This window comes from Crotalus tigris, unplaced genomic scaffold (assembly GCF_016545835.1).
Source record: "Crotalus tigris isolate CLP2741 ecotype Arizona unplaced genomic scaffold, ASM1654583v1 scf7180000024426.592134, whole genome shotgun sequence".
Classification (NCBI taxonomy): Eukaryota; Metazoa; Chordata; class Lepidosauria; order Squamata; family Viperidae; genus Crotalus; species Crotalus tigris.
In genome coordinates this window covers 130,184-253,797 of record NW_024100593.1, presented here as the reverse complement: position 1 = coordinate 253,797, position 123,614 = coordinate 130,184, and the positions used below count along the sequence as shown (strand labels likewise).

General features: G+C 50.8%; 6 protein-coding genes across 11 annotated transcripts; 2 read left to right on the top strand and 4 right to left on the bottom strand.

Moving 5' to 3' along the window:
- Positions 1–65: 65 nt before the first annotated feature.
- LOC120302169 (cysteine and histidine-rich protein 1) lies at positions 66–19,489 on the bottom strand. The gene is made up of 4 exons (XM_039330200.1): positions 19,006–19,489; positions 5,450–5,688; positions 3,310–3,521; positions 66–457 (listed from the first exon to the last, which is right to left on the bottom strand). Exons 1-4 carry the CDS (start codon positions 19,363–19,365, stop codon positions 66–68), a joined length of 1,203 nt encoding a protein of 400 aa, XP_039186134.1. The 5' UTR covers positions 19,366–19,489.
- A 6,575-nt stretch (positions 19,490–26,064) lies between these two features.
- LOC120302170 lies at positions 26,065–28,044 on the bottom strand. 2 transcript variants are annotated; one of them, XM_039330202.1, is made up of 4 exons: positions 27,919–28,044; positions 27,267–27,360; positions 26,722–27,144; positions 26,065–26,123 (listed from the first exon to the last, which is right to left on the bottom strand). In XM_039330202.1, exons 1-4 carry the CDS (start codon positions 27,951–27,953, stop codon positions 26,085–26,087), a joined length of 591 nt encoding a protein of 196 aa, XP_039186136.1. In that variant the 5' UTR covers positions 27,954–28,044; the 3' UTR covers positions 26,065–26,084. The 2 variants fall into 2 exon arrangements, with proteins under 2 accessions (XP_039186136.1, XP_039186135.1); XM_039330201.1 differs by lacking the exon at positions 26,065–26,123 and having other exon boundaries at positions 26,538–27,144.
- A 34-nt stretch (positions 28,045–28,078) lies between these two features.
- On the top strand, positions 28,079–49,081 carry LOC120302168 (probable flap endonuclease 1 homolog). 2 transcript variants are annotated; one of them, XM_039330198.1, is made up of 11 exons: positions 28,079–28,426; positions 30,766–30,856; positions 31,754–31,856; positions 32,777–32,822; positions 32,915–32,991; positions 36,885–37,018; positions 38,319–38,379; positions 40,912–41,043; positions 44,783–44,934; positions 45,588–45,741; positions 47,965–49,081. In XM_039330198.1, the coding sequence occupies exons 1-11, from the start codon at positions 28,165–28,167 to the stop codon at positions 48,247–48,249; spliced, it is 1,497 nt and encodes a 498-aa protein (XP_039186132.1). In that variant the 5' UTR covers positions 28,079–28,164; the 3' UTR covers positions 48,250–49,081. The 2 variants fall into 2 exon arrangements, with proteins under 2 accessions (XP_039186132.1, XP_039186133.1); XM_039330199.1 differs by lacking the exon at positions 40,912–41,043.
- A 5,574-nt stretch (positions 49,082–54,655) lies between these two features.
- On the top strand, positions 54,656–83,613 carry KIFC2 (kinesin family member C2). 4 transcript variants are annotated; one of them, XM_039330185.1, is made up of 19 exons: positions 54,656–55,211; positions 58,559–58,640; positions 59,589–59,734; positions 60,433–60,688; positions 61,849–62,036; positions 63,358–63,423; positions 64,359–64,496; positions 65,642–65,839; positions 68,681–68,854; positions 70,702–70,849; positions 71,045–71,175; positions 71,402–71,513; positions 73,268–73,452; positions 74,257–74,361; positions 75,371–75,504; positions 77,154–77,277; positions 77,955–78,084; positions 80,712–80,941; positions 82,449–83,613. In XM_039330185.1, the coding sequence occupies exons 1-19, from the start codon at positions 55,071–55,073 to the stop codon at positions 82,572–82,574; spliced, it is 2,814 nt and encodes a 937-aa protein (XP_039186119.1). In that variant the 5' UTR covers positions 54,656–55,070; the 3' UTR covers positions 82,575–83,613. The 4 variants fall into 4 exon arrangements, with proteins under 4 accessions (XP_039186119.1, XP_039186121.1, XP_039186122.1 ...); XM_039330188.1 differs by lacking the exon at positions 54,656–55,211 and adding an exon at positions 56,886–56,920; XM_039330186.1 differs by lacking the exon at positions 54,656–55,211 and adding an exon at positions 58,188–58,258.
- A 1,272-nt stretch (positions 83,614–84,885) lies between these two features.
- LOC120302152 (forkhead box protein H1-like) lies at positions 84,886–87,871 on the bottom strand. Its single transcript, XM_039330151.1, has 3 exons — positions 87,677–87,871; positions 86,863–86,967; positions 84,886–85,841 (listed from the first exon to the last, which is right to left on the bottom strand). The coding sequence occupies exons 1-3, from the start codon at positions 87,869–87,871 to the stop codon at positions 85,083–85,085; spliced, it is 1,059 nt and encodes a 352-aa protein (XP_039186085.1). The 3' UTR covers positions 84,886–85,082.
- Positions 87,872–103,552: 15,681 nt separating this feature from the next.
- On the bottom strand, positions 103,553–112,669 carry LOC120302151 (forkhead box protein H1-like). The gene is made up of 3 exons (XM_039330150.1): positions 112,409–112,669; positions 105,864–105,968; positions 103,553–104,506 (listed from the first exon to the last, which is right to left on the bottom strand). The coding sequence occupies exons 1-3, from the start codon at positions 112,667–112,669 to the stop codon at positions 103,553–103,555; spliced, it is 1,320 nt and encodes a 439-aa protein (XP_039186084.1).
- Positions 112,670–123,614: the final 10,945 nt, after the last annotated feature.

Here is a 123,614-nt window from a genome sequence, read left to right as displayed (position 1 = left end):
TGGTGGGTGCGTGCTCTCCTCTCTCTCTGTCTCTCGGTCACTCTCCCAGGTTAGCTTATATACGCTTACTTCTGTATCTGGAATATAAAGAGACGCAGGTTGATGTTCTTGGCGGCCAGCAGTTTGTTACACTCCACGGAGTCGATGATGGGGAGCGGCAGGTACTCCGTCTCGTTGTTCTCGTTGGAGAAGACAAAGTGGTAGATGACCGGGTTGATCTTCACGTCGTCGTAGGGTCCCTTGAGCAGCAGGAAGGAGCACTCGAGGGGGGAGCTGACCTTGCTCTTGAGGATGAGCTGGAAAGAGAGGGTGCGCTTACACGACAGGTTGGGGTTGCGCTCCGAGTCGTTCACCCGGGCCTTCAAGACCCACGTCTGGTTCAGCACCGTAAACCGGGGCGTCTCATAGTAAAGGCGGGTGATGAAGTCGTCGGTCCGGTAGGGACGGAACTGAACCTCTGTAAGACAGCCAGGGAGGAGGGGGTGTTGGGGGGGGGGAAGAGAGGGAAACAGGAAAAAAACAAAAACAAAAAAAAAGGAAAAAAAGCACAATTAAACGAGAGAAACCGGAAGCAGGAAGAAACAAAGCTGAAGTTACCTGTATCTACTGTGCGTGGCCTTCTCGGACGGGAGACAAGGGTGAGGGTAGCCACTCAGGGCTAGCTAGGACCAGAAGCAATTTGGCTTGTTGGGTGGGGGGGGGGATGAGGAGGTGGGGGGGGGAGGAGAAAAGCAGATAAAATCAATACATTTTTATCAGTGCCAAAACCACAACACAGTTTTATCATTGCTCAAGAGTGGGGGAGAGAGAGAGAAGCAACAGGGAAGCTACGAGATGGCCAACACAACCACGGCCAAGGAAGGGACCCGCCCGTCTGCAGCCACGGAAGAACGCCCTCGGCCAGAAGCCAGAATCCGAGAGTCGGGGGACAGGTGAGGTCCAGCGCAGGAAGGCCTGCCTTCTCCGATCCCCAAAGGGGCAGAAACATCTCGGGGGGTCCTCTTGGGTCTTCCCGCCTCGTCCGACTCTTTTGCATCAGAACCGCTGCAGCTCCGGCCTAGCTGGGCAGCTTCTACGCAGCTGCCACCAGCCCGCCTGCAGCTTGCCGTGCCCCGGGACGTCCCGCAGCCTTCCGGGACAGCGGCCTCTTCCGGCCTCCGTGCGAGGCTTCTTGGCAGACCAAAGAGCAGTGGCGGCAGACGGCTCCCCGGAGCCCTTACGGACCCCAGAGCAAGAGAAGGCGTGCATAAAAACCCAATCAGACAAGTCAGGGGAGGTGGGCACCTTTATTTTATTACTATTCACAATACACAGGTGAGAAGGCACAACAGTCAGGCATCATCAAAATGCAGAACCAAACGAGGCGGCTGGAGATGCAACTTCTAGGTTTTTTTAAAACAAAACAAAACAAAAACAGGCCGGAACAGCCTGGCGTGGGATACAGGAAGACAAAAGAACAGTACACCGAAATCATTTTGAGACTCCGTTTTGAAGCTGCCCCCCCCCCCGGCTGCCCCCCAATGGTTTTTAGGCCCAGTCCAGTGTCAGTTCTTTTAAAAGCCTCAAAAAGTCCACCGAGTGTTTTGGGTGATTTGAGCTTTCTCGAGATTGTTGGCCCGGTAATTTTTTTTAAAAAAAAAGTCTTTGGTGTCCCAAACCAATGGAGTTCTCCCAGCACAAACTCGGGGGCATGGCGCCTCTGTGGGCAAGTTTGGCTTCGTCGTGTGTTTCCAGAGGAGGGCACGGCGGCGAGACCTGGACAAAGGAGGCGATGGAGTTATTCAAGCCACACAATCAGCACTTTTGTTCTCTCCGTGTTAAAAGCAGCACCACCTGCCTCTCTGGCTAGAGGCCGTCTCTTTCCAAGGCCTCTCTTCTCTCACAGGCAGAGGGGGGCTTCCGACTTTCAACCTTGCACCCCACTCTGCCCCACCCGGACCCCCAGCACTACCCCTGGGCCGCTGCTGGGCTCTGCGGGAGAGCCAGGTCCTCGGGGAGTCCAAATCTGGCAGCGCCTGGAGGTCCTGCTTGCCTCCCCCCCCTCCCCACACCGGTTCCAGCTCTGGGACCAAACAGGGTTTCAGCAGACAAGACAGCCGGTCACCTTTCTTCACAGCCGGAGTTCCCCAGGACTCCCTTTTGTTTCTTTTTAAGCGCTAAGCACCTTTAACTTGGCTAAGAAACACACTCCGGTGTTGTTGTGAGGCTCCAGCTTTGCTTGGGTCCGAGAGTGGATTATATCCGAGGAGACGCTTTCTGTAGGAAACGTGAATATTCATAGGAAAGGAAAGGAGATTTCAGCATCTATTTTCCTCAAGACACCCCACAGCCATTAACAAGGGCTTTTTCCATGCAATTCTGCAGAGCCTTTTTCGAGAGTCAGAGGAGAGTCCCCAGCTTACCTGCCAAGGCAATTTAGATCCACCGGGCTAAACCGACATTGCTTTCCGTCCCCAACTGGCGAACGTACATTTCTGACCCTGAGTGCATGCAGAGGTTGGGGATTGTGTGGACTCGGTCGGGAAAACCAGAAACATTTTTGTCATGCCAGGAAACGACAGGCCACTGCAAAACTTTCAGGATGCCTACTACGGCAACCGAGAGTACACTCACCCGACTGAGCCACGTCGAAGCTAAGAGAGGCTAAAATATTTCATCCCCCAAAGAAAGGGCTTTTGCCTAAAGCTCGTGGACACCCTAGGAAAGCGGCAGAATTCCAAACTAGAGGAAACTCACTTATTTAGTAGACACAGAAAAGAGAGAAAGGAGCAGAACCGAGGTGGATTTTAATCGTCTTGTCTTTCTTTTCGGCCGGCCGGCCGTCTGTCTCTGACTGCCACGTCTTACCTGCATTTAGGAAAGATCCATCTTCCGCAGGTCACCAGTGCAGCCCGGTGGCGTAATCAGCAGAAGGAAGAACGCCTAAGACCGGCTCGGTTCTGCTCAAGAGGCCTCGATCGTACACACAGAATTTGCAATTCCTTCGCCCCCTCCCCTCCACAACTCCCTCCCAGACCCTTAGTGGAATCGGTGCAAGTCAACCACGGGCCTCCCCTAAACTTGGGATTCTCAGGCCAACCGGAGGGAAATCTCCAGGAATCAACATTTGGGCTAGCAGCCCTGTCTGACCAGCAAAGCCTCCCTCTTCCGAAGCACAGTTGCTGCATGTTAGGGTAGAGAAATAAGTTAAATCAGCAGATGGACTCATCGCCCAAAAACGAAAATGCCAGAAGAAAACAACACAAAAGCGCGAGAAGTCGCCAACGGCGGTCCTTGCGTCCCGAGCCTGGCCGCGCTCCCAATAATTACCTGTGTAACCGATTTTCTCGAAGCTGAGCAGGCCGAAGATACTGTTGTAGAGCTGCATTTCCCTTTTATGCGTTTGGTCCATTTCGTCCAGAATCTCCATCAGCTCGTTCCCCGTCTTGGTGGGGTGGGTGCACTCCGCTTCGTGGACGGTCAGTTCGTGGAAAGGGCCTTGCCACGGGCACCCGATCCGCTTGTACTTGCACTGCGTCACCCTGCAGATTGAAAGGGGGGGGGCAGAGCTCGAATGAGCGGGAAGCGAGGGCCGCATGATGGGACACCGCAGTGGGCCAGAGCGGGACAAGGCAAGGGACAAGGCAAACGTAGAACTAAGGAGAAACTTCCTGACGGTGAGAACAATTAACCAGTGGAACCACCTGCCTCCAGAAGCGGTGAATGCTCCAACACTGGAGGTTTTTAAGAAGAGACTGGACAGCCATTGGTCTGAAATGGTCTAGGGCAGTGGTTCTCAACCTTGACCATTTTAAGGCATGGGGACTTCAATTTCCAGAATTCCAGCTGGCTGTGGAATTCTGGGAGTTGAAGTCCACATGCCTTAAAATGGTCATGGTTGAGAAACACTGGTATAAGGTTTCCTGCCTGAGCAGGGGGTTGGACTAGATGACCTCCAAGGTCCCTTCCAACTTTACTACTACTACTACTACTACTACTACTACTACTACTATTAAGGCTCAGAGGCACAGCCACCAGACTCCTTTGTTTGCCAGAGAGAGGATCTGCTCAAGGAAGAACTTACAAGACTATCTAATCCAGGGGTCTTCAAACTTGGCCCTTGTATGACTTGTGGACTTCAACTCCCAGAATTCCTCAGCCAGGCACGCGTGCCTGGCTGAGGAATTCTGGGAGTTGAAGTCCACAAGTCATACAAGGGCCAAGTTTGAAGACCCCTGATCTAATCCTACCACGGATAAGAGCCAAACATTCATTTAAACAGAATGTACCAGAGTATTTGTCACTGAGAATGGAACAGAATGGATCTGATTTTATGCACAAAAGCCTCTATATCCAGGATTCCCTACATTCTTACAGGCACCTTTTCTCCTTTCAATCAGGCGTACGTTATATGAAGTCGGTCTCCCTCGTCTCTCCCGAACCTGTGATCAGTTTCAATGGATGGCCTCCGGGATCAAATAAGACTGCTTTTAAAAATCTCTTGCGTTCCACGTTTAAAAGAAGAACCATCAGCCAAAGAGCTCAACTTCAACCATTCTTCATTGATCCTTCGCACGGTGTTACGAGAGCGACAGGACAATTGTCAAATCCTTTTCTAATGAGATCAAGACTAACAGTTGACACGTTCGCTAGCGAAATTAGCAGCAGCTTGCAAGAAACGTCTGATCACCCCAAGGCTGTTCCCTTTGTTTATACAATTAAGTAAGGTTCTATTAGAACAGCGTCTCCAAACTGGGCAATTTTAAGACACGTGGACTTCAATTCTCAGAATTCTGGCTGAAAATGACTGGCTGAGGAATTCTGGGAGTTGAAGTCCACAAGTCTTAAAGTTGCCAAGTTTGGAGAACCCTGCATTAGAGTATAATATGGGAAGATTTTTATTCTAATTATGCTTTATCCTCTCCGATTTAACTATGATCTCTTTCTTTATCAAAAGCATCACATCAGGCAAGCCCAGGTTGCAGCTGTCCCTTCCACCAGCACTCCAGGATCTACCTATCCCAGGCAATCAAGGTGAGAGGCTTTCTTAAAAGTGTTGTTGTTGTTGTTAGTTGCGAAGTCGTGTCCGACCCATCGCGACCCCATGGACCACGTTCCTCCAGGCCTTCCTGTCCTCTACCATCTTCTGGAGTCCATTGAAGCTCAGGCCTCCTGCTTCAGGGACTCCATCCAGCCACCTCCTTCTCTGTCGTCCCCTTCTTCTCTTGCCCTCCATCTTTCCCAGCATCAGGCTCTTCTCCAGGGAGTCCTTCCTTCTCATTAGGTGGCCTTAAAAGTGTACAGCTCCACTTTCCCAGAATCCCAAGAGACAGGGTCACCCCTAGGCTGGCTGGGAATCCTGGGAGCTGTATTCCACCATAACAAGAGTGACAAAGCCAGACCTAATGGTTTTGCCTTCAATTGTTTTATTTTTTTGCACCATAGTAAAAAAGCAAGCCGTGCTGTTTACCTGTCCTGGCATTCTTCTTTCTGGTGCCTCTCCAGGAGAGAGCGAGGGAACTGCCTCAGGCAGAAGCCACACTCGGAGGGCAATTCGCTCACGGCTTTTTCCACCGCGAGGTTTCGGCAGCAAAGGCTCTTGCTGATCTCGCAGCGGCAGTTGGGACAGGTAGCCTGCTCCTCCTTCAGCCGGGCATCTGCCAGCAGGTGGATGAAGCATCCAGCACACATCAAGTGGCCATTGGTACACTGTGGGGGAAAAAGGAAAAGCAGAACATCAGGGGCCTTCTCCAACAGGCAGCACAGAAGCACGCTTGCAAGGTAGATACTTTCAGCAGATTCATCCCTGCCCTTCACAGGATTCTCAGGCAGGGGCTGGCACCAATAAAGGAGAATATTTGCAGCTCAGGGTTGAAATGAGGAGGAGTCCTTGGTGCTCTCTGAGCTGGGTGGTTTTCCTGCAGACGTTTCATGACCCAACTAGGTAACATCATCAGTGTTTGAAGGGGGTAGGCTTTGCGAGGAGGAGGAAGAGGAGGAGGAGGAGGAGAAAGAGAATAACACCGATTGTGGGGTCCTTGATGCTCCCTGAGATTGGTGGTTTTCTTGCAGACGTTTCATGACCCAAATAGGTAACATCATCAGTGCTAGTCACTATCCTGTTTCCTTCAAAATAAGACCTAACTGGAAAATAAAGCCCTGGCATGATTATTCAGCATGCTCCTAATATAAGCCCCCCCCCAAAAATAAGACCCAGTTAAGATCATCAGCCAGTATTGTATTTTCCCGAAAATAAGGAATGGCCGCTGGAATTGGGTATGTCTAGTTTAATGGAAAGAAGGACGGGGGGGGGGGGGCTGGATAGCAGTCTTCCAGTATCTCAGGGGCTGCCCCAAAGAAGAGGGAGTCAAGCTATTCTCCAAAGCACCGGAAGGCAGGACAAGAAGCAACGGATGGAAACTAAGCAGGGAGAGAAGCAACCTGGAACTAAGGAGAAACTTCCTGACAGTGAGAACAATTAACCAGTGGAACCACTTGCCTCCAGAAGCGGTGAATGCTCCAACACTGGAAGTTTTTAAGAAGAGACTGGACAGCCTTTGTCTGAAATGGTACAGGGTTTCCTGCCTGAGCAGGGGGTTGGACTAGATGACCTCCAAGGCCCCTTCAACTTTATTATTATTATTATTATTATTATTGAACATCGCACAGTCAGCCAGATGTTCAGACTGGATTTGGCATATTGTCTACCTATCGAGTCCTTACCCAGGACCTGGGATAGGCAGATGTGGATGTTTGATGGTATTACAGATATCGTCACAGGATGGAAGCGGTTCCTAATAAGGCTGCCTTTTGCAATTGACTAATAGCGAATTTGTCAATGCCAAATTCGCTATTATTATTATTAGTAGTAGTAGTATTAGTATAGCCCTAATACATCTTTTGGAGCAAAAATGAATGTAAGACCCAGCCCTGATTTCCGGGGAAATACGGTAGCACTGATGATGTTACCTAGTTTGGGTAATGAAGTAAACGACCATGCTCAGACAGCACCAAAGGACTCTCAGGTGCTGGCATTTTAAAGCTGTATTTGTTGGGTAACAGCCTTATTGCATCTCTGCGTACAATTACAAAAAGATGGTGCCTCTTCCAGCAAGAAATAGCCTGAACAGAGAAATCATTCAGAATTCTGCATAGGCATTATTCACAAATCACATTCAACACTCTTGCTTTAAACCCAGACCCCATGTAAACTCAGAGAGGCAAAAGCAGGCACCAGAGCAGCGCTAGAGTCCAGGGGTAGGCAACCTTGGCTCTTTTATAACTCGTGGACTTCAACTCCCAGAATTCCTGAGCCAGCCATGCTGAGGGGAAAGAGAGAGGTTTCCAAGCTGAGCCAGGCTGGCTCAGGAATTCTGGGAGTTGAAGTCCACCAGTCATAAAAGAGCCAAGGTTGCCTACCCCTGCACTAGACCAACTCTGAAGGCCTCTCTCAGCCTCACCAGTAACTCAGGAACGCAGAGAGATTTTTTTGCAGGTCATGCACAAGACAGATGATGATGATGAAACATTATTTTGAAGTGCTCATCCTATGAAAACAGTGAGCATTTTCAAGCTAGGGGAATCTGCTGCCAAGGAAAGGCATCCAATCTTTTCTGTTATTGTGACTCAACAGGTGGAATTTCATTAAAATCCTGGAATGTGGACCCAGCAATTACCCAGGGAAGTCTCAACAATCCACCCTCAAGGACTTATCTCTAATCTTTTGAATCAAGTCCAGCCCCTGACTTCATCCAAATAGTATTCTGGTGGACAATACTGAAGTAGTTTACTCATGCAGTGTTTCTCCAACTTCCCAGTCTAGCCAATAGCTCTGCCGGTCTTCGATTTAAGTATCAACCAAGGCTGCTCTGGTTCAGCTTTTCAAGGGCAGCCTAAATCTCTTGTATCCTGCTGGTTAAGTAAATACAAAGTCATGAGCATTGGGGGGGGGGGAAACCCTCCAACTTTACATATTACCCTGACACGAACTGAGCTGGCTGCAGATAGGCAGAAAAAAATGTCCATAGTCATTTAGGCAAGAAAAACCAAATGCACAGGTATAGTATAGGGGGTACCTTGCTCAACAGTAGTAACTGTGAGAGGGACCTCGGAGTCCTAGTGGACAATCACCTAAATAGGAGCCAGCCGTGTGCTGCAGCTGCCAAAAAGGCCAACACAGTGCTGGGCTGCATTAACAGAGGGATAGAATCCAGATCACGTGAAAGGTTAATACTACTTTGCAAGACCTTAGTAAGGCCACACCTGGAATACTGCATCCAATTTTGGTCACTACAATGTAAAAAAGATGTTGAGACCTTGGAAAGAGCGCAGAGAAGAGCAACAGAGATGATTAGGGGACTGGAGGCTAAAACATATAAGGAACGGTTGCTGGAATTGGGCATGTCTAGTTTAATGAAGAGAAGGACGGGGGGGGGGACATGATAGCAGCCTTCCAATATCTCAGGGGCTGCCCCAGAGAAGAGGGAGCCAAGCTATTCTCCAAAGCGCCCACTGGGATAGTGGAACAAGAAGAAGGGGCAGGCCAAGAACACGCTGCCTTGATACCATCACAGCTGATACAAAGATAAACATGCAACAACTGAAAGAAGCTCTGCTTGAAGGTAGCAGAGTTGGACACAGCAGAACGGTTACAACTAACTAATTGGTTAAAAACAGAAAAGAGTAGGAATAAAGGGGACATTTTCTTAAGGGGGGGGGGTGGGAAATAACAAGAGTCCCTCATTTTCATTTTAGTGAATTCATAAATGTTGTCATAAACAGAAAAAGATGTAGAGCAATTAAAAAGGTCCAACATCAATCAGCGTAGTGTCACGCTGCCATCCTGAACTATGACCCCTTGATGCCCCGTGGACTTCAACTTTCAGAATGTCTGAGCCAGCCAGGAATTCTGGGAGTTGAAGTCCACCAGTCATCCAAGGGCCAAGTTGGAAGACCCCTGGTCTAAGGCCACTCTACCGACAAAAGCTGCAGCCCTAGCCTGGAAAAAGTTGCCTTACTTTGCTCCGAGGTGTCAATCAAGAGTAGCCAGGAATTCTGGGTACTGTAGTCTTCACGGATCTAAAAGGGCAGCAGGTTGGGAAGAGCTGAGCCGCCTGCTGACCAATTGAAGCTAACCATAATGCAGAAATCTCTCTCCCAGGCATAGAATGGCACGTTTGATCCATTCACACGTAACTAGACAAACCGCGCCCTTCCTTTGCCGCTGCTGTGCTGCATCGTGCGCTTCCGGAGGAGAAATAGCAACTAGAAGGTCCAAATTCCTGCGGAACTGACTCTTCCTGCAATGTGTAAGAAACCAAGGCAGGCCTGTGGCCTGGAAAGGGGTCTGACCCATGGCGTCTAGCAGACATGCCCAACCCTTTGAAAGTTCTCCTGGGAGAGAGAGGGAGGCTCACTTTGAGAAACGAGAGGCCAGCTTTCCTGGTTTGTTCCCACTCCAAATAGCAAGCAGAGCTTCACACCCTTGATTGTACAGAAAAGCAGAACCATTATATTTAGCGATAAAGCCAGGAAGTGGCCGTTGGCTGCCGCAGCACTGCCAGTTAAAATCTTGGACACAAAAGAACAGGAAAGAAGAGCGGAGTTGGAAGAGACTTTTTAGAGGCTTCTAGTCCAAGCCCCCTGCTGAAGCAGGAAACTCTATGCCATTTCAAGCCCAGGGTTATCCAATTTCTTCTTAAAAACCTCCAATAATTTATTGCTTTAAAGCCAGGGGTCTTCAAACTTGGCACCTTTAAGACTTGTGGACTTCAACGCCCAGAATTCCTCAGCCAGCCAGGGCTGCTTTAAGCTTTTAGCCACTAACTCAGGGGTCTTCAAACTTGGCCCTTTCATGACTTGTGGACTTCAACCCCCAGAATTCCTCAGCCAGGGCTGGCTGCTATCATGTCCCCCCTCGTACTTCTCTTCATTAAACTAGACCTACCCAATTCCAGCAACCGTTCCTTATATGTTTTAGCCTCCAGTCCCCTGATCATCTTTGTTGCTCTTCTCTGCACTCTTTCCAGAGTCTCAACATCTTTTTTACATCATGGTGACCAAAACTGGACGCCGTTTTCCAAGTGTGGCCTTACCAAGGTCTTGTAAAGTGGCATTAACACTTCACGTGATCCTTCTGTTAAAGTTAAAGTCAACTGCAGCTGATGACTTCCACACATGTTTCTTGGTGGTGTCATGGAAGAGATTTGCCCCTCCGGAAAGATTTTCATCTTCCGAGTGGAACATCTTGATCACCATCTCACTTTCCATCTGCTACAACAAGGGTGTGTTTAGGAGTCCAAGCTCTTTAGAAAGGATGGCCTTTCCTGAACATTCAGCGCATTCAAGACTGCTAGCCAGACTGCCATTCATCTCTTTATATTACAGGTAGTCCTCGACTTACAACAGTCCATTTAATGACCATTACAATGGCACTGATAAAAGTGATGAACGGCTATTTTCACACTTATGACCGTTGCAGCATCCCCAAGGTCACACAACTGTACTTATGACGGTCGCTGTGTCCCGGACAGGATCCAACTCTGATAGTTGCCAGCTCAGTAAGAGAACTCCCTCTTTACTTAATTATCACCCTGCTTTCCTTTGCGACTTTCAAACAACCCAAGATACAAGGGATGCCTGGTCATTATTGCTAACAGATGTTGAAACCCCCTGGAAAAAAATAAGTATATAAATTCCTTGTGGGAGATTTCCAAACCTCAAAAACATTGCTCAGTATAATCGTTGCCAGCTTCTTGTTGTATAAAATATTCGTTCACCCAGCTAACACTTCAGGGGAGTTTATCCAATTAATGAAATGGTTGCTAAAAGAAAGACTGGCACTACAAGCACCTGAAGACAGGACAAGAAACAATGAACAGAAACTTACCAGGGAGAGAAGCAACCTAGAACTAAGGAGGAATTTCCTGACAGTTAGAACAATTAACCAGTGGAACAGAACTTGTGGGTGTTCCATGGCTGGAGGCTTTTAAGAAGAGATTAGGCAACCATTTGTCTGAAATGGTATTGGGTTTTCTGCCTTGGGCAGGGGGTTGAGACCCTCAAGGTCCCTTCCAACTCTTGTTATTCTGTTACACATCCAGATTCACCAAATTAATTGGTTGTCACTGCTTATAGAGGGCTATTAGGAGCCAGAGCATAGCTGTACTTTTGATCAGACATTTTCCAGAAGGATTCCAGAATCAACTTGTTTCAAGAAAGTTGTGCATCATGTTTTCTAGATCCCTGAAATTTCAGATTAAGAATGATTAATTCATAAAACTAGACCAGGGGTAGGCAACCTTGGCTCTCTTATGACTCGTGGACTTCAACTCCCAGAATTCCTGAGCCAGCTTTATCAAGCCCTAGTATTTTAATACTACACAAAGAGAGGAAGAGATCAGGTTTCTGCTACTTTCTCCCCAGGATGTTTTCAGAAATAAGGAAATATCGCAAGTTGTTAAGAAGGACCCAGACAAACTTTTCCGCCTGGATACAGAATACAGGCTCTTTTCCATTTTTATTTAACAATTATTTCCAAAGGGGCAGCCATCTTTCTTAATAATAAGAAAAACGCACTGGGCCTTTTTGTAGCTTTGAGAAAAATTGTTGTTGTTGTTAGTTGCAAAGTCGTGTCCGACCCATCGCGACCCCATGGACCACATTCCTCCAGGCCTTCCTGTCCTCTACCATCTTCTGGAGTCCATTGAAGCTCACGCCTCCTGCTTCAGGGACTCCATCCAGCCATCTCATTCTCTGTCGTCCCCTTCTTCTATTGCCCTCAATCTTTCCCAGCATTAGGCCCTTCTCCAGTGAGTCCTTCCTTCTCATTAGGTGGCCAAAGTATTTGAGTTTCAACTTCAGGATCTGGCCTTCTAAAGAGCAGTCAGGGTTGATCTCTTCTAGGACTGACCGGTTTGAACGCCTTGCAGTCCAAGGGACTCGCAGGAGTCTTCTCCAGCACCAGAGTTCAAAGGCCTCAATTCTTGTAGCCACAGATAAAGCAGAAGTCACCTTACATCCTGTTGTGCTAGAGGTCCATCTTCTTTAGAATTATCTACATGTGACCAACAGCCAGAACAAAAACTTTTCCATCAAGGGATTTCCTGATCATACTGATCCTATTTCTTGAGTAGCAAAAACAGCAAGTCGAACAATGGCTCAATTTATACCAGCCCTTCTGTTCAACTTTCTATTCCTAAAGCATTAAAGAGAACATCACGCTCACTTCCTCAGTTCTACAGATCTGAAACCAAGATCAACTACTTTTATTAAAATTCTGCAAAAAATCACTTCCGAGTTCCAATGAGGGAAAAAAGCACGTGCTTTAAAAAATTAGAGCAATTATTTATGTATTGGACAAATAAGAGGCTCCAGTCTGCGACTCCAAGTAGCGTACAATTCCCTGGTACATTTGAGAGTAAAACCATACAATCGGTTAAAAACAGCAATTGGAATTACTCCTGTGGAATCAGAAGTCTTGAATAATAACGTTAACAATAATAGAAGGAAGTCCAAACTCACAACTCTTGGCTTGGTGGAATAAGGAGATTTTCACCAGCTTCCCGAAAGCCAGAAAGGAAGGGGTGAATTATGTATCAGGGGCATGCTTTTGCAGCAGGACAGTAATAATAATAATAAAGTTGGAAGGGACCTTGGAGGTCATCTAGTCCAACCCCCTGCTCAGGCAGGAAACCCTATACCAGTGGTTCTCAACCTGTGGGTCGGGACCCCATTTGGGGTCGAACGACCATTTCACGGGGGTTGCCAAACAACACAGTCTGCCATTTTTCCCCCTTTTCCTTAGCTGTGCTACTCCCTTTTATTCTATTGGCTTTGGAAAGCCAATAGAATAGACTCTCTTGAATAGAGTCTAATTCTATTGGCTTTCAAAAGCCAATAGGAATTGTCCAGGCTGTCTCTGCCCTGCTGAGCCCGCCAAAAGTCCCATTCTGCAAACGGTGCTGCACCAGTTGAGTAGTCCTCGACTTACGACCGGTTGGGGGTCACGGTATTAAAAAGGTTGAGAACCACTGCCCTATACCATTTCAGACTGAAAAGGCATATTTGCAGGACCGCTGGAGGTAACAATCTCTGAGGGGAGGGAGCCTGCTAAATATCCTGGTCTGCGCCATCAATTCCATCTCCTGCTTCCTCCAGGGCTGTCTGCAATTGCAGGCTAACTACTTTCTCCATAACCAAAAGGGAAGGTTAGAGACAACAATTGTCCAGTACATCTGGGTTAAGCAGTGGCCTCTTGAGAAAAGAGCCCCTACTTTCAAAGAAGGGGGTTCACGCGCCTTCTAAAGCAGGGCTCTTCAAACTTGGCCCCTTTAAGACTTGTGGACTTCAACTGGCTGGGGAATTCTGGGAGTTGAAGTCCACAAGTCTTAAAGGGGCCAAGTTTGAAGAGTCCTGTTCTAAAGGACATATTTCCACTGCTTGGATCCATTTCCCCCCCCCCTCTCTCTCTCTCTCACACACACACACACACACACACACACACACACCGAGGCCTTCACCAATCAGGAAGAGCAGAGATGCAGTCCGAAGCGGATGCTGCACAGGATCCTGTCCGTTGCCTGCCATCCCTTCTGAGAACTCTGCATGCACCCCGTCAACCATAGAGTTCTATTCAGTGCCAAGGGCAGCTCAATCAAATGGGCCCTTCCTCCCCGTGGAGCTTTTTGGGCACCAGGGAACTCTACGACAGGGGCCTCCAAACGTGACCACTTTAAGACTGGGGAATTCTGGGAGCTGAAGTCCTCGAGTCTTAAAGTGGCCGAGTTCGGAGACTCCTGCCCTATAAGCAGTCATCATCGGAGCACGACAAGACGTTATCAATTGCTAAAGATCACGAGGAAACAAAAACGAGTGTAAGGCCTCCAAATAGGCACAAGACACTGGATGTCCTAGGGCAGATCCAGAGTTGTATGAGGCAAGCCCGGGTTCTGGAGAACCATCAGCCTCAGAAATTCCAGCGCCAACCCCTGGATCGTGCCGAGGAACTCAGGCAGAGAAAGTGTCCTGTAGCAGGGGGAATGCCACAGGACTAGCATTGCCATCTGACCCCTGGAATTCAACTTTACCATTATCACACCTCGTTGTCTTAAGGCCAGCAGGATGCCATATTACAGCTACCGGCTAGTTGACTTTTCAGCTGAGGGGAGAGCCAGGAAGACCCTTTTGAGGGGTAAATTCCCCACTCCATGCCAAGCCGGGTCTGTCCACCCATTCACAATCATCATAGAATAGAATATGACTAGAAGGGACCTTGGAGGTCTTCTAGTCCAGCCCCCTGCTCCAGCAGGAGAACCTAGCCCAGGGGTAGTCAACCTTGGCTCCTTTATGACTTGTGGACTTCAACTCCCAGAATTCCTGAGCCAGCGTGGCTCAGCTTGGAATCCTCTCCCTTCCCCCTCAGCGTGGCTGGCTCAGGAATTCTGGGAGTTGAAGTCCACCAGTCATAAAAGAGCCCAGGTTGCCCACCCTGGTCTAGGAGGCTCACCGCTTAGAACAGGAGGACTTAGGACAGGGATAGGCAACCTTGACCATAAGAAAGGCTGAGCTTCAAAGAATGGAGGCCTTTGAACTCTGGTGCTGGAGAAGACTCCTGCGAGTCCCTTGGACTTCAAGGCGTTCAAACAGGTCAGTCCTAGAAGAGATCAACCCTGACTGCTCTTGAGAAGGCCAGATCCTGAAGTTGAAACTCAAATATTTTGGCCACCTAATGAGAAGGAAGGACTCACTGGAGAAGGGCCTAATGCTGGGAAAGATGGAGGCAAGAGAAGAAGGGGACGACAGAGAATGAGATGGCTGGATGGAGTCCCTGAAGCAGTAGGTGTGAACTTAAATGGACTCCAGAAGATGGTAGAGGACAGGAAGACCTGGAGGAACATTGTCCATGGGGTCGCGATGGGTCAGACACAACTTCACAATTAACAACAACAACAAGGCAACCTTGGCTCTTTTGTGACTCATGGACTTCAACTCCCAGAATTCCTCAGCCAGCATGGAGGAACCATAGCCCCCTTGATGACTTGTGGACTTCAACTCCCAGAATTCCTGAGCCAGCATGGCTCAGCTTGGAAACCTCTCCCTTTCCCCTCAGCATGGCTGGCTCAGGAATTCTGGGAGTGGAAGTCCACCAGTCATAAAAGAGCCCAGGTTGCCTAGCCCTGGCTTAGCCTCTTCTTAAAAATCTCCACTGATGGAGCGCCCAGAATTTCTGAAGGCAAAGCTGTTTCACTGGTTGATTGTCCTCACTGTCAGGAAGCTTGTCCTCAATTCCAGGTTGCTTCTCTCCTTGATCAGTTTCCAACCATTGTTTCTCGTCCTTCCCTCTGGTGCTTTGAAGGATAATGTGACCCCCTTCTCTTCTTTGTGGCAGCCCCTCAGATACTGGAACACTGCTATCATGTCTCCCCTATTTCTTTTCTTTAAACTAGCCAAACCCAAATCCTGCAGCCGTTCTTCGTATGTTTTAGCCTCCAGGCCTTGGATCATCTTAGTTGCTCTTCTCTGAAGCAAAGGGGGGCAAAGAAGTCCAGGGCTCTCCAAGGACCTGCTCACCTGTTCTGTGGGTTGGAAACTGGGGGCCAGTAGTAGGAAAACAGCCTCACCTCCTTCTCCAAAAAAGAGCCTGGCCCTGCCTCCAGCCATCTCTCCCACTATAGTGGAGACATACAATGTTTTCCCAAAATAGCTCAAAGCATTTTTAATCAACAGAATGATTGGAATCCCCAGGGGAAAAAAAAACATACAAGTGAAAACTACAAGCCTCAATGCCACAAATAGGCCACATCTCCATACTGGTCACACTAACTGGGTTTGTTAGGCTCCTCCTATCTAGGGAAGGAAAAAGAAAAGGGCAAGCAGGAGCTGTTCTTTGGCAGTCCAATCCTGGTTGACTTCTATGGGGACAAGACCTTGAATGTGGAATTAGCAGAGGTAGAAGTGTGCACATCCATGAAGCTCTGATATAGACCTGTTAAGTCAATCACTTTGAGCAGGGGTCTCCAAACATGGCGATTTTAAGACTTGTGGACTTCAACTCCCAGAATTCCCCAGCCAATTTTGGGAGTTGAAGTCCACAAGTCTTAATGTTGCCACATTTGGAGAGCCCTCCTTTAGAATTCTGCTACTATATGTGGTCTTAGACAAGAGGGCACCCATCACCAAATTCCAAGTGCAGAGGTTTTATTACTACAAATAATGGCCAGACTGTAGGCCATTAGTACTGAGTCACGCAATGGGGTTGAATTCAGTCCCTGCTCCGTACCAATTAAATGTGAACAAACATTTAAAGCTGGAACGGAGGAAGAAGAGAAAACAGATGGCCATTCTTCCCTCTCCCAGGAAAGGAATCATTAAAGCATAACTGGACAAAAGTCCATTTAACTGTTGGCTTGTTGGCTTGGCTGCCTTGCCCAAAGAGCCCTTTTTTTTTTTTTTTTTTTTGCTTTTTTGACCTAAAATGATCACACAAACTGGAAAGAGAAATACAACTTCTTTATTGGCCAAGTGTAGTTGGACACACAAGGAATTAGTGCATCACTCAAGCAAAAAAAAAAAAAAAGTGCCCAAAAGAATAATCTGGAAGAAGGGGACGCAGCTTGACAGACGCTACGCTACCTTGCAGAACTCTTTCGTGCCAGAACAGAGACAAAGCCCTTCATGGCATAGGGCCAGGTTACTTACAGGACCGCATTCTGCCGCACAGTTCCCAGAGACCAGTGAGGTCCCATAGATTGGGCCTCCTTCAGGTCCCGTCAGCCAGACAATGTCGGCTGGCGGGCCCTTGGGGAAGGGCCTATTCTGTGGTGGCTCCGACCTGGTGGAATCAACTTCCCCCCCCCCCCCGAGGTTCAAACAACTCCCACCCTGCCGGCCTTTAAGAAAGCCGTTAAAACTCTCCTGTTCCAGCAGGCCTGGGGCTGATGTCCGGGGAGGGGGGGGGCAGGACATGATCGGACTTGCGGTATGATTGAATTATTTTATTGTCTTATTCTCGATGATTGTTTTAATTTTGTACGCCGCCCTGAGTCCTTTGGGATTGGGCGGCATATAAATAAATAAATAAATAAAAGCAACTATCCACCTGATGCCACCATCTTGATTCATCCAATAGCCTGGGAAATCTAAAACGGGGGGGGGGGTTCTTTTTAGAAAGAGATTTACTATTAATTTACTATTAATTCTAAAAATGCTTGTATGCTTGTATCAGTCATGGATTATCAATGTTAAAAGATGTCTGTACTTCTTTTGTGACCTCTCTTCATTTCACACTAGAAAACAACTGTAACTTCTCCATCGTACTTACTTCAGTACCACAGCCCAAAGTCTTAACATTTACATTTTGTTAAAGAAATACATTGGAGTGGGAGGGAAAGGTTCAAACTCTTCTGCGTTCCAGTCCAGTTTTATCTGAACACCCACAGGTAGTTATTAAAAAATTAAGAGCAAAGCATTATTACGAGCACCTTGCTGGGGAGAGAAGCATATCTGTGCAACAAAAGCATGCCAACAACAAGTAATTTTTGTGAACCCAATCAAGGTACTGGCTACATAAGTTCCTTTTTTTTCTTTCCTGTACCTCCCTCCCTCAGTCTCCAACACTTTCCTGTAATACCTAAGGTGCCCGGTTACAATATACATCTTTATGCAGAAACATTAATATACAAAATGCTCTCATGGACAATTATAAATCTAAAAAAGAAAAAGCAGAAAAGATACCGCACCAATGACTGCTAAGAACATTAAATACACCAGGTGGTCTAAAAATCTGCTATCCAATTATAAAGAATGGTTTTGAACCCAATTTGTATGACAAAGCAATAAATAACATGTATAAACCCCACGACAAAAGATCAGCTCATGCAGTAGCTTATTCTCATTTATTATGGAAAGCCTTCTTCCTGGGATTTTAAATTTTAAATATCAACAGGAGAGGGGGGGAACCCTCAGTACCATTTCTTTCCCCAGACCACTGTATCTCAAATTAAGGCTCAATTGAAAAACTTTACAGGGCTGTGTTACAAAAACTAAATCTGCAGACTAGAAGATCCAACAGGGAGATGTTATGATAAGGAAAACCACAGCTGATGAGCAGATGAAAGGGGAAGGCCAGCAGGAGGTGGGAGGGGCAAGGGACAACCTAGAAAATTTGTTTTCTACCTTTAGGCAAAGGACAGTACATTATATACACAACCCCTGTAAAAAAAATACAAGTGAGTCACCCAAGGCGAATAGGAAGCCTTTAACACATCTCCATCCTAAACTGCCAGCAACCCCGTCCTCATCTTCCTTGCTTTCCTGTTCAAACAGCCGGCACACCACACCATTCTTTACTTACCTTTATCAGGTGATACTGCAAACACCCCCTCCCCCCCTCAAAAGGCATCCCTATCCTCCTCTTCCTGGCTTTCCAGTTCAAAAAGCCAGCACGCCACACCATTACTTACCTTCCTCATACAGGTTACCGCAACCTCCCACCCCCAGGAAAAGATAAGAGGGAGATTTGTTGGTGCCATGGCGCTATTATTTCTAAAAACAGCCATCTAGGGGGCACTTGGAAGAGGGGCAACCTTACAGGGTGCAATTTCCTAGAGCAGGGGGTCTTCAAACTTGGCCCCTTTTAAGATGGGTGGACTGCAACTCCCAGAATTCCCCAGCCAGCTGTGCTGGCTGGGGAATTCTGGGAATTGCAGTCCACCCATCTTAAAAGGGGCCAAGTTTGGAGACCCCTGCTCTACAGCAAAGCACCTTTTCCGGGTATCCTCAATTCAGGTGGGGCTACAGAGCCCCCTCCCCCAAAGGCTTACCTGCCCACCACTCCCACCTCCAGCCATGGGGGGGGATGGGTCAGGGTCACCCCTCTGGAAAAAGGCCCTTCCAGCCCTGGTTTTTTTTTGGGGGGGGGGACTGAGGAGCTCGCCCCCCCTTCCCTCGGCTGGGTCGCCCCCCCCTCCAAATCTGCAGCGGGAAGACCCCCTCCCTGCACCCTCCAGGGAGGGAAGGGGGGCGCACCTGGTAGACGGAGGCCTTGGGCAGGTCGAGGCACACCGTGCAGCACAGCACCGAGTAGAGCCGCTCCTCCAGCTTCACCCCGCCGCCGCCGCCGCCGCCGCCGCCGCCGCCCTCGGCCCCGCCGGGCAGCTTCAGCCGCTTCTTGGGCGGCGCGTCGGAGTCGCGGTCGCCGCCGGGCTCCGGCTGGCCCTGCCGGCCGCCGCCGCCGCCCCCCGCGCCCGCCCCGCCGACCCCGAGAGGGGCCCCTGGCTCCTCAGGGCCCGGGCCCGCCGCGGCCGCCGCGTCCCCCAGCACCAGCGGCCCCGCGGCCGCCGCGGCCGCCACCCCGCTGCCGGGCTCCCGCTCGTCCGGCCCCGACATGCTCTGGCTCGGGCGCAGCTTCAGCCGGCGGTCCTCAGCGCGGGTCCTGCCGCCTCAGGCGCCGCCATCTTGGTTTGGCTCCTTCCCCGGACAGGCGGCGGGCGGGCGTCGTCGCGCCACGCCCCCCCCCCTCGGCGCGCTCGGCCAATCGCCGCCGGCCGCTCTCGCCGCCCACGCCCGACGCCCGTCAATGGCCCGACGCACAAGCAGACGCGCGAGGCGGCGAGACAAACAGCCGCCTCCTCCAACCGCCAGGCGCAGACCGAGTCGGACAGGGCGCGCGGCGGCTCGCAATGGACGCTTTTAAGGCTCGCCAATCAGCGCTCTCCGAGGGCGGGGAGCGGTGCGAAAGGCGGGGCCGTCGGGAGGAACCTATCCCCCAAGGAGGCCCGCCCAAATTAGCGGCAGCCTATCCGCGGCGGGAGGCGGGGCCAGGGGGGGCGGAGAGTCGCAGGTGAGCCCAGGTGGCTTCCCCAGCGTCGTTGCCCAACCGGGCGCCCGCCAGGTGATCCTCCGCCCTCCCGCCCGGGCGAGGCTGACGAGAGCGCCTCACCTGGGGCTGCTGGAGGTCGCCTCGGTCCCGCTGCCCCGCTCGCCAGGTAGCGCAGGTGGCCACCCTCGCGGGGCCTGCCCGGAGCGAGCCGAGGCTGCGGGTGTGGCCGGTGTGAGATACAGCTAGGCAGGGCTTTGGACCGCCCTGCGCCCCACCGTCCCCCATGTGGGGGTGCAATGACTAACAAGCCGTCCCTGACTTACAACCATTCGTTTAGTGACCGGTCAGAGTTACAACGGCGTTGAAAAAATGACTTACGACCCCTTGTGACATGACCACAGTGGCCTCCCCGTGGTCACATGATCAAAATTCACACCTTGGCAACTGGCATGGACTTAGGACGGTTGCAGTGTCCCGGGGAATCACAGGATCTGACTGGTGATGGGGGAAGCCAGATTCACTTAACAACTGTGTGACTAATTTAACAACTCCTAACTCCAATAGAAGAAAGGGACGACAGAGAACGAGGTGGCGGGATGGAGTCCCTGAAGCAGGAGGCGTGAGCTTCAATGGACTCCAGAAGATGGTAGAGGACAGGAAGTCCTGGAGGAATGTTGTCCATGGGGTCGCGATGGGTCAGACACGACTTTGCAATTAACAACAACGATTCGCTTAACAGCCATGGCAGAAAGATTGTAAAAAATGGGGCAAAATTGACTTAACAACTGCCTTGCTTAGCAGCAGATATGTTGGACTGGGTTGTGGTCATAAGTCAAGGATCACCTGGACTTTCACCCAAGAAGACACCTACTGGATGGAGGTCAGACCGTCCTCTCCTCCTATAAGTCCCTCTCAGATTTCCAGCTGCTCCCTCCTGCCAAATATGCACGGCCAGCCTCGCCCCCCCAAATCTCTGGCCCTTTGCCTGCTTAGCCCTTCTTTCCCTTACTTCTTCTCTGAAAGGAGGGGCTGTTCTCTCCTTTCCAATCCCCCCCTGCCTCTTAACTGTAAACAACACAAGGTTTCAAGGAGGAGACCAACTCTTACCCCCACCCTTAATTTTTTGGAACCAAGCAGGGCAGAATTACAGGTAGTCCTCAACTTACAACAGTTTAGAGACCATTCAAAGTTGCAATGGCACTGAAACGTGTGACTTAGGATCGTTTTTCAGCATTCTGGCTCATATTTATGACCAAGGTCACGTGTTCCCCTTTTGCAACCTTCTGGCGAACAAAGTCAATGGGGAAGCCAGATTCAATTCACAACCGGGTTGTGATTCCCTTAACAATTGTGGCAAGAAAATGGGGCAAAACCCACGGAACCAACGTCTCACTTAGCCACAGAAACGTCGGGCTCGGCCTGTGGTTGTGAGTCAAGGACTACCTGTGTATTTCTTCAACACAACCCTACAAGGACAACAGGTACTGCTGAGGTCAGCAGCTGTCTGCAACCACACCCCACCCGCTGAGGACAGCTTCCATTTCAAAGAGACGCAGACCGAAACAAGCTATTGACTTTTATTCCAGGGCGTCTGGCATTTTTCTCGAGCCTCTCAAGTTTCCTAGTGGGCGGAAAAAAGGCAGCTGAATTGCAGTGGCACTGGGCAAACAGCCAGATGTTTTCAGGACTTTGTTTGGCCTCCCCAGAGAGGCCTGACTGAGCGGGTGGGGCCGTGCCAGGGTGAGTAAATTTCGAGTGGTATAGCTGGTTTTACCTGCTGATCTGTAGGGCCCTTTTTTTCTCTCTAGAGAGAGAGAAACTTACACAGACTTAACCGAAACTTAAACTTACCCAAACTTAAAATACAAGTGAAAATAAAGATTGTAGGAAAGGGGTAAAAGGGAAAGAGAGATGTGTGGGATAAAGGGTAAAGAAAGAAAAACTGTGCATTAACTTTGAACTCTTTTTTCCGCACAGTAAAAGAAAAATAACAACATGGCAGCCTCAACTTTTCACTTTCGCGTATAGTATATGCGTATATAGTATATGTAGCATATGTCCTCAGCTTGTGACAACTGAGCCCAGAATTTCTGTTGCTAAGCAAGACAGTTGTTGTGGGTGTTGCCCCACTTTGCAACCATCTTTGCTACAATTGTTAAGTGAATCACTACAGTTGTTAAGTTAGTCACACATTTATGAAATAAATCTGCTTCCCCCATTGGCTTAGCTTGTGCAAAAGGGGACCGCATGACCCGAGAACACTGCAACAGTCCTAAGTACATGCCAGTTGCCGAGCCTTCAAATTTTGATCACTTGACCAAGAGGATGCCTCAACGGTTGTGTGAAAAATGATATTGTCACTTTTTTTAGTGCCGTTGTAACTTCAGCCACTAAGCAAATGGTTGTAAGTCAAGGATTATTGGTACTTAGTACGTACTAGCCATTTCTATAATAACAAACTTATCTAATCAACGAATCCCAAAGTCAGAGGTTCATTTTTTGTTTTCTGTCGCAAGTACAAAATCTAGAAGCCGTTTCCAAGTAGAGATGAAATTGGATGCATTCTTTTAATCAAAGCAGTTAATTTGGCCATCTCTGCTAGCTTCATTTCCACCTATTCTTCCATTGTGGGGAATTAATGTATCCTTTCTATTTTTGCCCATAAAATACTCATTGTAGGTCCCCTTTTTCTAAAGTTCTAGTGGGAGGAAGTGGGTTTTGCAATGGGTAGCCTTGTATCCTCCTTCACATCCCACAACAGTCCTTCTGGAAAGGCCAAATTATTTCTGTGTTTTTCTACTGTCTACTCTTCCTAAGGGAGCCAGCATTGATTAAAAACAAACAGAGGAACATAAACAAGGAAACCGCCTCCCATAAAACCGGAACACGGGCTGTGTTTACACCACGTGCTTCATCGGAGGCCAGAAAGGGTTTGAAAACAATTTGTTGGTCTTGCTCAATCTCTTGGCTTTGATTCATTTAAGGATGATGTGGTAAGACAGAAGATAGGTTAATATCCTGAAATGACCTGATTAGGGATGTTGCGAAAGCAGCCACAAGAGAGGGAAATAATTAAAATAACTTGTGGCCATCTATTAGGCTTGGTTCTGGGGATGCAATGGCTGAATGCTTGCCACCATATCCGGTCTCTAATAAAGTTAGGTAGATTTCCCAACCATGGCGACTTTAAGGCAGGTAAACTTCAATTCCCAGAATTCTGAGGAATTCTGGGAGTTGAAGTCCATGCGCCTTAAAATTGCCACAGTTGAGAAACCCTGTAATAAACTAGCTTTCCCTAGATGGGTGGGGAACCTTGGCTCTTTTATGACTCGTGGACTTCAACTCCCAGAATTCCTGAGCCAGCCATGGGAGTTGAAGTCCACAAGTCATAAAAGAGCCAAGGTTCCCCAACCGTTAGGATGTTCCTTTCCTCTCTGATTTTTCCCTTATTTATCTAGACCTCTTTCTGCCTTTTCCTTGGTTCAAGTTTCCTCCTTTCCTTGTTTCAGTTTGATGGGTCTTTATACAACTCCAGCACCCAGTACTTTTAACTTTTAAAAATGTTTTAAACTTTGCAGTTCACTCAGCGTCACCAATGACAGACGGGTGGCTATATAAATTTATAAAAAATCATGGGTAACAGGGAAAGCTTCACTTGTTGAATTCCCATTTGGCATAAAGGACTTTTTTTAAAAAAAAAAAAAGCTTTCATTTTTATTGGTACCCTACCTTGAATTACGGGATTACAAGGTCATAAAAAGGGAATTAGATGGTATGTTTTTTATTATGTTTGTGGTTATTTTATTCTCATCACATGTTTTAATTGTATCTGTATAAGCCATCCAGAGTCTCTCTTGATTGTGGTACAGAAATGTGTTAAGCAAATAAATAAAAGAACCCACTTTGAAATCTATGTTGTCTAAGGAGTCTCCTCTCTCTCTCTCTCTTTTTCTTCCTTTCTCTTTCTCCTTTCTTCCTTTTCTTTCTCCTTCCTTCTTTCTTTTTCTTTCTCATTCCTTTCTCTTTCTTTCTCTTTCTTTTCTTTCTTTCTCTGAAATCTCCCTTGGTTTGACAGCTGCTTCTTCCTTACAGATTGCTGGTTAGCTCCACATTTGATGACAGTGAACTCCATAGTTGGCATGTACAATGGAAAGAAAAAATCAGGTCGCTGTGTGCTTACAACTCAGTAAATAAATCAGTAACTGGAGTATGAGAAAGATCTAGTAGTGAAGGCACCAGGTTACAAAACCAGGAGCTGGTGAGTTCTAGTCCCACCTAAGCCATGAAAGTCAATTGGATGAGTTTAGGCCAGTCCCTCTCTCTCTCAGCCCAGCCCACCTCACAGAAAGTGCGTTGGTTATGTTCAACCTCGTAGAGTTAATTGTAAAAACAATAAAGGCAGGGCCTAAACACCTCAAAATGGATGCCAGCCATTTCCAGTATCCAGCCCAACTTCCTGTTTCCAGATGTAAATAAATGAAGGCACAATTACGGAAGACTCTACCCCACACCTCAGACCACCTGGATATATATTGCACTCTAATTTTTGGCAGCGTTTGTTGTGCTCTGAAGCCACAACACATCCCAGTCTTATTTTGGACTTGAGAAATGCTGCCCTTGGACTCCAGGAATATCGGATTCCCTAGACCAGGGCTTTTCAACCAGTGGTATGGGTACCACCTGTGGTACATGGGCACCTGGCAGTTGGTACGCAACCATCCTAGAAAAGTGGTAGCGGGGGTGGGAAATGAGTTGAACCAATGGCAGCAGCGCACAAGCCTGAGCGAGAGACGGCTGGAGCTGCAGGGCTGTCAAGGCTCAGTGGAAGCACCAGGATCAGTGCCAGGCTCCAGCTGGAGCTCGGCGCTGATCCTGGCGCTTCTGCTGAGCCCTGAAGAAGCGCCAATCAGCTGGAAAGCAGCACTGATCCTGGTGCTTCTGCTGAGCCCGGAAGAAGCGCCGATCAGCTGGAATGTTGCAGCATCTCCAGGGTCTTGTGATTTACATTCAGATGCTTGGCAACCGATTCATATTTATGATGGTCAGTGTCCCAGGGTCATGTGAAGTGACCAAAACCTGCTGCAACCACCCAGCAGACGGGGGGGAATAAAAACCACACACCCCCTCACCTCACCCCCGCTGCCAATCCTCAACAGAAATGCTCACAACAATGAAAACCTCGGACAGGAGGAAGAGCGCCGCCGAGTGGGCAGGCAGGTGTCTTGCTTGGCTGTGGCTTGGAGGGCACTTTTTTCAGGGCCATTGTAACTTTGAACAATCAGTAAGCGAACTGAGTACTACTGAGGACTACTGTACTTTCTCACTTTTTTTCTTTTTTTTTTTTTTTTGGTCATCAAGTTTTTGACCCCTTGCTAGGCGACTGATGGTACTCGGATATTGCCATATCCTAAAAGTGGTACAATGGATGAAAAGGTTGAAAAGCCCTGCCCTAGACCAGGGGTAGGCAACCTTGGTTCTTTTATGACTGGTGGACTTCAACTCCCAGAATTCCTGAGCCAGCAAGGCTCAGCTTGGAAACCTCTCCCTTTCCCTTCAGCATGGCTGGCTCAGGAATTCTGGGAGTTGAAGTCCACGCCTCATAAAGGAGCCAAGGTGGCCTACCCCTGGTCTAGGCCTAAGCCGCTTTATGACTTGTGGACTTCAACTCCCAGAATTCCTGAGCCACATGAGGGAAACTTTGGCCCCCTCATGACTGGTGGACTTCAACTCCCAGAATTCCTCAGCCAGCATGGGGAACTGTGGCCCCTTCATGACTCGTGGACTTCAACTCCCAGAATTCCTGAGCCAGCATGGGGGAAACCTTGGCCCCCTCATGACTCGTGGACCTCAACTCCCAGAATTCCTGAGACTAATGGCTCAGCTTGGAAACCTCTCCCTTTCCCTTCAGCATGGCTGGCTCAGGACTTCTGGGAGCTGAAGTCCACGAGTCATACAAGAGCCCAGGTGGCCTACCCCTGCCCTAGACAAGAGCTCTGGAGGGGGGCAATATTTTCAGGTGATGGGCAGAGCCGGGGAGAAAGGCCTTGGGCTGCTCACTTCCTGTTCCCAAGCGACCCCTTCACGGTGGGTCCCTTCACTGTTGAAGACAGGGCAGAAAACAGGGACACAGGGCAGAAAACATCCTGCAGCCAAGAAGGCTCCACACACCCATTTGCACTACTCAGGTGACCCTGAGGACACAGGTAGACCTCCAAGTGGCCTCAACGACTCTCTAAAAGGAGGCAAATGACCGGCCGTCAAAATCCTTCCATTCCCCACCATCCAGTCAGAGCTGAAGAAGCTTCTTGGATGAGAAGTGAAACGCCTTCAGAGAAAAACAAGAAAGTCCAGTTGCCTCCTGAAAAAAACAGCTTTGGGACCTGCCCTTCCTATTGACCCATAAGGATTCTTGGGGTCTCTTAGATTTGCGTCCCTCCCCGGGACCCCAGGCTTCCCTGTCCAGAAGCTACTACAAGCAACCACTCCCTATAGCTCAGTGGTTCTCAACCTTTTTAATGCCGCGACCCCCAACCGGTCGTAAGTCGAGGACTACTCAACCGGTCGTAAGTCGAGGCCTACTCAACTGGTGCAGCACCGTTTGCAGAATGGGACTTTTGGCGGGCTCAGCAGGGCAGAGACAGCCTGGACAATTCCTATTGGCTTTGGAAAGCCAATAGAATTAGACTCTGTTCAAGAGAGTCTCTTCTATTGGCTTTCAAAAGCCAAGAGAATAAAAGGGAGTAGCACAGCTAAGGAAAAGGGGGAAAAAAATGGCGGACTGCGTTGTTTGGCGACCTCCGTGAAATGGTCGTTCGACCCCAAATGGGGTCCCCACCCACAGGTTGAGAACCGCTGCTATAGCTGTTGCCCAGTTCTAGATGCTGCACTCGGAGAGCCCGGCACAGGGCCAGGTTGGCACTTGCCATGAGACAGTGGAGGGCATCGGTCTCCTTTGGGGTCGGCAGGGACCACAGTCCAGTTTCTGGCAGCAGGCCGGCTGCCCCCAGCAGGAGACTGCCCACCATCCCATAGGTGCTTCCGGTGAAGACGGAGACAATGAAGATGGTAATGGTGACCATAGAGATGACCGAATGGACCACTATGGCCTTGCCTTCCTTGGTGAAGTAGCCCCAGCCGCCAGCCAGCACCAGGGCACCTCCCAAGAGGACGTTGGCCGTGTAGTAGTCCCCGTTCAGCCAGTGGAAGGCAAAGGCCAGCAGCGGCAGCCCCACCACCGTGCAGGACCAGGTGGGGTCTGGGGGCCGGGCCCCTCGCCAGCGGGGCCCAAAGGAGAGGGTCTCCAGGAGGGCTTGGAGGAGAAACCAGGCTGATGCTCCCCGGTTGATCTGCAGATAGAGAGAGGCAACAAAGGGGGCTGAGCCCTGGGGAGCAGCCCCACTGGCCAGCGGGGAGCAGGCAGCCACCGTGATACCTCTGATGGGGCTCAGCCAACCGGCCTCTTTCCTACCTGGAAGGTCAGGAGGGCAGAGTGCAGACAGACAGCGGAGAGCAGGAGGCTGGCCGGGTCCTGCTCTGGCCAGCTGGGCATGGGAAGGAAGCCTCTGCAAGAGAAAAAGAGGGGGGGGATTTATCTGGACCCCACTTCGGGCGGATAGCGACCCTCCCCCCAAGCTGCCCTGTATCCAAGCCGGGAGGATGCGCGGCGGCAGGAGCAGCTAGGGCAGGGATAGACAACCTTGGCTCTTTTAGGACTCGTGGACTTCAACTCCCAGAATTCCTGAGCCAGCTGTGCTGGCTCAGGAATTCTGGGAGTTGAAGTCCACGAGTCCTAAAAGAGCCAAAGGTGCCTACCCTCAGCGCGCAGACGTAGGAGAAGGTGCTGGGCTGCAGGCAGGACTTCCTTCCTTCCGCGGGTGGGCTCAGGCGGAGCCCTCCGTCTGCAGCGCCGCACAAAGCAGGGGTGGGATGGATGGCCTCTGGGGCACCCCCGATTCCTGCAGGGCAATTGGCGTTCCCGACTCGAGCGGGGGAAGCCCGGGAGCAACCGAGCAGCCCTCCCCTGCCGCGGCAAAGCGGCGCCCTCCCCCTCTCCCCCGCCCGGGCAGGAGCGACCCCCGCCGCCCCTCTTCCCCCCCCCCGTCCCTGCCCAGCCGACTCGCCTCCGCCAGCCGGGAGTCCGCCGAACGCCCCGCATAGAGTTCTCCCAGGCTAGAGCGGCACCAGAGACAGGGGAGCTCGGCCGGCCAGCCCGAGAGGCGGAGCTGAACCATAGAATCTGTCTCGCAAGCGAATCAGGGCGACCTTTCGGCGCATGCGCATTTCGCCAAACTTCCGGCAGTCCCGATGCCGGGTGCCGGTGGGGGGAGGAGGGATCGCGCCTCTCCCGACGCCCCGGCTTGCCGCGGATGATGGGAGTGGTGGTCCCATCATTTCCACGAGCGTCCCCCCCCAAAGCCTCCTGCGGGGCTTTTCGCTCCTCCGCGCGCCTCTCGGGGATTCCGCGGCTGGGACGAATCCCGGCCGGAGCGCTTTGCACGCGCTCAGAGGCACGCTCGCCCGCCGTGCAGAGCCCCTCCCGCGGCGCTATGGGGATCAACAAGCTGGCCGAGGTCATCAAGGAGGGGGCCCCGGACGCCGTGCGCCCCGCCAGCCTCGAGCAGTACCGCGGTGAGCGTCTCTCCGCCCCCCTCGGTCCCCGAGCATGCACAGAGTGCAAAGAGTACCGGTCCGCCCTCGGTTCCTAAGCATGCAGGGAATGTAAAGGGGGGAGCGTCCGCCCTTAGTCTTTGCGCATGTACAGAGTGCAAAAGTGGCCTCTCTGCCCTCGGTCCCTGACCATGCACAGAGTGCATGGAGTACCAATCCGCCATCAGGCCCTGAACATGGACAGAGTGTAAAGGGGTGTGTGTGTCTGCCCTTGGTCTTTGAGCAAGCACAGAGTGCAAAGGGTACCCCACCTGCCTAAGCATGTACAGAGTGCAAAGTCTACCCCACTTGCTTGAGCATGCATAGAGTGCAAAAGTGCTCTATTCCTGAGCATGCAAAGAAGGCCCATCTGCCTTCGGTCTCTGACCATGTATAGAGTGAATAGAGGAGCTGCCCATCCTTGGCCCCGGAGCATGCACAGAGTGCAAAAGTGTCCTGTCTGCCCTCGATCCCCAAACATGCGAAAAAAAAGCCCACCTGTCCTCAGTCCCTGAGCATGCACAGAGTGCAAAGGGAACCCTGGGGAGGAACCCTGATGTCCTTCTGGGACTGCTAAGCTTCTTTAGACAGCTGAAGGACTCAGCTTGGAATTAGGAAAGTTTGTTAAAGGAATTGCTGACACACAAAGTTGCAGCTGCGGGGAGTGTAACAAGACACGCTAGAACAGTGGTGGCGAACCTATGGCACGGGTGCCAGAGGCGGCACTCAGAGCCCTTTCTGTGGGCACCCGCACTGTCGCCCCAGTCCTAGACCTTCAGCTGGGTTTTATAAAACCTTTTTGCTTTAGGCCTCCGCCACAAAAAAAAAAGGTTCAATCAGTCAATTTTAACTTCCCATGAGAAAACAAAAGATCTTGCAAAGTTGAAATTGATTGATTGAACTTTTTAGTCCCACCCAGTCTGCCCTTACCACCGCAGCCACGCCCACCCAATGGGCCACACCCACCCGGCACTCGACGATGCATAAGTGGGTTTTGGGTTGCAGTTTGGGCACTCGGTCTCTAAAAGGTTCGCCATCACTGCACTAGAAGGATGCCAGCTGAGGCATGTAGATAAGTACAAACTCTGGTAACCCCTAGCTCAGTGGTTCTCAACCTTTTTAATGCCACGACACCCCCCCCAACCGGTCGTAAGTCGAGGACTAAACAACCAGTCGTAGGTCGAGGACTAAACCGGTCGTAAGTCGAGGACTACACTACCGGTTGTAAGTCGAGGACTTTCCCTGCCCGGGAGCGCCGTGCATGTGTGGTGCTGCCCCCTGCGCCGGCCGAGGCGTAGCTGGCAAGTGGCAGAGACGGCGCAGGCCGACCACCGGCTGGGCCACCAGCTGGCCCAGCCCAAGGGAGGTAAGGCACCCGCCGGGCCCCACGCGCGCCAGCAACCCTCCCTGCGCCCACCTCCCACCCCTGGCCCTCTTTTACTTACATTTTTAGTAGTTGCTCAGCAGGGAGGGGTGGAAACTTCCAAACAGCTGGCTTTCGCTGCAGACAACTTGCAGCACCGTTTGCAGAATGGGACCTTTGGCGGGCTCAGCAGGGCAGAGACAGCCTGGACAATTCTTATTGGCTTTGGAAAGCCAATAGAATTAGACTCTATTCAAGAGAGTCTATTCTACTGGCTTTCAAAAGCCAGTAGAATAAAAGGGAGGAGCACAGCTAAGGAAAAGAGGGGAAAAAATGGCGGACTGCGTTGTTTGGCGACCCCCGTGAAATGGTCGTTCGATCCCAAATGGGGTCCCGACCCACAGGTTAAGAACCACTGGTCTAGCTTATTATAGTAGTAAAAGACCCCCCCTTTTGATAAGAAAGCTTATTAACCTAAACATGCGACGTATGAGGGAGGAGGGCAAAGTAGAAGGATCCCATCGAAAGAAACGCTTGTTGGCCAACCGACGAGGGATTCTTAAGTAGGTGAACTTCCTTAATCGTAATAACCGTGTAACTTTTGTGCACTGTGCGAGGTCTCTCGGCTCACCCTTTGAGGCTGGCACCATTTTTCCCAAGTTCTCCAATAAGGGAAGCTGAAAATGCCACCCTTCGTCTCGGGGGCCCCGAGTGGCTGTGGCGCTAGGCTGGGACCAGTTTTGGGTACCACACAGCCCAGGTGCACTCTGTGTGCCCTCAGGAGACCGGGATGCTTTGGAGAGGGGTGTGGATTGGCCACTAGGCAGGTGGGCACCGTGCCAGTGGAGCCCGACCGGGTGAAGATGGAGGGGCAGAACGATACCTTCCCCTCCAGCCTCCTCATCCTGCCTTTTTCTTCCTCTTCTTCTTCCTCCTCCTTCTCCTCCTCCTCCTCTAGGGCGGGTAGTCGCTCTGGACACTTCCGTGGCCATTTATCAGTTCTGCACAGCCATGCCGCAGATCATCAACCGCCATGGGCAAAATATCAGGTGAGCAAAGGGGAAGGGGACTTCCTCCTCTTCCTCCCCCCATCCCACTAAGCAGGTGGAATGGCTCCCCACTGAAGGAGACCGGACCCTCGGGTGGGGGGTGGATTCTCACATTCTCTTTCCAGGCAGGTTTGGGAGCAATGTGTGTGGGAGGGGGGCAAAAGGAGGAGGGCGTTCTGCCCTGGGACCCTGCCTGACCTGTCATGGCCTGGCTCACGCATACAGCTAATCCCCAACTTAACAACCGTTCATTTAGTGACCAAGATTACAACAGCACTGAAAAGAGTGACGTAAGCCCGTTTTTCACACCTAAGAACGTTGCAGCATCCCCCCCCAGGCTCACCGGATCAAGATTCAGATGCTCCGCAACCGGCATGTATTTATGACGGTCGCAGTGTGTCCCCCTGGGGTCACGTGATCCTCTTTTGCAACCTTCTGACAAACAAAGTCAACGGGGAAGCCAGTTTCACTTAACAACCGTTTGTCTAACTCAGGGGTAGGCAATCTGGGCTCTTTTATGACTGGTGGACTTCAACTCCCAGAATTCCTGAGCCAGCATGGGGAAACTAGGGCCACCTCATGAGTCATGGACTTCAACTCCCAGAATTCCTGAGCCAGCCTGGCTCAGCTTGGAAACCTCCCTTTCCCCTCAGCGTGCCTGCTTTAGGAATTCTGGGAGATGAAATCCACTAGTCATCAAAGAGCCCAGGTTGCCTACCCCTGGTCTAACTTAACAGCTGCAGTGATTCGCTTAGCAACGGTGGCAAGGAAGATCGTCAAAAAATGGGGCAAACCTCACTTAGCGGCTGTCTCACCAATGGAAACCTTGGGATCCGTTGTGGTCGTAAGTCGAGGACTGCCTGCGTTCTCTGCTCACCGTCTTCCCTTCCCTTCTAGTTGCCTGCAGGGGCTCTTTTTCCGAACGCTGAGCCTCTTGGAAAAGGGCATCCAGCCGGTCTTCGTTTTTGACGGGAAGCCCCCGGAGCTGAAGCAGCGGGTGGTACGTACAAATTTGGGGGTGGGGGGAGTGGGAGACGATGCCCATATAAACTCCTGCTTGCAGAGCAGAGGGAAGAGAGAGAGAGAGTAAGCCGTTGGGGGAATCTCCAGCCTTTGGAGGAAGCCAGCCAGCCAGGGAGCCCCCCAAAGCCCTAGGGACTGAATTCAGGGAGCCGGTCGAAGGAAATCACTTTGATGATGTTACCTAGTTGGGTCATGAAAGGTCTGCAAGAAAACCACCAAGCTCAGAGGGCACCAAGGACTCCACAGCTGTCGTCCTCCTCCTCCTCCTCCTCCTCCTAACCCCATTCCCTTTCAGCACTGATGGTGTTCCCTAGTTGGACCATGTCGTCCTGCTCCTCCTCCTCGTCTCCGCAAACCTAACTCCCTTCTAGCATTGATGATGTTCTCTAGTTGGGTCATGAAACATCTGCAAGAAAACCAGCCAGCTCAGAGAGCACCAAGGACCCCACAATCATTCTCCCCTTCATCTTCATCTTCCTCTTCGCCTCCTCCTCCTCTCCACAAACGCCGCTCACTTCTAGCACTGATGACACTAACTAGTTGGGTAATGAAATGTCTATAAGAAAAGAACCAGGTTCAGAGAGCACCAAGGATCCTACAGTCCTCCTCCTCCTCCTTCTTTCCACTCCCTTGTAGCACTGACGACGCTACCTAGTTGAGTAATGAAACGTCCGCAAGAAAAAAAACAGAGCACCAAGGACCCCACACTTCTCCTTCTTCTCTCCCCAAACCTCCCTCCTTTCTAGTACTGACGATGTTGCATAGTCAGGTCATGAAACGCCTGTTTTAAAAAAATAACACCCCGTTTTAAGAGCACCAAGGATGCCCCAGTTCAACCCTGGGCTACAAATAATCTCCGTTATTAGGAAATCACTCGATCCTGCCTTTCCTTTGCAGTTAGCCAAACGGGCCACCACCTCTGGAGCCAGGAGGGGGACTGCAGGTAAAGACGGGACCTCCCTTCTTGCCCGGGCGGGTTGGGGGCCTCCGGGATTCCAGCTGCCCTCTGACTCTTTCTTCCTGCTCCCCTTTCAGACTCCGACGTTCCAGCGCGGCCCCCAAGACGAGACTCGGAGACCCTTTTGACTCTCCTGGGGGTCCCTTACATCCAGGTAAAAGCCCGGCATCCTGTTTGTTGACAGCGGAGGGTCTTCACCGCCTTGCTTTGGGGTGGGGGTCTCTGTTTTGGGCTCCGCTGGGAGCCCAGTTTGGTCCTCCCAGCTGGGTGGGTTACCTTGTCCACTGCGGTTACTTTGACTACAGCTTATGCCATTGGACTCCAAAATATCCCTTGCTGAGCAAGACACTCCATTTTATATATGTATGTATGTATGTACGTATGTATGTATGTATATAATGTTTTATTGATTTTCTAATTTTACCTTTAAGTATTTAAAAAGCAACGTGGCGGTTGAGTTAATCGATAATTCAATGGCATACAAGTATCTTTAGTATAGGGGTAGTCAACCTTGGCTCTTTTATGAGTCGTGGACTTCAATTCCCAGAATTCCTGAGCCAGCTAAGCTGGCTCAGGAATTCTGGGAGTTGAAGTCCACGAGTCATAAAAGAGCCAAGGTTTTACTACCACATTAAATATTTCCTCTCTTTTTCCCTTAGTGTTTACTGTCCCACATTTAAACTAATACAATTCTTATTATATCAATTAAATAAAAATGACATTCTTACATTTATCAATAATTTTTAGCTTATACATATCGTGGTTATTTTAACATTCGGTCTTTATGGGCAATCAATGTCCTAATTAGTTTTTCCCAATTTTTAGTGTCCCATTAATGTTTAAATTTAACATTTAATATTTATAATTTCCAAGTTTTAAGTAACCAAAGTTCCCTTTATCACAATTCATGTGATAAAGTCTAATATTCAGAATACAAGTCTTATCTATTTGAATATGTTCTATTTCTCACCATCTTACATCATCTAATTAATAATACAGTATAACATTCTTATTTTCTATTAATTTCCGAATGTCTTAAATTTGGTGACCAAACTTTCTCTTGTTTCAGCATCAAATACCTCCTCTCTTTTTCTCTTAATGTCTAGTATCTCATATTTAAGCTAGTACAGTTCTTATTATATCAGCTAAGTAAAAACATGTTTATTACATTTATCTAGATTTTTAGCTTATATATATATATATACATATATATATATATATATATATATATATATATATATATATATATATATGTAGGTCTTTGGTTGTTCGGGTTTTCTCCCACGTAAAATTGGAAGTGTCTTGGCGACGTTTCGACGAAGTCCCATTCGTCATCTTCAGGCTGGTGTTTTCAGCTTCGTGCTTCGAGCAGCAATGTGTGGTCTTAGCTGTTTCTTCCTTTTAACTGCCAGTGGGGGTATGAACTGATTGGGTGGGAGCTTGGCTGTGTTCTGATTGGGTGGAGGTGTGTTCTGATTGGTTAGGGGCTTGGCTGTGCTCTGATTGGCTGGGGGCTTTGGCTGTGCTCTGATTGGCTGGGGGGTTGGCTGTGCTCTGGGAGTGTTCTGTTTGGTTGTGCTCAGGTTAGTCTGAGTTGCAGAGGGGTTTAAGATTTTGGGCTGCCTTGCTATTTTTTGGCTTCGCGTTCGTGGTCGTGCCTCCTCTTCACGGAGGGTGTCAGTTTGCTTCATGTATGGATTGGAGGGGTTTAAAGTGGCTAATGAGAGGAGGCACGACCACGAACGCGAAGCCAAAAAATAGCAAGGCAGCCCAAAATCTTAAACCCCTCTGCAACTCAGACTAACCTGAGCACAACCAAACAGAACACTCCCCCAGCCAATCAGAGCACAGCCAACCCCCCAGCCAATCAGAGCACAGCCAACCCCCCAGCTAATCAGAGCACAGCCAAGCCCCTAACCAATTAGAACACACCTCCACCCAATCAGAACACAGCCAAGCTCCCACCCAATCAGTTCATACCCCCACTGGCAGTTCAAAGGAAGAAACAGCTAAGACCACACATTGCTCCTCGAAGCACGAAGCTGAAAACACCAGCCTGAAGATGATGAATGGGACTTCGTCGAAACGTTGCCAAGACACTTCCAATTTTACGCGGGAGAAAACCTGAACAACCAAAGACCTACATACAAATACCCGCGAAAACCTCAGAAAACATATATATATATGTATATATATATATATATCTTAAGTACTTTACATTCAACCTTTATAAACAAATCAATATTCAAATTTAACTTTTAATATTTATACTGCCAAGTTTTAAATAACCAAAAATTTTCTTTATCTCCGTTCATAACAAAATCTAGTATTCAAAATACACATCTTGTCTATTTGAGTATATTCTATTTTAATCGTAACCCTTTTTTTTATCACCGTTGTTATGTGAATCACTGCAATTGTTAAATTAGTCACACGGTAGTAAAGTGGATTGTCAGAAGGTGGCAAAAGGCGATCGTGTGACCCCCCCCAGGGGACCCCGCGACCGTCGTAAGTATGAGCCAGTGGCTGAGGGTCTGAATTCGGATCACGTGACCGTGGGGGGGGGGTGCTGCAACAGTTGTACGGGTGAAAAATGGTCCTAAGTCCCTTTTTTTTCAGTGCCTTCAGACAGTCACTAAATGAACTGTTGTAAGTCGAGAACTACCTGGAAATGTTCTTGCTGTTTCACCTGCAAAGCAGGGTGTCCGTCTCTTTGGCCCACGATCCCCAAACATCTCACCATTCTGGTGGGTGAGGGTCGCAGTGGGGAAGGGGCTGGGCCAGGAGGGGGGAACCCAGCTCCAGGTCCTCTCAGGATCCTCCCTGGGGGGGTTTGGACCAGCCCCTCCCTCTCAGCCCAGTAGCAAAGGGGGTCCCAGTGGAGAGGGGAATAGACTGGGAGGCGAGAGATCCAGGTAGCAGGCCGCCTCAAGTTAAAACCATTAGTGACAGTTCGAAGTCACAAGAACACTAAAAAGGGGGGGCTGGCGACTGTTTTTCACATTACGACCATCGCAGCGTTCCCGTGGTCACGTGATGGAAATTCAGGTGCTTGTAGCTTGTACTTACGACGGCCACAGTGTAATGGGGTCACGGGATCCCCTTTTGCGACCTTCGGACAAGCACAGTCAACGTGCGAAGCCCAATTTACTTAACAACCGTGTTTAATAATAATAATAAAGTTGGAAGGGACCTTGGAGGTCATCTAGTCCAACCCCCTGCTCAGGCAGGAAACCCTAGACCATTTCAGACAAATGGCTGTCCAGTCTCTTCTTGAAAACGTCCAGTGTTGGAGCATTCACCGCTTCTGGAGGCAGGTTGTTCCACTGGTTAATTGTTCTAACTGTCAGGAAGTTTCTCCTTAGTTCTAGATTGCTTCTCTCCTTGATGAGTTTCCATCCGTTGCTTCTTGTCCTGCCTTCAGGCGCTTTGGAGAAGAACTTGACTGCCTCTTCTTTGGGGCAGCCCCTGAGATACTGGAAGACTGCTATCCAGTCCCCCCCCCCCCCGTCCTTCTCTTCGTTAAACTAGACATACCCAATTCCAGCAACCGTCCTTCATATGTTTTAGCCTCCAGTCCCCTGATCATCTTTGTTGCTCTTCTCTGTACTCTTTCTAGAGTCTCAACATCTTTTTTACATTGCGGTGACCAAAACTGGATGCAGGATTCCAAGTGTGGCCTTAACTGCAGTGATTCACTTAAGAACAGTGATAAAGGGTTGTAAAATGGGATGTCTTGCTTAGGAAGGGACATTTTGGGGCTGGTGGCGGTTATAAGCTGTAGTCCAGCCGCAGTGCTAGAAGGCAGGGAGGTGTGCAGAGAGGAGGAGGAGGAAGACAGGGGTCCTCCTCCTCCTCCCTCTTTCTCATTTTCCTCCTCCATGCAAACCCCATGGCCGTCCTGGCACTGATGATGTTCCCTAGTTGGGTAATGAAATGTCCACACTCAAACCAGAAACCCCGTAGCTTTACTTTCTTCATCTGGGCTCACTGTTTCAACCTCCATCTGACTGGAAGTTTCCTTCCTGCCCTTGGGGTGGGACTTAGGCCCCGGCGGAGGCAGAAGCCACATGTGCCGCCCTGGTGAAATCTGGCCACGCCTGGTGTGTAGCCACGGAAGACATGGACGCCCTCCCCTTTGGGGCCGTGCGCCTCCTGCGGCACCTAAGCATGAAGAAGAGGTGAGAGTTACGGGCGGGAGACCATAAAACTAGTTGCAGATGTTGAGATCGGGCTGTCCAACCTTGGCAGCTTTTAGGACCTGTGGACTTCAACTCCCAGAATTCCCTAGCCAGCGTAGTTCCCTCACGCTGGCTGAGGAATTCTGGGTGTTGAAGTCCACAAGTCATCAAAGGGTCATAGTTCCCTCACGCTGGCTGAGGGATTCTGGGAGTTGAAGTCCACAATCATCAAAGGGTCATAGTTCCCTCACGCTGGCTGAGGGATTCTGGGAGTTGAAGTCCACAAGTCATGAAAGGGTCACAGTTCCCTCACGCTGGCTGAGGGATTCTGGGAGTTGAAGTCCACAATCATCAAAGGGTCATAGTTCCCTCACGCTGGCTGAAGGCTTCTGAGAGTTGAAGTCCAAAAGTCATCAAAGGGTCATAGTTCCCTCACGCTGGCTGAAGGATTCTGGGAGTTGAAGTCCACAAGTCATCAAAGGGTCATAGTTCCCTCACGTTGGCTGAGGGATTCTGGGAGTTGAAGTCCACAAGTCATCAAAGGGTCATAGTTCCCTCACGCTGGCTGAGGGATTCTGGGAGTTGAAGTCCACAAGTCATCAAAGGGTCATAGTTCCCTCACCCTGGCTGAGGGATTCTGGGAGTTGAAGTCCACAAGTCATAAAAGGGTCATAGTTCCCTCACGCTGGCTGAGGGATTCTGGGAGTTGAAGTCCACAAGTCATCAAAGGGCCAAGTTTGAAGACCCCCTGCTATAGCTGTTCAATCAGGTTTGTCTAATCTTCTGTTTTAATTAAAAACTGTAGTTGCCCCTAGATCAGGGTTAGGGAGCCTTGGCTCTTTTATGACTTGTGAACTTCAACTCCCAGAATTCCTGTTTGTTTGTCCTGCCCTAGGGTCCAATTTTTAAAACTCTTTTATCTTTTTATGTCTTAGGCTGGGGAAAAAACCCAAACAGGTTGACTTTCCTACCGGTCCGACTCTAGGGGGCGCTGTTCAACTTCGATTCACAGTGCCTGGCATAGCTCTATATGCCATGGGTCTTCAAACTTGGCCCTTTGATGACTTGTGGACTTCAACTCCCAGAATTCCTCAGCCAGGCACATGTGCCTGGCTGAGGAATTCTGGGAGTTGAAGTCCACAAGTCATCAAAGGGCCAAGTTTGGAGACCCCTGCTCTATGCCAAAGGCCATGGAATGCCACTGATAGTTTTTCTAAAATTAAAGTCTCAATTAGCTTTTTTAATTAGATTAATGAATTCATCCCCGATGTTTTTTTGGTTTGTTTGTTTTTTTGTCCAGCTGTCTGGAAGAGATCTCCTTACCCACTGTCCTGCAGAAGCTGGGGATGACCCAGGAGCAGGTGAGGGGAAGTCCCAGGTGCGGGGAACTGGCCTGGATTTGGCCTCCAGCATTTCAGCCTTTGCCCACCACCCTTGTCTGGATTTGGAAGCCGAGCAGAACTGGGGATCCTTTGGCATCCCCACGAGATAGACCCTCCCCCTTCTAAGACACTGGGGTGCAGTTTACTCTGGGAAACAGTGGAATAGCTTGTCCCCAGGGGTGGGGCGTGCTCCGTGAGTGGCGCTTTTCAAAAATAGACTGGACAACTGTTTGACTAGGCTGTTATAAGGCATCCTGCCTTGGACAGAGGGCTGGACTAGAAGACCTCCAAGGTCCCTTACAGTGCTAGGATTCTCTGATCGATTTGTCGGTCTGTCTGTTTATCATCCATCCATCTGTCCATCCACCCATATCTGTCTGTCTGTCTATCTATCTATCATATTTATCCATTTATCCCTATCTGTCTGTCTGTCTGTCTATCTATCTATCTATCGATCGATCTATCTATCTATCTATTTTCAAGAAAACAATGGACAACAATTTGTCTGGGATGATATAAGCTATCCCTATCTATCTCTCCATATCTATCTATCTATCTATCTATCTATCTATCTATCTATCTATTTTCAAGAAAACAATGGACAACAATTTGTCTGGGATGATATAAGGACTCTTGCCTTGAGCAGGAGGTTGGACTAGATGACCTCCAAGGTACCTTCCAGCCCTATGATTCTCTGATCGATTTGTCTCTGTGTGTACATCTGTCCATCCACCCATATCTATCTATCTATCTATCTATCTATCTATCTATCTATCTATCTATCTATCTATCTATCTCTATCTCTATCCATCCATATCTATCTATCTATCTATCTATCTATCTATCTATCTATCTATCTACATCTCTATCTATCTATCTCTATCCATCCATATCTATCTATCTATCTATCTATCTATCTATCTATCTATCTATCTACATCTCTATCTATCTATCTCTATCCATCCATCTCTATCTATCTATCTATCTATCTATCTATCTATCTACATCTCTATCTATCTATCTCTATCCATCCATCTCTATCTATCTATCTATCTATCTCTATCCATCCATATCTATCTATCTATCTATCTATCTATCTACATCTCTATCTATCTATCTCTATCCATCCATCTCTATCTATCTATCTATCTATCTATATCTATCTCTATCCATCCATATCTATCTATCTATCTATCTATCTATCTATCTATCTATCTATCTATCTATCTATCTATCTACATCTCTATCTATCTCTATCCATCCATCTATCCATCCATCTCTATCTATCTATCTATCTTGGGGGCCTTGCAAAAGAGGGTCAAAATGGTGGCCAGTCTAATCTCTGCGGGGATGAGGGAGTGAGGGAGCCACCATGGAGGAGGCCCTTCTTTTGGGTCCCGCCAGATGGACCTCCTTAGGGAACGGGACCCGCAACATTCCCTGCCTCCCCCGCTCTGCTGGGTCGGGGAGCTGTGACTGGGAAAAGAGAGAGGGTCCCTCAGTCATTTTTCGTGCCATCTGGCTAGTTTATTTCTTCGATTGAGCTCGGTTGTTAGGCTTCAGCTGGGAGGCCTTCCTCTGCAGCATCCTTGCCCTCTGGCTTTCCCTCCAGATTTCCAGAACATCTATATTAATAATATTAACAATATTAATATTAACAATAATGTTAATAATAATAATAATAATTAATGATAATAACAACAACTGCCTGAGCAGGGGGTTGGACTAGATGACCTCCAAGGTCCCTTCCAACCTCATCAGAGAAGAGCAACAAAGATGATCAGGGGACTGGAGGCTAAAACATAAGGAACAGCTGCTGGAATTGGGGATGTCTGGTTTAATGAAGAGAAGGACGAGGGGGGACAGGATAGCAGTCTTCCAATATCTCAGGGGCTGCCCCAAAGAAGAGGGAGTCAAGCTATTCTCCAAAGCGCCCGAAGGCAGGACAAGAAGCAACGGATGGAAACTCATCAAGGAGAGAAGCAACCTGGAACTAAGGAGAAACTTCTTGACAGTTAGACCAATTAACCGGTGGAACAACCTGCCTCTAGACGTTGTGAACGCTCCATCACTGGAGGCCTTTAAGAAGAGACTGGACAGCCCTTTGTCCGAAATGGTATAGGGTTTCCTGCCTGAGCAGGGGGTTGGACTAGATGACCTCCAAGGTCCCTTCCAACTTATTATTACTATTATTATTATGGATCATCGCATAGTCAGCCAGATGCTCAGACTGGATTTGGCATTTTGTCTACCTATCGAGTCCTTACCCAGGACCTGGGATAGGCAGATGTGGATGTTTGATGGTATTACAGATCTCGTCGCAGGATGGAAGCAGTTCCTAGTAAGGCCACCTTTTGCAATTGACTAATAGTGAATTTGTCAATGCCAATGGTGGTGGTATTATTATTATTATTATCTGGGTGGGTAGAGGAGCCCTCTTTTGCGTTTCCTTTCGCCCAGCAGCGCCCCATTCCTCTCTCTCTGCTCTCTCTCTCTCTCGGCCGGTCCCAGTTTGTGGACCTCTGCATTCTGCTGGGCTGCGACTACTGCCACAAGATCCGAGGACTGGGCCCCAAGAAGGCCCTGAAGCTGATGCAGCATCACGGAAGCATCGAGGAGGTCCTGCGGAATACCAGTCGCCAGGTACCCGGCCGGCCTCGCCCCTGCCCTTGATCCCACTCTGGGCCCTCTGCATGCGGCCAGCCTCTGCCCTGCCTCGACCCCAGCTGCGTTGGGAGGAAATCCCTGGTGGGACAGCCGTGAGCCGGATGGCTGAGACCCTCCAGAGACACTTAGGTCTCTAAGAAAGCCCCGTTATGAAAGCACAGGCCAGTAAGGAGAACTGGCAATGTCTTCAGCTTTGTGTGTCCTGCCAGTCTCAGCCATGCCATTTGTGTATAGAATCATATGTCTGGAAGGGACCTTGGAGGTCATCGAGTCCAACCCCCTGCTCAGGCAGGAAACCCTAGACCAGTGTTTCCCAAACTTGACAATTTTAAGGCATGTGGACTTCAACTCCCAGAATTCCACAGCCAGCGTTGCTGGCTGTGGAATTCTGGGAGTTGAAGTCCTCATGCCTTAAAATTGTCAAGTTTGGGAAACACTGCCCTAGACCATTGCAGAGAAATGGCTGTCCGGTCTCTTCTTAAAAACTCCCAGTGTTGGCGCATTCACCGCTTCTGGAGGCAGGTTGTTCCATTGGTTAATTGTTCTAACTGTCAGGAAGTTTCTCCTTAGTTCCAGGTTGCTTCTCTCCTTGATGAGTTTCCCTCTGTTGCTTCTTGTCTTTGCCTTCAGGTGCTTTGGAGAATAGCTTGACTCCCTCTTCTTTATTGCAGACCCTCAATTACTGGAAGACTGCTATCCTGTCATCCCTACTCTTTCTCTTTGTTAAGCTAAATATACCTAGCCCCCTCAACCTTTCATTATACAATTTGACTTCCAAACCCTTTATTATATGTAGCTCTTCTCCAAGCCTTTTCTAACGGGCATTGGATGCTTTACATGCCTCAGATAAGTGGAAGGGTTTTGTAAAAGAACTATCTCAGCAGAGAGACCCAATCTGGTGTCAGCAGTTAAAGGCCTTGGGCTAGTCCAGGGGTAGGCAACCTTGGCCCCTTCATGACTCGTGGATTTCAACTCCCAGAATTCCTGAGCCAGCATGGGGAAACTATGGCCCCTTCATGACTGGTGGACTTCAACTCCCAGAATTCCTGAGCTAGCTTGGTTCAGCTTGGAAACCTCTCCCTTTGCCCTCAGCATGGCTGGCTCAGGAATTCTGGGAGTTGAAGTCCACAGGTCATAAGCCAAGGTTGCCTATCCTTGAGGTCTAGCTTGTTACAGAATCCTATAAAGGTTAAGTCAATAATGAGCCTCAATTTTGCCCCCAAAACATATATCTAGTACAGGGGTAGGTAACCTGGGCTCTTTTATGACTGGTGGACTTCAACTCCAGGATTCCTGAGCCAGCCATGCTGAGGAGAAAGGGAGAGGTTTCCAAGCTGAGCCGTGCTGACTCTGGAATTCTGGGAGTTGAAGTCCATGAGTCATAAAGCAGCCTAAGCCTAGGCCAGGGGTAGGCACCCTTGTCTCTTTTATGACTTGTGGACCAACTCCCAGAATTCCTGAGCCAGCATGGCTCAGCTTGGAAACTCTCCCTTTCCCCTCAGCATGGCTGGCTCAGGAATTCTGGGCGTTGAAGTCCACCAGTCATAAAAGAGCCAAGGTGGCCTACTCCTGGTCTAGTCTTTAGGAGACTCTGAGTTCTAGTCCTGCCTTTGGCCTGAAGCCAGCTCAGTCCCTTTCTCTCAGCCCTAGGAAGAAGGAGGCAAGGAACAACTATGTGTGAGAACTTGGCCACAAAAATCCAGTTATTCCTATAATATCTAGGAGTTGTGACTGCCTTGAAGGCATCCACATACAGATATGTGGGTAGACAGGATAAACTCACTAGTGTTTGCTAGCCTGGTGTAAGCTGTTCGGTTTGACCTAACATGTGAAAAGGAACACTCTCCAAGGTTTGGCAAGTCTTGTGAACGAAATAACAGAGTTGGAAGGGACCTTGGAGGTCTTCTAGTCCAACCCCTTGCTCAAGCAGGAGACGCTGTACCATTTTACACAAATGGCTATCCAGTCTCTTCTTAAAAATTTCAGTGATAAAACACCCACAACTTCTGGAGACAAGCGGTTTCACTGATTAATTGTTCTAGCTATCAGGAAAATTTCTCCTTGGGGAGAACTGTTAAGGCTGCCCTACAGCTCAACAGCTCCTCCACCTCCTAAACCCCTTGTCATAGGTGACCTTGAAAGGATAGCGTAGACTCTGAGGAGGAGGATCGAAAACTACTAGTGGTAGGGTCCCTACTTTACCAGAATCCCGAACAACGATGCTTCTATATTTTGGGGAATCTGGGAGCTGAAGAAACGAAAAATCTGAATGTCTGATTTGCTTTGCAGTGTAGACTAAGCAGACCTCTTGGATATAAGTAAAGTGATACTGACAATTGAGAAAAGCCACAAAGCTCCCTTCGGTGTCCATGAAATAAGTGCTTGGTGTTCTGAAGTGTTTGGCAATTTGCTTGCATTTACCTGACCAGGTAACACCATCAGGATTAATCCCTGCTTATCTGGATTTTGGCTGCTGTGCTTTTTTTTTTTTTGTTTCCTCCCTAATGTTTTTATAGTCTCTTGAATAGCTTGTAAATGTGGTTTTATCTCTAGAGGCCTGTTGATGGCTGATGGGTCTGAATGCCCAGATTTGATGGGATTAGGGGAAAGAGGGAGATCTAGTCCAGTGGTTCTTAACCTTTTTGAACAAATCGCCCCCTTGAGCCAGTGAGGAAGTTGTCATCACCCCCCTCCCCCAACATAACCTCTCAATCACAACATAGAAAATAATTCTTCAATTGATGCAAACACTTTTTTTGTTTTCTTTAAAATTGTCATCAGGACATATCGATGCAAATAATTTATTTCCAGTCTTTTTCCCATATCTGCCATATTCTGGCCAATGACGTGCCACTGTATGGGTAGAGGCTGCTGCACAACGTGCATGAAGATAAGCGATGCATCTTCACATATGTACGGCATTCTGTACTGAAGCTAGCTGGAGGAACATTTGAAAACACAATTCAATCCACTAATAGCGAGCAATCTGATGTTTTTGTACGACAAAGATACAGCGATTCACTGTATCTCAAAAGTGTCCCCAAAACTTCTTGCTCCATCGCCCCCTTTTCGTTCCATTGCCCCCCTGAAAAATTAAATTGCCCCCTGGAAGGGGGGGGGCAATATCGCCCAGGTTAAGAACCACTGATCTAGGACAATGGGAAGGGAAAGGGGAGGGGGATGCCGTCTCCATTTTGAGGTTTCTCCTTCCTTTGTCTTATTTTTTCAATTGCACCCCGTCCCACAAACGGCTCTCATGCCCAGCCAGGCCTTATATAGCAGCTCATCTACGTTTGGCACAAAAATCTGGTGTTGCTACTCTGCACTTTACCATGACCTCGATCAAGGAGAATATTTGTAGCCCAGGGTTAAAATGAGGCGGTCCTCATTTACTTTTAATTACCCAACTTAGGAAAGATGGGCTGAAGAAGCTAGAGAACATATAATCATAATCATAAAGTTGGAAGGGACCTTTAGAGGTCATCTAGTCCAACCCCCTGCTCTGGCAGGAAACCCTACGCCATTTCAGACAAACCACTGCTGTATTGGAACTTCCCCCGGGGAAGGGTCCTGCCGCGGGGCCAGCCTGGAAAAGGCCCTGCGGGGCGTTTGCCTCTCCCGGCAAGGCCTCAGTGGCACGCTCACAGGCCCAGGGCCGTTGGAGCAGGGCTGCTGCTGATGCTCAGGATTTCTTCCCCCCCCCCGCCCTCCGCAGAGCCACCCGATGCCGGACGGCTGGTGCCTGGAGGAGACACGGCGGCTTTTTCTGCAGCCGGAGGTGACGGATCCAGGCCAGGTGATGCTGGAGTGGAAGGAACCGGATGAGGAGGGCTTGGTGAAGTTCCTGGCGCAAGAGAAGTGCATGAAGTGAGTGGGCGACTGGAGCCTGGCCAGTCCCTTTGAGCCCCCCCCCCCCGAAGGTGCGGCCTGGGACTCAGGGTGTTGGCATCGGCTCTGGGGCTGGGAAAGAAGATGGGCTGGGCAAGCAGGTGGTTCTGAAGGCTCTAGGTGCTGGGCTCCTTCACTGACCACCTCAACAGGATGGGAACTGAGCTTGGTGCACTCTGAGCTTGGCTATTTTCCTGCAGACGTTTCATGACCCAAGTAGGGAACATCATCAGTGCTAGAAGGGAGAGGAGTTTGCATCTTCTAGCATTGTTGGTGTTACCTACTTGGGCAATGAAACATCTCCAGGAAAACAACCAGCTCTGAGAGTACCAAGGACCCACAGTCGTCCTCCTCCTCCTCCTCCTCCTTATAAACCCTGCTCCCTTGTAGCACTGATGATGTTACCTAGTTGGGTCATGAAACGTCTTCAAGGAAACCATGAAGCCAGAATGCCCCAGGGTTGAAATCCCCCAATGCAGGTCTTAAGGTGCCCTATGTGTCCATCCACGCCAGGCGTAGTCGGCGCTGCCTGTTTGCCGATGGGTCTAGCCAAGTAGGGGTGAACCCCACCCCACCCCATGCCTGCCTTCCCCCCTCCTTTTGCCATCTTCACCCCATCCCCTCTTCCACAGAGAGAGCCGAGTTCGAGGTCGCCGGAAGAGGTGGCGGGATGCCCGTCTGAAGCTCAGTGAGGCTTCCAAGTCCAAGGGCAAGGGCAAGTCAAGGAAGGCCACTGCCAGCCAGGCCATGACGGATTTCTTCCCGGTCATGAAGCGCCCAAACAAGGTGAGGAAAAAGACGAGGGACGGTGTTCCCACCCACCCCAAAAAAGAGAGCCCGGAGGGCAGGGGGGCAGGAGGGGGGGGCAGATGGGAGGGGTATGTGCTATCTGCCGAATTGTCTTTGCCCCATGACCTCAGCCTGGGGCCCTGGGCGGTTCCAAAAACTGTGTGTGTGTGTGTGTGTGTGTGTGTGTGTGTAAGAGACAGAGAGAAATGGATGAGAAAAAGAGATACAGGATAGATAGATGGAGAGACAGAGAGTAATGGATGAGAAAGAGATAGAGGATGGATGGAAAGAAGAGGGAGGGAAGGATTGAAAGAGAAAGATAGCAAGATTATTTATTTATTTATTTGTGAGACTTATATACCGCTTTAAGTGCAAGCACTCTCTAAGCCAGTGGTTCTCAACCTGTGGGTTGGGACCCCATTTGGGGTCGCACGACCATTTCACGGGGGTCGCCAAACAAGGCTGTCCGCCATTTTTTCCCCCTTTTCTTTGGCCACGCCCCTGGCACCCAGTGATGTATAAGTGGTTGGGGGTCACCACAACATGGGGAACTGTATTATGGGGTCGTGGCATTAGTGAGATTTGAACCGCTGACCTGCTGAACACTGTCAGCTAAAGTGGCCTGCAGTACTGCACTCTAACTGCTGCGCCACCTCGGCTCTTCTGGGAGTTGAAGTCCACGAGTCATGAGGGGACCATAGTTCCTCCATGGTGGCTCAGGAATTTATTTATGAGACTTATATACCACTTTAAGTGCAAGCACTCTCTAAGCGGTGTACACCAGTAAGCAATGTATATATCTATTTACATTGCCCCCAACAATCTGGGTCCTCATTTTACCTACCCCGGAAGGATGGAAGGCTGAGTCAACCTTGAGCCGGTGAGATTTGAACCGCTGACCTGCTGAACACAGTCAGCTAAAGTGGCCTGCAGTACTGCACTCTAACTGCTGCGCCACCTCGGCTCTAATGATGGATAGGTAGGTGGAGAGGTGGATGGATGGATGTAAAGCAGCGATTCTCAACCTATGGGTTGCAACCCCATTTGGGGTCGATCGACCATTTCACGGGGGTCGCCAAGCAAGGCTGTCCGCCATTTTTTTTCCCTTTTCCGGCGGGTGCCTTACCTCCCTTGGGCTGGGCCAGCCGGTGGCCCAGCCGGTGGTCGGCCTGCTCTGTCTCTGCCGCTTGCCAGCTACGCCTCGGCCGGCGCAGGGGGCGGCACCACGCATGTGCAGCACACCCAGGCAGAGAAAGTCCTCGACTTACGACCGGTTGGGTAGTCCTCGACTTACGACCGGTTTAGTCCTCAACTTACGACCGGTTTAGTCCTCAACTTACGACCGGTTGGGGGTCGCGGCATTAAAAAGGTTGAGAACCACTGATGTAAAGAGAAGAGGATGGACGGAGGAAGGGAGAGAGAGGAGAAGGTGGGAGGGAAGGATTGAAAAAGAAAGATAGAGAGATAATGATAGATAGGTAGGTGGGTGGGTGGGCAGGCAGATGGACGGATGGCAGGCAGATAAACAGATGGATAGATAGATGGGTAGGTAGGTAGATTAAGTGCTGATGGCAGCAGTTGGGACTGCCTAGAGCAGTGGTTCTCAACCTTTTTAATGCCGCGACCCCCAACCGGTCGTAAGTCGAGGACTACTCAATCGGTCATAAGTCGAGGACTACTCAACTGGTGCAGCACCGTTTGCGGAATGGGACTTTTGGCGGGCTCAGCAGGGCAGAGACATCCTGGACAATTCCTATTGGCTTTGGAAAGCCAATAGAATTAGATTCTATTCAAGAGAGTCCATTCTATTGGCTTTCAAAAGCCAATAGAATAAAAGGGAGGAGCACAGCTAAGGAAAAGGGGGAAAAAAAGGGCGGACTGCGTTGTTTGGCGACCCCCGTGAAATGGTCGTTCGACCCCAAATGGGGTCCCCACCCACAGGTTGAGAGGGAAGCAGAGGCATGAAATGTACCAGCTGCCTGGGCAGGGTAGGTGGGCAAAGGGACTAGGTCTTCGCAGCCTGGTCTGCAATCCAGTGTAAACAAGGTTAATGCTCACGGAGCATCGCGTGCAGTTTGAATTCAGCCCTGGGTCTGACCTGCCCCAGAGGTGTTCAGAGGTGGATACGGTTGAAGCACCGCGTTCCCTTTCTCCTGCCGCATCCCACAGAAGCAGCTTGCTTGCCTGTTTCCCTAACGCCTCCCTTCCTCTTTTATACAGTCACCCACTCATCAGTCTCCCAGGAAGAAGAAGCAGAAGCGCCAGGAAGAAGAAACGGAAGTGCCAGGAAGAAGAAGCGGAAGTGCCAGGAAGAAGAAGCAGAAGTGCCAGGAAGAAGAAACAAAAGTGCCAGGAAGAAGAAGCGGAAGTGCCGGGAAGAAGAGGCGGAAGTGCCGGGGGTCGTCTGAAACAGACCCAGGAATTGGAACAGTTTCCTCCCTGGCCCATTCCCTGGTGCTCCCTGAACTTGGTAGTGTCCCTGCAGACGTTTCATTACCAAACTAGGTAACCCCATCAGCGTGCCATCCGTTCCCTTTGTCTTGCACTAGACGCCTCCTCTGGTTCCGGGAAAGTTCTCTGCTGTCCTTCAACACACAAAACCGTCGACACAAGCATTGTATCTTGACAGCTGAGCAAAGTCAGCCAAGAGGTTGATGATGCCACCTTACAAATTAACCATGGTTCGATAGAATATTTGCGGCTGAGGGTTGGGCTGTGGGGGGCACCCCGGTGCTCTCTGAGCTTGGTGGGTTTTTTTGCGGACGTTTCATAACCCAACTAGGTAACGTTATCAAGGCTAGAAGGGAGTGGAGTTTGCGGAGAAGAAGAAGAGAAAATTGTGGGGTCCTTGGTGCTCTCTGAGCTTGGTGGTTTTCTTGCAGACATTTCATTACCTAACTAGGTAACGTCCTCAGTGCCGGAGGGGAGTGGTGTTTATGGAGAAGAGGAGGAGAGGGGAGGACTGTGGGGTCCATGTTTCATATTGCGCAGTTTCATGGATCACAGACATGGAAAATTACCTTAATAGACAATTTCTACGTTCTGCCCCTTTTGCTTTGGGGAGACAATAAAAGGAGGCATCAAGAGGAGATCTTGACTGTTTCCTTCCTCCCCACCTGTTTAAATGACAGGCGGGTTTCTGCAGAATCTATCTTAGGAGAAAGCTCTTGAGGGTTGGCTGATCTGTGGCCTCATTAAGCTGATGCATAATAACTAACCAAGGAAAGAAGCAACCTGAAACTAAGGAGAAACTTCCTGACAGTGAGGACAATTAACCAGTGGAACCACCTGCCTCCAGAAGCGGTGAATGCTCCAACACTGGAAGTTTTTAAGAAGAGACTGGACAGCCATTTGTCTGAAACGGTATAAGGTTTCCTGCCTGAGCAGGGGGTTGGACTAGATGACCTCCAAGGTCCCTTCCAATTCTGTTATTCTTTTTTTCCTTCCTTCCTTCCTTCCTTCCTTCCTTCCTTCCTTCCCTCCCTCCTCCCTCCCTCCCTCCCTCCCTCCCTTCTCCAACACTGGAGGTTTTTAAGAAGAGACTGGACAGCCATTTGTCTGAAATGGTATAAGGTTTCCTGCCTGAGCAGGGGGTTGGACTAGATGACCCCCAAGGTCCCTTCCAACTTTATTATTATTATTAAACGAGTGCATAAAACATCTATTTTATCTCCTTGGCAAAGGGGGGGGAAGATCAGACGTACCTCTTTCACGGCTCCTCTCCTTTTAGAAATTTTTACGGTTTCTTTTTTCCACTAGAATCAATCTCAAAGGCAGCAGGCTGAAGAATTTTTTTTAAAAAAAAGTCAAAATGATGGACACTCCTGATTAACAACGCCTGAAGTCTCTTCCAGGGTATTTTGGCAAAATTTAGGGACAAATCAGACCGACCATTGGATTTCCTATTTTAAAAATTGGGACAATCCATTGTTGCATGTTTCCTTGTCCCAACAACGTTTGATGTATCATGAAACCCACCAAGCTGGCTTAAGTTCCTCCTAAATTGTAATTTTTTTTAACATGGCAGAAAGAGAAAACTGCTAAATACATGACAGGGTTATTTATATTGGTTTATATCAGTTTGAGTTATACCGAAATATCAAACCAAATTTAATTTTGTCCCCGTGTTAAGAAATAGGTCATTGGTGAAACAGAATTAGTTAAAGATTGTATGGTTAAATGGGCTCAAAATATTCAAGAGCCGATTTTATTGGATACATGGGAGACAATTTGGGTTAGAAATGTAAAATTTACATTTTACACAAAATTTAAGAGAAAATTTTTATAAAATGTTTTATAGATGGCATTTGGATCCCCAAAAGTTGTCCCGCATGTATCCTAATTTACAGCCCAAATGTTGGAGATGTGGAAGTTTAGATGCAACCTATTTTCATATTTGGTGGACTTGTAGAGATATAAAAGCTTTTTGGATTAAGATTTGGTGGAATATTCAAAAGATTTTTAAAAGAAAGATAAAGTTTATTCCGCAATTATTTTTGTTGGGTATTATGGTTGATTTTGATGTTAAAGAAATTAATTTGATGCTGAATCTTATAACAGCTGCAAGATTATTGGTGGGGCAATATTGGAAGAAAAATTATTTGCCTACTATGGAAGAACGGATACTTAAGGTGTCTAATTTAGCAGAAATGGCGAAAATCTCCGCCTATTTGAAGGACCATTCACAAGAAAAATATATTTCGGTCTGGAGAAGATGGATTGATTATATTCAAAAGAAATATGAGACTGAAAAGTATTATCTTGCTTATGAGTAGATTTTAGATTATTATTAATAGTTTAATATGGTTGAATTTATTATTTTTAGTGTTATGGTTTAATTATATTATTATTTTTGTTTTTAATTAGTTAACATTTGTTTTGAAAAGGAGTTAAAGTATGTTATAGATTGATTGATAGTATAGTCGGGTAATGTTTGTTAGATTATGATTATTTATTTGTTACCCTGTAATCAGCTCTGGGAAGTGGGGGAGGGGGGAAGGGGTGGGAGGGGTTTGGGTTATATTGTATTAAATTTGTAAAACTTTTAATAAAAAAAAAAGAAATAGGTCATTGGATTTAGAAGCTCGTGAACGGAGTTTTGGCTGGTCATCTTTGTTATCTGTGGTGAGACAAAGTTAATGTAGATTTTAAAAACCGTTATTTCAGGTTGGCTATTCTTAAGGGTGTAGAATAAATAGAAATAAAGGTTCTGCCTCAAAACACCTTTGTGCCTTTCAGCTCGAGAACTATTTTATGGACGAGGAATGATAAGTAAACGTAAATGGTTAATTTATCCTGCTGTATTTTAATTTTCCCAAGCAGTCAGGGTGAAGGTTCGTTCTCCGAGCTTGTGGGTTGGTTCCTCAAGTGGACCGTAAAATAAAATGTAGAGAAGATTTAACAATAGAAGGATATCCTTGTCAGTAGTTTTTTTATGTCAAATTGTTAGAAAAACTTAAGGTGGATAAAATATTTTAGAGTTTTGAACCATGTAAGTTTGAAACATAATTATGTATGAACGATGAATATGTTATTTTTAAAATGTATAAACTTTCATTCACACTTGAAACAGAAGAATGAAGGAATGAAAGAATGCATGATAACATGCACTAAAAATTTGGTCGCAATATACCAAGGGAACAATGGGAAAATATGTGGTTGAAAGGATTAAAAGGTATATTGTGTTCTCCCCTTAAAAGAGAGTTTTTATAAAATGATGTATTGTTGATATTTGTCACCAGAGAAATTGTCTAGAATGTATAAAGATACAGGCAGTCCTTGACTCGTAACATTTCTGTTGCTAAACAAAACATTTGTTAAGTGGGTTTTGCCCCACTTTATGACCTTCCACAGTTGTTAAGTGAATCCTTGATATTGTTATGTTACTAACAAGCTTGTTAAATGAATCCAGCTCCCCCATTGACTTTGCTGGTCTGAAGGTCGGGAAAGGGGATCACATGACCCCAGGGGACGCTGCAACCGTCATAAATATGAGTCAGTGGTCAGGTGTCTGAATTTTGGTCACGTGACCCTGGAGGATGCTGCCAAAGTTGTAAGTGTAAAAAACGGTCATAAGTCAGTTTTTTCAGTGCTGCTGTAACTTTGAACTGTTGTGAGTTGAGGACCACCTATATTTTGAATCTTTGGCAAAAACGTAAACCCCACGAAGGAATGTTTTATTGTGTTTGATGGCCATGTAAAAACACTAAAAAAAATTGGATATATATATATGTTTTCTGAGGTTTTCGCGGGTGTTTGTATGTAGGTCTTTGGTTGTTCAGGTTTTCTCCCGCGTAAAATTGGAAGTGTCTTGGCGACGTTTCAACGAAGTCCCATTCGTCATCTTCAGGCTGGTGCTTTCGGCTTCGTGCTTCTAGAAGCACGAAGCCAAAAGCACCAGCCTGAAGATGACGAATGAGACTTCGTCGAAACGTCGCCAAGACAGTTCCAATTTTACGTGGGAAAAAACCCGAATAACCAAAGACCTACATATATATTTGTATATTAATTCAAAAGATTTTAAAGGCTATAGTTGAATCCAGAGCTTTTTCTTTTGGGACTAACAGCCAGGCGATTAGGAAAAAAAAAGTCCTGGCATTTTGTTTTTGTGTATAACAACTACAGCAAGACTATCATGTGTTCAAAAATGGAAAGGTGCAGCACACCCACAACAGAGGAACTGATGGCGAAGATTACGGAAGTTGCAGAGTTGCATAAATTAAACTCTTTGGGGGGAAAATGGGGGGGGGAGAAACAATGTCTACATTTATGGTCAACTGGAAATCCCTTACAGGCTTTTTGCAAGAGACTGGAAAAAATGCACTTGCAATGTGTGGCTTTGATTATTAGGAGGGAAAAAAGGATAATCGAAAAAAGTGAGCTCTTTTATAATCATAGGGTAAGATATATATATATATATATTGTAATTGTACTTATATTTGCCACAAAAGAACTCGGAAGCTTCTTTGTATTTTTTTATTCTTCTTTCTGTTGGCGCTTTCGGGTTGATGTTTTTTTCCTTTCCACTCCGTATTGCTCGGGGTTTGTTTTCGTCTTCTCTGTAAAATGTTTAATAAAATTTAGTTTCAAAAAATTAAATTGCTGGCCATACCCACTGTCCTTGGTGTTGCCTCTAGATGAGTTCGGCATCGGAAGGAAGGAAGGAAATGGAAAGGAGAAGGAGAAGGATGGGAAAAGGGGGAGGAAGAAAGGAAGAGGAGGAGGGAGGGAAGGAAGTGGAAGGAGGGAGGGAAAGAAGAAAGGAAGTAGAGGGAGCGAAGGAAGTATATATATATATATATATATAGAGAGAGAGAGAGAGAGATGATAAATAAGATATTAGATAGATAAATGGATGATGGATGGATAGAGATGATAGATGATAGACAATAGATGATTGATAGATAATAGATAGATAGATAGATAGATAGATAGATAGATAGATAGATAGTGGATAGATAGATGATAGATAGTGGATAGATAATAGATAGTAGATGATAGATAGTGGATAGATAGAGGATAGATAATAGATAGATAGATAGATAGATAGATAGATAGATAGATAGATAGATAGATAGATAGATAGATGGATAGATAGTGGATAGATAGTAGATAGATGATAGGTAGGTAGATAGATAGATAGTGGATAGATAGATAGGTAGATAGATAGATAGATAGTAGGTAGGTAGGTAGATTGATAGATGATAGATGGTAGGTAGGTAGGTAGGTAGATAGATGATAGATAGATAGATGATAGATAGATGGTAGGTAGGTAGATAGATAGGAAGGTAGATAGATAGATAGATAGATAGATAGATAGATAGATAGATAGATAGATAGATGATAGATTGGATGGATAGATGATAGACAGGCAGACAGATCTTGGGCATCTCCCTCAGATGCTAACTAGGCCTCCGTTGGAGGGAGGAATCGCTTGGCTTTCTGGCTGGGCTTTCTGAGAAAGCCTAAAGATCATCTCCATATTTTAACATGTTTTCTCCCCTCCACGGGAATCCTTCTGAAGCTGTCACTGCAGACTCCACTAGCTGTCAAGTATAAAGTTACCCAAAAGACAGCCAGTCCCTGAGGCTGCTCAGAGGATCTTGAGGCTTGTGTGTGTGTGTGTGTGTGTGTGTGTGTGTGTGTGTGTGTGTGTTTGCACTTGTGTCTGTCTAGGGGTCTTCAGGTGGGGAAGGTGACGCCAAGAGGGATGCTCCCTTCCAGATTGCCAGTTGCCGATTTGGTCCTTCCTGTTTTTATCTTTCCAAGCCTTTAATTGGGTGGCTGTAAGTGCTGCCTGAGTGCTGAGCGCCTGAACTGTGGCTGTTGAGGGGGGGGAGGGAAGGGGGGGCAGGACTGTCAGAACCTCTTACCTGGGTCATAAGTCCTCCCCCAGGTAAGTCTGTGAACCTGTCTGATTTGAGGACCACCTGTGCTTGCCATCTGCAGATTAGGATGGGTTGGGGGTCGCATCCTGGCGGCTGCTGGCCACAGTGAATCAGACCCCCACCCCAGGGAGTTGAGGGAGGTTCCTGAGGGAGGGTCCAGGGTCCCCCCTCCACCCTGCAAAGCCTCCTTCCCAGGGACAGAATTGCTCCCAGCCGATGAGCCTGGCCTGCGGGAGGGGTTTGGATTTGGCCCAGGTGCGTTGGGGGGGGTGTCTTAATCTGCTTTTCAATCAATGTATTGGTACTTTTCTGCTGCTGTCGTCCAGGGCCAAAACAAATCCAACAAATGCACAGGGACACACCAACACAGATGCACAAACACAGGTGCAGACAGGCGCTTAGAGACACACAGAGACAAACGGACACAAAAACACACACAAACACATAGGACCCAGACATACACACACACATAAGAGATAGATACACAAACGCAGGCAGGCGCACGCGCGCGCACACACACACACACACCCCAGACAGACACAAACACAGAGAGACACGCACACACCAGACAGACAGACACGCAGACACACCCGCAGTCACCCCCGGGCGCGCGCACGGACACACCAACCCAGACGGCCACGCATACAGCCACGCGCGCACACGGACACGCAGACACGCGGAGGGACGGAGGCGCGCACCAGCAGACACGAGCGCAGAGACCCCACTCCGGGACCCGGGTCGCTCCTCGCCTGGAACGTCTGAAGCGGGGGCGGCGGCGGCGCGTGTCGCGTCCTCCCGCCCTCCACCTGCCCGTCCTGGGCGGGGGAAGCGCGGCCAGGAGCGCCTCCTCCGCCTCGCGGGCATCCCCCGGCCGCCGCTGGGAGGGCTCCGGCCGGCCGGGCTGCTGCGCCACGGCCCGGCCCGCTCCGCCCGGCGCCCATGTACGCCTTCTACTCGCTGCTGGTGCTGCTCTTCTACGCGCTCTTCAAGAGGGGCGATGCGGGGGCGGCGGGGGCGGCCCGGGGGCGGCGGCGGCTGCGGAGGGTCCCCGAGGCGCTACCCCTCGCCCGCCCGGCCCGGGTAAGAGGCGGCAGGGACCGGCTGGGAAGGGACGGTGGGTGGGAGGGAGGGATGGGGAGGGGGCTGCGCGGGACCCTCGCCCTCTTCTTCTTCGCCGAGGAGATGCGCAGCCCTCCCCCAGCCCCCTCTAGCCGCCCCACGGGGGAGTGGGGGTCGCCCGGGGGGGCTTAGAGCCGAAGCCCTTGGGCGGGGGGGGGGCTGAACCCCCCCCTTGCCCTCTTGGAAGGGTCTGGAGCCCCGCTTGAGGGGGGGGCGTTTCCCACCCGCCCCACAGCTCCCAGGGCTCCGGAGGGGAGGGGGCGGCTGGACCCCCCCCTTGCCCTCTTGGAAGGAAGGTCTGGAGCACCCTTGCCCCGCTTGGGGGGGCGTTTCCCACCGCCCCACAGCTCCCAGGGCTCCTCAGGGGGGTGGCTGGACCCCCCTTGCCCTCTTCGAAGGGTCTGGAGCACCCTTGCCCCGCTTGAGGGGGCGTTTCCCACCGCCCCACAGCTCCCAGGGCTCCGGAGGGGAGGGGGCGGCTGGACCCCCCCCCTTGCCCTTTTGGAAGGAAGGGTCTGGAGCATCCTTGCCCTGTTGGGAGGGGCATTTCCCACCCGCCCCACAGCTCCCAGGGCTCCGGAGGGGAGGGGGCGGCTGGACCCCCCTTCCCCTCTTAGAAGGAAGGGTCTGGAGCATCCTTGCCCCGCTTGGGGGGGGCGTTTCCCACCCGCCCCACAGCTCCCAGGGCTCCGGAGGGGAGGGGGTGGCTGGACCCTCCTTGCCCTCTTGGAAGGGTCGGGGGTCGGCGAACAGCGCGGGGCTGGAGCCTCCTTGCCCCCTGGGGGGGCGTTTCCCACCCGCGCCGCAGCTCCGAGGACCCCGGAGGGGGGGCGGATAGCGAGGCCGGAGAGCGCCCCTCCCCCTTGGCCGGGTCCAGCTCCGCGGAGAACCGCAAACATCCTTGCAGCGGGGTTCGTTTTGAGGGGTGCAAAGCCCGCGGACCCCCGCGAGAGCCTCCTTTTCGGCGTTAGGGGGGATTCAGCGCGCCCCCCTGCCGCGGCCATGCAGGCTAGCCAGAAGTGCACCCCTTAGGCAAATGCATCCTCAAGGCCAGATTGGCGGCGGGGGGGGGGCTTGCAGAACAGCAGCCCACCCCCTTTCTGGTTGCAAGCAGCCTTTTCCCCTTTGCTGTAGGACAGTGTTTCCCAAACTTGACAATTTTAAGGCATGAGGACTTCAACTCCCAGAATTCCACAGCCAGCATTGCTGGCTGTGGAATTCTGGGAGTTGAAGTCCTCATGCCTTAAAATTGTCAAGTTTGGGAAATACTGCTGTAGTAACCCAATGCCTGGACCCTGACTGATTGATTGGTTAGTTAATTGATTGATTGCTCTCAGTGTCTAAAGCAGAGGTCATCTAGTCCAGCCCCCTGCTCAGGCAGGAAACCCTGTAGTACAGGGTTTCCTGCCTGAGCAGGGGGTTGGACTAGATGACCTCTAAGGTCCCTTCCAATTTTTTTTAAATAATTACTACTACTACTACTACTACTACTACTACTATTATTATTATTATTATTATATAATTTCATAAACAAATAATAGGTTCCACAAATAGAGAGGTGCATCTCCCAGAACTCCCGGCAAACTGGCAGTGCCGGAAGAGAGGACCCCTGAGCATGTACAGAGTGTCTCTTCCTCTTGGGACATTTCCAGGGCTTGTGGTTCTCCCAGGTGACTCTGCTTCAGGTCTCTTTCTTCCTCTGTATCACATATACAAACACACACACACACACACATACCCCTACACACCTGTCTTCTAGCAGGTGCAACAGCCTATAGATTTGCATTGCATGTTCCCTGGAGGACGAGAAAGAGCCCCACCCTCAGTGATGGGGTTTCCATGGTACCTGCCACCATGGAAACAGAGCCGGAACACCTTCCCCATTCAGGGACCACTCAGCTGGGAGAGGGGTTATCTTAGGCCAGCCCCCCAGGGACACCACACCTGGGTGCGTCTGGGCAAGGCTGTGCATGATGGAGAGCGAACCGTGAGCCACGGCGGAGGGCTCAAACTCCGGGGATTCGGCTCTCCTGGATCCCCCCCCCCCGGGAGTTTCAAGTAGCCCGGCCAGGATGGCAGTGAACCAAGCCAAGTGTCTCGCACCCATGTGCCACACCGGATCACGTGGTGCCAGTGCAGCTGGGTGTCTAGCCACTAAAATGGCACTTGCGTGTGTCGTCTCCCAGGAATGCCGAGAGGGAAACGCCAGTATTTGAAAGAGACAGTTTAGTCTAGTGCAGGGGTTCTCAACCTTGGCAACTTTAAGACTTGTGGACTTCAACTCCCAGAATTCCTCAGCCAGCTTGCTGGTTGAGGAATTCTGGGAGTTGAAGTCCACAAGTCTTAAAGTTGCCAAGGTTGAGAACCCCTGGTCTAGTGGTTAAGGCACCAGGTTAGAAACCAGGAGCCGGTCAGTTCTAGTCCCGCCTTAGGCATGAAAACTGGCAAGGTGACATTGGGCCAATCGCCAGGAGACTGGGAGTTCTAGTCCTGCCTTAGGTATGAAAGCTGGCAGGGTGATTTTGGCCCAATCATCAGGAGATGGGTAGTTCTAGTCCTGCCTTAAGCATAGAGGTTAACTGGGTGACTTTGGGCCAATCACCAGGAGTTGGTGAGTTCTAGTCCCGCCTTAGGTATGAAAGGCAGCTGGGTGACTTTAGGCCAATCACCAGGAGACGGTGAGTTCTAGTCCCGCCTTGGCCATGAAAGCCAGCTGGGTGACTTTAGGCCAATCGCCAGGAGACGGTGAGTTCTAGTCCCGCCTTAGGCACGAAAGCCGGTTGGGTGACCTTGGGCCAATCACCAGGAGACACTGAGTTCAAGTCCCGCCTTAGGCACGAAAGCCGGTTGGGTGACCTTGGGCCAATCACCAGGAGACACTGAGTTCAAGTCCCGCCTTTGGCATGAAAGCCAACTGGGTGACTTTGGGGCAATTACTCTCTTTGGGCCCAACCTACCTCAAGGGTTGTGGTGGTGGTGGAGAAAATGGGAAGCGGAAGGTCTATTAGGTATCCCTGCCTCCTTGAGTGATTTGTAAAAATAATAAAGGCAACATACAAACAAATAGATCCCGCAGTTTAGGAGAGGAATTCCGGGTGCCGGGCCTTATTGCCAGCCCTTGCTGGGCGAGCTGGATATTGTGGCCTATGCCAGCCGGCACCTTCTGAACGGGCTGAATCCCAGCCCCATGGAGATGTCCGGGGCAGGAGGCTGTGATTTGCCCGTTCCTAATCTAAAGCAGGCACCGGGGGGGGGGGAAATCCCCACCGACCCTCCTTGGGGGCTGACCTGTTTCTGTGCCCCCCCAGGACCACAGAACTTTCTCAGAGGAGCTGTCAGAGGAGACCCCCTCACCCCATCACCGATGGTTGCAGCTGATCGATGTGGACAGTAGGTGTCTCTTCTCTTCTGCCCCCCCCCACCACACTGGGGCAGGCTCAGCATGGGGGGAGGGGTTGGGCCAGTCACCCCTTCCCCCCCTCCCCAGCAACAGAGGCTGGCAAGGGGCGCTACCAGGGTTAGGGCCTGGGCAGGGTCCAAGGTCATCTGGGAAACTCTCACTGGAAGCAAATTGAGGGGTCTTCTTTCTGTGGGCTTTGTAGTTCAGACCCAAGCGAGCATGACGGGTGCTGGGTGCTCTCTGAACTCAGGGGTTTTCTTGCGGGCGTTTCATTACCCAACTAAGTAACCCTCCTTCCTCCTCCTCCTCCTCCTCCTCCTCCTCCTCCTCCTCCTCCTCCTCCTCCCAACCCCTCTTTCTTCTAGCACTGATGATGCTACCTAGTTGGGTCATGAAATGTCTGCAAGAAAACCCCCAAGCTCAGAGAGCATCAAGGACCCCACAATTGGTGTTATTCTCTTTCTCCTTCTCCTCCTCCTCCTCCTCTTCCTCCTCCTCCTCCTCCTCCTCCTCCCAACCCCTCTTTCTTCTAGTACTGATGATGCTACCTAGTTGGGTCATGAAATGTCTGCAAGAAAACCCCCAAGCTCAGAGAGCATAAAAGACCCCACAGTCGTCGTCCTCCTCCTCCACCTCCTCCTCCTCCACCTCCTCCCAACCCCTCTTTCTCCTAGCCCTGATGATGTTACCTAGTTGGGTCATGAAATGTCTGCAAGAAAACCACCCAGCTCAGAGAGCATAAAAGACCCCACAGTCCTCCTCCTCCCCCTCCTCCCTCCTACGTTCTCCTTTATCAGTAGCAAGCGAGCATCCCAGCCAAGCTGAGCCTGGCAAACTTTGTTGGCATGCATAGGTGGGAGGGGGTCCCTGGGGCATGGGGAGGGGGCTTTCGGTAAGGGGCAGCGACTCAATCTCACCGGCCTGCTTGCTCTTGGCAGGCAGCTCCGAGAGCGACCGAGGCAGCCCCTCCGATGAGGGGGAGGAGGATGACCTGTCCCTGGATGAAGCCCCCACCCCACTGACGGAGTTCCTGGCCCTCAAGCGCGAGGCAGCTGCTGCCGAGAGGCAGATGCTGTGTGGAAAGGTTGCCCCTGTTCTCCTGGCTTAGGGTGGGGGGGAGTAGCGGGGCCTGAGTTCAAATGCCCCTGGGCCCGGAGGAGGAAATGCCCCCCCCCAGTCCAGCCATGCCTCCTTCTTGCTGAAGGAGAAGCAAAGGAGAGGATCCCTGGGGTGCCAGTCTTGCAAATGTCCGGGGGTGGGGGACATTTCACCTGGGGCCTTCAGCAATAGCGGGGGGGGGGCTATAAGAGCCAGACCCTGCCTTCCTTTCCCCCTTTACTGCTGCATTCACACAACCTTGGTGCAGAGGCAGGGGTTCTAGTCCTGCCTTAGGCACAAAAGCCAGCTGGGTGACTTTGAGCCAGTCACCAGGAGATGGGGAATTCTAGTCCTGCCTTAGGCATGAAAGCCAGCTGGGTGACTTTGGGACAATCACCAGGAGACAGGGAATTCTAGTCTGACCTTAAGTACAATAGCCAACTGGATGACTTTGGGACAATCGCCAGGAGACTGGGAATTCTAGTCTGGCCTTAAGTACAACAGCCAGCTGGGTGACTTTGAGCCAGTCACCAGGAGATGGGGAATTCTAGTCGTGCCTTAGGCATGAAAGCTGACTGGGAGACTAGAGAGAACTAGCCTGCCGTTGTTCACCCTGTAGCTAACTTTGCTCTCCCCTCTTCCCATCTGCCCACGGGACCTCCATCCCCCCCTCTCTCCATGCAGCCCCCGGAGTCCCCACTGGTGCAAATGATGCTGCAACTGTTCTCCTTCCTGGAGCGCTACACCCAGTTGCAGCAGCTGCAGGAGAAGGCTGGCGAGTATCGTTCGCGCCTGCACTGGGAGGAGAGCCGTTGGCGCCGGCAGAAGCGGGCTTTGAAGAGAGCCTGCCAGCAGCGGGTGACGGACAAGCTCGGCGTGATCCAGAGCCTGGAAGCCATCATCCTGGAGCAGCAGGGCCTCCTGGAGAAGATGCAAGCAGGTGAGGTAGCCCTTGATTAGGATCCATTCGAAAAGCCAACACAGTCCTTGGTTCCATTAACAGAGGGAGAGAATCAAGATCAGCTGAAGGGTTAATACCACTTTACAAGGCCTTGGTAAGGCCACACTTGGAATACGGCATCCAGTTTTGGTCCCCACGATGTAAAAAAGATGCTGAGACTCTAGAAAGAGTGCAGAGAAGAGCAACAAAGATGATTAGGGGACTGGAGGCTAAAACATATAAGGAACGATTGCTGGAATTGGGGAGGTCTAGTTTAATGAAGAGAAGGACGAGGGGGGACATGATAGCAGCCTTCCAGTATCTCAGGGGCTGCCCCAAAGGAGAGGGAGTCAAGCTATTCTCCAAAGCGCCTGAAGGCAGGACAAGAAGCAATGGATGTAAACTAACCAAGGAGAGAAGCAACCTAGAACTAAGGAGGAATTTCCTGACAGTTAGAACAATTAACCAGTGGAACAACCTGCCACCAGAAGTTGTGAATGCTCCAACACTGGAAGTTTTCAAGAAGAGACTGGACAGCCATTTGTCTGAAATGGTCTAGGGCAATGGTTCTCAACCTGTGGGTCAGGACCCCATTTGGGGTCTAACGACATTTCACGGGGGTCGCCAAACAATGCCATTTTTTTCCCCTTTTCCTTAGCTGTGCTACTCCCTTTTATTCTATTGGCTTTTGAAAGCCAATAGAATAGACTCTCTTGAATAGAGTCTAATTCTATTGGCTTTCAAAAGCCAATAGGAATTGTCCAGGCTGTCTCTGCCCTGCTGAGCCCGCCAAAAGTCCCATTCTGCAAACGGTGCTGCACCAGTTGAGTAGTCCTCGACTTACGACCGGTTGAGTAGTCTTCAACTTACGACCAGTTGGGGGTCGCGGCATTAAAAAGGTTGAGAACCACTGGTCTAGGGTTTCCTGCCTGAGCAGGGGTTGGACTAGATGACCTCTAAGGTCCCTTCCAATTCTGTTATTATCTTTCTCCGAGGTGCCTTCCGGAGGGGCTGGCCTTCCTCCAGATCCTGGGGAGGGGAAGATGGAGGGCCCTCAGTGGGGGGCATTGCTTGGTCCACCTTGAGGAGCACAGAGTTCCAGGCTAAGCTTTGGCCACCCCTCCCTTTCCTGCCCCCCCGCCCCCTTCTCCTCCCACCAGGCTCGAAGCTGCCGTCCAGTGGCCTGCTCTGCCCCGTGGCCCCCGGGGGCCTGCACCAACTGGTGGAGTCCCTCAGCGCCCTCCAGGGGGAGAGGAGCCGTCTGGCCGAGGAGGTGGTGGGTCTCCAGCAGCGGGTCGAAGAGCGAGAGAGGGAGAAGCAGCAGCTGGCCAGGAGCTTCCACCACCAGGTGAGACTCCCGCCCTCCCTGTGGCTGCTGGATCAGAGCCCTGCACCCCCCCCCAGCCAAGCGCTGGCTATTGTGCTGGAGCAGGGGGTCAGACTAGACGATCTCCCAAGATCCCTCCCAAAGGGTTATTCCGTTACAGGTAACCCTTGACTTACGACCACAACTAGGCCCAAAATTTAGGTTGCTAAATGAGTCAGGTGAGTTTTGCCCCATTTTACGACTTTTCCCGCCAGAGTCGTTAAGCGAATCGGTGCAACTGTTAAGTTAGTAACACCGTCGCTAAGGGAATCCGGCTTCCCCATTTCACTTTGCTGATCAGAGGATCGCAAAAGGGGATCACGTGACCCCGGGACACTGCAACCGTCATAAGTACGAGTCAGTTGCCAGTGCCCAGATTCTTTTTTTTTTTGGTAATATTTTATTGGTTTTCCAATTTTACATTTGAGTATTTAAAAAGCAACATGGTGGCGGGGTTAATCAATAATTCAATAACAAATCTTAGGTTACATTATCATATATTTCTTCTCTTTTTCCTTTAACATTTACTACCTCATATTCAAGCTAGTACGTTTCTGATACTCAACTCAATGAAAACATCATTATTACATTGATCGATACATTTTTAGCTTATACATATCTTAATTAGTCTTCATAAAACACCCCATGTCCTGTTATTAATTTTTACCTAATTTTTAGTTTCTCATCAATATTCCAATTAACCTTTACTATTCATAATTTTCAGGCTTTGGGTAACCAAAGTTTTCCTTATCTCATTTCATAACAAACTGTAATATCCAAAATACACAATTTTACCTAGTTAAATGTCATCTTGTTCTATTTCCTAACAATTTTCTATTTCCCACCCTAATAAATCATCTACTTAATAATAGAATATCCCCTTAGATCAGTGTTGGCTGTGGAATTCTGGGAATTGAAGTCCACATGCCTTAAAATTGTCAAGGTTGAGAAACACTGCCTTAGATAGATCAATATACAGCAATGTGTAGTGCCTGTATATTGCGCACGAATTCTGATCCCGCGAGGGTGCTGCGACGGTCGTCAATGTGAAAAAAAAACAGTTCTGCGTCCCTTTTTTCAGTGCCGTTGTAACTTTGAACGGTCACTAAATGAACTGTTGTAAAGTGAGGACCGTCTGTATTTTATCGTCCCTTCTGTCGGAGAAGATCTTTTGACGGCCGCTTGGGGGTTGCAGGGAGAAGTGGGGGCTGCGGGGGCTTGGGTGGCCCCAAATCAGGCACCCAAAGAATTTGAGGGGGGGGCTTGAATGGGGGTGACTAGCCGGGGGCTCCTTTCCTGGCAGATCCGAGGCCTGAAGCAACAGATCCAAGTACAGGAGAAGGAACGGGAGCAGATCCGTCTGGGCATGGTGAGCAATGTGCCCCTCGCCACAGGCAGGGAGGCCAAGGGGAAACGGGGACCGGGGGGGGAGGGTCCCAGCAGGTGCTGTAATGGGGGAGGAAATGGGGGGTTTCTTCCCCAAGACAAACAGGCCGAGGCTCATGAAGAGAACTGGTGAATCATGAACTCATGAGGAAGGAGAGAAGCAACCTGGAATTAAAGAGAAATTTCCTGACTGTGAGGACAATTAATCAGTGGAACTGCTTGCCACCAGAAGTTGTGGGTGCTCCGTTGCTGGAGGCTTTTAAGAAGGGACTGGACAACCATTTGTCTGGAATGGTCTAGGGCAGGGCTAGGCAACCTTGGCTCTTTTATGACTGGTGGACTTCAACTCCCAGAATTCCTGAGCCAGCCATGCTGAGGGGAAAGGGAGAGGTTTCCAAGCTGAGCCACGCTGGCTCAGGAATTCTGGGAGTTGAAGTCCAAGAGTCATAAAAGAGCCCAGGTTGCCTACCCCTGGTCTAAGGTCTGCTGCTTGAGCAGGGGGTTGGACTAGATGACCTTCAGGGTCCTTTCCAACTCTGTTATTCTGTATTCTGACTTGCCTCCAGAAGTTGTGGGTACTCCATCATTGGAGGTTTTTAAGAAAAGACTGGACAGCCACCTATCTGGAATGGTCTCAGTGCTGGAGCAATGGGTTGGACTAGAACGGGGGTCCCCAACTCCCAATCCACGAACCGGCACCAATCCACGGCCTGCCAGCAACTGGGTCACGGAAACAAACGAAGCCCCTTCCGCGGGATGCAGGCAACAGGTGAAACCAGGCCCCCTCCGGTCCGTGAAAAAAAATCTTTCTCCACGGAACCGGTCCCTGGTGCCCAATAGGTTGGGGGCTGCTGGACTAGATGACCTCCGAGGTCCCTTCGGGAGCTCGCCTTGATTGAACGCCTCTTTGGCCCCCAGGGTGTGACGGACTCGGAGAAGCGGATCCACAACCTGACGGTGGAAAACGAAGGCCTGAAGCAGAGTCTGCAGTTCTCCCAGGGGCTCCTTCAGCAGGCGGCTGCCCTCTCTGCCCAGCCCTCCACTGGGATGGCCATGGTGAGCCCCTCCCCTGCCCCCTGATGGGGGCCAGCCCAGGGACCCCAATCCGGCCTGGGGGCCCGTAACCTCTTAAGAGTGGCCTTCCTGCTCCCGAGTGGGCTTAAATTCACATTCACCTGTCTGAGACAGTACAGGTGATCCTGCTTGAGCAGGGGGCTGGACTAGAAGACCTCCAAGGTCCCTTCCAGCTCTATTCTGTTCTGTTCTGTTCTATTCTATTCTCTTCTATTCTTTATTCTAATTTCTATTCTATTCTATTATTATCCTCTTCTCTTCTCTTCTAATTTCTATTCTATTCTATCATTATCCTATCCTATCCTATCCTATCCTATCTTATCCTATCCTGTTCTATTCTAATTTCTATTCTATTCTAATTCTATTCTATTCTAATTTCTATCCTATTCTATTATATTATCCTATCCTATCCTATTTTATTCTAATTTGTTTTCTATCCTATCCTATCCTATCCTATCCTATCCTATTCTATTCTATTCTATTCTATTCTATTCTATTATCCTATCCTATCCTATCCTATCCTATCCTATCCATTTTATTCTAATTTCTATTCTATCCTATTCTAATTTCTATTCTATTCTATTCTATTCTATTCTATTCTATTCTATTCTATTCTATTCTATTCTATTATCCTATCCTATCCTATCCTATTTTATTCTAATTTCTATTCTATCCTATTCTAATTTCTATTCTATTCTATTCTATTCTATTCTATTCTATTCTATTCTATTCAAATGGGGCTGGGGGAAGGTCAGCTCACCTCTGTGGAAAAGCGTCTTTTGAAGAGCGGAAATGCCCAGTCCTGCCACAGTGAGTTGCAAGGGCAGCAGTGCCAGAGTGCATGAGTCCTCTGAGCATGTGAAGAGTCACAGACATGCTCTGCTCTGCCATCAGACAAAGCGCTGAGCTGATTTGGCCGGGAAAGGGGGCGCCGGAGTTCAAAGGGGCTGGGGACTCCTCTGGGATGGGGGGGGGTCATCATGTCTTGGAATCTGCTCCTTCCTCCCCCCCCCCAAATTCTGCATGCAGCAGCATATAGGTGCGTGTAGGCGTGAGTTCATTCTTGCTGCTTGTGATGTGCTTTTTTCACACTTTTTGTGAATAAAAACTCTCGGGGCTGCTTGCAGGAGAACGAGGCTCTCCGCAGCCAGGTCCTGCAGCTGGAGGCCAGCCTGCAGCAGAAGGTGGAGGAGCTGATGTGCCTGGAGGAACGCCTGGACCGGCTGCAGTGCCTACGAGAGGGAGAGGTGCACCAGCTGGACAAGCAGCTGTGCGGGCTGCAGCTCCCCGGGGAGGGTCTAAAGAGCCCCCCTCCTGCGGTCCAGGTGAGTGTGGCTGGAGGCCCTTTGTGGCCCTAGACATGAGCCCCCTTCTCTGTATGGAAATACGTGGGAGGGGGGCAGGTGGCAGCAGGCTCTACCCCCACAAAGTGCTCTTGGCTGGGGTGGGCACGTCATCTAGCCTGGGTGGGGGGGCTGTCAGATCTTCAGCCTCCGACGTGTTTTATTTGCCTCTTCAACTTTCTCAAACAAAGGGCCAGGAATAAAAAAGAAGCGTAAAAAGACAATCGCGGAGAAAGGAAAGTAGACGTGGCTGGCAAGTTGTTATTCTTTATTAAATTTCCAGGCCACCCATCTCTCTTCCTGGGTGACTAATCATATCATTAAATAACAAAATAAAACTGTGGCAGGATGAAAACCGGAAGGCATCCGATGTTAAAAGCGGAAAGCTTAAAATTAAAAGTAAAACACGGGTCACCAGACGGGGAAAGAGGAAGCTCCCCAGAAATTATTGAGGACCTCGTCAAACAGCAGCCTGAAAAGCACAGGGACCCTTCCTTCCTCTTTGCCCCCTTTGCGCTCCGTTCTCCTCTTGAGGAAACAGCCCTGCAATCTCTCCCTAGGGCAGGGCTGCGCCACCTTGGCTCGTTTATGACTGGTGGACTTCAACTCCCAGAATTCCTGAGCCAGCGTGAGGGAAACTTTGGCCCCTTCATGACTGGTGGACTTCAACTCCCAGAATTCCACAGCAGCATGAGGGAAACTTTGGCCCCTTCATGACTCGTGGACTTCAACTCCCAGAATTCCACAGCCAGCATGAGGGAAACTTTGGCCCCTTCATGACTCGTGGACTTCAACTCCCAGAATTCCTGAGCCAGCGTGAGGGAAACTTTGGCCCCTTCATGACTCGTGGACTTCAACTCCCAGAATTCCACAGCAGCATGAGGGAAACTTTGGCCCCTTCATGACTCGTGGACTTCAACTCCCAGAATTCCTGAGCCAGCGTGAGGGAAACTTTGGCCCCTTCATGACTCGTGGACTTCAACTCCCAGAATTCCTGAGCCAGCGTGAGGGAAACTTTGGCCCCTTCATGACTCGTGGACTTCAACTCCCAGAATTCCTGAGCCAGCGTGAGGGAAACTTTGGCCCCTTCATGACTCGTGGACTTCAACTCCCAGAATTCCACAGCCAGCATGGGGAAACTTTGGCCCCTTCATGACTGGTGGACTTCAACTCCCAGAATTCCTCAGCCAGCATGGGGAACTATGGCTCCTTCATGACTGGTGGACTTCAACTCCCAGAATTCCACAGCCAGCCATGGCTCAGCTTGGAAACTTCTCCCTTTCCCCTCGGCATGGCTGGCTCAGGAATTCTGGGAGTTGAAGTCCACCAGTCATGAAGGGGGCCATAGTTCCCCCATGCTGCCTCAGGGATTCTGGGAGTTGAAGTCCACCAGTCATAAAAGAGCCAAGGTTGCCTACCCCTGGCCTAGGGGCACAACACATTCCTTGCCACATCAGCTGTTCCCAGCGTCACGTCAGCATTCTGGATAGATGCATTGTGCATGTGCTGGTGTCACTGGGCCAAGGTGATTCAGGCGTGATGTCCTGGGATAAAGTTGTGTCATTGTGGGCCTTTGTCCTGGATGACCCACACTGGCACTGTGGCTTCTCCCCATCTGGGCATGCCAGCGAGGGCCATCCTGGTCACATTGCCTGGCGCAGTGAAGACAGGGTCCTTGTGATGGGAAGCAAGTCGTTGGATCAGCTGGATGGGGCAGGAGAGAACAGAACAACAGTGCTCCAGTGCTGGAGGCTTTTAATAAGAGACTGGCCAGCCATTGGTCTGAAATGGTATATACCAGGGGTCTTCAAACTTGGCCCTTTTATGACTTGTGGACTTCAACTCCTAGAATTCCTCAGCCAGGCATGGATGGATGGATTGATGGACGGATGGACGGACAGATAGATAGACGGATGGATGGATGGACGGATAGACAGACAGACATATAGATAGACAGATGAATGGATGATAGATGGATGGATGGACGGACAGACGGATAGATGGATAGATGGGTGGACAGATATACAGACAGACAGAGACAGACATATAGATAGATGAGTGGATGATGGATGGATGGATGGATGGATGGATGGACGGACGGACAGACGGATAGATGGATGGACAGACAGACAGACAGGCAGACAGAGACAGAGAGACATATAGACAGACAGATGAATAGATGATGGATAGATAGATAGATAGATAGATAGATAGATAGATAGATAGATAGATAGATAGATAGATAGATGGACAGACGGACAGACAGACAGACGGACAGATGGATAGATGGATAGATGGATGGATGGATATACAGACAGACATGAATGGATGATGGATGGATAGATAGATAGATAGATAGATAGATAGATAGATAGATAGATAGACGGACAGACGGATGGATATACAGATAGACAGACAGATGAATGGATGATAGGATATACAGACAAACAGATGAATGGATGATAGATGGATGGATAGATACATAGATAGATGGACAGACAGATGGATAGATGGATGGATGGATGGATATACAGACAGACAGATGAATGGATGACAGATGGATAGATAGATAGATAACCAACCCACCCACCCCCTAGTTAATCACAGAAAAGCTGAGCAGGCCCAGAGCTGACTGGGGGAGCCCCAGAGAATCCTGAGTGGAAAGCCCTCCCCACTGAAAAATGCCAGCGGGGAAATCTGGAGCCCCCATTCTGACAAGCTGGGCGGGTGGCAGCTGAGGGGAGGGGCTAAAAGGGTCCCCTTGCAGGTGTTGAGGGGGTCTGATCCCTTCTGATGCGCTGTGCCGACCTTCCCCCCGCCCAGCGCCCAGCCAAGGGACTGCCGGCGGACCCCTCGCAGGAGCTGCAGGCGTTGGCCCAGGCGGAGGAGCAGAACCGGCTTCTGATGCAGCAGCTGTCCTCCCAGGCCCAGCGGTGCCAACAGCTGGCAGAGCAGCTGCAGAGTTCGGAGGGGGCAGCGACTGCCCTCCGGCACAAGGTAAGCTGGGGGTCTCGGGCGATGCTCTGCCCCGGGGGAGGGGCTCACCTCAACATCTGCAGGCCCCTCCCTAAAGGAAAGGGCGGCTGGTGGACTCTCCTTCCCTGGACAGGCTCAAATACAAAGGGGACGGCCTGTTCCCGGTCTGTGTGTGTGTGTGTGTGTGTGTGTGTGTGTGTGTGTTTGTGTGTGCTGTGGAGTCACTACAAGTAGCCCTTGACTTACAACCACCCATGTCATTTGAAGTTAAAACAGCACTGAGAAAAGCGACTCATGACCATGTTTCACACTTATGACCACTGCAGAATTCCCCAGGGTCACGTGATCAACATTCAGACGCTCGGCAACTGGCATGTACTTATGACTGTTGCAGTGTCCCCAGGAGTCACATGATCCCCTTTTGCGGCTTTCTGACAAGCACAGTCAATGGGGAAGGCAGATTCATTTAAGGACCATGTGACTGGCTTAACAACGGCAGCGATTCACTGGTTAAGGAAGGTCGTAGAATGGCGCAAGACTCACTTAGCAACCGTCTAACTTAGCTACAGAATTTGGGGTTCCCCAACCTTTCTGGCTGTGGACCGACGGGAGCAGGGGGAGAGGGGTAAGGGTCCCGCGCGAGTTGCCAGCAAGCGCACACGCAGCTCCGTTTCCTCGCGTGGTGTATAACACGCGCCAACCGCTCACACAAATGGAGCACACCCACTCGTCCGCTGCTGGAACAAGCGAGGAAGGCTATTGCGCGCTTGCCAGACGTTTCCGCAGCCCAGTTGCAAAACCCTCGCGGCCCGCTAGTGGGCTGCGGCCCACTGGTTGGGGACCCCTGTTTTAGAGCAAGGGTCCCTGTTCTGGATTAGCCAGTTAGATGGATCTGTATGTTAGAATGTTTGGCATTTATAAGGTTAGGCGCTGTCTCCTTAAGAAATGACTTATGGGTAATGTAATTTAGCTATTCAGTAAATCCCATGTTAACAGGTCAGTAGGAGGGGCTACTAAGTTCATCACAGGATATCCTGGGTACATGCCAGTTTGGAATGTCTTTGTCTGAGATAAGCATGAGTTCACCAGAGGACATACACGATCTTAACCCACGTTAGAAGTTGATGTGAAGGAATTATTGATTTTTTACCTATAAAGATGAACAGATATTCAATATCCAGAAGAAATTACAAGAACCGTGAGTTCAGCAGTATTCCTGAATAAATGTCTGTTTTACAATCATCTTTATTGAGTCATCTGTCTGTTCTTGAATTACAAAAACATCTTGATTCAGGTTTCAGAACAGTAAAAAATCAATAATTCCTGATCCTGTGATGAACTTAGTAGCCCCTCCTACTGACCTGTTAACATGGGATTTACTGAATAGCTAAACTATGTTACCGATAAGCCATCTCTTAAGGAGACAGCACTTAACCTTATAAATGCCAAACATTCTAACATACACACCCATCTAACCGGCTGATCCAGAACACTCCCCGCTTGGAAATATAATTTCCATTACTATCTACCTGAAATAGGCAAAAAACGTAGCATTGAGGCATGCAATTCTCATTGCTAACTAACTAGTGACTAAAATAGGCAAAACATGGTATCAAACATTCTAACACACAGACCCATCTAACTGGCTGATCCAGAACAGTCCCCAATCTTGGTGACTTTAAGATTTGTGCACTTCCAATTCCCAGAATTCAGCTGAAATCCAGAAGTTGTAAAAGTTGCCAAGGTTGGGGACCCCTGATTTAGAAGGAGGAACTTGAGGGAGGGTGTTCACCAGCCACATTAAAGGTGGAGGGTGGCCCCTGGCAGTGGCCCCCTGCCCCTCCTAAAGGGCCCTCTCTCCCTGACAGATCTCTGCCTATGAGAAAGAGGTCACGGGGCTGCGCCAGGAGCTGCTGCAGGAGATCCATCGGCTGGAGGAGCAGAAGGAGGTGGCGGTGCAGGAGGCTTGCCGGGGATCCGAGGAGCGTGCCCAGCCCCTGTGCCAGCAGCTGGCAGGTACTAGGTGGAGGAAGTCGGGGGGGGAGTGCATCAGGCCATAGGGAGGATAGATTCCTCCCCCCCCCCAGGAAAGGAGGGCTCCTGCGAGCATCTTGCGAGGAACCAATTTCCTCCTTGAAGCAACAGCAGGCTGGTGGCTCAGCCTGGCCTCTTCTCCCCCTCCCCCCATTTTACCCCCCCCCAACCTTCCAGGAATGAAGCAGCATCTGCACACCCTCCGCCCCTTCCTCCAGGGGCTGCGGTTGGATTTCCGGAGCTTTCGGGGAGAAGTGGGGAGTTTTGCCCACGGTTACAAAGCTGCCATTGAGGAAGTCAAATTGCAGGTGAGGCTGCCTGGAGGATTCTGGGAGTTGAAGTCCAGCGGTCTTCAAAATTACCAAGGTTGGAGACCCCCGTGCCGGGGGATGCCTCCCTTTGGCAGCTGGTCTCAACAGAGCCTCAAATAACCTCAGGAAGGGCCTCAGGGCATGCTTAAGAGGGGGCTCCCCGCAGGTTGGGAGCTTCTGGAGGGGCTGTTCTCCCCCCCTCACTGTTCCCCCTCCCCTCCAGATGTTCTCGGTGATCAGGGAAGTGGCGCAGAGTAGCCACTGTCTGCAAGAGCGCTACCAGCGGGAGGTGCAGCTTCGCAAGAAATACCACGACCAGCTGCTGGAGCTGAAAGGTGGGTGGGGGGGCAGGCATAAAGGAGGGGGCTCTTTTCCTGGATTGGTTTCTTGGGTGGTGGGCAGACCAAGAGAGGCTCCAGAGTTTTGGCGAGGGACAAAGGGCGGATCCCCTGGCTGACTGGGAGGAAAGGAGGCCGTTCGGCTTCCGAATTCAGGCGGGATATAAATAAAATGAAACAAAATAATAAACGGAATTAAAATAAATAAATAAATAAAAATAAAATACGTAATAAACAAATAAAGCAAAATGAAATGGCAAAATGAAAAATACAATAAAGCAAAATAAAACAAAGAAACAAAATAAAAAAATAAAATAAATAAAAATAAATGAAGTGAAAAATCAAATAAAATAAAACTAAGAAAATAAAATAAGAATAAGTAAATAACAATAAAATAAAAATAAGATTAAAATAAAGAAAATAAAACTAAGAAAAAGTAAACAAAATAATAAAATAAAAAGTGAATGAAATAATAAAAGAGAAAAAGAGAAAATAAATTAAATAATAAATTAATAATAACAACAACAACAACAATAACTGGAGAAGATAACAAAATACAAAGAACTACAAATAGAAATAGAAAGACTGTGGCAAAGGCAATCAAGGGTAGTCGTAAGCGCCTTGGGTGCAATCCCAAAACAACTGGAGCACCACTTGAACACCATTGGCATTGACAAATTCACCATTAGTCAATTGCAAAAGGCGGCCTTACTAGGAACTGCTTCCATCCTGCGACGATATCTGTAATACCATCAAACATCCACATCTGCCTATCCCAGGTCCTGGGTAAGGACTCGATAGGTAGACAATATGCCAAATCCAGTCTGAACATCTGGCTGATGATGATGATGATGTCCCAGGGGAATCTTTGCCCCTGCACAGACTGGGGGATGGGGGGTGGTTCTGACGGCCCCCAGTTCTTGCCTAGCTGATCCTTCCATTTCCCCCCCCCCATGCCTCCCCAGCACCAGTGAGCAGCCCTCCCTTGCCAAACACCCAGCTCTGAGGATCCATTTTAGTCCCAGGGCAGGGCAGGGCCTCCTCTGGCATACATTTCACGGGCATAATCTTGGCTCTGTCTATCCCTGCTTCCCAGGATCTTTGATTGCAGCAAGCCTCCTTGTGGACTAGCCACTTGACTGCTCCTCCCGGAGGGCAGGGGGTACCTGCCTTTCCTGGATGCCACCTCTATTCCCGAGAGAGGGGGAGGGGAGGGGGCTTTTAATTCCTCGCTCCCCCTCTTCCTTGCCCAAATTGTAGAAAAGCAGAGGTGGAAATGCCCTCTGCAGCCAAACAAAGAAGGACAGCCGTTTGTCCAAAATGGTATAGGGTTTCTTGCCTGAGCAGGGGGTTGGACTAGATGACCTTCAAGGTCCCTTCCAAATTTATTACTATTATTATTATTATTATTATCATCATCATCATCATCCCCATAATGGAGCTGGTGGTTCTCTGAATGCAGCTCTGCAGTTTCCCTTGGACCCTTCCCAGTCTAGCTGGAGGCCCTGAGATCTCCTGGTGGTCTCCCTTCCACTTCCAGAAGCAGAGATGAGAGGCGCATAAGGCCACAAGCAGTGGAAATGGCAGGGGAAGCTGCATCGATCACAGGCAGCTGAGGTGTAGGGAGAAAGCATCGGGGGGGGGTGTGTGTTCCTGTACGGAGACCCCCACCACCCACCCCAGGAGCCCAAAACAGGACCCTGCCCTTCCGCCTTGGCGGGTCAGCCTGAATGGACCCTGCCCTCCCTCAGGTAACATCCGGGTCCTGTGTCGCCTGAAGCCGCTGACGGAGGAGGAGCAGCAGGAGGGGAGCCAGGGGGGCCCCGGAGTGGAGGCCAGCCCGGCCGAGGATGGCTGTGTGACCGCCTGCTACAAGGGAAAGGAGCACCGCTTCAGACTGGACAAGGTTTTCCTGCCCTGCGCCACTCAGGAGGAGGTGAGACCGCCCTGTGGGCTGTCCGTCACTGGGGTCTCGACATAGCCCCCAACCCCCAAATTTCTGGGGAAACAGAACTGAAGGCACAGGATTGGGGGGGGGGGGACATCACTGTACAAACTCTGGGAATGATGCAACTGGGATGAGGTCCCATCATGCCCTGCCTTATACTGGAGAGCTCCCTTTCTGGGGAGGGGGCTGCCTGGGGGGATTCCAGGAACCCCCTCTTTCCCCCCTAAGGAAAAAGGGCACCACTCTCCCCAGCGGGGGGGGGGAAGTGAGGCTTTAGGGCAGGGGTCTTCCAACTTGGCCCTGTTATGACTGGTGGACTTCAACTCCCAGAATTCCTCAGCCAGGCACGCGTGCCTGGCTGAGGAATTCTGGTAGTTGAAGTCCACCAGTCATAAAAGGGCCAAGTTGGAAGACCCCTGGTCTGGATCCAAGCCCGCAGTTTCATCAAAATGGCCGACTGAGGAATTCTGGGAGTTGGTCCACAAGTCATAAAAGGGCCAGGTTTGAAGACCCCTGCTTTAGGGGGAGGCAGGTCAGTGGGTGACCCCCTTCCCAGTTTCTAGACACCCCCCCCCAGCCCCATCTCAGCCTGTGCCTTCCATGGGGGGGCAAACTAAGTCTTGCCTTGAACCATTATCCCTACTCCAGAGGGATCCACAGTTCACCTTCCCCCCATCTGCCCCCTCCCTGCTCCTTCGCAGCTCCCACTCTCTATAGTACCTGCAAGGAAGGGGGGGGGCAGCAAAGGCCATTGTTTGATGACCCCCCCCCCATCCCTCTCTTCCCTGTTAGGTCTTCCTGGAGATTGAGCCGGTGGTCCTGTCTTGCCTGCAAGGCTACAACGTTTGCATCTTTGCCTACGGGCAGACGGGCTCCGGCAAGACTTACACCATGGAGGTAAGGCCTTGCTCGGTGTGGCGCGGCTGAGTGGGGCTCCCACCTCGGAGGGGGTCTGGGCTGGGCGGGCAGAGAGGGTCTCCGGCGAAAGGGAATATTTGCAGCTCAGGGCTAAACTAAGGGGTGGGAGGGGATCCTTGGTACTCACTGAGCTTGGATGTTTTCTTGCAGACGTTTCATGACCCAGCTAGGGAACATCATCAGCGCTAGAAGGAAGAAGGGGTTGTTCTCTGATTATGCACAAGGCTTGCCCTGTCAAATGTGTATAAATAGAGAGCAATCCCCTCTCCCTTCTAGCACTGCTGATGTTCCCTAGTTGGGTCATGAGATGTCTGCAAGAAAACAGCCAAGCTCAGAGGGCACCAAGGACCCCTCAGTCGTCTTCCTCCTCCTCCTCCTCCTCCTCCTCCTCCTCCTCCTCCTCCTCCTCCTCCTCCTCTTCTTTCTCACACACCTCACTCCCTTCTAACACTGATGAGGTTCCCTCGTTGGGTCATGAAACGTCTGCAAGGAAACAAGCAAGCTCAGAGAGCACCAAGGACCCCACAGTCCTCCATCTCCTCCATTTCCATCTCCTCCTCCTCCTCCTCCTCGTCTCCGCAAACGCCCCTCCCTTCTAGCACTGATGATGTTCCGTAGTTGGGTCATGAGACGTCTGCAAGAAAACATCCAAGCTCAGAGAGCACCAAGGACCCCTCAGTCGTCTTCCTCCTCCTCCTCCTCCTCCTCCTCCTCCTCCTCCTCCTCCTCCTCCTCCTCCTCTCCATACACCTCACTCCCTTGTAGCACTGATGATGTTACCCAGTTGGGTCATGAGACGTCTGCAAGAAAACCGCCCAGCTCAGAGAGTGTCCAGGCCCTCGTGAGTCTCTGATGCCCCTCTTATGCAGAAGAGAACCTGCAGACCAGAGAAAGGAAGGGAGTTGCAGAAGAAAAATGCCCCCCTTCCCCCCCACCCGGGCCTGCTTCCCCCGGAGGAAAAGATTTCCAAGCTGTCCTTTGCTTCCAGGGGCACCCGGAGAATCCGGGGATCACCCAGCGGGCCCTGCAAGCTCTCTACCAGGAGATGGAGGCCAAGCAGGCGGAGGCGTGGAAGTTCTCAGCCCAGCTGACCCTGGTGGAGATCTACAATGAAGTGATCAGGTGAGCAAAGGGGGGATGTCCAGCCCCCCCTTCAAAAGTCAGCTCTTGTTGGAGATGTGGTAGTTTGAATGCCAATTATTTTCATATACGGTGGACTTGTAGAAATATAAAAGCCTTTTGGATTAAGATTTGGTGGAACATTCAACAGATTTTCAAGAGAAAGATAAAGTTTACCTCACAATTATTTTTATTGGGTGTTATTACAGATTGTGATGCTAAAGAAATTAATTTGATGTTGAATTTGATAACAGCTGCAAGGTTGTTACTAGTTACTAGTAGGACAATATTGGAAGAAGGATTGCTTGCCTACTATAGGAGAATGGACGCTTAAAGTGTCAAATTTAGCAGAAATGGCTAAGATTTCTGCTTACTTGAAGGATCAATCACAAGAAAGATACACTTCGGTTTGGAGAAGATGGATAAATTATATTCAGAATAAATATGGGACTAAAAAGTTTCATTTAGCCTATGAGTGAATTTTACAGTATTATTATGATATTATTATTATTTTTAGTATTAGTATTGTTTAACAATTTGCAGATTGTATTGTTTAATAATTAGGATATTAACTTGTTTATGTTTTCATTATTATTATGTTTATTTTCAATTTGTTTACATTTATGTTAAAGGGGAGTTAAAGTGCATTATGGACTTGGTTATTTATATACTTGGTTAATATTAGTTAGATTATGATTATCATATTTGTAACCCTGTACTCAGCTCTGGGAAGTTGGGGAGGGAGAGGGGGGGTTGGGGTGCGTTATATTGTAATTTTTATAAAACTTTTTAATTAAAAAAAAGGCAGCTCTTTGCAAGCTGGAGATCAAATGCAACCGAGAACATCTATCTGGGCCTGATTCCGTCTTTTCCGGCAATGCCTGGGACCCAAGAAGGAAGAAAGGAGCCTGGTGGACCCCTTAACTTTTGTGGTTTTTTTAAATCTTCCACATCCTCCACAGAGGTTTCATCCTTGAAAGATGCTATTGATTTATTTTCACCCCTTTATTATTTTATAAGTCACTCAAGGCAGCGAACATATCCAATATTCCTTCCTCCTGCTGTTTTCCTCACAACAACCCTGTGAAGTGGGTTGGGAGAGGTGGATTGGCCCAAAGTCCCCCAGCCAGCTTTCATGACGAAGGCGGGACTAGAACTCCCACTCTCCTGCTGATTGGCCCAAAGTCACCCGGCTAATTTTTTTTATTATTATTAAGGCTAGGGCAGAACCCAAATCCCAAACCCCAATCCGTTCCATTGATTATTGTTCTCACTGTTGATGGCTATGGAGAATAACTGAGTTGGAAGGGACCTTGGAGGTCTTCTAGTCCACCCCCCTGCTCAAGCAGGAGACCCGACACCATTTCAGACAAATGGTTGTCCAATATCTTCTTTAAAACCTGCAGTGATGAAGCATCCACAACTTCTGGAGGCAAGGAGTTCCACTGGTTAATTGTCCTCACTGTTAGGAAATTCCTCCTTAGTTCCAGTTTGTTTCTCTCCTTGATGAATTTCCATCCGTTGCTTCTTGTCCTGCCTTCAGGCGCTTTGGAGAATAGCTTGACTCCCTCTTCTTTGGGGCAGCCCCTGAGATATTGGAGGACAGTTCTCTACTCTCAATTGTCTGCTCTCTCTCTCTCTCTCCTATCCAGAGACCTACTGACCAAGGAACCTCAGGAGAAGTTAGACATCAAGTTGCAGCCGGATGGGAGTGGTCAGCTACACGTCCCTGGCCTCACCAGCGTGGAAGTCCAGAACCTCTCCGAGATTCAGAAAGTAGGTGGACTGGATCTCTGTTTGGGGGCCAGCTCGGCAGGGTGGGCACTGCCAGTCCGATGGTGAGCACAAGCTGGCCGGGGGGGGGGGTCTGCCAGAGAAGAGGAGGTTCTGGGTTGGGGAGGGTCCTTGCTGCTTCGCTTGGCAAGGCCAAAGCTCACCTGCGCCAGATAATGGGTGTGAGCCAGTTTGGTCTAGTGCAGGGATCCCCAACCCTGGCCACTTTAAGACCGGTGGACTTCAACTCCCAGAATTCCCCAGCCAGCGCATGCTGGCTGGGGAATTCTGGGAGTTGAAGTCCACCGGTCTTAAAGTGGCCAGGGTTGGGGACCCCTGCTCTAGTGGTTGAGGCAGCAGGTTAGAAACGGTGAGTTCTAGTCCTGCCTTAGGCACAAAGGCAGCTGGGTCACTTAAGCCAGCTTCTCTCTCTCAGCCCTGGCGAGGAGACAATGGTATGTAAGCCGCTGCCGAAATCTCGCCAAGAAAACTGCAAACCCTGACTCGCAGGCACACACACACAAAAAGAGAAGATGGCTAAATCCTTTTATTGATGATGGATTTATTTCCTGGAAGTTTCAAACGGAGCCTCCGGGCCCTGGATAGTGGCTCTCTCCCCCCCCCCTCCACTTTAAGAGGGTCTGTCTTGACCAATTCTCCTTCCCTTTTGCTCTACCCAGATTCTCCAGCTGGGAAAACGGAACCGCACCACCTTCTCCACCCACATGAACGCGCACAGCTCCCGCTCGCACGCTCTGCTCACGCTCACGCTCACCGGCACGGAGCTGAGCAGCGGCACCAAGGTGACAGGTAGCTGCCCCGGATGCTCTTGACCCTTCCTCAGAGAGCGTCCTCACACACTGTATCGTGGTCTGGTATGCTGGCTTGTCGGCCACGGACGGGATGGTATTCCAGAGGGTGGTGAGCACGGCACAAAACATCGTGGGCTGTTCCCTGACACCACTGGATGGCATCGCCAGGGCCCGTTGCCTTGGCAGAGTGAGGAAAATTCTCAGGGATGACTCACACCCTGGTTACTCTCCTATCATCAGGTAGGACAGTGGTGGCGAAGCTATGGCACGCGTGCAGAGGTGGCACTCAGAGCCTTCTCTGTGGGCACGCGCACCATGCCCCAGAGATGGCAACCGTCCTCTTCAACCAGCCGCCCGCTAACTTGCCAAGTCCCACGTGGCCAGATGCATCCCAGCACCCATGTGCTCGCTGGCCTTTGTGTGCGGGGGCCGATGGTGTCAGGCAGCAGCTGCCCCGGCCCCTGCCTCGCCTTGCCCTGTGACAATGGCATCCCTGCACTGCCTCGCCTCACCCCGCAGAACCAGCCTCCTGCCCACCGCCCCACCCGCCAGAGACCCCTGGATCTCCCCCAACCCTGCCCGGCCCCCACAGGCGTCCCTCCCCACGAGCAACATCGAGCTGGCCGTGCCCACCCTGGCCACGCCCACCCATCTGCCATGACCGCTGTAGGCACGCCCACCCGGCGGGCCACACCCACCCAGTGGCCACACCGACCTGGCACCCAGCAATACATACGTGAAGTTTGGGCACAGTCTCTAAAACAGTGGTTCTCAACCTGTGGGTCAGGACCCCATTTGGGGTCGAACGACCATTTCACGGCGGTCGCCAAACAACGCAGTCCGCCATTTTTTTCCCCCTTAGCTGTGCTACTCCGTTTTATTCTATTGGCTTTTGAAAGCCAATAGAATAGACTCTCTTGAATAGAGCCTAATTCTATTGGCTTTCCAAAGCCAATAGGAATTGTCCAGGCTGTCTCTGCCCTGCTGAGCCCGCCAAAAGTCCCATTCTGCAAACGGTGCTGCACCAGTTGAGTCGTCCTCGACTTACGACCGGTTGAGTAGTCCTCGACTTACGACCGGTTGGGGGTCGCGGCATTAAAAAGGTTGAGAACCACTGCTCTAAAAGGTTCGCCATCACTGGGATAGAAGATACAGAAACATCGCCAGCCGTACCAACAGGCTGAAGAACAGCCCCGTGGGCTGTCAGGTTCTTGAACGGGACATAACTTTATGCATGATAGACTCGTGAGGCTGGCGCGCTGTGCAATTAGCTCACAGGGTGTAATAAGTTGGTAGGGTTATAGTCACTGTGAGTTGTGGGGGGGGGGTCACGGAGGGAGGCTCAGCCAATCTCACTGTATACATGTTATACTTGGATAATGTTATACTTCATTCATTCGTGGTGGAGGTCTTGAGAGTGCAACGTGGCAGGTCCGCAGGGCAGGGCAAGGTTGACCTGGGCATCTCAAGAAGTTCCAGAGCAGCGGTTCTCAACCTATGGGTCGCGACCCCCATTTGGGGTCGATTGACCATTTCACGGGGGTCGCCAAGCAAGGCTGTCCGCCATTTTTTTCCCCCTTTTCCGGTAGGTGCCTTACCTGCCTTGGGCTGGGCCAGCTGATGGCCCACCCGGTGGTCGGCCTGCGCCGTCTCTGCCGCTTGCCAGCTAGGCCTTGGCCAGCACAGGGGGTGGCACCATGCATGCGCGGCGCTCCCGGGCAGGGAAAGTCCTCGACTTACGACCGGTTGGGTAGTCCTCGACTTATGACCGGTTGGGTACTCCTCGATTTACGATCAGTTTAGTCCTTGACTTACGACCGGTTTAGTCCTCGACTTACGACCGGTTGGGTGGTCCTCGACTTACGACCGGTTTAGTCCTCAATTTACAACCGGTTTTGTCCTCAACTTACGACCGGTTGGGTAGTCCTCGACTTACGACCGGTTGGGTAGTCCTGACTTATGACCAGTTTAGTCCTCGACTTAACGACCGGTTTAGTCCTCGACTACAACCGGTTGGGTAGTCCTCGACTTATGACCGGTTTAATCCTCAATTTACGACCGGTTTAGTCCTCGACTTACGACCGGTTGGGTAGTCTTCGACTTACGACCGGTTGGGTAGTCCTCGACTTATGACCAGTTTAGTCCTCGACTTAACGACCGGTTTAGTCCTCGACATACGACCGGTTGGGGGTCGCGGCATTAAAAAGGTTGAGAACCACTGTTCCAGAGGGACCCTCAGCTGGAGGTTGGGAGAGGCCTTGGGTCAAGAGGAGGGGCTTTGGAGAAGGGATTTCCTTAGGCTGGAAGCCCCCCTGCTTCTCCCTCTCCAGCCCGCCAGGTCAGGGAAGGAGCCGGGCTGCTGGGCTCCTGCTGTTTCTCCTGGCACCCTCTCCATCTGGGCTTGCTTGCACCCTGCCCCTCTCTGGCCTCCCTCGGTGACGGTGTTCCTCCAGGTTTCCTCACACCTTCCGGCCGACTGTCTCCTTCCATCACCATTGGGGGGGGGGAGAAGGCCGAATGACCCCTGCCACAAAACGCTCGGTGCCCTTTGTGCCCCCTTGCCCTGGGGAGGTGCAGAGCCTCCTTCAGTCCCGGAGAACTTTGCCAACCACGTTATTCTTCCAGGGAAGCTTAACCTGGTGGACCTGGCCGGCTCAGAACGGGTGTGGAAGTCCGGGGCGCAGGGGGAGCGGCTGAAGGAAGCCCAGAGCATCAACCGGTCCCTGCTGGCCCTCGGCGAGGTCATCCAGGCCCTGCGGACCAAACAGGCCCACGTGCCCTTCCGCAACTCCAAGCTCACCTACCTGTTGCAGGACTCTCTGGGCAAAGGCAGCAAGACGGTCATGATGGTGCAGGTGAGGGGGGGGTGGCGTGGCTGGGCCCCCAGAGGTAGCAGGGCTGGGCCCCAGGCCCTTGGATGGAAGTCCACCAACGGCTGCAGGGGTCCCTTTTCTTGCTCTGGGACCAACAGTCTGTCTTTGGGCTGCAAGATCCCTCAGGCTCCTTGGCCTTCCATGGGGAGACCCTCTCTCACCCCCCCCTTGCAAAAGGGGCTAGGCTGGCAGGCACCAAAGGCCAAAAGACACCCCAGGGCCACCTGGTTTTTGTGTTTCCACCTGCTTCTTAAACGGCCTTTCACTCCATGGAGACGCCATTCCCACGTCCTGCGGGCACCCGGGGTGGAAAAAGTGCCCTCTTCTAGGGAGACGCTCCATCATGGTTGTCCCAAAGGGGCTTTTCCCAAAAGGCAAGCAAACTTTCTTGTGGGGTTTTCTTTCTTTCTTTCTTTCTTTCTTTCTTTGAAAACGTTTTGCTTCTCATCCGAGAGGCTTTGGTTCTTCAGAAGTTCTTCTGTTATTTAGAACTGAGGAAGCTTCTCAGATGAGAAGCGAAACGTTTTCAAAGAAAGAAAGACCCACAAGAAAGTTCAGAGAGAGAGAGAAAGAGGGAGGGAGGGAGAGAGAGAGAGAGAGAGAGAGAGAAAGAGAGATGAAGGGAGGGAGGGAGAAAGAGATGAAGAGAGAAAGGGGGAGGGAGGGAGAGGGAGAGAGAGAGAAAGAAAGGGAGAGGGACAGAGGAAAAAGGGAGAGGGAGGGAGAGAGAAAAAGAGAAAGAGGGAGGGAGGGAGGGAGAGGGAGAGAAAAAGGGAGAGAAAAAGAGGGAGAGAGAGAGAAAGAGGGAGAGAGAGAGAGGAAGAGAGCGGGAGGGAAGGAGAGAGGAAGAGAGAAAAAGAGAGAGAAAGGGGGAGAGAGAGGAAGAGAGAGAGGGAAGGAGAGAGAGAAAGAGGAAGAGAGAAAGGGGAGGGAGGGAGAGGGAGAGAAAAAGAAAGAGAGAGGGAGAGAAAAAGAGGAAGAGAGAGAGAAAAAGAGGGAGAGAGAAAGAGAGGGAGGGAGAGAGAAAAAAGAGGAAGAGAGAGGGGAAGAGAGAGAGGAAGAGAGAGAGAAAGAGAGAAGAAGAGGGAGGGAGAGAGAGGAAGAGAGAGACAGAAAGAGAGACAGACAGACAGAGAGAGACTTAGGGGTGGGACCAGGGCTCTCAAACTCCAGAGCCAGCTGCCAGGGCAAAGGCAGAGGCACTGGAGGCTCTGAAGGGCCCTTGGAAAGAGTGCTGGTCCTGCCTTCTTGAAGCCTCCGGGTCCAGGAGACTTCTAGGAGCATCTCCCTTTTTTCTACCCTCCCTTGAGAGCTGGGGGGGGGGGCACATTGGGATTGGGCAGTGCCCCCCAGCCCCTGGCACGTCAGCTCCAAGACTCCCAGCCGGGCAGGGCTCAGAAGGACTCTCCTAGTGGGAAATAGACTTGGGGAGGGGCTCCAGGGCCCTCAGCTCCCCCTTTTCTCCTGTCTGCTTCCTTTGGCTCCTCAGATTTGCCCCCTGGAGAAGAACGTGGGCGAATCCATCTGCTCCCTCAAGTTTGCCCAGCGGGTCTGCAAAGTGGAACTGGGGCCGGCCTCCCGTCGCATCAAGGCCCCGGACCAGCGTGAGGTCTGAAACCCCGGGACCTCTGGCAGGCCTCCCTTAGGGAAGGAGCTCAAGGACTGGGCAGGTGCCTTGACCAACGGATCCTGCCAAGCAGGCTGGGGAATGGTATATTAGTCCGAAATGGTCTAGGGTTTCCTGCCTGAGCAGGGGGTAGGACTAGATGGCCTCCAAGGTCCCATCCAACTTTATTATTGTTGTCGTTATCAAAAGCATCTTTGAGACTCCTGGTGGGGCCCCTCTTCACATCTGCCCCTTTTCTGCCCTGGTTCTTGTATTCATGGGGCCCACCCCCTCCCCTCCCCGGAGAAAGCTTCCCCCCCCTGCATGTGGCCAGTTTGCCCCCCTCTTTCCCAAGAGCCTCCCTCCTCATTTGCGAAGCATCCCCTCCCCCAGCAGACTTCCCACGTTGCAAAAGGAGTCGGGGGGGGGATACATTTTCCTAGCCCGATTCATGGGACAAAGAAGTGGCATTGCCCCCCCTGCGGACAGGGCTCGGAGCTGGTCCCCACGGCCTTCCCCAAAGGAGTTGCCCACCTCCTCGCATCTCCCTTGTCCGTAAGTGTTAAAGGGCAGATATCGGGGTGCGACCCCCCACCCCACCCCCATGGCATGAAGGAGGATGGCTGGCACAAGCCTACATCCTCTTAAGACCCAGGAGTGCGTAACACTTTGCAACTCCACTTGGCTTTTTCGCTGTGCAGGACAGCCTTCCCCCCCCCCACAATTTGGGGAGACCACCCACCCACCATTATTTTTTTTAGCAGAGGAAACTGGCACTGCTGCCAGAACTTTCCACCCAGATGGCAGGAACTGCCTGCTCAACACATCCGTTCCCCCAGATTTGCCTGTGAGATATATTGCGTTGTTTTACGCATAGAAATCAGAGCTGGAAGGGACCTTGGAGGTCTTCTAGTCCAACCCCACCGCACACCTGGGGCAGGAGACTTTATGCTTTTCCCTTTCCTTTCCTGGCCCAGTTCCTGCCACATGAGTGAAGCCTCAGAACGATAAAGGACAATAAATGACAATAAATGGGCATTGCCAGCTCGCCCTGTGGTCAATCTCTCTGTGTATGTCCTTTTTCCTTGGCCCATTTGTAGCCTCGACCAGGTTCACACACTACACACACACACACACACCAGAGGGTTTGTTCCAACCATGATTTGCAATTCAGCTGTAACTGGCTGGTTTAACCTGACTGTCCCAAAGCATCCTTATCAGGTTATCACCCAAGGGGAATATTTATAGCTGCAGGGTTAAAATGGGGGGGGGGGTCCTTGGTGCTCTCTGAGCTTGGATGCTTTAATTTTTCTTTTTGTATTAGTTGATAATATAAAATATAAAATTACAAAAGAAAAGAGTGGGAAAATTAGGGAGGGAAGGGGAAAGGGAAAAACGGGAAAAAAAGGTGTTTTTGACTTCGGACTCCCTTTGTTTGGTACAGTAAAATAAGAACATCAAACCTCAACTTTTTACCTCAGGGGTTCTCATACTTGGCCCATTGATGACTTATGGACTTCAACTCCCAGAATTCCTGTCAGGATGTTTTAAGACAGGTCTTCAAACGTGGCTCTTTGATGACTTGTGGACTTGAACTCGTCAACTCCTCCATCAAACCTCAACCTTTTTACCTCAGGTCTTCAAACATGGCCCTTTGATTCCTCAGCCAACTACGCGTGCCTGGCTGAGGAATTCTGGGAGTTGAAGTCCACAAGTCATCAAAGGGTCACATTTGAAGACCTGTCTTAAAACATCCTGACAGGAATTCTGGGAGTTGAAGTTCACAAGTCATCAAAGGGCCACGTTTGAAGACCCCTGGGGTAAAAAGGTTGAGGTTTGATGTTCTTATTTTACTGTACTAAACAAAGGGAGTTAGAAATCAATGCCTTTTTTTCCCTCAGACAGCACCAAGGACCCCCTTATCTCTATCCTGGCTCAATCGGGTGATTCCGCTTGATTCCTCAGGGAGATTTATTGATTGGCACTATGACTGAACTGCACTCTCAATGAGAAGGGCAAAAAAAAAAAAAACCAGAGAAGGAAGCAACCGTATTTGAAATATAAAATTTATTAATTTAACAATACATTCAACGTGCCCTTGAAAACTGGGCAGAAATCATCCCCATCAGAGCCCACCCTCCTGACATGCTCAGGAGGACAGGCTGCTGGGTACAACTGGAACTGCAGACCACCCTCCATCAACGCTCCCCCCCCCCAGAAGTAACACCAGTGTCAAAGCTCCCAGTTTGACTTGAGCCCAGTAACAAAGTGCCTTTGGCGCAAAGCCTGGGCCCTGGCAAGGGGGGCAGACGCGGCACCCCAGGCACGCGAGGGGCTCCCACAGTTGGTTTCCAAGCACAGGCTGAAAGGGGGATTCCCCAAGGACAGAGCCCACCAGAAAAGGCATCTTGTGAAGTTGCGACACACGCAGAATAAATAGGGGAATTTGTACACTTCCATTCGGGGGAATCTCGGCCAGCTCCTTCCTCTGAATCGGGGTGCCCTTGCAGGCTTCCCTCAGAAAGGGGGGCAATGGTGGGGGGGCAGGGCCTGGAAGGGGACCGCCCAAGGCAGAGGAGACAGCCAGGGGGCATCCGGTGCCCAGCCAGCTTGCTGTACTTCCCCCGGGGCGACAGCGAGGCCCGGATACGGGTGAGGAGGGCAGGGGGCTGTCACCCAGTTCCAGTAAGGAGAACCCCCGTACGGGGCCGGGCCTAAAGTGCAACAGGGCAAGCTGAGCGAAGCCGGGATGGTGAGAAAGGTGGGCAGGGGGAAGGGTCCCCGAACTGGGGGCAAAGTGCCATGGTTGTGCCAAGGGGGCACCTGGAAGCAGTCTCTGCAGCAAGTGGGGGGCAGCTGTGCTTGAGGGCTGGCCGGCGGGCAAGGCTCCCCCTGGCTGCCCTCGCCCAGAGGGTGGAGGCGGCTGACGGAGGCCACGTCGGAGTTCGGGGACCCTGATCCAGAGCTCCCCTCCTCGCTGGGGGGCTTCAGCAGAGAGTGGATGGTGAAGGTCTTCTTGCCCAGAGGCTCGGGGGTCTCCTCTTCCTTCACGGGGAGGTCTTCGGCTGGGAGGGGCGACTGGGGGGCCGGGGCACCGCCGGGAGGCACGTAGGGAAGGCCCTTCAGCACAAAAGGGCTGAGGTCGGGGGCAAAAGCCACTTCCCCTTGGCGAGTGATGGCCGTGTTCTGCAGCTTCAGGGCTTCCGGGGGAATGCGGTCCACGTCCACCGTCCAGTAGTTCCCCTTGCCTTTCGGCTTGGACGGATCCTTCAGCACCTGAGGGAGGGAGGGAGGGGAAGGGTCTCTGTAAGGAGGCAACATCCCCCCCCCGGGTTCAAGGGCAAAAGGTTCCCGGTCCTTTCTTGATCTTAGATGAAGAAGGATGATGGGATTTGAAATCCAGAGTTATCTACTAGTGCAGTGGTTCTCAACCTTTTTAATGCCGCGACCCCCCCCAACCGGTCGTAAGTCGAGGACTACTCAACTGGTCGTAAGTCGAGGACTATTCAAGAGAGTCTATTCTATTGGCTTTCAAAAGCCAATAGAATAAAAGGGAGTAGCACAGCTAAGGAAAAGGGGAAAAAAAGATGGCAGACTGTGTTGTTTGGCAACCCCCGTGAAATGGTTGTTCGACCCCAAATGGGGTCCCGACCCACAGGTTGAGAACCACTGTACTAGTGCAAGGGGTTCTTCAAACTTGGCCCTTTGATGACGTGTGGACTTCATGCCCCATAGGCGTGCCTGGCTGAGGAATTCTGGGAGTTGAAGTCCACAAGTCATCAAAGGGCCAAGTTGGAAGACCCCCCTGATCTGGAGTAGTGCTTCTGGATCTCAGGAATGTTAGCATGGGTGGACTTCAACTCCCCGGATTCACCAGCCAGCAAAGCTGAGGAGTTGGAAGTCCACCCAGTGGGAATTCTGGGAGTTGAGGTCTACCTGGGGGGAAGGGGAATTCTGGGAGCTGAGGTCCAGGGGGGAGGGAAATTCTGGGAGCTGAGGTCCACCTGGGAGGGGGAATTCTGGGAGGTAAGGTCCCAGGGAGTAATTCTGGGAGTGGAGGTCCACCCAGGAGGAATTCTGGGAATTGAAGTCCACCTATCTTAACCTTCCTGAGATCCAGAAACACGGACTCGGTGCTGGATTGAAGACTTCCCAGAAAAAAACATCTCTAGTGATTTGGACGGCCACTGGGCCCAGCCACTAAAGACCTCCCCCCCAGACAGAGGGCCCACCTGGCTGAAGAGGAGAGGAGGCCTCCATCCCACCCAGCCCCCCTCCCTCCCTGCTGCCTCCTTACCATTCGGAAGCAATCATTGGCCGACAGGTTGTGCCTGATGGAGTCTTTCCAGCCCAGGTAGCTCTCCTTGAAGAAGGGAAAGAAAGCTCCAATTTGACGCGTAATCTGAAAGAGAGGAAGGGGGGGGGAGAGAGAAGAGGGCCCCCGCCTTAGAGCTGCTGGCCAGGCGGGGGCTCCCCGTCCGCCCCCTCGGGGGCTCCCCAATCTCAACCGATACCAGCGCCCGATCCTCGCCCGCGCCCGCCGAAACGGGGCCGAGTCTCCTGCTTGAGGAAGGGGTTGGACTAGAGGACCTCCGAGGTCCCGCCCAAGCCTAGGATTCCGTCTCCTCCGCGCTAAGGCGCTGGCTCCCTGCCCCTCCCTTACTACCTAGGTTTCGAGGGCCAGGTGAGCGGCGTATGAAATTTCAGAAATAAAGGCAGAAAGAAACGCACAAGCGCCCGGCGCCGTCGGGGGGGGGAGACCCAGCGCCCCAGGGAAGCTCCCGGAGCCAGGGACTCCCCGGGGGGGGGGAGGCAGCGCTGCGTTGGGGGAAGCCCCCCCTGCCCGGCGCCCCCTCTTCCAAGCCTGGGACCCCTCTCCAAAGCGCTGGGAGGGGGGGCTGAGCTGGAAGCGAGGAGCGGCGCCGGCGAACCCCGACGGCCGAGGCCGGCTGGGCGAGCCGCGGGGTCCCGGACGGTGACCGGGGAACCTGGCGCGGATCCCGTCCGACCTGCCGAGCGGCCGCTAAGCGAGGAGGGCCGGGGCCGCCCCCGCGAGGCTGCCTGCAAGGGGGGGGTCTCTCGGGGTCCCCGCGGACGGCGCGGCCGCTGACCTGGGCGAGCTTCAGCTTCTTCCCCGGGGAGGCGGTGATGACCAGGGCGATCATGGCCAGGTAGCTGTAAGGGGGCTTAGCGTGGCGGCTGTAGCGCTTCTTGGACCGGGCCGGGGGCTGCTCCGGGGCCCGGCCGGCCGCCTTGCGCTTGCCCCGGACCCCGGCCGGAGGGCTGCCCCCGTCGGTCTCCTGCATGCCCCTGTCCGGCTGAAGAGCGCCCGCTCCCCCCCGGGGCGGGGGCTTAAATGGGCCGGGCGCGGGGGCTGCTCGCTCATGCTGATGGGGCAGACCCGACGGCTCCAGGCGCCGAGGGGGCGGGGTGGTGCTCCCCCCCTCCCCGCCGAGCCAATGAGAAGCCCGAAAGCCCCGCGACCAGCGCCCCGGGCTGTGGATTAGTGGGCGGCAGGTCACCGCCAGGAAGCGGCCCTCCTGCCCCCTCCCCAATCTGGCCCACGTTTGGCCCTGGGGGGGGTGTCTCTAGGGGCAGGGGGTCCTCCTGGCCTTGGAGTTATCACCTGGCTGGTGAAAAGGCTACTCGCCCCCCCCCCCAGTGCAGGAACTGGCTGCAAGGAGGAGGGGTCCCCCAAAGTCAGAACTGGGCTAACTCTGGTTTGGCTTGCTTGCATTCAGCCCAGCTGTAGTCTTCTCACCTTCAGAGAAAGGGGGGGTGCATTAGAATGCTCTGGCCTTTGGGAGGTCCCGGGTGCTCTCTGAGGGGGGGGGGTTTCCTTGCAGACGTTTTATAACCCAAACTAGGTAACACCATCAGTGCTCTGGGAAATGAAACGTCTGCAAGAAAAGCACCCGCTTCAGGGAGCACCCAGGACCCCACAGTGTTCCTCCTCCTCCCAAGCATGGCCTATCAATATTCTCCTTTTTTAGTATCTTGGCCTTTGCATGTGGTGGCCAACCAGTCATTTTGTGGCTGAATTGGCTTTAGGGCAGTGGTTCTCAATCTTTTTAATGCCGTGACCCCCCAACTGGTCATAAGTCGAGGACTAAACGGGTGCAGCACCGTTTGCAGAATGGGACTTTTGGCGGGTTCAGCAGGGCAGAGACAGCCTGGACAATTCCTATTGGCTTTTGAAAGCCAATAGAATTAGACTCTATTCAAGAGACTCTCTTCTATTGGCTTTCGAAAGCCAAGAGAATAAAAGGGAGTAGCACAGCTAAGGAAAAGGGGGGAAAAAATGGCATACTGTGTTGTTTGGCGACCCCCGTGAAATGGTCATTCGACCCCAAATGGGGTCCCGACCCACAGGTTGAGAACCACTGCTTTAGGGTATTGTGTGAACCCAGCCACAGAGTCAGGAAGGTGATTTGAAGTGTTAAGGACACCTGGCTTTTAGACTGCTTGAGAGTGATGAGGAAACAAACCATGGTTTGGCACAATGCCCACACAAGCAGTGAAGCCTGGAGGGAATGCTAAACAGCCAAAATAGGGTCTTTTGCACTTTTCTACCTGGCCAACACGTAGGCGGCAGTCCACCCAGAGAGATCCTAAAGGCGCTTTTTCCAAAGGCCATCTGGCCTTTCTTGGTTTTTCCTTTGAAAATGTTTTGCGGCTTATCCAAGAAGCTTCTTCGGTTCTGGAGATGTTCTGAAGCTTCTTGGATCAGAAACAGAAGTTTTCCAAGGAAAAGAACCCAGAAAGTCCAGTTGCCTTTTGATAAAAAAGCAACTTTGGGGGGAACCGTGACCTGGATGGTGGAGAACCTCCAAAGACATTCACCCAGAGAGAGGTGCAGAGCCCATAATGCTGAGCTAGATGGGGCCAGGTATTGCCCTTCTGTCTGTGAGTGTTTTAGACCCTTTTAGGTTGTTTTCCTCTCTTTCAAAGGCCTTGTTTTACAAATTCTCTTACCAATTCCTTGTGTGTCCAATCATACGTGGCCGATAAAGAATTCTATTCTATTGCAACTTCACAAGAGCCCTGAGGCCCCACATTTTGCTTCTCACACCTGGCTAAGATCTGGGGGTTCATGAGAGGTTTCCTTTCTTCTGCTTCCACCCTTGAGATAACATTGAGACCTCAAGGCTGGCCCTCCCCCCCCCCTCAGACAGGTCTTCCAGGACTTTTATCAGCTCCCATCTAGAAGCCCAGCTGGGGGTGGGTGGGTCAGAATGAATGCTGGCTGAAGAATGGCTTCTGTTCAACCACCATCCCTGCTTCCATATCTCTTCATCCCCCAGACGGGAAAAACATGGCAAACTGTTGGCCTTTTCCTTAAAGCAACAGGTAGTTTTGGATTCAGGAACTGGGTGTGTCTAGTTTAATGAAAAGAAGGAGTAGGGTGCCATGATAGCATCTTCCAACATTTGAGGGGCTGCTACAAAGAAGAAGGGGTGAACTTATTTTCCAAAGCACCAGAAGGCAAGACAAAAAAACAGATGGAATCAAGGAGAGAAACTGTTTTGGTCACCACCATGTAAAAAAGATGTTGAGACTCTGGAAAGAGTGCAGAGAAGAGCAACAAAGATGATTAAGGGACTGGAGGCTAAAATATATAAAGAACGGTTGCAGGAATTGGGAATGTCTAGTTTAATGAAGAGAAGGACCAGGGGCGACACAATAGCAGTGTTCCAGTATCTCAGGGGCTGCCCCAAAGAAGAGGGAGTCAAGTTGTTATCCAAAGCGCCTGAAGGCAGGACAAGAAGCAACCGATGGAAACTCATCAAGGAGAGAAGCAACCTAGAACTAAGCAGAAATTTCCTGGCACTGAGGACAATTAACCAGTGGAACAACTTGCCTCTGTAAATATGAATCAGCTGTGTGCTGCAGCTGCCAAAGCAATCCTAGGCTGCATTAACAGAGGGATAGAATCAAGATCATGTGAAGTGTTAATACCTCTTTACAATGCCTTGTCAGGCCACACTTGGAACATTGCATCCAGCTTTGGTCTCCATGATATAAAAAAAGGATGTTGAGACTCTGGAACAGGGCTGTCAAACTGCCGACCCAAGGGCTGGTTTCATCCTACGGAAGCTGCATCCACCCACCCAATGCAAAAAGAGTCGGGACATGTTGCAACACATCACGTGACATGGTGAGTTTGACACCTGTGCTCTAGAAAGAGCGCAGAGAAGAGCAACAAAGACGATTAAGGGAATTGGGTATGTCTAGTTTAATGAGAAAAAGGACTAGAGGTGACGTGTTAGCAGTCTTCCAATATTTGAGGGGCTGCATAAAGAGGAGGTGGGGTCAACGTCTTCACCTGAAGGGCAGTGCAAGAAGCAACGGATGGAAACTGATCAAGGAGAGAAGCAACCTAGCATTAAGTGAGAACAATTTAATCAGTGGAACAGCTTGCCTCCAGATGTTGCTGCAGTGCTCTTAACGCTGCAGATTTTTAAGAAGAGCCTGGACAACCATTTGTCTGCAATGGTCTCCTGCTTGAGCAGGGGGTTGGACTAGAAGACCTCCAAGGTCCCTTCGGACTGTTATTCTTGGCCTGCTCTGCAAACTGTCTTTTAACAAGCCGCAGCTAAAGAAAGAGCAGCTAAGTGCAACGTGCAAATGAAACCATGGCTTGGCCTTGGCTGACAAAGCTCCAGGGGGTGTCCTCTCCTGGAGTGATAAGAGAATAACAGAACTGGAAGGGACCTTGGAGGTCTTCTAGTCCAGCCCCCTGCTCAAGCAGGAAAGCTTCCACCATTCCAGACAAGTAGTTGTCCAGTCTCCAGTTGATTATCAGAACATTGCCAAAATTTGGATGCTGCTGGATTTTGAATGTAGCCTTGGACCTGGGGTTGATCTGAAAGGCCCCCCCCTCCAGGAACGTGATAAATGGGACTCCCAGGAAGGCAGCCTTACTTACAAGAGCCCCCCTGTAGAGCAAGCCAGCCTCCCTTCTCCCTGTGTATGTTGGGGGAGGGGTGGGGATGTCCCTTCCAGGAAGAGAAAGAAGCACAGAAGAGGACCCTTTCTCTTGGGGTTGACTATTGGACCTCACTTGCCCCTCCCTGGAGCAACATTGTTTGCAGATTGCCCTGCTCAGCTACTGCCTCCCTTTCTTATGCTAATGAATCAGAGAGGAAGACAAAAAGGCCACTAATGGGGGCAATCAAGGGCCGTTCATGGCTGGCTCTACCGAGGAGGTCAAAAAGAGGTTATTTTGCTTTGGACAGGACGGGCCCTGAGGCTACCAAGGGGAAGAACATAGATTCACACATAGCATCCACAATTGGTGGAGTTTCCCCAAACACAGGGCTATAGCGCAGGGGTCTTCCAACTTGGCCCTTTTGTGACTTGTGGACTTCAACTCCCAGAATTCCTTAGCCAGCATGCCCACTTGAGCAGAGGGTTGGGCTAGAAGACCTCCAGGGTCCCATCCAGCTCTCTTCTGATTGATTGAAGCTTCTTGGATGAGAAGCAAAACATTTCCAAGGAAAAATAAAAACCAAGAAACTCCAGTTGCCTTTTGGACAATGCACCTTTGGGACTCTTCAGAGAGATCCCACGGTTCTCAACTTGCCACCATTAATTGAGCAGCTACTCGAGGTTTACACCACGCTGAAAAGGGGACTTAACAATAAGTCCTCGCATTTAGCATTGTTTGCATTTAGCAATCCTCACACCTGATCAAAAATTCAAGCTCTGGGCTACAGGTATGATAGGATGATTGGCACCCCCCAAGGTCAGGTGAGTAGCCTTTGCAATCTTCACAGCTGGTTTGCATTCAACAAAGTGAAGAGGGGAAGTTGCGTTTGTTCATCAGAGATCGCATAATATACTTAAGGAGTCGCATAATATGCTTAAGGAGTCGAGTGATCCATTTAACCACCCAGACACAACAAGGTCACAGAACCAGGTGTGACTCACTGGCAATTGCCTTGCTTAGCAATGGAAATTGTGGTCTCCCTTGCACTCCTAAGGTAAGGACTGGTGAATTCCTGCATAGGGTAGGGATGGGTTAGAAGGCCTCTCAAGGCCCCCTGCAGCCCTTCCTGTCTATCTTATTTTATTCCCAGTGCTGACAATTTTCTAATACACATAGTTCTTGAATAATAATAATAATAATTTAATTAATAATAATAAATCAGTAGGAAAGGTAATCCCGTAGGACTATAATAATAATAATAAAATTGGAAAGGACCTTGGAGGTCATCTAGTCCAACCCCCTGCTCAGGCAGGAAACCCTAGACCAGGGGTAGGCAACCTTGGCTCTCTTATGACTCGTGGACTTCAACTCCCTGAGCCAGGTCATAAAAGAGCCAAGGTTGCCTACCCCTACCCTACACCATTTCAGACAAATGGCTGTCCAGTCTCTTCTTAAAGACTTCCAGTGTTGGAGCATTCACCGCTTCTGGAGGCAGGTTGTTCCACTGGTTAATTGTCCTCACTGTCAGGAAGTTTCTCCTTAGGTCTAGGTTGTTTCTCTCCTTGATGAGTTTCCATCCGTTGCTTCTTGTCCTGCCTTCAGGCGCTTTGGAGAATAGCTTGACTCCCTCTTCTTTGGGGCAGCCCCTGAGATGTTGGAACTCTGCTATCATGTCCCCCTCGTCCTTCCTTAAACTAGACACACCCAATTCCAGCAACCGTTCCTTATATGTTTTAGCCTCCAGTCCCCTGATCATCTTTCTTGCTCTTCTCTGTACTCTTTCTAGAGTCTCAGCATCTTTTTTACATTGTGGTGACCAAAACTGGATGAGGTATTCCAGACATGTCAAACCCAAGGCCCGGGGACTGAATGCGGCCCGCGAAGTGGTTTCATGTGGCCCGCGAAGCCATCCTGGAAACAGTGAGGGAACGGCCCCCGCTGCCTTGGCCCCTGGCCCAGGCCGGCCAAAAGCCAATGTACAATTTTGTGGTGGATATCTTGGCACTTGCCCCGGTCCCACCCCCTTCTGCCAGAGACCCTCAGATCTGTCCCACTCCTGCCCAGGCCCCCACAGGCCCCCACCCTTGATGCAAATGATGTAGAGCTGGCCACGCCCACCCAGTAGGCCACACCCACTCCATCCATGCCCACCCAGTAGGCCGCACCCACCCAGTAGGCCACACCCACTCCACGCCCACCCAGTAGGCCGCACCCACTCCATCCACACCCACCCAGTAGACCACACCCACTCCATCCATGCCCACCCAGTAAGTCACACCCACTCCATCCATGCCCACCCAGTAGGCCACACCCACTCCATCCACGCCCACTCAGTAGGCCACACCCACTCCATCCATGCCCACCCAGTAGGCCACACCCACTCCATCCATGACCAGTCAGTAGGCCACACCCACTCCATCCACACCCACCCAGTAGGCCACACCCACCCTGGCCACAGCCACCCACCCTGTCTCTTGGTAAGTCACCCAACTGGCTTTCATGCCTAAGGCGGGACTAGAACTCACCGTCTCCTGGTGATTGGCCCAAAGTCACCCCAGTGACTTTTATGGCTAAGGCAGGACTGGAACTCAAACTCTTGCTCTCTAACCCTAACTCTCCGGAACTTTAATCATGGCCTGTAAGATATCCATCCATCCATCCATCCATCCATCCATCCATCCATCCATCCATCTATCTATCTATCTATCTATCTATCTATCTATCTATCTATCTGGAATTGGGATTTTGCTTTGAGGTTTTATGTTTTAGGGTTTTGTGGTGGCCATGGAAGTCTTTTAAATGGAATATTCATACATAGGGATGCTATTTATTTTAAACATTTATTTATTATTTTCTTAAAAAATTGCAGAACGGTTTACAATATTGCAGGAGCCATTAGATCAGGGGTGTCAAACTCGCAACGTTACGTGACGTGTTGCGACGTATCGCAACTTTATTTCCATTGCCGGCAATGGGGTTGGCGCAGTTTCGGCATAACACACCCGGCCTGTGTGTGGGGGGGGAACGGCAGTTTGACCCCTCTGCATGAGATGATAAAAAAGTGGCTTTTTTAAAAAAGCCATTGACCTCCTGAGTTTTTGGTAGCCACACTGCCCCCTCCTGGCTCTTTTTTTTTTTAATTTCCCAATCCAGCTTTGTTCTCACCCGTACAGGCAGTCCTCGATTTACAACAGTTCATTTAGCGGCCATTTCAAAGTTAGAACAGCATTGAAAAAACTGACTTAGGACCATTTTTCACACTTACGACCTTTGCGGCCTCCCCGTGGTCATGTGATCAAAATTCAGAGGCTTGGCAACTGACATGTACTTACGACGGTTGCAGTGTCCCAGAGGGGTCACGTGATCCCCCTTCCGCGACTTTCTGAGAAGGAAAGCCGACGGGGGAAGCCAGATTTGCTTAACAACCGTCTCACTGCCTTAACCACCGCAGTGATTCATTTAACGACTGTGGCGAGAAAAGTCGTAAAATGAGGCAAAACTCACTTAGCTGTCTTGCTTAGCGACATAAATGTTGGGCTCAGTTGTGTTTGTAAGCCAAGGACTACCTGCACTGACCCTGCTTAATTTTTTTCAGCCCCTGCCCCCTCCAAACTGAAAGACGGGTGGGTGCTTCCAATTTAGGGGGTAAGCTCCATTGTAGAGGTATTCCCCCCCACGAGTCTTCCTAGGCTCCACCCACTGCTGCCCTTTGCCCTCTTGCCCACCACCTGACCCTCTTCCGGATCCAGGTGCCCAGAGCCCTCTGGGACTCTTTCCCTCCCTCCTCCATAATCTCCCCAGCCCCAAAGAGAATAATCAGAAAAGCACCTTCATAGCTCAGGGTTGAAATGAGGGGTCCCTGGTGCTCTCTGAGCCGGGTGGTTTCCTTGCAGACGTTTCATTGCCCAACTAGGGAATCTCTTCAATGCTAGAAGGGAGGGGGGTTTGCAGAGATGATGATGAGGAGGAGAAAGACAATGACTGTGGGGTCCTTGGTGCTCTCTGAGCTGGGTTGTTTGTTTCCTTGCAAACGTTTCATGACCCAACTCAGTAACATCATCAGTCCTAGAAAGGAGTGGGGTTTGGGGAGAGGAGGAGGAGGAGGAGGAGGAGGAGGAGGAGGGAGGACTGTGGGATCCTTGGTGCTCTCTGGGCTTGGTGGTTTTCTTGCAGACGTTTCATGACCCAACTAGGGAACATCATCAATGCTAGAAGGAAGGAAGGAAGGAAGGAAGGAAGGAAGGAAGGAAGGAAGGAAGGAAGGAAGGAAGGAAGGAAGGAAGGAAGGAAGGAAGGAAGGAAGGACTGTGGGGTCCTTGGTGCTCTCTGAGCTTGGTGGTTTTCTTGCAGACGTTTCATGACCCAACTAGGTAACATCATCAGAGCTAGAAGGAAGAGCCGTTTGCAGGGAGGAGGAGGAGAACTGGGGGACCCTTGGTGCTGAGTTTGGTTGTTTTTGTAGATTTTTCATTACCCAACCAGGTAAGAGCATCAGTGCTAGAAGGGAAAGAGGTTGGGGGCGAGGGAGGAGGACGACGGGAGGAATGTAGGATCCTTGGGGCTCTCTGAGCTTGGTGGTTTTCTTGCAAACATTTCATGACCCAACTAGGTAACATCATCCATGCTAATGGGTGGGTGGGGGGTTTACTCTCAATTTATATATAAATGGCCTTGCCAATTTTTGGTTTTCCTTTTGACAGTTCCTTGATTAGGGAACTACTTAATTAGGGAGCTACCATGGCAGCCCTAGGTGCTCTGTGTGCTTGGCTGTTTCCTTGTAGACATTTCATTAGCAAACCAGGTAACAGCATCCTTGCTAGAAGGAAGTGGGTAACCATGGCCACTGATGATATTACCTACAGTAGTTTGCTAATGAAATGTCTGCAAGAAACACAGCCAAGTTCAGAAGCACCAAGGAACCTACTGTTCTTCCTTCCTCCTCCTCCACCTCCTCACTCTCTTCTAGCACTGATAGTGTTATTTAGTTTGGCAATGAAACATCTCTAAGGAGCAACAAGCGGAAAGCACCAAGAACCCCAAGATTAGAGGTATCGTGAGAATTGTCCAATTTTGTTGCGTCCAGCACGGTCTCTTTGGGAGCGAGTGACCCAGGACCCCTGGAAGGACCTCTGCTGTCCTGTCCCCTCAAAGAGACACAGGGTCCATCCTGGATCCCAACTCCCAGTCTTCTCTTTGGCTGCTTTCCTTAGCCAGGTGGGGCAGAGGTCCAAGCCACAAGATCGCAGGCACCTTTGCTCCCTTGTTGGGGATCCACTGCCCGAAAAACCTCCCAGGGACCACCACCAGATGTCACCTTTGTCATCTCAATAGACTCCGTCTGTCTCTATTCCTGTCTGTCCTTGCTTAGAATAGAATAGCAGAGTTGGAAAGGACTGCAGCTCCCAGAATTCCCCAGCAGCGCATAATCAGCCATTGCAGGGTTTCTGCATGCGCTGGCTGGGGAATTCTGGGAGCTGAACTCCGCTCATCAGAAAGTCCCCAGGTAATAATAACAACAACAACAACTACTACTACTACTACTACTACTACTACTACTACAAAGTACCAACAATGGTGCATTGGAAGATCTGCAAAAAATATCATTTGCCTGTAAGCAAAAACTGGTGGGATCATAAAATAGAGAAAGTCATAGAAAATGATAAAATTAAACTGCTCTGGGACTTCAGAATTCAAACAGACAAGCACCTGCAACATAACACCCCAGACTTAACAATTGTCGATAAGAAAGACAAAAAAGTCTGGATAGTGGACGTGGCAGTGCCTGGAGACAGCAGAATAGAAGAGAAAGAACTGGAGAAGATCACAAAATACAAAGACCTACAAATAGAAATAGAAAGACTGTGGCAAAAGCAAGCAAGGGTAGCACCAATAGTCATAGGCTCCTTGGGTGCAATCCCAAAACAACTGGAGCACCACTTGAACACCATTGGCATTGACAAATTCGCTATTAGTCAATTGCAAAAGGCAGCCTGCTTCCATCCTGCGACGATATCTGTAATACCATCAAATACATCTGCCTATCCCAGGTCCTGGTAAGGACTCGATAGGTAGACAAAATGCCAGATCCAGTCTGAACATCTGGCTGACTGTGCGATGATCCATAATAATAAAAGGTTGGAAGGGATCTTGGAGGTCATCGAGTCCAAACCCCTGCTCAGGAAGGAAACCCCACACCGTTTCGGACAAATGGCTGTCCAGTCTCTTCTTAAAGACTTCCAGTGTTGGAGCATTCACCACTTCTGCAGGCAGGTTGTTCCACTGGTTAATTGTCCTCACTGTCAGGAAGTTTCTCCTTAGTTCCAGGTTGCTTCTCTCCTTGATGAGTTTCCATCCGTTGCTTCTTGTCCTGCCTTCAGGTGCTTTGGAGAATAGCTTGACTCCCTCTTCTTTGGGGCAGCCCCTGAGATATTGGAACACTGCTATCCTGTCCCCCCTTGTCCTTCTCTTCGTTAAACTAGATATACCCAATTCTAGCAACCGTTCCTTATATGTTTTAGCCTCCAGTCCCCTAATCATCTTTGTTGCTCTTCTCTGCACTCTTTCTAGAGTCTCAACATCTTTTTTACGTTGTGGTGATCAAAACTGGATGCAGGATTCCAAGTGTGGCCTCACCAAGGCCTTGTAGAGTGGTATTAATACTTCACGTGATCTTGATTCTATCCCTCTGTTAATGCAGCCTAGCACTCTGTTGGCCTTTTTGGCTGCTGCAGTTTACTGAGCTAGTAAATTATTTGAGGAAAAGAAAGGAGGTCTGGGAGAGAAAAGAGTGGAAAGGAGCCCCTATTTACGACTTCTCCAGGACCCTCCCATGGAATCGTCTCATGTTCTGGGTTAGTGCTGATAAAGGAGCTGTTTACACATCCCAGAAGAGCAGAAGATGCTGGCGCCAAGACAGCAGGCACTTCCTGGGACCTTTTATCGCAGTGTTTCCCAAACTTGACAATTTTAAGGCATGTGGACTTCAACTCCTAGATTTCCACAGCCAGCGTTGCTGGCTGTGGAATTCTGGGAGTTGAAGTCCTCATGCCTTAAAATTGTCAAGTTTGGGAAACACTGTTTTATCGAAAGCATCACACATTCCATTTGGCAAAGGAAAGGAGGGGAGGCATTTATTGATCAAGATTATTTATTAAATTTATATGCTGCCCATCTCACTGATAAGAGGGCAGGGATGGGTCAGCGATAGGTGGTAGGTAGCAGTGGAAGAGAGGGACCCCCCCATCTTAGCCATGCTGGGCTAGGTTTTGGGGGGAGATAGGGGTGGGGTGGGGAAGGGAAAGAGCTGAAACAGAGACAGATTGTGACAGAGCAGGAGATTGTGGCCGGGGGACATGACAACGGTCATCTGTGCACCTAAATTCTGATCATCGGATTGCGAAGATGGTGCAACGGCCGTTTTTCCCCCTGGCACCGTCATAACTTTGAATGTATGGTTGTAACCTGAGGACTATCTGTATTCTTTTCCCTGGTCCTAGTAATAATAATAAAAAGTTAGAAAAGAGATGAATGCATCACGGCTCACCTCTAGACGTCGTGAGTGCTCCATCCCTGGAGGATCTGAAGAAAAGATTGGAGCACTATTTTATCTGGAATGGTCTAGGCCAGGGGTAGGCAACATGGGCTCTTTTATGAGTCATGGACTTCAACTCCCAGAATTCCTGAGCCAGCCACGCAGAGGGGAAAGGGAGATTTCCAAGCTGAACCATGCTGGCTCAGGAATTCTGGGAGTTGAAGTCCACCAGTCATGAAGGGGCCATAGTTCCCCCATGCTGGCTCAGGAATTCTGGGAGCTGAAGTCCACCAATCATAAAAGAGCCAAGGTTGCCTACCCCTGGGGAGGCTCACCACTTAGAACAGGAGGACTTAGGACAGGGGTAGGAAAACCTTGGCTCTTTTATGACTGGTGGACTTCAACTCCCAGAATTCCTGAGCCAGCCACGCTGAGGGGAAAGGGAGAGATTTCCAAGCTGAGCCATGCTGGCTCAGGAATTCTGGGAGTTGAAGTCCACGAGTCATAAAAGAGCCAAGGTTGTCTAACCCTGGTATAGGGCAGGGCTGTCCAATCTTGGGCACTTTAAGAACTGTGGATTTCAACTCCCAGAATCCCCCAGTTTAAGTCCACAGATCTTAAAAGTGCCCAAGATTGGACACTCCTGATTTAACCTATCATCCACACGACCAGGAGACAGGCTCTAACCCAGAACCAGGGTTGGGCACAAGATTTTTCAGGCCTTACGAAAGGCCAACAGAGAGATGGCTAACCTAATCTCAGGGGGACTCCTTTGGGGTCCTGCCAGATGACCCTCTCTAGTTGGTGGTACCCAGAGAGTGCCCTTCCTGTCAAATTGAGTAGGGCAGGTAGAATCAGTTGGGAAAAGACACCTAGACCTAAGCCATGAAGGGCTATAAAGAGGAGAACCAGCATTTTGAATTGCATCCAGAAGCAGATTCAACCAATGTCTCAAAGGTGCTTTTTCATGAGGCAACTGGACCTTCTTGTTCTTCCTTTGAAGACGTTTCGCTTCTTATCCAAGAAGCTTCTTCAGCTCTGACTGGATGGTGGGGAATGGGAAGATTTATACTCCTTGCAGACAGTTGGTCGTTTGCATCCTTTTAGAGCAGTGTTTCTCAACCTTGACAATTTTAAGGCAGGTGGACTTCAACTCCCAGAATTCCACAGCCAGCATTGCTGGCTGTGGAATTCTGGGAGTTGAAGTCCACCTGCCTTAAAATTGTCAAGGTTGAGAAACACTGTTTTAGAGAGTCGTTGAGGCCACTTGGAGGTTTACCTGTGTCCTCAGGGTCATTTGAATGGTGCAAACATGGGAGTGGAACACAATCCTTTCAGCAATTCCAAGGAGGCTCCCCATCCATTTGCATCACTCAGGTGACCCTGAGGACACAGATAAACCTTCCAAGTGGCCTCAACGGCTCTCTAAAAGAAGGCAAATGACCAGTTGTTTGTTTTTCTTTGAAGATGTTTTGCTTCTCATCCCAGAAGCTTCTTCAGCTCTGACTGGATGATGGGGAATGGGAGGATTTATACTCCTTGCAGACAGCCGGTCATTTGCCTCCTTTTAGAGAGTCGTTGAGGCCACTTGGAGGTTGACCTGTGTCCTCAGGGTCACCAGAGCATTGCAAAGAGGCCATCTATGTCAAAACTGAATGCCCCTCCCTCAACAGAGGGGGAGGGATAGGACCTCATCTATCTCCAGTCTACACACAATCCTTTCAGCAGTTCCAACAAGGCTCCACACCCATTTGCACCACTCAGATGACAAACCTCCAAGTGGCCTCAACGATTTTCTGATGCAAATGACCAGCTGTCTGCAAAGAATGTAAATCCTTCCATTCTCCACCATCCAGTCAGAGCTGAAGAAGGTCTTCAAACAAAAAATAAGAAAGTCCAGTTGCTTCCTGAAAAAGCACCTTTGTGATAACCGTGACCTGGACGATGGAGAATCTCCAGGGACATTTGCAAAGCAGCAGTGTCACATGTGGGAAATATCTGGCACTGACAACAGCCGGTGCATTTTGCTCCAGTTGGAAGATTCCCGTTAATTTTTTTCTCCTCTGAATGTTGAAGCTCTGCAGGGATAATGTGGAGGACCAAAGCCCCCAGCCGCCTCTGGTCCATTTCAACCCAGTAGTGGGATTCAAACAGGTGAACAACCAGTTCTCTGCATGGATGCTACTTCCGGAAGTCCATTCTGGGCCTGGGCAATAAAAAATTTAGCTGCCGGTTCTGCCGAAGTGGGGCGAACCGGCTGAATCCCACCACTGCTTCAACATCCAGGAAGGAGTCCAAAGGGGAGGGTTATATAATAATAATAATAGAGTCGGAAGGGACCTTGGAGGTCATCTTGTCCAACCCCCTGCTCAGGCAGGAAACCCTAGACCATTTCACACAAAGGGCTGTCCAGATTGCTTGTGAACCTGGTCTAGCAGGTTCCCCTCCTCTCCTTTGTTACGGAAGATGCCATCTCCTCAAAAAAGTTAAGATGGTTCTGCCAAAGGGGATTATTCTAAAAGGCAACTGGACTTTCTTGGTTGTTTGTTTTTTTCCCCTTGAAAACATTTACTTTCTCACCTAAGAAGCTTCTCCAGTTCTCTGGGTACCATCAACTAGGGAGGGTCAGCCGGCAGGACCCTGAAGGAGTCCTTGCCAACATCCTTTCCCCTGAGATCAGATTAGCCCTCTCCCTGTTGGCCTTTTGTAAAGCCTGGAAAACTTGACTTTATGGGGTCCTGGGCATGAGTTAGGGCAAGGGTAGGCAACCTTGCCTCTTTTATGACTGGTGGACTTCAACTCCCAGAATTCCTGAGCCAGCCACCCTGAGGGGAAAGGGAGAGGTTTCCAAGCTGAGCCGTGCTGGCTCAGGAATTCTGGGAGTTGAAGTCCACCAGTCATAAAAGAGCCAAGGTTCCCCACCCCTGGTCTAGGGCAGGGGTAGGCAACCTGGGCTCTTTTATGACTCGTGGACTTCAATTCCCAGAATTCCTGAGCCAGCCATGCTGAGGGGAAAGGGAGAGGTTTCCAAGCTGAGCCGTGCTAGCTCAGGAATTCTGGGAGTTGAAGTCCACGAGTCATAAAAGAGCCAAGATTCCCCACCCCTGGTCTAGGGCAAGGGTAGGCAACCTTGGCTCTTTTATGACTTGTGGACTTCAACTCCCAGAATTCCTGAGCCAGCCTGCCTGTGAGGGGCAAGGGAAGGTTTCCAAGCTGAGCCATGCTGCTCAGGAATTCTGATTTAAAGTCCACCAGTCATAAAAGAGCCAAGTTTGAAGACTCCCTTGACCTGAAATCTCACAACAAAATGGGAGGTTGGCTGAGGAATTCTGGGGAGTTGAAGTCCCAACCAGTCATAAAGAGCCAAGTTCCCCCACCTCTGGTCTAGGGGCAGGTAGGCAACTCTGGCTCTTTTATGACTCGTGACTTCCAATTCCCAGAATGCCTGAGGCGGAGCATGCTGAGGGGGGAAGAGGAGAGGCTTCCAAGTTGAGCTATGCTGGCTGAGGAATTCTGGGAGTTGAATGTGTCCACGAGTTCATAAAAGTCATGCCAAGATTTCCCACACCCTGGTCTAGGGCAGGGGTAGGCAACCTTGGCTCTTTTATGACTCGTGGACTTCAACTCCCAGAATTCCTGAGCCAGCCGTGCTGAGGGGAAAGGGAGAAGTTTCCAAGCTGAGCAATGCTGGCTCAGGAATTCTGGGCGTTGAAGTCCACAAGTCATAAAAGAGCCAAGGTTGCCTCCCCCTGCCCTAGACCATTCCAGACAAATGACTGTCTGTCTCTTCTTAAAAACCTCCAGTGATGGAGCACCCACAACTTCTGGAGGCAAGCCATTCCACTGAATACAGACTAACAGAGTTGGAAGGGACCTTGAAGGTCCTCTAGTCCAACCCCTGCTCAAGCAGGAGTAAAGACCCTATACTAGGGGTGTTGAAGCTTGGGAACTTTAAGACTTGTGGACTTCAACTCCCAGAATTCCCCAGCTATGCTGGCTCAGGAATTCTGGGAGTTGAAGTCCACGAGTCATAAAAGAGCCAAGGTGGCCTACCCTTGGGTTAGGTTAGGGCGTCTCCTGGTCATGGGGATGATAGGTTAAACTAGGGCTGTCCAATCTTTGCCACTTTAAGACCCGGTGGGCTTCAACTCCCAGAAGTCACTTCTCGCAACTGAAGAAGCATCTTGGATGAAAAGTGCAATGATTTCAAAGGGAAAAAAAAAACCCCAAGAAAGTCCACTTGCCTTTTGGGGGGAAAAAGCACCTTTGGGACAACCCCGGCCTGCATGATGGAGAATCTCCACAAATGATAAGATGGTTCCTAATGGAGAGCTGGAAGTTGCTGTCCTGAGGGAGTAGAGCAGGAACATCTGGATGGTTGGGTTTGATAGAGGACTACTGGGTTGTCCTGTGGAGTTACTGGGAGCAGAAAGGCTGAGAAGGACATGGAGGAGGTCATCCCTGGCCAAAAAGCCTTGACTGCTGTGTCTGGCCAGCCATCCACCCCCTGGCCAAAGGCTGTCCTCAGGAGGTGTCATAGTGGGTCAAGACTGAGCTGCGGGGAGGAGGGCTGGTCTGGGGGAAGGCCGGGTGGACGAGGTCCAGGGGACGGCTCATCCAGGCATCAAACACCGTCTTGTTGGGAGGCATGCCTTCGTCCAGGCCCAAGTCCAGCCCGAAGGCTGGACTCGAGGTGGACTGCGGCACCAGCTCCCAGCATGCTGGGTGTGCAAAAGCCATGGGGCTGTAGGGGGGGAAGGCAGGGTTGGGGGCAAAAGGGGAGTAGGGCAGTGTGTGGCTCTGGGGTGCCACCATCACATTGGGAGCCACACATGGGGTGTAGGAAGTGGGCAGCTGCTCCCAGAAGGGGGCAGCGGGAGGCGGCGTCCCCTCCCTGGAGTCGGAGTCGCTGGTCTCAGGGGCCGGGTGGACGATTCTGGGACGCTTGGCCAAAATCGAGGTGCTGGCCCCCTTTTGGGGCTCGTCATTGGGGGACAAGGAGCTGAGGGAGGCAGGGCTGCTGGAGGACGAGAGGGAGCGGAGCATGGGCAGGGGGCACGGGGGCCGGCAGGGGTGGACTGGGGCCCCAGAGGAGACCCGGAAGATGGGGACCGTGCCCCAGACTTTGGAGGCAGCTGGGGGGCTCTGAGGCGGCCCACTTTCGGCCTTGGCTTTTCCCGAGAGGCCCACGCCCTGGAAATCGTGGAGCAAGGTGTCAATGCTGAAGGGGCTGCTCTGACGGCCCCCTTCGCCGCTTGGAAACCCACTCCCCTCCGGGGTGGGCCCGCTGAGAGGAGGCTGGGGGGCTTTGAAAGCCCAGCCGTGGAACACGTAGGGAGCCAGGTCGACCATGAAGGTCTGCTCCTCTCGACGGGAGATGGCCGTGTTCTGGAGCTTCAGAGCTTCCGGTGGGATGAGCTGCACGTCCACGGTCCAGAAATTTCCCTTGGCCTTGGGCTTGGTGGGGTCCTTCAATATCTGCAAGACAGGAAAGGGAGACGGGCGCAGGTGGGTCTTCTGAAGGCCTGTCCCAGAAGGAGATCTTCCTTCCGAGTCCATGGGTGCATTGTGGTGGTTTGGTGGCCAAGATCTCCTGACCACCATCCCCAACGTGGCCTGTTGGGGAGGAAAATGTAAGGGGCAGCTGGGACTGGTGGGTGTGAGCAAACCTAGACCTGGTAGAGGTGGGAGGAGGCTCCTGGAGGCCACCTGGCACTTCCCAGTGCCTCATCGCCGAACTGGGAGCTGAGGAGATGCTGGCTCATTTATTTACATACAGACATAACACAGAACATTCAGGGACCTTTGTTGGGCTGGCTTGGTTGAGCTGTGCTGGCTGGGGAATTCTGGGAATTGAAGTCCACGAGTCTTAAAGTTGCCATGGCTGGACCCCCCCCCCTGGCCTACAAGCTATATCTGAGAGGGACTCTCCTGCCCATCGATTGGAAAATGCCCCAGTTCTAAGGGCTTTGCTGAAACAGGGAGTGAAGGGGTCACACAAATCTCTGGGAATGGTGTCTTCCACTGTGGAGACGTTTCATGACCCAACTAGAGAACATCATCAGTAGTAGAAGGGACGGGGGGATTACAGAGAGGAGGAGGAGGAGTGTGGGGCCCTTGGTGCTCTCTGAGCTGGGTTGTTTTCCTGCAGATGTTTCATGACCCAACTAGGGAACATCATCAGTGGTAGAAGGTGCAAACCCGTTCTCTTCTAGCACTGATGAGGTTCCCTAGTTGGGTCATGAAGCATCTTCAAGAAAACAACCCAGCTGAGAGAGCACCAAGGGCGCCACTGTTCTCCTCCACCTCCAAATTTCTTTCCCTTCTAGCTCTGATGACGTTGTTGAGTTGGGTCATGAAACGTCTGCAAGAAAATAACCAAGACACAGAATACCAAGGACCCTCATTTCAACCCTGAGCTGCAAAGATTCTCTTCTATAGATGTTCCACTCTGTTGGGTTGAATGGATTTGATCCTTCATCTTCAGAAGACGCCCGGACCGATCCACCCTGTGCCTGGTCTTCCAAGATCAGCTCTGTAGCTGATCCAGGCCCATCTCATGGAGCAGGGGTCTTCAAACTTGGCTACTGTAAGACTTGTGGACTTCAACTCCCAGAATTCCTCAGCCAAGTTTAAAGACCCCTGTCTTGAAGGAAGGCTACGATTTCTGATAGCCCAGGAAGGGACTGAAGGCATCTTTTGCATGCAAAAGTCTGCTTGCCGATCATCCAGAAGACAAGACCCAGAGACGGGATCTATCCGGAAGGGGAGATTTGGCCCAGCACAATAAATCAGGGGAAGGGGGGAGACAGCAGCCCTGCCGGGGCCCTCTCACCTTCTGGAAGCAGTCGTTGGCGGAGAGATTGTGCCTGATGGAGTCCTTCCAGCCTTGGTAGCCTTCCTTGAAGAAGGGGAAGAGGTTGCTGATCTCCTTGATGATCTGAAAGGCAGGAGAAGGAAAGGGGGGGATGGGCTGGGCTGCAGACCGACTGGGGGTGGGGGGGTCTTCCCTTCTGGGAGGGGGGAGTAGAGGAGTCTGTTGCGGTTGTCCATTCTCATTGGGGTTGGGAGCTGAGCCAGTTGTCCCCTTGTGGAGAAGTGATGTCTCCCACTAACTAACAGGACTTTTGCTCAAGAAGAGTTGTGTTATTTATTTATTTTTAAAAATCAATCAATCAATCTCTGTCTGTGTCTGTCTGTCTTTCTATCATCTAAATATCATCTCTATCTATATCTCTCATCTATCTTTCATCTATCTATGTATGTATCTATGTAGCTATCTCTATCATCTATCTATCTTCTATGTATGTATGTATGTATGTATGTATGTATCTATGTCTGTCTATCATTTATCATCTATATCTGTCTGTCTGTCTGTATCATCTATCTATGTATCTATGTATATCTATCTATCTATATCTATCATCTATCTATATCTATCTATCTATCTATCTATCTATCTATCTATCTATCTATCTATTTATGTCTATCTCTGTCTACCATCTATCTATCTATGTCTATGTCTATCTGTCTGTCTCTATCATCCATCCACCCACCCATCCATCCATCCATCCATCCATCCATCTATCTATCTATCTATCTATCTATCTATCTATCTGCTTAACTCATTCTTTGCATCAGTCTTCACACAAAAAAAAATTATAGCCCAACACACCCAAAAAATCCCCACTGCAACAGACATACTAGAAACAAAAATTAAAATAAGCAAGAAAATGGAAAGGGAACACCTATCTGACCCTGACGAATATAAATCACAGGGACCCGACAGATTCCATCCCAGAGTTCTGAAGGAGCTGGCAGATGTTCTCTCAGAACCGTTGCACCACCTCTTTCACAACTCCTGGAGCACGGGGGGGAGGGACCCCTGCCATTGTCCCCAAAAGAGATCTGGGGGTGTCAGCTGAACAGCAAACCATAGTCTGAGCGGGGGGGGGGGGCTCTTCTGGGCAAAGAAGCCACAGCTGCAAATACAGAGAGTCCTCAACTTATCACCCCACGGAGTCAAAATTTATGTCGGTAAGTGAGAGGGTTGTTAAGTGAGCTTTGCCTCATTTTGCAGCCTTTCTTGGCACAGTGAATGTCTGTGATTGCCCAACTCAGTGACAGGGTCATTAAATGAGTCCAGCTTCCCCCCCCCCCGGTTGACTTTGCTGTTCAGAAGGTCGCAACGGGATCACGTGACCTCCCCCGGGGATGCTGCGACCGTCATGAATACGAGTCAGTGGCCAGGTGTCTGACTTTTGATCATGTGACCCTGGGGAGGCTGCCACGGTCGTAAGTGTGAAAAACGGTCGTAGGTCAGTTTTTTCAGTGCTTTGTAACTTCGGTCACTAAATGAACAGTTGTAGGTTAAGGACTACCTATGGTTGAAAACACAGCTCAGAAAGTAAAATAATAGTAGTAGTAGCAGTAGCAGTAGCAATAATAATAATAATAATAATAATAATAATAATAATAATAATAATAAAGCGAGGAGGAAAGAAGAGAGAATTTGACCCTAACCTTGCATGTTCCTGCTGGAATTTCTCAGGATAATCCTGGAGGGAGGGGGAGGCAGAAAGATCCAAGGAGCGTCTTTATTTATTTTGTTTTGTTTGTTTTATTATTTTATTTTATTTTATTTTATTTCTTCATTTCATTTCTTCATTTCATTTCTTCATTTTATTTTATTTTATTATTTTATTTTATTTATTATGCCACCCACCCAGAGCTGCTTGTTTGCAAGATGGCTGACATATAAATTTAATTTTAAAAATTAAAAAAGAAAGAAAAGTGCTCAGATGTCCTTGAAGTTGGGGGACCTTTTATTGGGGGGGAGGGAGAGACATCTTGGGACTGAGGATGGGGTGAGAGGCGCCCCCCTCCCCTGCATTTGGGATCCTGGCTGGATCATCAAAGGAGGCATCGCTTAACACCTTTTGCGGACCTTCCTCTGGCTCTTCTGCATTTTTTGGGGGGGGGGGGTGAGACTGAATGGGCAGTCAGGCCAAATCTCCCCCCCCATGCCCTGGTCCTAGTCAGCTCTGTTGACCCCTTAGGCCTTGTCTATTCATCTCTCTCTCTCCCCCCCCCCTATCTATCATCTACGGTATCTATCTATCTATCTATCTATCTATCTATCTATCTATCTATCTATCTATCTATCTATCTATCTATCTATCTATCTATCTGTCATATTTATCCATCTACCATCTCTCTCTCTCTCTCCCCCTCTATCATCTACGGTATCTATCTGTCTGTCTGTCTACCTACCTACCTACTTATCTATCTTTAATCTATCTATCTATCTATCTATCTATCTATCTATCTATCTATCTATCTATCTATCTATCTCTGCCATATTTATCCATCTATCCTCTCTCTCTCTCCCTCTCTATCATCTATGGTATCTATCTGTCTGTCTGTCTGTCTGCCTACCTACCTACTTATCTATCTTTAATCTTTGTATCATCTATCTATCTATCTATCTATCTATCTATCTATCTATCTATCTATCTATCTATCTATCAATATCCTTGTATCTGTCTGTCTGTCTGTCTGTCTGTCTGTCTGTCTCTATCTATCTATCTATCTATCTATCTATCTATCTATCTATCTATCTATCTCTGCCATATTTATCCATCTATCCTCTCTCTCTCTCTCTCCCTCTCTCTATCATCTACGGTATCTATCTGTCTGTCTGTCTACCTACCTACCTACCTATCATCTCTCTCTCTCTCCCTTCATCTATCATCTATGGTATCTATCTGTCTGTCTGTCTGTCTGTCTACCTACCTACCTACCTACCCATCCATCCATCCTCTCTCTCTCTCATCTGTCATCTATCTATCTATCTATCTATCTATCTATCTATCTATCTATCTATCTATCTATCTATCTATCTCTAGTTTATTGGCTGCCTCTCTTACCGCAGGGTAACTGCGAATGGCTTACAATATTAAAACCTTAGGAATATCTTAAAAAACATTTTTTTCTGGCAAAGGAGCCAAAGGATGCCAGGGAAACCAGCAAGAGGGACAGGCAACCCTCTCCCCTTTGCCTCCCCCCAGGATGGCTCTAAGCCCCCACCTGGCCTGGCCTACCTCTGACCTGGATGAGGATTTACCCCCCCCCCATCCCATCCAAGATCAGAGGCAGCTCAGGTGGTAATAGTTGGGGAGAAGCTGGCAGCTCCTGGCAGGGATGGATAGCCCTTATCAGACTGGCCTGCAGCCCCCTCCCCACCCACCCCCTCCCTCTCTGCTCCTTTCAGCCAGGCCAGGAGGGCTGTGATGTGGTTGCTTCAGGGGGGGGGGGCAGGTAACACCTTCCCAGCTTCAGGCTTTGGCCAATATGCAAACTTCCCATTTGTTCAGCCAAGGGTGCCTCCTCCCCTCCCCCTGCCCCCTCAGGCATTGGGGTCTTTCTGCATATGCAAAATCCCTTTAAATACACTTAGCCCCTGTCTTCCCCCCCCCCCACTTCCACAACAACTGTCTGCATTCTTCCTTGCCTTCTTTATTTCTGAGAAAGCCCACCAGGACCTTGGACTTCTCCGGAATCCCCAACTTGAAGGCATCTTCCAGACTTTGAAAACCCTCAATCCTGGGCAGAGTTTTCAAACAGACTTGACAGATGGAAGTGGTTTTGCCAGGATTTATTGCTTTCTTTTTTCTTTCTTCTTCCCTTTTATTAATCCAAAGGTGCATTTCGAAAGAGGGCAAAGAAGAACAACTAAGATGATGAAGGGCTTGGAGACAAAAACGTACGAAGAACCGAACGCTTGCAGGAACTGGGCATGTCTAGTTTAATGAAAAGAGGGATTCGGGGTGACAGGATAGCAGTGTTCTAATATTTGAGGGGCTGCCCCAAAGAAGAGGAGGGGGTCAAGGTATCCTCCAAAGCCCTGAAGGCAGAACGAGAAGCCACGGATGGAAATGGATCAAGGAGAGAAGCAACCTGGAGTGAAGGAGAACTTTCCTGATAGTAAGAACAATCAGTGGAAAGGAAGTTGCCTTCAGAAATTGTGGGTGCTCCATCCCTGGAGGTTTTTAAGAAGAGATGTCTGAAATGATCTAGGGCAGTGGTTCTCCACCTCTGGGTCGCGACCCCATTCGGGGTCGAACGACCATTTCACGGGGGTTGCCAAACAACGCAGTCCGCCATTCCCCCCCCCCCCTTTTCCTTAGCTGTGCTACTCCCTTTTATTCTATAGCAATAGAATAGACTCTCTTGAATAGAGTCCAATTCTATTGGCTTTCAAAAGCCAATAGGAATTGTCCAGGCTGTCTCTGCCCTGCTGAGCCCGCCAAAAGTCCCATTCTGCAAACGGTGCTGCACCCGTTGAGTAGTCCTCGACTTACGACCGGTTGAGTAGTCCTCGACTTACGACCGGTTGAGTAGTCCTCGACTTACGACCGGTTGAGTAGTCCTTGACTTACGACCGGTTGGGGGTCGCGGCATTAAAAAGGTTGAGAACCACTGCTATAGGGTCTCTTGCTTTCAGCAGGGGGGTTGGACTAGAAGACCTCCAAGGTCCCTTTCAACTCTTGTTATTCTGTTCTCTTCAAAGGCAACATTTCCTTAGGGTTTTTTTTTTTCCTCCCTTGAAAAATGTTTCACTTTTCCTCCCAGAAAGCTGAAACCCTTTTCGAGGGAAAAAGGTAAGAAAGCCCAGGTGCCTTTTCAAAAAGCATTTTTGGGACAAACAGATGGTAGAGAATCTGCATAGACATTTAGCCTTCTATTCACATTTGATAGCTGGCCGAGGCGCTCCCAGACACCTCCTGATTAACATCCGGAGGACTAAGAACCGCTTAACAAAGAGATCAGCCGGGATCAGCCTGGAGTTGCCACCTACAATAAATCTTTCAAGCGGTTAGATCCCTCCAGACTCAGAGAAGTTGTGTTACCTGCCTAGAAATCAAATCAGACTAGCAGAAATGTCTCTTTAAAAAGAGTAAAACATCCCATTCTTTCTGTGTGCAGGTGTTTGTGCCTGTGTGTGTGTATGTGTGTGCGCGCGCACCGCAATAGACAACCAATCCAAAGCCGCTGAGATCAGAAGGCAAAAATAGGAGCTCCATTTCATAACTTCCTGGGCTTGCAGAGGCCCCAAAAGTCTGGGGTAGTAAGACGTAGCTCCTGGCCATCTTTTCTCAGGCACCCTGAGCCCTGATCTCCCCTTGGTCTTCCTTCCTTCCTTCCTTCCTTCCTTCCTTCCTTCCTTCCTTCCTTCCTTCCTTCCTTCCTTCCTTCCTTCCTTTGCTTCCCCTTCTACATCAACCTTCCTTCCCCTTCTACATCTTCCTTCCTTCCCTCCTTCCTTCCTTCCTTCCCCTTCTGCATCAACCTCCCTTCCCCTTCTACATCTTCCTTCCTTCCTTCCCTCCTTCCCTCCCTCCTTCCTTCCTTTCTTCCTTCCTACCAAATCTTTTTGATATGTCCACCCAGGGCAGGTCCATCTTTTGATGTCCTGCCTTAAATTGAAAACAGCCATTTTGGAGCCCGAGTAGCCAATACACACCTACACAGAGAGACCCACACCCACACAGCGCATACACCTAGAGAAAGAGAGAGGAATGTCGCAGTTCTTCCTAGTTCAGTTTGCGCCTTTATTAGCAAATTTCAGGATCAAGCATGTCCCTGTTGGGTGGCTGGCCTTTCCCCCCTCCCCAAATTGCAGAAAGAAGGCCAACAAACTGGACCCCTAGGGAGGGGGCTTTGGGGCAAATGCAGCCCCACTGGGCACTCTCCCACCAGACTGGCTTCAGAAGGGCAAGGCTGAGGCTAGTGAGTGCAGCAGGGTCTCTGAGTATTGGGGGGGGGGGCTGGAATAAAACTCTTGGGAACAGAGACACCCATTAGATGCAGAAGCCCCCCCCCCTGACTTTTGGTGTCTTCCAGCTGAACAGGAGGGGCTGGTGAGGGAGGCTTTGATAATGCTCAGATAAGAACCGAGGATTAAATTTAGATAATGGATTAAGCCAGGATTAGCTCTAGATTATCTCCCTGATAAGGAGGGGGGGCGCTTTTCCCTTCCTGAATTCTGTCCTGTGTTATTTGGGGTGGGGAGGCAGGTCAGGCCCATTATAAACTGCCCTTCCTCTCCCCACGGAAGCTGTGCCAGCCCTGCTGGAAGCTCTCCATGATCTCCTGCAGGCCGGGCTTGTCCACTGCTCCTGCCCGGGGAGGCTCTATCATTGCCGCCTCCCATCCGGGCGGGCTGCCTCTTGGCCTCCCCCAGGCTCCCCTCTCTGAAGGGCCTTGGACAAGGGGGCACCCAGAGCCCCTGCAGAGGGGGGGGACTCCAGGCACTGAGTCCCCCCTCCCTGCTCCCTCCAAGCCCCAGCCAGCCCCCTCCTGCTCCTCTGGCCTTACCTGGGACAAGGTGAGCTTCCGTTCTGGGGATGCCTGGATGACCAAGGCGATCATCGCCAAATAAGTGTAGGGGGGCTTGGGGTGCCGGTGGTACTTTTTCTTCTTCTTCCTCCCTCTCCTGCCCAAGGGGCCCTCCTCGCCCGGCCCCTCGTCCCCTCCCTCGTCCGCCTCAACCCCTTCAGGGTCCAGTTGAGGAACCTGGATCCTGTGATCCAGGCTGCCCTCCCCAGGCCCAGAAGGAGGAGGGGGCCAGGTGGCCATGGCTGGGGGGAGCCCCAGCCGCTGGGCTCTGAGGCCGAATCTCTGCTGCTGCTGCTGCTGCTGCTGCTGAGAACCTGGGGAGGGGGGAGGGGGGAGGGGGGAAGAGTCAGGGGCTGGGCATCCCGGCCTTTCTCATGCGGATGATGATGGGCTCCCCGCCACTGGAGCCCCTGGGGCAGAGGGAGGAGGGGCGGGCTGGGAATGGGGAAAGGGCCACTTAGGGGTGGGCTCAGCCCTCTCCTCCTCCTCCTCCTCCTCCTCCTCCCCCTCCTTCCTCCCCCTCCTCCTCATCTTGGGCACAAAAAGGCCATTTTTGCCATTTTTCTCTGCCCTGGAAGGGTCCAGAAGGCCCCCAGGAGAAGGGTCTGCCCGGCCAGGCTGTGGGTCCTTGTGGATCTCAAGCAAACTTCCTTTCATCTGAACTTGGACTGGTCATCTTCCTGCACAACAGCCGAGTCTCAGCACACTTTCTGCTGGCAGCTGCAGCTTGGGCTCTCCCCATGATGATGATGATGATGAGGGCGGAATAACAGAGTTGGAAGGGACCTTGGAGGTCTTCTAGCCCAACCCCTGGCTGCCGCCCAAGGGAAATTTTGGAGGGCTTTGCAAGGAAGAGACGCCAAAGCAATGCCACCGTCCACATGGGCAGAGGCTCCAGATCCTGGTCTGGCAAGCTGGGGTCCCTGAGACAGGAACCCCCCCTGCCCCTCCCCGTGCCAGGGGGAGGCAACAAGGAGAAGAGGGGGGGTCTCCCTCCCCCCCAGCCAGGCATCACCTCACCCGGGTTCTGGCAGGCCGAGGGAGGGGGCATCGCAGGCGGAGGAGGGGGTGTCCTGGGGCAAATTCTCCAATTTCCCCCCCACTTTTTTTCTGCTCCTTCGGGCCACCTCTGGGCTGCCGCCTCTGGTCCGGCCCTTCCAGATGTGCTGCAAAGGGAACAGCTGCCGGCTGCCCTGGAAGTTTTCAGCTTGGGGGTCCAGCATTCAAAAGGTCCTCTCAGGGCTGCTCGCTCACCCCACAGCCTCCCGCTGGGGTGATTGGCAGGCAGCCCTTGATTAGTGGCCGTTTGTTTAGTGACCGTTTGAAGTTACGACGGCACTGGAAAAAGGGACTTAAGACCGTTTTTCACATTTAACGACCGTCGCGGCCTCCCCTTTTGGTCACGTGATCAAAATTCAGGCGCTTGGCAACCGACTCGTACTTATGACGGTCGCAGCGTCCCCAGGGAGGGGTCACGTCATCCTCTTTTGCGACCTTCTGTCAAGGGGGAAGCCGCATTCGCTTAATGACTGGGTTACGAACTCAGCAACTGCGGTGATTCACTTAACAACCGTAGCAAGAAAGGTCGTAAAATGGGGCAAAACTCACTTAACAAACGTCTCGCTTAACAACAGAAACTTTGGGCTCATTGTGGTCATAGGTTGAGGACTACCCGGAGCCCTTGTTTACGGCTTTGCACAACTGCTGCTGGGTGCTGCTACTTTGTTTTGTAAAGTAGATACGGGGGGTCCTCCACCTACGACCACAGCGGAGTCCAAAATATATATTCCTGAGATAGTTTTTGCCCCAATTTATGACCTTACAATCTTGCCACAGTTGTGAGTCACTGCAATGAATCTGGCTTCCCCCATTGACTTTGCTTGTCAGACTCACAAAAAGGGGATCACGTGACCTGGGGACATTGCAACTGTCGTAAATATGAGTCAGTTGCCAAGCATCTGAATTTCGATCACGGGACCCCGGGGGATGTTGCGACGGTTGTAAGTGTGAAAATTGGTCCGAGTGCTGTTGTAACCTCAAAGGTCACTAAAAGAATGGCTGTAATTTGAGGACCACCTATATCAGGGGTCCCCAACCCCCGGTCCGTGGAGTGGTACCCAGGCCGCGGCATGCCAGCAATCAGGACACGCAAACAAGCAAAGCCCCATCCGCGGGATGCAGGCAGAACACAAAACCACACACCCTCTAGTCCATGGAAAAACCTCTCCACGGAACCGGTCCCTGGTGCCCAAAAGATGGGGGCTTTTGACCTATATAGCAGTTTTGCTGGAAAGTGGAAGTTCTTACTGGTTTTCTGCAAAAGGGCACCACAACGAACCAAGGGTTTGCGTTCATTTAACTACTGGGGTGTTCGTTTTATAACTGTGGTGTTCTCTTAAAGCAGTGGTTCTTAACCTGTGGGTCGGGACCCCATTTGGGGTCGAACGACCATTTCACAGGGGTCGCCAAACAACGTAGTCCGCCATTTTTTCCCCCTTTTCCTTAGCTGTGCTACTCCCTTTTATTCTCTTTATTTATTTATTTATTTATGAGACTTATATACCGCTTTAAGTGCAAGTACTCTCTAAGCGGTGTACACCAATAAGCAATGTATATTTATATTTATACTCTAATTCTATTGGCTTTCCAAAGCCAATAGGAATTGTCCAGGCTGTCTCTGCCCTGCTGAGCCCGCCAAAAGTCCCATTCTGCAAACGGTGCTGCACCAGTTGAGTAGTCCTCGACTTACAACCGGTTGAGTAGTCCTCGACTTACGACCGGTTGGGGGTCGCTGCATTAAAAAGGTTGAGAACCACTGTCTTAAAGACCCATTTTACCCCCATCCACGACATAGACGAGTGCACTGGGCAGACTCTATTATAGTTGTATGTCAGCGGTCCCCAATCGTTCCGGCTTGGGGGGGAGGGGATGGTTTTGTACACATGCACACCGCTTGCCACAAATGGAGCTGTGCACCTGTGCTCGCCTGCCTGCTGTGTACAGAAGTGCAGCTGAACATACACACATGCGTGCTTGCCTGCTGCTTCTGCGGCCTGGTTTTGAATGGGCTGCAGCCTGGGGGTTGGGGAGCCTTGTTGTATGTCAAGGAGTATGTACCCCTTTCCCAAACCCGGGAGCCAGATCCCCCCCAGGGAGGCGCGTATCCGGCAAGGTCAGGAAACATCAACAAAGAATATTGAAAGATTGAAATGAGGTGTCCTTGGTACTCTCTGAGCCTGGCGGGTTTTTTTTGCAGATGTTTCATGACCCAACTAGGTAACATCATCAGTGCTAGAAGGGAGGAGGAGGGGGGAGGAAGGAAGGAAGGAAGGAAGGAAGGAAGGAAGGAAGGAAGGAAGGAAGGAAGGAAGGACGGACTGTGGAGTCCTTGGTACCCTCTGAGCTGGGTGGTTTTCTTGCAGATGTTTCATGACCCAACTAGGGAACAGCATCAGTGCTAGAAGGGAGTGGGGTTTACAGAGAGGAGGAGGAGGAGGAGGAGGAGGAGGAGGAGTGGTGTGGCATTCTTGGTGCTCTCTGAGCCTGGTGGTTTTCTTGCAGACGTCTCATGACCCAACTAGGGAACATCATCAGTGCTTGTGGGATTTGCTGAGAGCACCCAAGAACCCTCATCAGGAAACATGTTTTATTCCCAATACGTAACTCATCTTTGGAATTAGTCACTGCGGGCTGGATCATAACCAAGATTTATTCCTCAGACTACCATGAAGCCAACTCTTTGTTCCTTGAGAAGATCCATTTTGCAGAGCTCGGCCAGGGCTTCCTGCCAGCTCAGACGTCCCCCCTTTGTGACCTCCTCCTGCTCAGAAGCAGATCTGTGGGGAGGGGCGCTTCTACTTCCAGCCAGGGGCCCCCAGGTGCCAGCTGCTGCCACTCGTCCCACAGAACCCCCAAACACCAGCTGTCCCCACCGCAGGCCAGCACACCTGGCCCGTGTGCTGCTCTCCCCCTTTGCCCACCCTGTGGTGGGCTGCGACTGCAACCCAACACGGCCATCAAAGTTGGGAGGGCTGGTAAAGGTGGGCCTGGGGACCCCGCCCCGTTGGCCCTTCTGCCCCTTGCAAAGGACCAGCCCGTGCTGCTCCGTCGGTGGCAGCTTCCTGCTGGCTGCGAGGCAGAGACTCTCCTGCACACACCTTGTGAGGTGCCCTGGTGTGACTCCCTTCGCCCGAGGCTATCTCCGTCTTCGCAGCCTGTCCAGGAAACTGGGTTGCTTTCCCACCGCCTCCCCCTCCTTCCTGTGTCGGGGAGGCTCCTCCTGCTTCTTCTCCTGCGAGGCTTGTGCTGTTGGGGGGCCACTGGCCGGGGTCGCCTGCCTGGGCTCCCTCTGACTCATGGGCGCCCGGCGCTTCCTCTCCAGGCCCTGTTGCAGGGCGTCGTGGAGCGCCTTCTCCCGCTCGGCGATCTTGGCTTCCCGCAGGGACCGTCGCTCGAAGGCCTCCACGATGCGGGGCACCCGGTTCTCTGCCTGCAGACGGGCGGCCACCTGTTCCGCAGAGAGGTCCGGCCCTTCCTTGCCGGACACCAGCTGGGCGCGGGGCCGCTGCCGTTCGCAGAAGAGGCAGGAGCAGGTGGCCGGGGAAGTGCTGGTGTCCTCGCAGCGAAGGATGCGTGCGGCCGGCTGCAGGGGGGGAGGAAAGGAGGAGAGATTGCAGGACGCTGCAGTGGGGCTTGTAAATGCTGGGGGAGCTGTGTGCCCCCCCCCCACGATGCCCTCCCTCCCCTTAGGATGGCGTTTCGGAGCGCCTGTTAATTCAGGGGTCTTGGCGGCTGAACCCAACTCCCGGTCCCCGCACGGGGGCACCACTACCCTGGCTTTCTTGGCAGCCACAGGGGGCCGATCCTTTCCGACACTGCCTGGGAGTCTCGTACAGGGAGTCCTCAAGTTACAGCCATAATTGAACCCAACAGTTCTTTTGGTAAGCGAGGCAGTGGTTCAATGAGTTTTGCCCCGTTTTACGACCTTTCCTGCCACCGTTGTTAAGTGAGTCGCTGCAGTCGTTAAGCGAGTCACACGGTCGTTAAGCGACTCTGGCTTGCCCCACTGACCGCTAGTCAGAAGGTCGCAAAAGGGGATCGCGTGACCCCGGGACACTGCGACCGTCATAAATATGAGTCAGTGGCCAAGTGTCTGAATTCTGATCACGTGACCAAAAGGGGAGGCTGCAACGGTCATAAGTCATAGGTCACTTTTATCAGTGCCGTTGTAACTTTGAACGGTCATTAAATGAACTGTTGGAAGCCAAGGACCACCTGTGTTTGGACATCAGCCACCATTTGCTGCAGGGACCCCTGGAGCCAAGAACGCCCCCCTACCTCCCCTACCTAGAGCAGTGATGGCAAACCTTTTAGAGACCGAGTGCCCAAACTGCAACCCAAAATCACTTATTTATCGCAAAGTGTCAGGGCTGCATCAGCATTGTGGTGCCCTTGGGAGGGGGGGCAGGGAGACGCCTCTGAGTGCTGCCTCTGGCACGCAAAAAACAGGGGCACAAAAATGGGCCACCGTGCTGCAAGGCACAAAAACGGCCATCACCGCGCCGTGGGGTGCAGATACAAGGTGCTGCACCGCGCAAGAATGGGGTAGTTCTAGTGAGTATCACTCAGGCACTAGCTCCGCCCCATTTGCAGCGTGTGCGTGCTCGTGGCCCTGTGCGCGCATGCATGCATGTAAAATGCTTCCCCCTCCCTTTTCTTCCAGTCCACCAATCGACAATGGTCGGTGACCTCTGCTCTACTACCTCTACTCAAGCTTGCTAGTCGGCCACTTCGCCTCCTTTGTGCTGGGCGGGGCTCTTCCTCCGGGCTGCAGTGGCGGCTTGCTGCTAGCGGTGGTGGCACGCGTGCCATCAGAGAGGGCTCTGAGTGCCGCCACTGGCACGCGTGCCACAGGTTCGCCACCACTGACCTAGAGGTCTGCCCCCCTCCATGAGAGGAAGCCCCCCTCCCACTCTGGAGTTGCTTCCACGCAAACAGTACCGTCACATGGTCAACACATCCCGCCCCTTGTTTTCTCTGAAGCGATGCTACCCCTCACCAGATGCTTGGGACTTTCTTCGTGGCGGCTTTTCCTCGGGCGTCTGGCCTCAGCAGGGACCCCCCGATTCTGGTGGTCTCCAGCAGCCTCCGGGGCCCGGCCCCAGGTCTTTCCTTGCCTCTGCGCTGGGCAGCCGTAGGCAGGCCATTGCCCCCGTGACTCTGGTCCTGCCCGGTTGGGGGTTCTGTGCTTCTCGTGCCGGCGAAGGGAGGCCGGCGGGTGATCCAGCGGCGTTTGCTCCAGCCACCGCTGCACCTTGGCGATTCGGTCGGGGACCTGTGGCTGGCAAGGCGACTGCGCCCTCTCCTTTGGGGGGGAAAGGCTGGTGCTGCCTGCCTCCTTCTCCTGCAGTGGGGCCCAGGTGCTCCCCTTGTCCACCGGCTTGTCCTGATTAAAAGCTTGGCAAGCTCTGCAGCGCTGAACGTGGCTGATGCGGCACCGGGGAAGGATCCTGGCCGAGCTGCTGATGCTCGTGGAGAGCCGGCTACCCTCCTGCTGGCGGGATAGGCCATCCGAAGCCTGGCCTTTGCCCACCGCCCTGTGCCCAGGGCATCTTAGCCAGTGCTTGTGGCCGGGGTCATAATTGCCACGAGAACTATCGGCCGGATCCGCCACCATGTTTCCATGGGCTGCCCATTTGTGATTCTGCCTGCCAGCTCCTTGCTGGTGACTGGCGGGTCCGTTCCGGGCAGCCCTCCAGGCCGTGTTGGAGCTGGGGGGCTCTTCCTGGCCACCCTCCGTGTCCGAGAGGTGGGCGGTATCGCTGGCCCAAGCTTTGAGCTTTTCTGAGAAGAAGTTGTCCAGCTTTTCCGCAGCGTTGCGGTTGAAGAGGGAGGACCTCTCAATGCCCAGGCTGGGCGAAGAATGCACCTGAGGGCAGTGGGGTGGTTGGTGAGCCTGGGCCACCTTCTCGTGCTTCCCACCCGGATCTCGATAAACCAAGTGGTGGCTGTGGGGACCAGCACCGTCCTTGGTGCCCCATGGGCTTGAGTTCCCAAAGCTGAGGTCTCGGATGGATCTGGAGAGATCTAAAAGCAAGCCAATCAGAGATCGAATGTCATTTGCGTGATCTTCTTTGCATGGGGTGGCCATTGCTGCTCAGGGTTCCCCAGATGTTTTGGGCTGCTGTTCCAGCTGGGAAAGATGGTCCCAAAGGGGGCAGCTTGGCCTAGGATCCATCAAATGTTCTTCCTGGAAGCTCTTGCTGTGATTTGCCTCCTTTATTTATTAAGGAAATTTGTATGGCCAACCAACTAATTCAGGATGACTCTTGGCAAAAATAGAGCTCCGAATATAAAACCCATTAATCCCCCCACACCCAGCTCTGGCAACACAACCCATCACTTAATGGGCTCCATATCACTCTGGGGTCTGCAATGCACCGGTCAAACCAGGTCCTCAGGCCTGTATGGAAGAGGGTCAAAGTGGGGGCCATCTTATCATCTTAGCACTGGTGATGTTACCTCTTTGGTTAATGAAAGGTCAGCAAGAAAACAACCAAGCTGAGAGGGCACCAAGGGAAGGGAGGGAGGGAGGGAGGGAGAGAGGGAAGGAAGGAAGGAAGGAAGGAAGGAAGGAAGGAAGGAAGGAAGGAAGGAGACATCACTGATGATATTACCTAGTTAGGTCATGAAACATCTCCAAGAAAACAACCAAGCTCAGAGATCACCAAGGGGAGGGAGGGAGGGAAGGAAGGAAGGAAGGAAGGAAGGAAGGAAGGAAGGAAGGAAGGAAGGAAGGAAGGAAGGAAGGAAGGAAGGTGTCAATGTTATGTGCGAAGGAAGGGAAATTCAGATCTTGGCATTCACCATGCCGTGCTGACACTCCTTTACACTAATAAAGGCTTTTTAGGTTAAACAATGCCTGAAAGTTCTTTGAAGTGTTTCATTAGTCAGAAACATGACAGAAGGAAGGAAACATCACTGACGATGTTACCTAGTTGGGTCATTGGAACAAAAATAGTCATTTCAGCTCATTCTTGACTTAACCACCATAACTGGGAACACAATTTCCATTGCTAAGTGAGGCAGTTGTTCCCTGAGGTGTGCCTTGCTTAATGACTATTTTTGCCACGGTCGTTAAGTGAATCACTGCCGATAGAAGATGAAGGAGCCCAAAGCAGGAAGTAACCTGGATAAAGTCTGAGACAAGTCTCTCCTTAGTTTGCTCGGAGGGAGGAGAGAAGCCCACCTGCGTGACTTCGGAATCCTACCTCGAAGGGCTGTCGTGCTTGCTTGGCTTCTGAGCCCAGCCTGGGAGGGGCAGCTGCCGTGACCTCCTTCCACGCCCCCAAATCAAGGCCTATGGACGCCCGAAAGCAAGCGGCACCTGGGGCAGAAGTGTGCCCACCTACCAGAAATGATGGAGGCGGTCGAAATCTCGCGCTCCCTCCACGGCCGGCTGGCCTCATGGGTGAAGTCTGGATCCGTCTCCCACTCCTCGTCTTCCTCAGCACAGTAGGAAAGATGTCCGCCCACGGGGGCTCCCGGCTGCTCTCGCCTGCTCTTGAACCGGCCGGGGGACTGAGGACCCCTGGCGCGCCCCGAGTGGGCCATGGGGGACGGCCAGGAAGCCTCAGCACCCGCAAAGTGCTCCAGGGTGGGGGGGTCCCGGCCGCCACCCTCCTCCCAGCCTGCCACTGTGATGTCACCACCGTGTCATGCTGGATTCTCTTCTTCCTCTTCCTTATCACATCCTGGCATTCTTTGGGGCAGCGGTGCCCCCTCGATTTTCTACCACGTGTAGAATCTCCACCTGGCTGGGGATGGTCCTCCAATACATCCGGTGGGTGCCAATTTGAGGGGAGCAGGACCCCCCCAGGTTTCTCTACAGTCGATCTGGATGTTCCTGTCTCTTGGGGTGGGGGAGAGCGGGGTGCCCCTTGCCGTCCATCTTTCCTTCCGGAGTTGATGCATTCAGACAAGCAAACCTGGTTGATCTCAAGATCAAAAGGTCCTGGACGATGCCTGGCTTGCCTTTCCTCACCTCTCTAAGTAGCCCATTCGTTCTCTCGGCCAAAGTCCAAGAGTGGTCCAAAAGGCCTGTGTCCCAAAGCGGACAGGGGTGGCGATGGTGGCTTGTGTGTCTGTATTTGTAAAGAACATGGATCCAGGAGGGTGAATTGCAGTCCGTGTCAGCTTCCTTGAGATGGAGGGAAGCCTGAGGGAGCGGAGGAGATGGTGGACGTAGCTATCCGGCATGCCACAGCTGGCCTGGAGTGACCAGCTGGGCAGCAATGATGGTGTCTTTTGTCCAGCCCAGGGGTCTTCAAACTTTTATGACTGGTGGACTTCAACTCCCAGAATCCCTCAGACGGCCATTTTGATGAAACTGTGGGCTTGGATCCAGACCAGGGGTCTTCAAACTTGGCCCTTGGATGACTTGTGGACTTCAACTCCCAGAATTCCTCAGCCAGGCACGCGTGCCTGGCTGAGGAATTCTGGGAGATGAAGTCAACCAAGGGCCAACTTTGAAGACCCCTGGCCTAGCCTTTGGTGGCCCTTACAGAATAAAACAGTTGGAAGGCACCTTGGAGGTCTTCTAGTCCAACCCCCTGCTCAAGGCTGTAGACCTTATAAATGGCTGTCCAGTCTATTTTTGAAGACATCCAGTGATGGAGCACCCACAACCTCTGAAAGCAAGCCGTTCTATTGATCAATTGTTTTCACTATCCATAGGGGTACACAGTACAGAATAATAAGAGTTGGAAGGAACCTTGGAGGTCTTCTAGTCCAACCCCCTGATCGAGCAGGAGATCCTAGGCCATTTCAGACCAACGGCTGTCCGGTCTCTTCTTGAAAATTTTCAATGTTGGAGCACCCACAACCTCTGAAGGAGAGCAAGCCCTTTCATTGACCGTTAATCGTTCTCACTGTCAGCAAATTTCTCCTTCGTTCCAGGTGGCTTCTCTCCTTGATACGCTTCCATCCTTCTTTCTTTATGGAGCACAGCCCCAGCCAAGCCTTCCTTCTCCAGCCTCGGCCACTGAAAGTCCACAGAAAGCTCGTGAGGACCGAGCACCCGGTGTGGATGGACACGCTGCCTTCCTTCTGGGAAGCACCCTTTCCCCTTTGAGGTAATTACCAGCCTTCTACTGGAGGACCGCGGAAGAAAAATTTACTTTTTTACGGGAAAATATCTCATGAGAAAAGGTGATCTGGGGTCCAAATATCGTTGCTCCAGAATGGTGAAGTAGATGGCCTAGCTAGCCTGAAATGTTTGTATTATTGTAGGAGTTGCATTGTAAGGTTCAGGTTGAATTTGAGATGCTGGTGATTAAAGAGCTATAAAGGATAATTTTTTTTAGTGCAGAGTAGGAATCTGTGTTCTCTGAGCTCAGTTGTGGAGGGGAGGAGGAGAAAGAGGATTGTGTAGTCCAGGGGTAGGCAACCCAAAACACTCAAAGAGCCACTTGGACCCATTTCCCACCAAAAACAAAACACCAGGAGCCGCAAAACCCTTTTGATATCTAAAATGAAGATAACACTGCATATATCCTTTTTTACCTTTATTATAGGTGTGTGTGTGTGTGTGTGTGTGTGTGTGTGTGTGTGTGTGTGTTTGTGTTTGTGTATGTGTGTGTGTGTGTATGTATACACACACACACACACACACATTAAAAATGAAAGTAAAAATATGACTCTTGGGAATATCCATACTATTAAAACAATGATCACCAAGAGAATGCTTTAAGAGAATAAAATTACATACAAACACAGGTAAAAAAAGGATATATGCAGTGTTATCTTCATTTTAGATGTCAAAAGGGTCTCTCTCTCCCTCCCTCTCTATCTGCCCTTGGTCTGCCACTCCTCTTTCCCCACTCTCTCTCTCTCCCCCTCTCTCTCTTTCTCTCTCTCTCTTCCCCCCCCCTCCTATCTGCTGCTCACCTGGCAAGCTTCAAGCTGTTGTCCAACAACCTCCGGGGTAGGCAACCTCGTCTCTTTTATGACTAATGGACTTCAACTCCCAGAATTCCTGAGTCAGCCTAGCTGGGCTAGCTAGCTCTCTCCTGCCCTTCCTGCTTCCTGCTTCCTATAGAGACGCAGGAAAGGGAGGAGCTCCGTCCAGAAAGCTTTTCAGCTCCTCGGAGAACACTGTGAGTGCACTCTCTTTTACACACACAAA

Excerpts from the sequence above, each read along its gene's own strand:
- LOC120302169 (XM_039330200.1), bottom strand. The coding sequence starts at position 19,365 with ATGTCGGGGCCGGACGAGCGGGAGCCCGGCAGCGGGGTGGCGGCCGCG. Across the intron at positions 3,522-5,449 it reads AAAGAAGAATGCCAGGACAG|GGTGACGCAGTGCAAGTACA; the intron begins GTAAACAGCACG and ends TTCAATCTGCAG. Across the intron at positions 458-3,309 it reads CGAGAAAATCGGTTACACAG|AGGTTCAGTTCCGTCCCTAC; the intron begins GTAATTATTGGG and ends GCTGTCTTACAG.
- LOC120302170 (XM_039330201.1), bottom strand. The coding sequence starts at position 27,953 with ATGCGGGGCGTTCGGCGGACTCCCGGCTGGCGGAG. Across the intron at positions 27,361-27,918 it reads CGGACTCCCGGCTGGCGGAG|AGGCTTCCTTCCCATGCCCA; the intron begins GCGAGTCGGCTG and ends TTTCTCTTGCAG. Across the intron at positions 27,145-27,266 it reads CTGCCCTCCTGACCTTCCAG|ATCAACCGGGGAGCATCAGC; the intron begins GTAGGAAAGAGG and ends CTCTATCTGCAG.
- KIFC2 (XM_039330185.1), top strand. The coding sequence starts at position 55,071 with ATGTACGCCTTCTACTCGCTGCTGGTGCTGCTCTTCTACGCGCTCTTC. Across the intron at positions 58,641-59,588 it reads GCAGCTGATCGATGTGGACA|GCAGCTCCGAGAGCGACCGA; the intron begins GTAGGTGTCTCT and ends TGCTCTTGGCAG. Across the intron at positions 63,424-64,358 it reads AGCAGATCCGTCTGGGCATG|GGTGTGACGGACTCGGAGAA; the intron begins GTGAGCAATGTG and ends TTTGGCCCCCAG.
- LOC120302168 (XM_039330198.1), top strand. The coding sequence starts at position 28,165 with ATGATGGGAGTGGTGGTCCCATCATTTCCACGAGCGTCCCCCCCCAAA. Across the intron at positions 30,857-31,753 it reads CGCCATGGGCAAAATATCAG|TTGCCTGCAGGGGCTCTTTT; the intron begins GTGAGCAAAGGG and ends CTTCCCTTCTAG. Across the intron at positions 41,044-44,782 it reads TGCGGAATACCAGTCGCCAG|AGCCACCCGATGCCGGACGG; the intron begins GTACCCGGCCGG and ends CGCCCTCCGCAG.
- LOC120302152 (XM_039330151.1), bottom strand. The coding sequence starts at position 87,871 with ATGCAGGAGACCGACGGGGGCAGCCCTCCGGCCGGGGTCCGGGGCAAG. Across the intron at positions 86,968-87,676 it reads AGAAGCTGAAGCTCGCCCAG|ATTACGCGTCAAATTGGAGC; the intron begins GTCAGCGGCCGC and ends CCTCTCTTTCAG. Across the intron at positions 85,842-86,862 it reads CCAATGATTGCTTCCGAATG|GTGCTGAAGGATCCGTCCAA; the intron begins GTAAGGAGGCAG and ends TCCCTCCCTCAG.
- LOC120302151 (XM_039330150.1), bottom strand. The coding sequence starts at position 112,669 with ATGGCCACCTGGCCCCCTCCTCCTTCTGGGCCTGGGGAGGGCAGCCTG. Across the intron at positions 105,969-112,408 it reads GGAAGCTCACCTTGTCCCAG|ATCATCAAGGAGATCAGCAA; the intron begins GTAAGGCCAGAG and ends CCTGCCTTTCAG. Across the intron at positions 104,507-105,863 it reads CCAACGACTGCTTCCAGAAG|ATATTGAAGGACCCCACCAA; the intron begins GTGAGAGGGCCC and ends CCTGTCTTGCAG.